Consider the following 144,179-nt stretch of genomic DNA (forward strand, 5'->3'; position numbering starts at 1 on the left):
GTCTCGCGTCTCTGATTCAAATCGTGTTGATCTGTTTAGCTTACGCGTTGTTCATCATTTCTTTTACTGTCTTGTTTTGAGTTCTATATTCTGATTCGGTGCATCTGTGCATTTTCTAGGGTTTCCTTCCATTTTGTCTTGTTCTTCTTCGAGTTTAACCATAATAATACATGTTTGCTAATCACCACACTCCAGATAATCATTTTCATGATATCTGGGTTTTTGTGAAAATGGACCTACATGTATGTCAAATCTCTAATCCCTGTCATTTACAGTACTAATTAATTTTCTTAAACTTTGATTAATATTACATTTCTCATTCTGTACTTTTGTCTATTTTTTATGCACTTACACATGTGGCAAGATTACATTGAATCTTAAAATTTATTTGGATTGGTACACCTAATGTGCAAACAAATAACATATAGAGATTTCATTTTCTAGAGATAGTATTCAGGCGCTCAAACCATATTCAGTTCTACCCAATTACTGCAATTGAATATCTCTCCGTTTATCTGTTTGCAGGAATTTTTTTTATTAAGAAAAAAATATATAAAACAATATGATGATATCAGTTTTTTATAAGTTAATTAACTTAAAAATGGGTTAAACCTTGAAGAACTTAAGATGAAAAGGCTTCTATTACTATGTAGAAGTACATAAATGCATATAAAAAGGTTTGTATTCAATCACGGTAAATTTATTTGACATCATCCTAGAATTATGGATGGGATCACCATAAGGACCGTAGCGTAGGCTAAGAGATTATATAGATTTTTTGTGTATTGGATCTTTATTAGGCATTGTAATTTTTTTTCTATTTGTTTTTTAATCTTATATGTGTTTATCTCAACTTTAGTTTTTAAGAGGTTTTTTGGATGAACTTTATAGTGTTTGAGTTCATGAATACTATATAAGTCAATTTGTATATTGTTGTACTCATAATTTGTTCGCTGAGAATTTGAATTATTTTTTTTAATTGAAAATTCTCTCTATTTTCTTTATTAGAAACTTTTAGTCTTTATCCAATTTAGAGTAATGGATTTTCTTTTACTCATTAATTTGCGTTTCTTTATCTTTAATCCCATTTGCGTTTTTTAGTTTTTCAATTTTTTTGTTTGAAATTTGTTAAAAGAATAGTTTTCCATCAATCGTTAAATTTATTCAAAGTACTGTTTATTTTGGAGTTCGGACTTAGTTGTATTAAAGTTTTGTTCTAAAATATTCAACTAAATAGATGATGATATAACTACTCTTGTTAAGATCCATTTTTAAATAATATGTTTTGGTAGGGAATTGTAGGATCGAGAAACGTACATTACATTTTATGGAGTACCCTTCCTGCTTTTCAATGTTTGAGTCATGTTCTTCGCTCGTTTGGATAGTCTGAACCGGTCGCTTTCTTTTAGTCTGGATTGCTCAGTTTCAATTTGGACCGCTCGGTTGTACTATAGATCAGGGGGAGGTACCTGCAAAAGACACTTCGACGCTCAAGTTATGAGCGGTTTTGGGAATTGTTTATTACAATTGAATATTTGAGTCTCGTAGAATGTGAGTCAAATGTAAGTAGAACGTACCTGGCTTTCACCCTTGACCTTATATTTATAAGTGTCTCATAGATCCTAAACCAACACAGATCCAATAAAATAAAAGCAAACTTACCTTTAGATTCGGTTGGTTATTGATAAACAGCTTATCAATATCTTTAATCAGTTATCAATATCTTTAATCAGATATATTTAATTATTTTATCATATGCTAGACTATTGGCCCAATAATAACTTAAACGTTAGCCCAATTATGGGCCAATATTTGTTGTAGCGGTTGGATCGAACTACTTTGAGTGGACGGACCGAACGACCCATATTGCATACCATACATATGCCCCCCAAGTCCAAGTTAATCGTTCGGCTTTAGCCAAGGTTAACTATAGGACTTATATGAGCCTGAGAGAGATCTTTCCCGTTGTATTGGGAGGTTGTTCTGATCCGAAAAACATACATTAGGCCTAGTGGTGACTAGCGGGAGTTCTTTTTAGAGCTTTTTCCCATGTTGAACAGGGGTAATGTAAAAACGGACAGTCGATCAAGCGAAGCAGCTTGCTATTTGATTAATGAGCATCGGAGTGCGTTCCTCACCGCTTAGTGTGTGGACGAGAGTAAGAGTTTTAAGGAAAACGTTCCTCATCGCTTAGTTTAGGACCAGGGGTTCTCGAGGAGCATTCTGTGGGTTTTGTTTATGAGACTTTACTGCTCGGTTTGGACCAGGATTTTTTCGGATAACATCCCTAGGTTTTGTTTATGAGAGTGACAGTACGTTGAGAACTTTTATGATCGCTCGGTTTGGACTAGGAGTTTTTCGGATAACGTCCCTGGGTTTTGTTTACAAGACTTTACTACTCGGTTTGGACTAGGAGTTTTTCGGATAAAGTCTCTGAGTTTTGTTTACGAGACTTTACTTCTCAGTTTGGACCAAGAGTTTTTCGGATAACGTCCCTAGGTTTTGTTTGTGAGACTTTACTGTTGGGTTTGGACCAAGAGTTTTTCGAATAACGTCCCTGGATTTTGTTTACGAGACTTTACTGCTCGGTTTGGACCAGGAGTTTTTCAGATAACGTCCCTGAATTTGTTTGTGAGAGTGACAGTTCGTTGAGAACATTTATCACCGCTCGGTTTGGACTAGGAGTTTTTTGGATAACGTCCTTGGGTTTTGTTTACGAGACTTTACTGCTCGGTTTGGACCAGGAGTTTTCGAATAACGTCCTTGGGTTTTGTTTACGAGACTTTACTGTTCGATTTGGACCAGGAGTTTTTCAGATAACGTCCCTAGGTTTTGTAATATCGTCATGCGACCGTTCGATTTCAATTCTTTGATAGTTTGTGCTTGTTGGCATCGCCGCGGAGACAAAAGAAGTGCTTGAGAATGAACTCCTTCTGGATGTTGTATTTGGTGAGGGTGTAACCGTCTTCGAGCTGCTTTTGGCGAATATAGACAATGCTGATCCTGGGGGATGTCCCCTTTGTCTTGGATCACGGCCTTTGACCTTATCGCTGGTGTTAGATGACGTCACCTCAAAAGTGATGATCTTTTCCCTTAAGGGTTTTCACGAGTACCTGCATTGCAGCTGCTAGGGTTTCCAATGCATGAAATTATAATTGTCAGATTCCAAATGAATTCACATCGAAATCGAAAAAGAAATTAAGTTATAATTGCCTAAATGTCAAATAGGCTAAACATGAATAAGAGAAGAAAAAGTGAAAGTCCTGTGTATTAATTAATATTTTCATGCTTGTTGTCTAGTGAGGAAAGAAACCTAAAAGCCTTTGGAAGCTTGCTTGGAACTAGAGGTAAGGGGTTTAACTTGGGATATAATATGGTGTATGATGGGTAGAAGGTTATGTTAAAATGATGTTGTATATGCATTCTCCTTTTTGTGCTAAGTTCACGTGTGGTTGGTATGGAGAATGGTTATCCATGTTCATGGTTGGAATATGTTAGTGTTGCATGGGTATATTTTGGGGTATACATGTGTGTTACGAAATGATGTTGTAAAAGAGTATACCATGGGTTATGCATGTTTGCTTCATGAAAAGTTGGGCTGTGAAAGGATATACATGCTTTGGGGTATATTGGATTAATGTGTATGTTTATGAATATCTATTATGGATACACTTAAACCACGTTGTATTGTATGGTGTATTATATTCCTTTTTACCTTGCATGATTGGAAAATATTGGGGAACACTTATCTACACTCTTTGACCAAGAGTGTGGGTAGGAGGGAAGTGAGAGTTCTCTTTCATAATGGAAGAGAAAGGCTTGACCTATAGAAAACGTAAGTGAGTGTTGGTGAGTGGTGTATGGGTGATTGGGCCTCATTTAAGGAGTCCACGACTTTGATAAAATTTAGAGAAGGAAGAAAAAGTTTGGTGCCATGGATGGAAGAAGAAAAAGAAGGAAGAAGAATAGAAGTGGAAGATGGAGATGGACTCAATGAAGATCATGTAACCGAGACAAGGGAGGTGCAGGCAAGAGTGAGTGCATTGGAGAAAAATGAAAGAAAGGGTGGGGAGGAGTTGGCGTAGAAATGAGGTTGTGTGTGTTGTGCCTAAGTTAAATGAAGAAAGTAGAGGAAGGATGCATGATGAGCAAGTCACGTTCCGGGGGTTTCTTCGAAGGTAGAAAAATAAAAGAAAGCATGAAGGGGAAGGACTGTTGGGATGTTGCAGCGTGAAAGAAACACATTGAGAGTGAGAAAAGAGAAGGGAAAAAGGTTGTCTTGGGTTTTTATTTAAGAAGAAAATATGAAAGCTTGAGAGTAGGTGTGAAACATCCTTTTCTTTTTAACCCCAGGCCCAACTTTTTTTATAATAAACACATTTTGTTTTTAATCCACGTCTGAGGGCCCCAAAACCCTATTTTATGGGTTGAGATTGAATTGGGCCGGGTTAGCCCCTAGCCCCATTTTTTTGTGCGACGACAAAGTATTTTCATTGTTTTCGAAACAAACACTTTGTCGAGCTCAGAGTCGACGGCAGCATTCGGCCCTTCTCTCAATCACCGTAGTCGACGGCAGCATTCGGCCCTTCTCTCAAACACGATTTTTAGTCCCTAAAATGCTAAAATGTGCATCTCTCTCAAAATGATTCCCCCTTTCTTTCTCGACAAAACCTAAAATGCGCTCCCTCATGCTCGTCCTTCGATTCTCTCAATCTCGAGATTGCTTTTCTCCATTTTCCTCTCACAACTGAGTTCGAGTGTGGCAGCTGCATTTTGATCGTTTCACCATCACTGATCTTTCGTTTGGCATCGCGAATTCGAAGCTTCGAGCTTGTTTTCTTCTTTGCTTTCTCTGTCGAAGCCTGGAGCTGTGGTTGTCCCTGTCTCGAGCCCTCTTCCGTCTAGTTGTCCTTGTCTCGAGCCCTTTCCACTTTCGGTGAGCAGCTCGCTTTGGTTCTTCGTCCTCTCTCTCTCGAACTGTCTCCTTCATCAAACACTGTTGTTGGGCGTCATTGTTCGATTGGGTTCGGTGTTGAAAGAGTACCATCATCTGGTAAGTAAATCCTAATGGTGAGCAATCGATGAAATCCTTAAATAGTGAAAATGGCGAACCTTAATCTCCTTTTTTTTATTTGACACATTTGTAGTTCGGGTCGCAAGCCGTTATTGGAGTGTTAGGAAGCATCGATTAAGGCTACTGTGTGGCGGTTTAAGAAGATTCTTACTGGTATTAAGGACGGAGACATATACCATTTGGAGTTGCAAAGGCCCTTAGTGAAGGAAGCAAAGGTGAGTGAGTTCCTTTGCCTTTAAAGTTTGTTAGATGCTGAAAAATTTGTTTGTATTGTGTTCTTTGATTCAGTGTTGTGTTGATCTGTATGGCTGTTTTGGGTTTTCTTCAATTCACGTGTTGTTCATCGTTATCCTTTACTGTCTTGTGTTCTGAGTTTTTAATCATTGTTTCTTTGAGTTTGTTTGATTAATTAGGTTTCCAATTCATGTTCAATCTGTGTTGGTGTTTGTATGTTAGTCATGCAGAGAATCATAGGCGTAATCTAATCAATCTAATGTTAGTGTTTGTATGCAAAAACTACAAATAAACTGTAGGCTTAACAGTGTTTTGGGAGAAGAGAGGACACAAACTTGCTTTTTGGAAATTGGCTGGTATACGGATCAACCTTGCCTTGAACCAAACTTGCTTCTTTTGTCTTCCACCTTTTCATCCATTAGTTGGTTTAGTTGAGTTAAAGGTTGTCCTTGGTCTATACTATAACAGAATCTCAAAGACCCAAAGAAAACACTACCTCTCTTCACTCTTTCCTGATCAACCCTCATCTACTTCTACTCTCAACTCATTTCTAGTCTCAACTCCCTTCTACTTTAAACCCACATCCTCTTAACACACTCCAAGGAATCCTACTAACCTTCTCTACTGTTTCAACAAATCCTCAACTCCCCCACTCATTTTCTTTACTTGATCTTCTTTTAACCAACACTACAAGAAAAATGCCAATTATATACAGATTATTATATACGGATTTTTTTCCGTATATAATAGGGATGTTATATACGGATCCGTCGAATAGTCTTACATACGGAAAAATTCGTATATAATGAGAAATTGGCGCGTGTTGGCAGGAGCTTTGCCAAGGATAGGTCCGTATGTAAGACCGTATGTAAGTTGAAAAAATATTTACCCGCTGATTTTTCATACAGATATGGAGATAATTGGTAATTAAAAAATAAAACTAAATAATATAGAACACCTGATTAAGACTCTTGTATCACTGTTCTCCCTCCATCCCTCGAGCCAAAGTTTCTCCCCTTTCTGGAGCCAAAGTTTCTCCCCTTTCTGGAGCCCTAGCTATTCGTCCTTCTCCACTCCTACCTATGCCTCCTTCTCGTCCTTAATCGTCCTTACTCACTGCAACCTTCTCCCTCGTCGAGCCTTGTTCTCCCTCATGAAGCCTTCTTCTCTATGCTACTGCTCCTACTTGAACCCCTCTCCAACCCTAACTTGAAGTCTCCTCTGTTGAATGCAGTGAAAGGCTCTTCCATCAAACGCACTGAAGGGCTTGGAAGTGTTTTCCCTAAATGTGGTTGTGCGTCGTTGCCGAAACAATGTCGTTCAGCAAACATTGTAGGACGGCCTCCGTGGTTAGTTGAAACCTTCATCTGGTAAGTAATCCAAATTTCCTTCATTTTCGTAGTATATATAATGTTACATTGACCGATTATTGTTCTTGTTTCTTTGGAGGTTGGAAATCCCGATTTGTGAAACCCTTGGTTGGTTTGTTGGCGTTGGAAGAGATAAGGTGGAGCTCCAATTGCCTTCTGCACCTGGTAGGTATTAATTCGTTAGACTTGGGTTTGTGTTTATTGGATATGATTGAAAATGGGTATTGTCTTCTCATGATGACCTTCTATTTTAGTACAATTGTTTGTTTTATGTCTCGGTTGTTAGTGGAAATGATGTGGTTTAGTACATGTTTTATAATATGTTATATTGTGTTAGTACCACGTCTTGACCCAAGATCTTCTATAGAGTTATATTGTGTGCGCTCTGATGAACCAGTCTGACCATTAAGACCTGTTGGCATATATGAGGGTCTTTAGGCATAGGAAGCAGATCATATATTGGCATATTGGAAATTGTGGTTGATCCTGGCATAAACATTCCCTTAGCAAGACCACCTTAAAGTACCAAGGTTATACAATCATCTCCTAAAGATGTTTGAGGCAAAAAGAAACAAACATTCATGAATTTGATGTAGTAGCAAAAAGAAACATCACATAACCTCCTTTTTTAAATCCAACACCCATATAGGAAATATTAGAAGACCGCTCCAACTGCTCCTCTGATATTGTTTAGGAGTCATTTCATTTAAGTATTAAAAGTTCAATTCTCCAATGTGGACCCATAGTGAAGAAATAATTGAGTGTAGAGGTTCAATCCATAAGTGTTGACTGTATTGTCAGAATATTAGGAAAAGATTTTAACATCTTTCACCAATTGACCATATCATACCACACTATCCTTCTATGGTAAAGCCTCCTGTCCCATTAAACTTTAGTCAATCTATTTCCCCTAAAATGTAGCATAAGAAGAATGTAAGTGTCAACTATAAGAAACTAAAATTTTAGTCGCTTTGTTGTTTTGTTAACAATGAAAACTTATAAAAAAATATGACCGAAATAAGTACTTTTAATATGCAATGTACTTCCAAAAGGTATTCTCAGAGTAGTGTTAAGAAACCAGAATGCATGAATAATAAACACTACTAAAATATATAAACTGACTGGTAAAGAAATGCACAACTAGCTAAAACTTGGAGCACTCAACTTTCATACTGAAGAACCACTTTTCACAAGGTAACAACTCTCTAACTTATGGCTTATGACAGTAAAAATCATAACTTTGTATAGAGATTTCACCCAGTTTACTATTTCAACTTCCCTCCTTTCCCATAGTCACATTGAAACCTATTTCTACCAAGACAAAACCGAGAGAGCACCTCTGTATAAAAAGTCATCCGTCTGCATTTTCCCTTTTTCCTTCCTAAAGAAAGTAAAAAAATTAAATAAACATATCAATGTAGGTGGCTTTGTATCTTTGTGGCTGGTTAAGTGTATGTGGCTGGTTAAATTCAACTACTTCCCTCATTATCTGTTCTTGGATTCTCGCTTGTATTGATCCTAAAAGGGTTAATAATCTGCATTCTCTTTGTACCTCCTAAGAAAACCTGGGATCACTTAAAAGGACAATAGTTTTTTAATTTTAGAGGATGAACATCATTATGTATAAGTTAACTGTAGTTAAAATTGATGTGTATATGATGGTAGCCAAGACTGACTTTGTTGTCTGTAAATGTTTCTTCTGTTTTAGTGCAGATTTTTTGATGATGAAATGTAGACAATTTAGTCTTATTTTAGCATATTTTAGCAAAATAAGAAAATCCAATGTGATATTTTTTGATGAAATGTTATCTGTTTTGCAGTTGCACTTTTGAGGTTGGTACTTCCAATCCAGTATACAACAAGCTTCTTTTGACAATCAGCCAAAGCTCCTAGTAAGTTGTCAAGAGAAAAGGTGAAATATTGAATTGACATTTTAACTTATACAAAATGCATACCTATATATGTGATTCATAGAGTTTATTTACATTCAAGCATATAACATGAATATACTTTAAGATTCTGTAAATTTAGGAATTTAAGGTGCTTAAATAAATTATATTTATGACAATGCATATTTGGTTTTGTATAATTGATATACTTTTGAGATGGTTGAACCTTGTCTCAGCACAAGTTCCCATACTGTAACCCATTTCTTGTAGTTTTAAGGTTTCACCAAGTTTTGTATAAAATAATGGCCTTTCATTAACAGATTTTTACTTTAGCTTTTTGGAATTTATCACTTATACGGATCAGCCTTGCCTTGAACCAAACGTCCTTCTTTTGTCTTCCACCTTGTCATCCATTAGTTGGTTTAGTTGAGTTAAAGGTTGTCCTCGGTCAATACTATAACAGAATCTCAAAGACCCAAAGAAAACAGTAGCTCTCTTCACTATTTCCAGATCAACCCTCATCTACTTCTACTCTCAACTCATTTGTAGTGTGAACTCCCTTGTACTTTAAACCCACATCCTCTTAACACAGTCCAAGGAATCCTACTAACCTTGTGTACTATTTGAACAAATCCTCAACTTGATAAATGTTTGATCTGCTTAGTTATTTATTTGCATCTGTTAGTTAGTGGAGGAAATGTTGTTAATATGTTTCCTATTGATATAAAAGGATTTGAAATTGACTGCCCCTCTATTACTTTATTATAAATTGATATGTGATGTTGTTTCTTTTGTAGTTGCACTCGGTACCTGCAATCCAGTATACAACAAGCTTATTTTGACAATCAACCAAAGCTCCTAGTAAGACCTTAACCAATAAATAATTGTACTTTTGGAAATGTATGGCTATGCAACTGTATGTAACATATTATGAGGGTTATTTAGTTCTTTAAATGTGGATTTTTTGAATTAAAATTATTTAGCTAAACAATTAAACACATCAACCTCTATCTACCCTAATTTGTTTTTTCTTTAACTATGTTTGGTTGTAGTGAAAGGTTTAAATCAACGTTGTAGGTTGGCCAATATCCTTCTATATTCAAAGCTTAAAACAATGTTGTACATAGTGATTAATATAAAACAATAATATTGTACATAGTGATTTACATGTACAAAACAAGTAGTAAGATAGAGACATGTTGAAAAACATTGAAAGATAGAGAGAAGAGGACCTAAATTAATTTAGGTTATTCTTTAGGAAGCCATTTGATAGGTCACATGTCATAATATAGAGACGTGTATTAATAATAGCTACGATAGAATTATATACGGATTTTTGCCCGTATATAATCCGTATATAATTAAGTTTTATATATGGATTTTTGGCTTTATATACTGATGGAATCCTGCCTGATGTGTTTTCTCAGTGTTCTCTTTTTGTAGTTTTCACATTTTATTGTGCACGTATTTTAGCTTGTAAGGAGCATGAGTTACTATAAATACCCAACTCCTCTCTTGTATTGGCACTTTTGAGATTAATGAGAATTAGGCTTTCTGAAATAGAAACTATTCTCTCTTGAAAGTCAGACTAGAGAGTCCAAAAGACTCCCTCTAGCCACCTTCCAAGCACCTCTCTCACTTCCATTTTCCAAATTTCACGGTGCTTCTCATTCCTCCACACTACCTCTCCTCCACTGCCACATCTCGTGCACGCGTCAGCTCCTCCTTACATCACCGCTCCAACGCATCAGCCACGTCTTCAGATCGTGTCTCATTCATTCTTTCTCTCGCGCATTCATCCACATCTCAGAGCGTCTCATTCTCGCTCTCGAGAGCTCCATTGTCTCCAACAACAGATCCGCACTCCATACGCGTCTTCGAAGGTATCTTCTCTCCGTTCACCACACTTCCTCATCTTCTTCTAGGGTTTCCACTCACTTCCACCATTTTCCACCGATTGAAACTTTATCCTTCACCATTTGAACTTTTTCCACCGTTCAATCTCCATTTATCACCGTTTAATCGGTCCAAATCGAGTCTATCCCCACTCCTAGGGTTTCATTCGTGCCTCTCGGGTTTCCACAGATTAAATCCTAGATCCTAGGGTTCCATGTGTTCGACCTCAGTTTTCCCTTCGATCTCTAACTTCTATTCCATTCCGCTGCGTCTTTACTCGTCGGAGAAGCTTCGAGGATCCAGATCGCACTCCTGCTGCCTCAGTCGGTCCGAACTCCTCAGGCTCTTCCATCATATACGAATTTTGGCTATATGTAATTCAACTTTTTCTTCTAGTGCAACCCTACTCAAAAGCCCCTCCTACTCTCGAGTATCCTCTACTTCCCATGCAAAGATCTTCATATGTTATTTATAAACCCACTCTAAGTCACTCCACACTTTCCTTTGGTTATATTCCAACCCATTCTTCCTTTCCCCAACAACCAGTGACCTTAGAACCTTCACCATTACCCTCTACACCATTTTCTTTCTTCTCCATCTCTCTCCCATATTTTCCTAAAACCAATAGACCTAACCTCTCTTTTCTTATACTCCAGCACCGCCTCCTGAACTTTTCCTCCCCATGCAATACTTCATCATAAAATTTACATACCCAAACTCCTCTTTCTTTATCTCTCACCCACACACTCTTATGCATCCACATCCACTCACGTCCTCACTCACACCATAACAGCCTATAGACATGGTAAACTAAAACCATTATTGCAACACTCCTCCTCCCAGTTCTGCCTTCTTTCTTTTTCATTCTATACTTTGTTTTTCATTTGTATAAAAAATGATAAGTATGTTGATATCCAAAATTATAAGTATGTTTTTCATTCTATACTTTGAATGTCAAAGTGCCTATCATTGGCTATTTTATCAAAACTCACTTTAATCCCAACCAAATCCATAAACATCAATGCAGCTTTTTCACCGCCAGTGCTGAGGAAGGCACCAATTAGTACCTCAACAACATCAGCAATGATCTTCCATTTTAATTTTCTTTTTCCATAAAAATAATTCCTTTTCCCCTAGGTAATCAATTGTGTGTATTTAAAAGTTGTAGAATTATCACCAGGAATAATCCAGACATTAGGATCAAAAGGCTCATTTCGTATGAAGCCCTGCCAATCAAATGAATGAGGAATTCAGAATTCTGAAGTTTCAGGATGATAGTGGAATCCTAACTTCATGTAATGACCCAGAAGTGTAAAACCACACAAATTCATCACAGAATGCATAAAGCAAACGTTCAACAATATAATAAATATTGTAAACTCATGCAAACAACACAAATTAGGGAGCACAAATTAGGGTGCACATTACTAGCAACAAATATTGTGAATTTTGGATTTGATCTTTGATAGGAACCCAAGAAACAATTATGAAAATGAAGTTCTATTCCACTATGAGAAGCTCATAGCTCTTAGGGGGAAACGATCCACACCAGTCCAAAACCTACCTCTCTGTACACACACACTCCACAATTTTCTGCTTACTCTCCATACTACTCCCTGCCAAAGAACCATATCATTTCATTGTACTCATGTGCATGCACCACTAGTGAGCAGCAGCTCACGACATATATTGTAATTTGTTCAATGGCCTTCCTAGGTATAAAAATTGGATTTTTCCAAAATAAATTTTAATCAGTTAAGTAGCTTTGTAAGCAACAGCTGCTCAAGGACAACCTATAACCCCTTCAAAAATTCGTGCACATCAGAATGAGTGCTGCAAGCAGCTCCCACTGCTTGTTTTGTTTTCCTTACTCATTAGTTTAAGGCAAGTTTTTACAGACACGATTTCTTCATGTTTATATACTACATGTTGGGTCTGTACAAGTACCAATAGATGTGTATTCTAAAAATGTAGATGACACTTCTAAAGACAGAGAAGGCCTTTTTCTTTTCTACTTTTGTCATCTTTTTATTTGTTATGTGTTTACTATAAGAGATGAAGTTAGCAAATCAACTTGCTTTTCAGAAAAATGTGTATAGACAACATGTAGAGATTCTTTAATGAGAACCCCAATGTTTCACCTTTTCTATTGAAAAAAATCCAAGTTACTAACCTTTTTATTTTGCCTAGTCATTTAAATAATCGTCGTTTTTATATTTAATCACTGTTATTTTTAATATCTTTAAATCAATTTAACTACATGAATCACATTGTTTCAAATTTTCAAAATCTAATTGATAAAAAAAAACTGATGAATCTATTTAAAACTTGAAAAAAAGACCTATGAATTACTAAAATCTAATTTATAAGTTATAACATGAAGGGTTAAATTGCTCTTCTCTAAAACACGAGTGGTCGCCTCCCGGCACAAAACTATAATTTGATGTTTAAATCATGGGAACTGAAAGATGCTTCCTTATTTTTAGTTTTCACTACCTACCCCTCTGTCGACCCCTGCTTTACATTACAACGAAAGGGTTTAGGGTTTTTGTGAAGCAATGGACGAAGAAAACCAACAAAGTGTGCCGGTTCTGCCATGGATGCGCCACCCCGTCGATGTCACTCACTGTGAACAACTCTCCCTTTGCAGAGTTCCTTTTCTGGACCGCAGGTACTTCCTCTTACATTCCATTGATTTTGATTTCACTTTGCATTACTCACGCTATCTATCAATCTTTCGAATTAATTCCACTCACAATTTTCAATTTCACTAGATTAAAGTCAGCGCTAGAAAACTTGGAAATCTCAAAGCTGTTCCCAGTTCAAGTTGCGCTATGGCAAGAAACTATTGGACCAGGTAACTTTGAGCGAGACCTTTGTATAAACTCGCCCACAGGAAGTGGCAAAACCTTGGCCTATGCTCTTCCCATCGTGCAAAAGTTGTTGCCTACTTCCACTGTCAAGTGCCTTCGTGCTTTGGTTGTGGTTCCCACCCGCGACCTTGCCTTGCAGGTTAAACAGGTTTTCGATCATATTGCATTGCCATTAGGCCTGCGTGTGGGGTTGGCTGTTGGTCAATCTTCGGTTGCTGATGAGATATCTAGTCTCGTTTACCTACCGGGGGACAAGGAGGGTGTAGATCCTGGGTTTTTGTCTCCGTTCTGGTTTCAAAGTAAGGTGGACATATTGGTGGCAACCCCCGGAAGGCTTGTGGACCATGTCAACTTTTCTAGGGGTTTCACATTGAAGCATCTTCATTATCTTGTGAGTAGTGAAATTAGTTACATGACACTCTTTAATGGAATGATTATTGTATAATATGTTTCGTATAAGAAAGAATGTGGTAACATTATTGACTTTCACGAGTATTGCTTGGCGTGATTTTTTATTTATAGGAAAAATGAATATCTTGTGTGGAAATTCAACTCAATGGAAACCAATTTCTACCCTTAACCTTTGTGCTTTTCTTCTTTTGTATGTATGTTGACAAGTTAAATGGTGTCAGGTGGTTGATGAAGCTGATCGGTTGCTCCGTGAGGACTACCAGTCCTGGTTGCCCACCGTACTTAAATTAACCCAATCTAGCAACAATGATTATGGTGGTGATGATGTTTTCCAATTGGGGTTCCCTTATTCTCCCTGGAGTAGAAGAACATGGTGGGTTAAAATTCATTTGAATCGTTACTGTTCTTTCATTGTCTATGTTCTGATAGTTCTAGTAACTATGTTAATTTGAATAAACTTAAAGAATATATTAAATAAGCATGGTTTTATTCTTCTACCAAATGTAGCTATACTTTTTTGGTTTCTTATCCATATACTTTTTTGGTTTCTTATCCATATTAATATAGTAGCATTGAAGTGTTTGTTGTTTTACTTAAATGATGGAATTAAAAATAACATTTAACTGTTGGCTAACTTTTTCAAATGATTAAATTTAAAATTTGACATATAAATAAGACAATGATGATAGTTACTCAGTCTACTATTGTTAATTCATAGATGTTTTGTGTATAAATGTGGTTGGATTTTCAATTCTAGATAGCTGAATGTAGACAGATGGAAATGATAGTCAACAATGCATAGAGTCTCTAACGTCTCTCTATCTCTCCTCTTCTTTCTATCCTTTAGATTCTGTTATTCCCTATTTCCCTTTCCTCACCCAGTCTTTCTATATCTTTCACCTTTCCCGCCTAAATTCCATCTCAAAATATTCAAAAAACAACTCAATAATAATATGTGTAGTTTTTTAGCTATAAAGTTTTATACTTTGTATTGTTGCATTAATAGTCTTAATAGTCACCAACACTTTCAATTTTCAAAACAAATATTGGGAAGACTAATAGTGTAATTTTCATATTTCATTTTTAAATTCAACACTTTTACTGTGTTAATAGTCAAACTATAGTATTAAAACTTAAATTGATCTTTAGTTGTTGTTTTTATAGTTCCTATTGTCTTTATCTTTTCATTTAATAGACAAATGAATGCTCATCGAACTTTTGCTTGACTAATTTTTTCTGGAGTAGTGGAGTTGAGAAGGGGTCTAACCCTCACTCTAGGCTGGCAAAGGTGGTTTTGTCTGCGACATTAACTCGAGATCCAGGAAGGCTTGTTAAGCTTAATTTGCATCACCCTTTGTTCCTCAGTGCTGGCAAAATGCGGTATAGGCTCCCAGAAAATTTGGAATCATTCAAACTGGTATGACATTTTATAGGAGTTTTTGTTTTTTTTTTTAAATTTCTAAAGGGTGTGATTGGGATCATTTTGAGCCTTTGTCACCATAAATTTGGCATGTATTACAGCTAGCTAGTTACTAGATTTAATTTTTCATGAATTTAAAATTTTGTTGGTTATAATGCCCCTTTGTACTTTTATATTTTGATGTATTGCAGATCTGTGAAAGAAAGGTCAAACCCCTGTACTTGGTTGCCCTTTTGAAATCCCTAGGAGAAGAAAAATGCATAGTTTTTACAAGATCTGTGGACTCAACACATCGTCTATGCAATTTGCTGAATTGTTTTGAAGATCTGCAAATTGACATCAAAGAGTATTCTGGTCGTCAACATCAACGTGTAAGAAGGTAAGTTTTGATTTACTCGCTCTAAACATTTAGTTGATGTTTTAAACTGAGCTAAATGCTCTCCTTGTAGACTGGATTTTATGCAAAACTTGTTCTGAAAGACCTTTTCATCTTTGGAGGAGTAGTGTGTTTATAGTTTTGACTTTAGATTAGCTCATTTTGTTTGAAACAACATATATTAAAAGGCTTACTAAACAGTACTTTTGAAATTGAAATAATAGTGATATATCCCAAATTTATTGAAAACTATACAGGCCAAGTGTTTTGACAATAAATGCTTCTTTTCTACAGCAAGACACTGAATGAATTTAGAAAAGGGCAGTTTCAAGTGCTTGTATCTTCTGATGCAATGACTCGTGGAATGGATGTAGAAGACGTAAGAAATGCTATTAATTATGACATGCCCAAATACATAAAGACTTATGTTCATCGAGCTGGCAGGACTGCAAGAGCTGGCCAGACTGGGCGTTGCTTTACATTGATGTCAAAAGATGAGGTATGAAGTTCTCTTGTCTCATTCATGGTCGTTTGTTGTGCTAGATCGAGTTTTATGACATTTGAGCTATGAAGAGGCTAAATTGCGACTCCATAATGACTACTAACAAGATTCAACAATTACTTTCTTTTCCCAGTAGTTTTTTTACCCACTAAGTAACTAAGTTGATCTCTAATATAGATTAGGCGATTAGTTCATTAGCTTATGCTCGGTACTATGTTCATAATATATACATATTTATTTTAATAGTTTTTCCTTTTACTAATAAATTCAACAATTTCTTTCTTTTTTTAGTAACATTTTGTACTCACTAATCAACTAAGCTGATCACTAATTTATATTAGATGGGTGACTTGTCCTTGGTGCTATGCACATGGATATATATATATATATATATATTAATGCTGTTTTTCTCAAAGAAGCAGAATTACATTTCTGAGAATTGAAATTTTAACCCAGTTCAATGGCATGGTGCGTTTCAAGTAGCCAAACTCACTTAGTGGATTACGACTGTTGTTATCATTGGGTGCTCTTCATTGATGTTTTCTTTCTGCTGTGTTGTTTGTTTCCTGTAAATGAATTAAGAAAGATCTCTTATCTGGTTGGCTCTTTGTATTCTTCTCTATCTTTTTGGATTTCTTTTAGCAAAAAGATTGAACTTAATTTGTTTTGGCTTGAATTGTGAAAAGGATACCAGCACTTGATGTTTTGGCTTGAATAAATACTTATCATTCTTTATTTAAGTTTATGTTGGCACTCTTTCACCCCTATGACGAACTAATATAATCTGTCACTACAGTGTCTGAATATTGTTTTCCTAAATCATTCTCGTCAACACTTGTCTCATTCCAGGTTGGACGGTTTAATAGGTTGATGAAAAAGGCTGAGGCTAGTGCTTGTCTTGAGCATACTGTTCCCTCCCATTTGATTAAAGAACTTCATAGTACCTACCAATCAGGTAAATGTTTGAAATTCGACTTTTAGTGTGTAATGCAACCATGAAGCCGCAGAAAGAAACTGTTTTATGCGTAGCAACATAGGCCTTGGGTGAACCCAAACATTTCTTAATAACCTTTTTCTTTATGCTTTTTTTTTACTTACAATACTTTTTTCACTTAAATGTGTTGGATGTAGATTACAAATTATGGTTTAACTTAATTCGGTGCCAAACCAGACATGTACTAAGTCTCTGACATGTTCCATTGTTGGCAGCACTATCAAAATTAAAGGAGATAATATTGGAGAGTCGCAGGAAGCCCAAGGATAAGTCCTGTCAATAGATCAGAAAGAGAGAAAAGAGAAAAAGTATTTCACGGGAATGGCTGCCAATGATTTATATAGGTAGTGAAGTTAATTTATTTTATTACTTTACTAGAGTTAACATATTTTAAGATTCTTGTAGAATGATATTTATTACTGTTTTATTTAATATATCATTGTTTGTTATAACCTTACTATTTTCATTTAAAATAATAATAATAATAATAATAATAATAATAATAATAATAATAATAATAATAATAATAATAATAATAATAATAATGTACTCTAATGACAATTCCAAATACTCTAGACATTAGAGTGACATGTGATTCTTAAGATAGTTTTTTCAGGACAGTAATGAATCCAGTGACGTGTGATTACTTGTTAAACAGCATCATCTTTCATATATTAAATAAATAAATTTTATGCAAAACATAATATATATTTAACCACTTATTAATTATTATTTTGGCACGTAGAAATAGTGCTGAATTCCAACCCTTTTAAAATGGTTTTCCTTCAAAATATGCAGGCAAGCCTTGTAGGACTAAGTAGCCTATAAAGCTTGAGCAGTGTTAATTACGAATTTTTAAATTGGATGAAAACAAAAATTAATAAACTTACAGAAAATAGTTAAAGGATCCATTTGAATAATGAAAAACGGGAATTAATCTTTATCACCTTTTTACGTTTTTAATTATATATTCCTTATAATACCATTTGAGGGAAGCATTAAATCAATTTTGAAAGAAATAAAAGATAATTGATTAAAGTGAGCATTTCAATTAAGATGACCAATAAATCTTTTTGTGGATATTATTTGAATTTTGATGAAATTTTTTTACATTGAGAAGGTAAAAGTTGGAAACATGGAATTCCGAAAAATCATATGGGTAACTTAGTGAATTATAAGTAAATGTGTTTGGATAGTTTAATTTAAAAGTTTTTATTCAATAAAAGGTTTTAAATCCTCATGGTTGAGAAGATATTCTTAATACTATTCTTGGATGATCGTAACACTCTAAATGTGTTTGTATAGTTGGATATGGTGTGATAATTTGAGGTTATTTTGGAGCCTCATCGTAATGCCAATCTCATTCATCCTTTAATGTTTCTATAGAGCAAGTCTTGAAAAAGATGAAAGTTGACTTGGTAAAGTAGTTACGACAAAAGATGAGAGAAGAACAAGAGTAGATTAGACATGAGTGACAAGTGATGATGAAAAATTTGACAAGCGTTTAAAGAGCTTAGTACTCTTGCAAAAGCTCCCTGGTATGGTACAACTCGATATTTTTCTCGGTCTCCGAGCCAATACTAAAGGGAGTTGTCAACTACAATTAAAATGAGGTTTGACATTGGCTTTGGTTGCTAGTGTGAGTTGTACACATTGGTTGATTATGTATCTCCCTCCTAATTGGTGATGGGAAGTGCTTTGAAGGTTTCACCATGTTGCATGGTGAATGTCTCCCGTCTCATTTGGTAAAGGTTATGGTAGAGATTGTATAGGCAATTGATGTTGTAGTTCTTATAACGACATTTGGGGTTGTTGGTATTGTATCACAAACATTAATTACAAACTTACTGAAACATCTCATGAGGATGACACCACATATTGAATTGGTTACACCACACATTAAATCGATTTGTATCTCCATTAATATTGTTACATATGTAATATATAATCCTAACTAATGTCATATATTTGTTTTGTGTGTAGCAACATGAAACAGAGTTGCATGTATCAAAAAATTTGGAGGATCCAATAGCCATGTTGACGAAGGTTACTGCAATCATGGTGATTCCTTGGGATGCCACTATTTTTGGCAAATATAGCGACGTTCCATGGTTTATATAGATATGATTTGATGGAGACTTTAACAGGAAATAGGGAGTTAAACATATCTATTCTACAGTTATGGATGATGTAAGTTAACTTTTAAAGTCATTTTTATTCCTTCATTGGATATTTGATGTGTTTAATATCAAATTTAAGTACTTGTATGGTTTGTGTTTAGAAGAGGGAAATGATGACACAAATATGAGTTTATAAACCTTCAGTTCATGACCTTAATGAGTAACAAGAAAATAGAAACAAAAATGTACATCACTAATTCTATAATGCAAGGGTAGAAACAAGTTTACCTTGCTTTATATATAGATAAGTAAGTACATGCTTATTTAATAACTTATAGTTTTAGTATGATATATGTTTTAACTAATTTTTAATGTAAGACCCGTATAAATAAAATGATGTCTTACTTTAAGTATTTTATTTTGTGGTATTAAATAATAAATTGTGATGTGAATCAGTGTTGAGAAATATTTAAGAAAGGGAAGAAAAATTAAATTAATATTGGTTTTATATTAATTTTCGAAAAAGGTTGAAAGAGTATTTAAATATATTTGTTTGCGCTATTTTATAAACAGGCGGAGCTTGGTCTAGTGGTTGTTGTGTGTGTGCATGAGAGGGGTGTGTGTTTGGTCTTATATTCAAACCCTCCCAAGTTCAAAAAGGATCCTAACCCTTTTGATTTTCCACCTTGGTGGTGTAGGACCCACCATGAGGTGTTACAATGCATGGCCTGATGGAAGCTTATCCATGCTTGAATGACCGGACCTTACAGATAAAGCTTCAAAACCAGAGAACAGTATTGGTGCAGTGGATGGAAAACAGAAGTGTGGATGCAGCGGAAATTGAGTGACATTAATTGATGGTTGGTGTATTTGAATGGAATGAGTATGTGTGGGAACCTCACAGCTCAGAAGGCCTTCCTAAAATGGAAGGAAGCTAGAGGAAAGGGAAGAGAAAGTAGAGAGAATTAAATGACTCAAGAGCAATAGGGCTGACAGTGAATTTCAGCAGCAATTTACTAAGCTCAAAAGTGAATCAATACAAGGAAAAGGCCCTCTTATTTATAGGTGAAGAGGAGCCTAATTTCTAATTCTAATTCCCTCCTAAATTCAAATGATTCAGATTTATTTTGATCAAGCAAAGTCCATGCCTCTTTCCAGCTCATCCAGCAAGGTGTGTGCTTCCTTCCACATCAGCCAATTCACGTGGAAAATGCTGGTGCATGCCGTAAGCACCTCCTTTGCTTTTTGGCTCCTTTGCTTGGTTCTTCTTGGATGGCTCAATCATAGTCTCCAAGATTTATTAATTCCTACAAAACAAAATATAAGTGCTTTAGTTAAGAGAAGAAGGATTTTTATAAGTAACCTTCCATAGAAGTAAAATGTTAGATGATCCTTCTTCTTCTTGAATCTTCCTAGCCATTGCTCTAGTAAGAGGTCCAATGTGATTTCTTGATGATTTTCCATCAGACCCTCCCTCTTGAAAAAGATCTGTCCTCAGATCTGCTTCATCCTGTTGATCATCTCCTGTGAAAGGAATTAAATCGCAGATGTTAAAAGTAGGACTGACACCATAACTTTCAGGAAGGTCTAATATATATGCATTATCATTTATCTTTTTGACCACCTTGAATGGACCATCTCCTCTTGGACTAAGTTTGGATTTCCTTTGAGGGGGAAATCTTTCCTTTCTCAAATGAAGCCAAACTAGGTCTCCTTTTTCAAAAACTATTTTCTTTCTCCCTTTGTTGTTGTATTCTGCATATTTTTGAGTTTGTTTTTCAATTTAGATTTTAACTTTCTCATGTAACTTCTTGATAAACTCCGCTTTAGAAGCACCTTCTTTATGAAGAAAAGAAGATGATTCTGGAAGAGGTAGTAAATCAAGAGGTGTGATAGGGTTAAAACCATAAACAACCTCAAAAGGAGAAAGATTAGTAGTCTTGTGGACTACTCTATTATAAGCAAATTCAATATGAGGTAGATGTTCATCCCAAGATTTGTTATTTCCTCTTAATATTACCCTTAATAATGTAGATAAAGATCTATTTACTACTTCAGTTTGCCCATCAGTTTGTGGGTGACATGTAGTAGAAAATAGAAGTTTAGTTCCAAGCTTTTCCCATAAAGTTTTCCAAAAATGGCTTAGAAACTTCACATCTCTATCAGACACTATAGTTTTGGGTAAGCCATGCAATCTCACTATTTCTTTAAAGAAGAGTCTAGAGATATAGCTAGCATCATCTACTTTGTGGCAGGGTATAAAATGAGCCATTTTACTAAAACGATCTACTACCACAAATATAAAATCATACCCCCTTTGAGTTCTTGGCAATCCTAAGACAAAGTCCATGCTTATGTCCTCCCAAGGGGTATTAGCTATAGGAAGAGGTGTATAGAGTCCATGAGGCATAATTTTGGACTTAGCTTGTAAACAAGCTATACATTTAGAACAATGCCTTTGAACATCTATTCTCATGTGTGGCCAATAAAATTTACTTTTCAAAATGTTTAGAGTTTTATCAATTCCATGATGGCCCATGAGTCCTCCTCTATGACTCTCTTTGATAAGAAGTTTTCTAATGGATCCTTGGGGTATACAAAGTTTTCCTTTATTAAAAAGATACCCCTCAGAAAGATAGAATCCATCAAAAGGCTTCTTAAGACATGATGAATAAGTGGATGCAAATGTTTCATCATTTTCATATAACTCTTTTATGTCATCAAATCCTAATATTTGGGATCCTAGGGTTACTAATAATGCATGTCTTCTAGATAAAGCATCCGCAACAACATTAGTACTCCCCTTTTTTTGTTTGATGACATAGGGAAATTGCTCAAGATATTCCACCCACTTTGCATGTCTTTTGTTTAGCTTTGCTTGCCCTTTAATGTACTTGAGAGATTCATGGTCAGTGTGTATGATGAATTCTCTAGTTACCAAGTAATGCTCCCAAGTTTTTAAAGCTCTAATGAGGGCATACAACTCTTTGTCATAGGTAGGATAGTTTAAGGTAGGCCCCCTAAGTTTTTCACTAAAGTAAGCTACGGGATGTCCTCCTTGTATTAAAACAGCTCCTATTCCTACCCCAGATGCATCACATTCTAGTTCAAAGGCTTTGGAAAAATCAGGCAAAACTAGAATAGGTGCATGTGTTAACTTGTGTTTCAAAGTCTCAAAAGACAACTCTTGCTTATCACCCCAAATAAAAGGCATATCTTTCTTGACTAGCTCATTTAAAGGAGCAGCTATGGTGGAGAAATCTTTCACAAATCTCCTATAAAAACTTGCTAACCCATGAAAACTTCTCACCTCTCCTACATTTTTAGGGGTTGGCCATTCTTGTATAGCCTTGATCTTCTCTGGATCAACATGTACACCTTCTTTTCCCACTTTGAATCCAAGGAAAATCACACTTTCTTGACAAAAAGTACATTTGTCAAAGTTGGCAAAGAGATGATGTTCTCTAAGAAGAAGCAAGACTTTTCTGACATGGTTAAGATGTTCTTGAAGGCCTTGACTATAGATTAAGATATCATTAAAGTAGACCACTACAAATCTGCCTATGCATTCCCTAAGCACATGATTCATTAATCTCATGAATGTACTTGGAGCATTGGTCAAGCCAAAGGGCATGACTAACCATTCATACAAACCAAACTTGGTCTTGAAAGCAGTTTTCCATTCATCTCCTTCATGAATTCTTATTTGATGGTATCCACTTTTAAGATCAATTTTGGTGAAGAGATTTGCTCCATGTAATTCATCCAACATGTCATCTAGCCTAGGAATGGGATGCCTATACTTGATAGTTATGTTGTTGATGGCCCTACAATCTGTACACATTCTCCAAGACCCATCCTTTTTAGGGACCAACAACACAAGCACAGCACAGGGACTTAAACTCTTTTGGATCCACCCTTTGTTCAACAAGTCATTAACTTGTTTCTCTATTTCTTTTGTTTCCATAGGGTTGGTTCTATAGGCTGGCCTATTGGGTAGGCTTGCCCCAGGCACCAAATCTATTTGATGTTCTATTCCCCTCAAAGGTGGTAATCCACTTGGTACCTCTTTGGGAAATATATCATCAAATTCCTTTAAAAGTTTTTGCAACCCCTTTGGTAGAGAACCAAGTTCATGAGTGATTGAAACAAATGCCTCTTTGCAATAAAGAAGGAAATGAGGTTGTCCAAGAAAAAGATTTTTGGAAATATTCAAGGTTTGAGGTTGGACAACTTCATGGGCTGAGGCATGGGTTACCAAATTCTTGCTTTCTTTCTTATTTTCTTTTTTCTTTTCTCCATCCAACTTCTTCTTAAGAATTATTTGGTCCTCTCTTACTTGTGAAGGTGTAAGAGGACACAAAATAATTTTCTTTCCCTTGTGTTGAATGGTGATTTTGTTGGTGACTCCATCATGTAAAGCTTGTTTATCATATTGCCAAGGTCTTCCAAGTAATATGTGCCCAACTTCCATTGGTACTATATCACAAACAATTTGATCTTCATATTTGCCAATGGAAATAGGTACACTTACTTGTTCTTTAACTACTATTCCATCATCCTCTTTGATCCATTGGAGTTTGTAAGGTTTAGGATGAGGAGTAGTTGTTAAGCCAAGCTTCTCTACCATTCTAGAACTACAACAGTTGCAACAAGAGCCACTATCCACTATCATTGAACATGTCTTTTCTAAAACTTTGCATCTTGTGTGGAATAGGTTATCTCTTTGTGACTGTTCTAATTCTACATGTTTACTTTCCAGGAGTCTCCTTACCATAAGTAAGTCACCATCACAAGGTAAAGCTTCTTCTTCTTCAAAAGTGGATGTCTCAGACTCACTATATGAAGAACCCTCACTTTCACTCTCATGCTCAAGGATGTAAGTTGACTTTCTATTGCGGCACTCAGATGCATAGTGCCCTTTTTCCCCACATCTAAAGCACTTAGTCTCCTTACTCTTATGATCTCTTGAAGGTTCTTTGACTTTTTCTTTTCCTCTCTCTCTCTCTATGTCTTCATATCTTGGCTTGGTTTGACTACCCTCCCTCTTATACTCTTTCTTATGGTAAGAACTATGAGGGTAATCTTTCTTGGTGGAGCTTTTCCTCTTTAGTTGTTGCTCAACCCTCACACAAAGTTGGACTAACTCATTGAGATCATTGTAGGGTATAAGTTCAACCCTATCTCTTATGTCATAGTTAAGTCCACTTTGAAACCTAGCTATTGTTATCCTAGGTTCTTCTCTTATCCCAGCTCTCAACATGAGTAACTCCATTTTTTGTCTATATTCCTCAACACTCATGTTCCTTTGTTGGAGTTTATGGAGTTTATCCATTATCTCCCTATCATAGTAGGCTGGTACATGCCTCCTCCTCAAGGCAGCTTTCATTTCATTCCAATACCTAATGGGAGGTAAGTGTCTTAGCCTATGGTCCTTGACTAAGGCTGTCCACCAAATTAAGGCATAACCTTGAAAGCTTAGAGAAGCCATGGTGACTCTCCTTTCATCATCTATTTGGTGGCACTCAAACAATTGCTCAACTTTCATTTCCCACTCTAGGTATTCTTCTACATCATCTTTTCCATGGAAGGAAGGAAGATCAATCTTAGGCTCTCTTGGGTAATGCTCTCTAACTCTATGTTGTCTTCTAGGAGGCATTTGGTAGTGGTCATCATTGTGATGACTACTATTTCGCTCAATTTCACTTGGAGAAGATGATGATTCTTCTCTTCTCCTATGGGAAGACCTCTCTTTCTTTTTATCTTGATTAATCAAAAGTTGACTAATCATATCTTTGAGCTCACTAATCTCTTTATCCCTTTGTTCAAATCTTTGCTCAAATTCTTCCCTTAAAGACATTTCACTATTGGGTTTCAAACTTCCTTGCACACTTGATTGACTCATTCTTGTCAAAAGAAACAAAGGTTTTCACAAAGTTTTCAAAATATTTGACAAGTAATGAGTGAAAAGATTTTCACAAGCTTTCTTTGTTTTTGGTGAAAAATTTCTAAAGAGATTCTAGAGGCAAAAGATGTTTCTAAGTAGCTCCCAGGAAGAAGAGGTGAGTCACAAATGGACAAGCTTAGAAACCAAGTTCTTCCTTAGCCAGAGTTTCCTTAGAGTTATCCTTTACCTTAGTTTCTAAGTAGAAATTCTTCAAATTCTTTTCAAATGTTATGAAATGAACCTAAACCAAAGAAAGGTTGACTAAATGCTATGCAATCCTATATACCACGGAGACTTAAAAACAAACAAAAAGATTAAGCAAGAAATTAAAGAAAGCAATAAAGATGCAAGAATGTAAATGTTAGACGGCCCTAAGTGAAAGTGCAAGTGACACTTGGAGCCCCTTGACACACTTCCACACTAAGAAACGAAATTGGACTATTACAATGTTCAATTGTGAACTTGGAATTGCTTCAAGAGCATTTTTCCAATTCACTTGGCTCAAAAACAACAAAGAAAAAAAAATACAATTTCAAACAGCAAATTCCGTGATATTTGGTGTAAATAAACTTGAAATGAGGCCTAGAAATAATGTGAGCTTTGTCTTCTTGCTGCTGCAGAAAGCTACTCAAAATGAAGGTGTGAGTTGCTCTTTTTCCAGGTTTGAAATGCTGCTGTAACAGAATTTTTCAGCTACTGGACAGTGGTGTTTGGGCTGCTGTTGAGTCTTCCTTCTTGCTCCACTTTCAATGCTCAAACCACTTCCTAGGAGGCTACCAAAGTAGGAGAAGAATTCTGGTACTGGATGCCCCAAACAGCTTGCACATACACTCCAAAACTCAGCAAAAACACACCAAACAGATTAAAAATCTGCACCAAATTTCTGCACACTGCACCAGTATAGACTGCTGTATTGAACACTTTAGATGCCAAAAAATAGACACAAACAATTGGACAACACACAAATGAAAGTAGGTACACAAGATGAACTTATCAAAGGCACTAGAATGGATGAAGAAAGCAAGAAAAACACAAGCACATCTCAGAAATTATTCCAAATGCAAACTGTTTGATAATTTTTAGAAGTGTTTGATAAAATGCCCCAATGAATTTCAGATTTTGTTTTTGATTTTTCAGGGCCTGTAATCTGGATTGGTTGGTTCTAACAGCTTTTTAACACTCGATACTTCTTCTTTTGATCATGTATTTTCATTTTTTAAACATTGAACCAGCTTTTTCACAATCCAGCAATGAATTTTACACTAAAATTACCAAAACAGTGGCTGGAAAACAGAGACTGCACTAGAAAAATGAACTAAAATGGTGGTTTTGGAACCCAAAATGAGTAGCAGTGTTTCAGCAGCTTGGATGAATGTTCAAACAACTTTTATTCATGATATTAAACATGTTTAAACTCTTAAACAGCTGAATTAATGCTTACTACTCAAATTCACTGGTCCACTTCCAATTTTAACTCAAAATTGATGGTTTAAGTGTCCAATCTGCATATAACTTCAATTTTGACCAAATGAACAGTATTAGCAACTTTTAATCATCCATTTAGACTTGTTCAAACTGTCCAAACACACAGAAATAGCAGGATTCGAAAATCACCCTTGCTATGGCCAAATTATGCAGCAAAAACCATCAAGGAACCAACCAAATTTAGCTTTTCATGGAATCAAAAACTGGACAGCAAAGGCAATGACTCTAAGAAGCGTATAAACACAGATCTAAGCTAGATTTAATATGCTTAGCATGACCAAACTCAGATTAGACCAATTCAAGTATATTAGCACGGTGAAAAGCTAGAAGTTCAAGCTGAAATGGTGAATGGTTAAGGATTTTGAGCAACTACACTATGCATATTGCATTTTAGTGCTTGTTTTGGTTTGCTATACCTTAAGACACATTCAACAATATTACACAATATTGTACCAAGCTCCAGAATCAAAAGAAAACCACTGAAACAGTTTTAGAATTTTAGCACCAGATATAAATTTTGTATCAGAATTCACAATGGAAAACAAAACAGAATTGCATTTTGATGCTTCAGCTTGTATAACCCAGGCTAGATCAAGTCCTCATTGCCTTATTTGGTATATATACAGCTTGTTTAGCACTTGCAAATCAATTAAAACGAAATAATTCAGCAGAAAAGAAAACTGAACGGAGACAAAAAAAATACTACAACAGTAAATTGCACAAGACTTAAAACAATACAGAATTGAAATGTAAAGCTGGAAATGACCCAAACAAGAAGGTTTCACCGATTAAAATGAAAGGACAATATAAGCACACAAAGGAAAATAAAATTGAATGACTGGAAAAGCAATACAGAATTGAAAACAACAGCAAAACAGAAACAGAACTGAAAACAGAACCAGAAATAGCACAGATTGGACTGAAATTAAACAGCAGAATGGAAAGGCACTTAGCTATGGTTTGCGTGGACAACCAAGGCTCTGATACCACTTGATGGAAGCTTATCCATGCTTGAATGACCGGACCTTACAGATAAAGCTTCAAAACCAGAGAACAGTATTGGTGTTGTGGATGGAAAACAGCAGTGTGGATGCAGCGGAAATTGAGTGAGATTAATTGATGGTTGGTGTATTTGAATGGAATGAGTATGTGTGGGAACCTCACAGCTCAGAAGGCCTTCCTACAATTGAAGGAAGCTAGAGGAAAGGGAAGATAAAGTAGAGAGAATTAAATGACTCAAGAGCAATAGGGCTGGCAGTGAATTTCAGCAGCAATTTACTAAGCTCAAAAGTGAATCAATACAAGGAAAAGGCCCTCTTATTTATAGGTGAAGAGGAGCCTAATTTGTAATTCTAATTCCCTCATAAATTCAAATGATTCAGATTTATTTTGATCAAGCAAAGTCCATGCCTCTTTCCAGCTCATCCAGCAAGGTGTGTGCTTCCTTCCACATCAGCCAATTCACGTGGAAAATGCTGGTGCATGCCGTAAGCACCTCCTTTGCTTTTTGGCTCCTTTGCTTGGTTCTTCTTATGGCTCAATCATAGTCTCCAAGATTTATTAATTCCTACAAAACAAAATATAAGTGCTTTAGTTAAGAGAAGAAGGATTTTTATAAGTAACCTTCCATAGAAGTAAAATGTTAGATGATCCTTCTTCTTCTTGAATCTTCCTAGCCATTGCTCTAGTAAGAGGTCCAATGTGATTTCTTGATGATTTTCCATCATGGCCATTGGCTTTTATTTTTCTACTTTGCATGGGTGTTGGACACACTTTCTCATAGCTTTGGAAATATTATAAGTGACCTTTGAATTCCTTGGGAGGTTACTAGTTCCATTAGAGTTGTAGACTACATAAATGAGAATGATGGGGCACTTTAACACACTTTAAAACTATCATTTATTCACATTAAGTGAAAGTTTTATTGGGATAATGAGGAGTTAGGAGTGAGAATCTGAAGTTAGTGGTATAGGGTATCCTTGAGAGTAACCTTGAGTTGTTAGTGAAGAGTTAGTGAGGTTTAGAGTTAGTTTCTACTTAAGTGAGTAAGTTTAAGTTAGTAGGGTTGAAAAACAAACACTTGGAGAGTGGAAAAGAAAGAGAGAACCGTGAGTTGGAGAGACACTTTTGGAGAGCAACCAAATTGGTGAGAGAAAGGAAGAGTCACCCTAGCCTTGGAGTTTTTGGACGTCACTTGTAGGAGACCAAGAGGAGTGGAAGCTTGTTATCTAGTGAGGAAAGAAACCTAAGAGCCTTTGGAAGCTTGCTTGGAACTAGTCGACTTTGATAAAATTTAGAGAAGGAAGAAAAAGTTTGGTGCCATGGATGAAAGAAGAGAAAGAAGGAAGAAGAATAGAAGTGGAAGATGGAGATGGGCTCAATGAAGATTATGTAACCGAGGCAAGGGAGGTGCAGGCAAGAGTGAGTGCATTGGAGAAAAATGAAAGAAAGGGTGGGGAGGAGTTGGCATAGAAATGAGGTTGTGTGTGTTGTGCCTAAGTTAAATGAAGAAAGTAGAGGAAGGATGCATGATGAGCAAGTCACGTTCCAGGGGGTTTCTTCGAAGGTAGAAAAATAAAAGAAAGCATGAAGGGGAAGTGATGGAAGCATCCTTGCAATTCAATCACGAGTACTTCCAAAATCAGAGAAGGCAGCGGTTAGTTGGATGACGATGAGGCACGGTAAGTGTTTGATGAGTGTTTCAATGAAGGTGTATGAGTGGATCAAGGAATCTCAAGCTCCGAAAGCCTTCCAAGAGGGAAGGAAGCTAGAGGAGAATGTGCAGAATAGGCACAAAGTGTTTGAACTCTGAAAGAATGTCTAGAGAAATCTCAACAACATTTTATTATCAATTCAAAGTTGAATTTACAAAGGATGAAGCCCCCTATTTATAGATGAAGGAGAACTTCTAAGACGTGTGATGCAAGCTATTCTAAAGGCACGTGATACAATGAAAAGAAGCTTGGGAAGCAAGCTAAGTTTGCCAGCTAAGCAGAACTGCAGAGGAAGATGGAGTTGCTGTCTGCAGTGTTCATGTATCTGAGCGTAACAGCAACATCTTCAATTTTATCTCCTTTGCTTTTCCTTGCTTGGTTACTCCTCCAAGTGTTTTGCCAAGCTTTATTTAATGACCTACAAAACAATGTAAAGTTATTTAAAGAGGAGGAAGATTTTAGTAATTAATACTCCATAAGAGCAAAGTAGTTAGTGCTCCCTCTTCCTCTTGGATTCTCTTAGACATGGCTCTTGTTAAAGGTCCTATGTTGAGCTTGGATGGTCCTCCATCAGTCCCTCCCTCTTGAAAAAGATCTGTCCCCAGATCTTGGGAACCCTGTTGGGCATCTCCTATGAAAGGAATTAGATCACAAATGTTAAAAGTAGGACTGACACCATAACTTTCAAGAAGGTCTAACTTATATGCATTATCATTTATCTTCTGGATCACTTTGAAAGGACCATTACCTCTAGGGCTTAATTTGGATTTGCGTTGAGAAGGAAATCTATCCTTTCTCAAGTGAAGCCAAACTAAGTCTCCTTCTTTTAAGAGTACTTGTTTTCTCCCTTTGTTGTTGTATTCAGAATACTTTTGAGTTTGTTTTTCAATATGTGTTTTAACCTTTTCATGCAACTTTTTGATGAACTCCGCTTTAGAAAGACCTTCTTTATGAAGAAAAGAAGATGTTTCTGGAAGGGGAAGTAGATCAAGAGGTGTGAGAGGGTTAAAACCATAAACAACCTCAAAAGGAGAAAGTTTAGTAGTTTTGTGAACTACTCTATTATAAGCAAACTCTATATGAGGTAGATGATCATCCCAATTTTTAATATTGCCCTTCAACATTACCCGTAATAGAGTAGATAGAGACCTATTTACTACTTCTGTTTGCCCATCAGTTTGTGGGTGACATGTAGTAGAAAATAGTAGTTTAGTTCCTAGCTTAGCCCAAAGTGTTTTCCAAAAGTAGCTAAGAAACTTAACATCTCTATCAGAAACTATAGTTTTGGGTAAACCATGCAATTTAACAACTTCTTTAAAGAAGAGTTTTGCTATATAGCTAGCATCATCTACTTTGTGGCAAGGTATAAAATGAGCCATTTTACTAAATCGATCAACCACCACAAAGATAGAATCAAAGCCCTTTCGAGTTCTGGGTAGACCTAAGATAAAATCCATACTAATGTCTTCCCAAGGGGTACTAGCTATGGGAAGAGGAAGATAGAGTCCATGAGGCATTACTTTAGACTTAGCTTGTAAACAAACTATGCAACTAGAACAATGCTTTTGGACATCTATTCTCATGTGTGGCCAATAAAATTTGCTTTTCAAAGTATGAAGAGTTTTATCAACTCCATGATGGCCCATGAGTCCTCCACCATGACTTTCTTTGATAAGAAGCTTTCGAATAGATCCTTGGGGTATGCATAGTTTTCCTTTATTAAAAAGATACCCCTCAGAAATATAAAATCCATCTAATGGCTTCTTAAGACAAGATGCATAAGTAGATGCAAAGGTAGGATCAGATTCATAAAGTTGTTTAATGTCATCAAAACCTAGTATTTGGGATCCTAGAGTAACTAACAATGCATGTCGTCTAGATAAAGCATCCGCAACAACATTAGTACTCCCCTTTTTATGTTTGATGACGTATTGAAACTGCTCAAGGTACTCAATCCACTTTGCATGTCGCTTGTTCAACTTTCCTTGCCCTTTTAGATACTTGAGAGATTCATGGTCAGTGTTTATTATAAACTCTTGAGACACTAAGTAATGCTCCCAAGTTTTCAATGCTCGAATGAGGGCAAAAAGTTCTTTGTCATAGGTAGGATAGTTCAAAGTAGGTCCCCTAAGTTTTTCACTAAAATAAGCTATTGGATGACCTTCTTGTATAAGAACAGTGCCTATTCCTACCCCAGAAGCATCACATTCTACTTGAAAAGCTTTGGAAAAATTAGGTAAATGTAGAATGGGTGCATGTGTTAACTTATGCTTTAAGGTCTCAAAAGCTAGACTTTGTTTCTCATCCCATTTGAATGGCATATCCTTCTTCAAAAGTTCATTAAGGGGAGCAGCAATAGTAGAAAAATTTTCTACAAAGCGTCTATAGAAACCTGCTAGACCTAGAAAACTTCTTACTTCTCCCACTTTTTTGAGGATAGGCCATTCTTGGATAGCTTTGATTTTGCTAGGATCAACATGTACTCCTTCTTTCCCAACTTTGAAGCCTAGAAAAATAACACTCTCTTGACAAAAGGTACATTTGTCAAAGTTGGCAAATAAATGGTGTTGTCTAAGCAAAATCAATACTTTCCTCACATGATGAAGGTGTTCTTTAAGACCTTTGCTATAAATTAAAATATCATCAAAGTAGACTACAACAAAGCTGCCTATGTATTCCTGAAGGACATGATTCATTAATCGCATGAAGGTACTAGGAGCATTGGTTAAGCCAAAAGGCATGACTAACCATTCATAAAGGCCAAATTTGGTCTTAAAAGCGGTTTTCCATTCATCTCCTTCTTTAATTCTTATTTGATGATACCCACTTTTAAGATCAATCTTGGTGAACATGTTTGCTCCATGTAATTCATCTAGCATATCGTCCAATCTAGGAATAGGGTGCCTATACTTGACTGTAATGTTGTTAATAGCCCTGCAATCTGAACACATTCTCCAAGATCCATCTTTCTTAGGTACTAACAACACTGGCACCGCACAAGGGCTAAGGCTTTTCTGTATCCACCCTTTTCCCAATAAATCATTAACCTGCTTCTCTATCTCTTTGGTTTCTGTGGGGTTAGTCCTATAGGCTGGCCTATTAGGAAGACTGGCTCCTGGAATTAAATCAATTTGATGTTCAATTCCCCGAAGAGGTGGTAAACCACTTGGAACCTCTTTAGGAAATAAATCAGCAAACTCTTTCAAAAGCTTTTGTAACCCCTTTGGATGAGAATCAAGTGGATGATTTATGGAAAGAAGTGCCTCCTTACAATAGAGAAGAAAGTGAGGTTGTCCAAGGAAAAGATTTTTGGAAGTGTGTGGTGGAACAACTTCATTGGTTGAGGCACTTTCAACCAAACTCAACTTCTTCTCTTTGGAAACTTTATTAGAGTAAAGTTTCTTCTCACCATCCAACTTCTTCTTAAGTATTATTTGATCCTCTCGCACTTGTGATGGTGTAAGAGGACTCAAGATAATCTTTTTGCCTTTATGTTGAATGGTGATCTTGTTGGTGACTCCATCATGCAAAGCCTGTTTGTCAAATTGCCAAGGCCGTCCAAGTAAAATGTGACCCGCTTCCATTGGAACAATATCACAAATGATTTGGTCTTCATACTTGCCTATGGAAATGGGAACACTTACTTGTTCCTTAACAACTATTCCTTCATCCTCTTTTATCCATTGAAGTTTGTAAGGGTTAGGATGAGGAGTAGGAGTTAAGCCTAGCTTTTCAACCATTCTAGTGCTACAACAATTACAACAAGAACCACTATCCACAAGCATAGAACATGTTTTATCAAGAACTTTGCAGCGAGTGTGGAATAGGTTTTCTCGTTGAGTTTGTTCTAACTCAACATGCTTTGCCTCAAGAAGTCTCCTAACCATGAGAAGATCTCCATCGCAAGGTGGAGCTTCATGTTCCTCTTCAGATGAGGACAACTCAGACACACTAGAGGATGACTCCTCACTATTACTTTTATGTTCAAGGATATAGGTTGACTTTTTAAAGTGACACTCAGTTGAATAGTGTCCTCTGGCCCCACATTTGAAACATCTAGTCTCCCTACCTCTGGTATCTCTGGGTGGCTCTCTTGGAATTCTTTGATCTTTTCCTTTAGAGCTTTCTTTTTCCCTTTTTAGCTCTCTATCTTTACTTTTGAACTTATCTTGTGTCCTTTCTTGCTCTCTCTCCTTTGTTTCCTCATATCTTGGAAAGCTACCCTCCCTCATAAGATCTCTCCTATATGATGATGTGGTAGGGTAGGTTCTTTTTGTGGAAGCTTTTCTCCTGTTTTGTTCTTCCACTCTCACACATAGCTGGACAAAATCATTTAGATCTAAGTAAGGTAAGAGTTCTACCTTATCTCTAATCTCATAGTTTAAACCACTCTGGAATCTAGCTATGGTGAATCTCTCCTCCTCTTTGATTCCCGCTCTCAACATGAGTAACTCTAATTTTTGCCTATATTCTTCAACACTCATGTTTCTTTGTTGAAGTCTATGGAGCTTGTCCATGACTTCTCTAGCATAATAGGCTGGGACATGTCGCCTGTGTAAGGCTGCTTTCAACTCATTCCAATATTGGATTTTGTAGTCGCCATTCATCCTTTGGTCCCTTATGATGGATGTCCACCAATAAAGGGCTGCACCTTGAAAGGTTAAGGTGGCTAGGGTCACTCTCCTCCTATCATCTATGTTGTAGCATTCAAAAATTTGTTCAACCTTCATCTCCCACTCAAAGTATTCTTCAACATTATCTCTACCATAGAAAGGAGGAAGGTCAAGCTTAGGTTCTCCATGATGTTCTCTATGGTTGTGATGTCGCCTAGGAGGGTGTTGATAGTGATCATAAGGTTGGTAAGTATGGTGATCACTATGGTGGGAATGATCATCGTGATCATAATTTTGCCTATGAGAGTGAATTCCCTGTGTGTGCCTGCTTTGATTGATAGTAAGAGTGGCGACTATTTGCCTTAGCTCATTCAACTCAGTCTTGGTTCTATTGAGCTCTTCTCGCAACTCTATGTTCTCTTGATCTTGAGTGACATTACCTTGAACACTAGAGTGACTCATGCTTGTGAAGTAGAGAAATTGTTTTCACAATGATTTGAAAACCTTGCACAAGTATGAATCAAAACTTTTGAAAAGAGAATTTGAGGTGTTTTTGGTAAATGACTTCTATAGAGATTCTAAAGGTGATGAAACCGAATAGCTCCCAGGAAGGAGAGGTGAGTTACAATGGACAAGCTTAGAAACCTTGTCCTTCCTTAGCCAGAGTGTCTCCTGACGCTTCTCACCCAAGTTTCTAGATAGAAGTCATTCAAAACCTTTTTGGAATGCAAAGATGTTATGCTCCTAGAAACCAAACGAAGGTTTAACTATGTGAAACGCGCTCCTAAGTATCACAGAGACTTAAAACATAAAAGACAATCAAGCAAGAAAATAAATGAATGGAAATGGAAGACAATGATAACCGGCCCTATGTGAAAGTGCAAGTGACACTTGGAGCCCCTTGACACACTTTCACTCTAATAAGTGGAAACTAACTATTACAATGTTGCTTAGTAGACTTGGAATTGCTTGGATAGCATTTTTCCAAGTTACTTTAAGTTTGAGAAATGTAAAGCAATTAAACTCCAAAGGTTCCGTGATACAAAGCTGAAAATTGGAGAAAAATGAGCTATTCTATGTATACAAGGAAGGCTACCAAATCTGAATGTAGTGTAGCTCCAAAAGTATGTGAAATTTTTGGTGTGAAGGGTGGGGAAATGCTGCTGAAAACTGCACAAGAATGCAGCTTGGAGAACAACCTTTGTAGCCAATTCTACAAACTCTCCACTTCCTAGTATGCTACCCTCTTGGAGGAAGCTTGTTGGAACTTGGATCACCTCAAAATGAAGTCACAGTCCACTGTCAAACACTGAAACTGTGAGGTGATGGAAAATCTGCTGCACTAGAAATTAGTTAACCAAAAACCAGTTTTTAAACATAGTTTGGAAGCCAAAAATGATGAATGCAAGTGATATACGGCTAGAACAAAAGGTAGCACTCAAAAGGAACCTAGGATAGGGTCTAGAACAGATTATAAAAGCAAGAAAAGACTCAAAACAGTGAGGAAAATCTGTGCTGTAAAAGTGTTTGATGAAAATTCAAAACTGTTTGATAAAATGCCACAAAGAACAACAGATTTTGTGTTTTCTGGTTTTTGACCTTTCAAATCTGGATTGCAGGGTTTAAAGTGCTTTTTATGATTGCTATACACTTGGATAAGCATATAAATGTATTTGGATACTTAAACCCAGCTTTTGCCAATCCAAAGATGAAAAAAAAAACCAAAGAAAAACAATGGCAAACAACAATAAAAATGAACTCTGCACCTTACAAAGTGGCTAGAAAAAATTAACAGCAGTGGCTATAATGATCAACAGTGTATGTGAGGTTCAAATGATTTGTCAAACAAGTTTATATCATCAAATTGGATGTGTGAAAACACTGAAACAGCCCAGGAATACACTACAACAGAATTTCACTAGTGCACTTCCAAATGTAGGCAAAATGAATGGTCTAGAAGGTGATTTTGAATATGGACTGAAAAATGACCAAATGACCAGTGTAAACAAGTTTAAAATGACCAAATACACCTGTTCAAACAGTCACAATGCACAGAAACAGCGAGATGCTCCAAATCACAGGTTGAGTTGCTAATTATGCAGAAATTTGAAGCAAAACTGGACCAGAATTAATAGACAACAGAAGCAAAGCTGGCTGGTTCAATCCAAAGCATAAGAAAGTCCTAAATGACTAGATCTAACTGTAGATAATCAGCTAGCAGAATTTGAATGCCTATGAACAAGTAATGACAACAAGCACGGTGCAAAAGCTTGGATAAAAAAAATGACTGCATTGAAAACCAGATTGTGATCAACCTAAACACTCATTTTGCAATTTTGTGATTAACATTAGGTGCTATCATTTGAGACATGTTTAGAACCATTAAACAAACTTGTGCAAAGCTATAGTGACAACAATTCTGGACAGAAACAGCATTGACCTCATCAAACCAGAAATTAAGTTTTGATGCAGAATTGTGAAACAGTGACAGCACAAGCTACTGAAAGTAGGCAACTAAGGTATGCATTGTGCATTTTATTGATTAATAAGAGTTGCTACTACTAGAAACATGTTTAACAACAGTAAACACACTTGCACCAATGTTCAAAACCACAAAATCTGACCAGAAACAGTGATCACTAACTCAAACATTGAAGAATTTTGATGCAGATTTTTGAAACTGGAATCAAAGTTTGCACTGCTAGTAGCTCCAATGATCAAAGCTGGACATTAAGCCATTGCTTATATGATCAACATATAGCTAGCCAATGCATTGAACACACTTAAAACGAAAAAAAAAATTAAAGGCTGAACAGAATCAAACATTTGACAGAATGAAAACTGCAACACTTTTGAACATGGCAGTAGACAAACTGGAAAATTACAAGGCAGGCTGAATTGAACCAAACACAAATGATTTGCACCGATTAAAATGATTGAAAAACACTAACGAACAGTGAATAGAATCAAACGTTCACTCAAACACAGAATCAAACCAGAAAAACAAAATGGAACAGTGACATATATGAACAGTACAAGACGGAAAAAACAGAGGAATGGATACGAGACACTTAGCTCTTGAAGCGTGACTGAAACGACTGGCTCTTGATGCCAAATGATGGAAGCATCCTTGCAATTCAATCACGAGTACTTCCAAAACCAGAGAAGGCAGCGGTTAGTTGGATGACGATGAGGCACGGTAAGTGTTTGATGAGTGTTTCAATGAAGGTGTATGAGTGGATCAAGGAATCTCAAGCTCCGAAAGCCTTCCAAGAGGGAAGGAAGCTAGAGGAGAATGTGCAGAATAGGCACAAAGTGTTTGAACTCTGAAAGAATGTCTGGAGAAATCTCAACAGCATTTCATTATCAATTCAAAGTTGAATTTACAAAGGATGAAGCCCCCTATTTATAGATGAAGGAGAACTTCTAAGACGTGTGATGCAAGCTATTCTAAAGGCACGTGATACAATGAAAAGAAGCTTGGGAAGCAAGCTAAGTTTGCCAGCTAAGCAGAACTGCAGAGGAAGATGGAGTTGCTGTCTGCAGTGTTCATGTATCTGAGCGTAACAGCAACATCTTCAATTTTATCTCCTTTTCTTTTCCTTGCTTGGTTACTCCTCCAAGTGTTTTGCCAAGCTTTATTTAATGACCTACAAAACAATGTAAAGTTATTTAAAGAGGAGGAAGATTTTAGTAATTAATACTCCATAAGAGCAAAGTAGTTAGTGCTCCCTCTTCCTCTTGGATTCTCTTAGACATGGCTCTTGTTAAAGGTCCTATGTTGAGCTTGGATGGTCCTCCATCAGGAAGGACTGTTGGGATGTTGCAGCGTGAAAGAAACACATTGAGAGTGAGAAAAGAGAAGGGAAAAAGGTTGTCTTGGGTTTTTATTTAAGAAGAAAATATGAAAGCTTGAGAGAAGGTGTGTGGATGTGATTGACGTGAATGAATGGTAGAAATTTTAGTTAAAATAGGTGATGAAAATTCAAAGGGGAATGAAAAATGGAATTTAGAAAAGTGTGTTGGGTTTCGTAATGGTTAGAGAAAAAGTGAAGAGAAGAAAGAGAATGGAGTGTTGTTTTTGTGTTGAAAAAGAAGAAAAAAAAAGGAGGATGAGAATGCATGGGATGTGTGTTACGTAGAATGAAGAGAGAAAATCAAAATGAAATAGGGTTAAATATGTTTTTAGTCCCTTAACTTTCAGCGAAAATTGGAATTAGTCCCTCTTTAAAACTTTGGCCTAATTTAGTCCCTAAACTTTAGAAATGTGTGAATTTAGTCCTTTTAACTAAATTTTGTTAGGTTTATTTGATGTTTCAAGTGCGTTTCATGATAGCATTTGAGTTATTTACACCGTTTGACACATTTTTGCTTCAATGTTCACTAAGAAATGCGTTTGAAACATCAAATAAAGTTAATAAAATTTGGTTAAAAGGACTAAATTCACACATTTCTAAAGTTTGGGGACTAAATTAGTCTAAAGTTTTGAAGAGGGACTAATTCCAATTTTCGCTGAAAGTTAAGGGACCAAAAACATATTTAACCCAATGAAATAAGATGTGAGAGAAAATTCAAATATACATACATCAACCCTAGATCACGTGAAAACATATACATGCATTCATGCATCACATACAAATGGAAACATACTCAAACACATATAATACATCACTTCAATCATTCAGATCTAATCATTGACATGTTATACCCCCAATAATAGGATGAAAAAGAGTCTCCGATAAAAACACCAAATACGGTTTTCAATCAGCCAAACTAACTAAGCATAATGCTTACAAATGAGAACCAAGAAGATAAAAATTCTCCAAAATAGAGGTGTTGATGCGATGTTGTTTTCTCCCAAACTAGATCTTTGATTGATGATGCAAACGTTCAGAATGAATAATCATAAGTCTGGTACCCACTGCCCAAAAATCAGCCTGATCCAACGGTGAATGACTTCACAATGACGAAAACACCAATGCAACTTTTATGTTATGCGGGAATGACTTCTTCTCTTCCTTTAGCTATTTCCTCCCAAACTAGACCTCTGTTGGATGATCTGAATGTTCAGAATGAAGAACCATGCGTTTGGAACCCACTGTCCAAAAATCAGCCCGATCCAACGATGAACGACTTCACAACGACGAAAACACCAGTGCAAGTTTTATGTTATGCGGGAATGACTTCTTCTCTTCCTTTCTCTCTCACTTTGGTTTTTCCATCTCTTCAAATCACCCTAATATGCCCTAGTAATCTGACTCATCTCCACTAAACAAAGTAAGACATAATGGTTCACATTATTAGGCTTATTCTCTACATAGGAAGGGAGTCCAATAACCCAACACTTATAACATATATTTGCATGGAAACCCCCAAACATCATAACTTTGTTCTCTCTTAGCATTAAACCCTTTGTTGGGATAACCGAACAAAACATACATAATACATTCATAGGAAAAACTCATCATAAATATTACATAAATCATATGCTGAATCATACACAAATTCTTACCCAACAATAACCACAAATAATTATAAACATAAGCACATGTATCAAAACAAGAATTACCAATCAAGATAATCAAGAACACATATAGCATACAATCATAAAAAAATAAAGGTAAGTTTTTTCATACCTTGGCCAATCATAAAGTTTTATGTACAACCCTAAAACACCATCAATCTTCCTTAATACTAAGAGGTTCCTATCGCTCTCTCTCTTCTTCTCCCAAAACGCCAATGTCCTCTCTTCCTTCATTTTTTCTCTTTGATTTAGAGTTTCTAGGGTTTCTAAACACCAAATCACCCCTTAATTAATTTCTACACGAATTAAATAAAGGTAAAAGACCCTTTTGTCCCTAGGCAAAAATATAAAAATAAGGTAATAACATAACAATTATGTTCTAACAAAATATACACTTAAGAACACTAATTTCAAACAAAAATTCAAAGTCTCAAAACTACTTTAGTTTTAAAACCATTATTTTCCAGATCTTACATTCACCCCTTCTCAAAGAATTTTCGTCCCAGAAAATTGCAGTCACCTTTAAACATAGATAATGCTAAACTTCATAAACTCCTCCAAACTTACATAAACTTTTAAGCACATAAATTTCATAATACAATAACAACAATAATTCCCGAATAGATTGGGGGTTTAAGTGGTTTGAATTTGTAAATATGTGACTGGGTTTTTCTAAGACAACGCGAAGATGGTTGACGGAGGAAGATGGGGTTTTGCTAATTTAGGGTTGTAGGGTTTGCAATTGAGGTTTTCGCAATGGTGAAGATTGCAATTGGGTTTTCACGTTTCATGATTTGGATCTCTGATTCTGGTTGTTGCTTGCAGGTTATGTCCATGGCGGCGCGAAGGTCTCGTGGTGGAGGATGATGATTGAACAACAATTTCACCAATTTCTTCAACCAAAATTGAACAATCCATTCTAAACCAATGTTCATTTGGTTTTACAAAAACATCTTTAACTTACCATTTCCACTTAACTTGCCACGTATATCCAAAATTGACAGCTCATTTATTATTGGCTTAAGTTAACATTACATCATTAGTAATTTAGACACAATTAGTAAAAAAAAAAACTAAAATAAACAAAATTTAAAAAAAATGAGATTATTTTGAACGTCAGTAAAACTTGAAAACTATTTAAAGTGAAAAATATAGGAATCAAAATAAGCACCTTTTATTCAGAAATTAAATGAGCACCTGAAATCTCATTAATCTAATTTGGGATATTTTAGTCACATAATTTTGCTTTCACCTTTTATCGAATGAATAGTTTTGTAAAATACTTTTAATAATGAAAATATTCATTTCATATAATATTAAGCGGAGGTTCATTTTTTTTTATTGCCGCAACGGAACGAAAGTTTATTGCGAAAAATAATACTTAAATATTCTACAAATATTATTAATCACACAAAATATCTCCAAAGTTTAGATAAAATGTGGAATACTACTATGTCTGAAACCCAACTCATCATTCACAAATCCAGATTCGCGAAATATATGAGGAACTACATCTTTTAGTAACATTCACTAGTTAATTCTGCAAAGGTATGTCATGCATCTCAACCAAATACACCATTCATTCACAGAATATCATGTTAGATGAATACACCTCAAGACAAACATATCGCTTTCCAATTTTATTTATCCCTTCTAAAAGAGAAATGAAAAACAATCGTACCTTAGGTGATATCCCTATGCTTCTCTTTCTAGCTAAAGAAAAGTGTTCTCAGAACTTTCGACGGTGGTAGAGCCTTCGACAGTTCGATGACAACCAGGAGTGGAAAAACGAGTCTTCAATGGATCCTTCGACGTCGGCGAGCCTTCAACGGCGGCGACCATTCGACGACTACGAACCGGCGGCAAGCTTTCAACAACGGGGAGTTCTGAAAGGAATGTAATGGGAGGTAAGAGGCGGAGGGAAAATTGTGATAGAGAATGACCTAAACCACAGTTCACCTATAATAAGTTCAGTATTTTAAAACTAAATTATTAAACAAGTATAATTGATTTTTAGTAAAAATAATTTAAGTTTTTTAAGTACAGAAAAACTATAATTTAGAGTTTTTAAGTGCCGAGCCAAGCTAAAATAGGCAAGTGGGATGAAAATCTCAACCTGACCCACCCCATTTTGGCATACTAGTCTATAGACGACAATCCATTTTAACACCTCTAGATAAAAATGACTAAGGTATGATATAATAATAAAAAATAACAATGATGCAAGTCACGATGCACAAGTGGTTCTGGTTTTGTCTGGTGTAGGAAAAGGAGCCCAATTGCAATCTCTTCAGCAATTCAGAATCTCAGCGGCCATGAAAGAGCTCTTTTGTTGCCCCTCCGAAAGAGGCAATCTCTGCAGCAATTCGAAATCTTGCGTTTTCCATACCTCCTGCTGAAACTGTGTTTGTCCCTGAGCTGCATCAGGTTTCAATATCTTCACTGCAACTGGTGTGTGATCTAGTTCACATATGTAGATTGGCCCATAACCACCTTCACCAACCTTGAGAGAGTTTGAAAATAAATTTGTTGCTTCTTCTATTTCCTCTATAGTGTATTTATGTACCTGGTGGGACAGTGTGAAAACATATTTGTTGTCTTCTTATTATGCCCAGATTCTACAGTCATTATATTCGTGCTTCCAACTCTACAATTTTTCGAGATGTTTCTGCTTCTTCCACGGTAGCTACACATTTTGCTTTCTCTTTCTCATCCATTGACAATGTTGTTTCTTTAGTTAATTGTGCCTCTTCCATTTTCCTTTGTTCTTCCACTTTCCAACGATGAAGTTCTAGTGCCTTATTGCAAGTCGATGTTCTTCATCCAAGAACCCTGCCGCTTCTAATCGAACAAAAACATCTTTTTTTCCTCCCACGAACCCTAATACGAAGCCTCAATCTTCTTTCCCCAATCTGATTTCGATTTCTCGAGAAAGGGCTACACTTAATTTAATTTGTTTTGCCCACTTTTCCCTTAATTAAATTTGATTTCCCCATTTCGCACTCGAATTTTTAATACAAAATACATTTCAAACACGTTTTTAATGACACGTCAGATTAAATAATACCCTCAACATGCCACGTAACTACGTCTTAAACGCCATTTGCCCAATTTGACGAAAGGCCTCTATTTATTTCAATTTTACAAAAATAAGGACCCAATTGAGACATCAAACAAGTAGAAGACCTATTTGAGATTCTGGACGAAAATAGGGACTTACCGAAACGTTAAACCTAAAATATTCTTTCTAAACAGTTATAAGACAAATCATGATGTGTTAAGTATAAAACTAGTGCACATTAAAATATTCCGTTTTTTTCTCTTTATATGTGCAGATATTGATAACACCAAGGTATGCTCAAAAGCACTACACAAGGATCAAAAAGATGTTGTCAGATAGAAAGACATTCCTGGAGTGTTTCATGATGTTTTATGTCCTACCATAGTCGTATAAGTTATAACTATAAAATTAATATTTCTCTTCCGACGGCATAGAAAAGTACATATCTTCAAAGTCCATTATCTCTAGGTAACGATCATCTCTCGAAATATATATATATATATATATATATATATATATATATATATATATATATATATATATATATATATATATATATATATATATATATATATATATATATATATATATAAAAGACTAATAATTTAATAAATTTAAAATTTCTCCAATTGATTGGAGGTTATGGCTCTATGGAAGTTCGGAGTGTGGACATCTAAAAGAGCGTGAAAGCTTAACTTTTGAGCCAGAGCTTGTAAATTGTAACAGGTGAGGTAGAAAGACGGAAAGTACTTTTAATAATAAAAGGTTTGAAAAATTAAGAAAAGAAGAAGAAAATATTTTGTGAATGCACGCGATGGATCTAATCCTTCTACGAAAAAGAATATCAAAGATAAAAAAAATTGACAACATCAGCGAATACTTCACCCAAAAGTCTACACAATAATAAAGGCTAAATCACAAATAATTTGTGATGCATAACGCATTACGCTATTGTAATCCTTTACAACAAGCAAGAACGTCATCCTAGAATCTCAACTCAAATGATAACCGCTGATCCATAAATAAAAAATGTTCTTACGTTCTTTTGCAGATACAACCTTTGCCAAATTCAAATAACAAATTCTAGGTATTTGTCAAATTAACTTACCAAATTTTCATTATATAATTTTAGATTTATAATCATCTCTATAAATTATTTCTATACACTCTCTCTCAAATTTGACCTTTACATTCTGTGATTTATTTGAACAGGATAAACCAATGTAAAACTAAACAACTCTTTAAAAAAAGTAAATTAAGAAAATTCGAAAGCAATAAATTATAAATCAATCCGTAGAAAAGTGCAAGATAATATTCTTACCAAAATCATTTAAAATAAATTTGTAAGATTTTTCTTTATACCAATTTTCTGAATTTTACTCAACATGAGACCGAGAGACATACTTAAATTCATAACAACGGTTTTAAGTATCAGAGTATAACATCTTTGTATAAATGGATTTTGAACGTTCAATAACTGACACGTCAGTTTTTGTTTCTACGTTTTACATTTAATAACAACAAATGCGTGAGTTAGATTACTAATCAGAAGTTAGAAGTGTACAAGACTAGCTTTATACAGAAATATATTGTTTCAGACTGCACTTTATGGTGCGTAGCACCTCAAAACTCTTACCTTTCGGATATATTTTCACACTTTCAAAAAGTCACTTCCGTTATATTATATCATAAAATCAGTTATCACAGTGTTTTAGAGTTTTCAGAATAATGCTTCACCCAACTTGCAACTCATGGTGCCTCAAAACAGGACGTAACCATGTTACTCTCTCTCCTGCCCAACCCCTTGTTAAACTGATAGCGTGATCAGCATGCAAGAGAAAGATGATTCTTGAAGCATACGATAACAGATTGAATGACCAAAACTGTGTCTCAGCTTCAGGGTCGGCACCTAACACACAATATTCTTAAAAATAACACAAAAGGAAAATTTGTCAGGTTTCCTTCCTTAGTTTCATTCACTATATTGAATCCTTTGGCTTCCATTCTTGAGCAACACAAACACTTCTTACATCTGTTCTACACAATTCTCTGAGTGCATGCCACAGTTTGGTATCTTCATGATTGCTCATTGTTGATGCCCATAAGGAACACGTAACTTCCTCGTTTATTTATTATTGCTTTTGTTTTCTTCTCACTAGTTAACTTTCGTTTCCCTATATAAACCCTCCTTTGCTCCCTTCCCTTCCCATCTTCCATTCGGTTTATTGATTCCAAACACAAACATGGCAATGAAGAAGCTCTTGTGGGTTGTTCTGTCCCTTTCTTTGGTTCTCGGAGTGGCCAATAGCTTTGATTTTCATGAGAAGGATTTGGCGTCCGAGGAAAGCTTGTGGGACTTGTACGAGAGATGGAGGAGTCACCACACGGTTTCGCGAAGCCTCAGTGAGAAGCACAAACGGTTTAACGTGTTCAAAGCAAATGTTATGCATGTGCATAACACTAACAAGATGGATAAGCCTTATAAGCTGAAACTGAACAAGTTCGCTGACATGACCAACCATGAATTCAGGAGTACCTATGCAGGCTCAAAAGTTAATCACCACAAAATGTTCCGAGGCACGCAACATGGGAGCGGGACCTTCATGTATGAGAAGGTTGGGAGTGTTCCTGCTTCAGTGGATTGGAGGAAGAAAGGTGCTGTCACTAATGTGAAAGATCAGGGCCAATGTGGTAAGCTTAATGATCCCCACTCATTAATCATAGAGCTCAAACTAGTTGAATAATGTCTGATAATTAGCTTTTAATCGAGTTTAATGGCACTGTATGATCTATATAGTTGAATTCAACTAATGGGATAAAACTGTTGTTATTGAGTGAAAGCTTCATAAGGTGGATTTTGTGTGATCATATTGTTTGGTACTCTCAAGGATATCTTTCAGTCCAACTACGGCGTGCTATAAATTGAGTTTATGTCCTCACATAGGCTATAGCTTCTAATAACATTGTTTTCTTTGTCTTGTGTAGGTAGCTGCTGGGCGTTTTCAACTGTTGTAGCTGTTGAAGGCATTAACCAAATCAAGACAAATAAGTTGGTGTCATTGTCTGAACAAGAGTTGGTCGATTGTGACAAAGAAGAAAACCAAGGATGTAATGGTGGGTTGATGGAATCTGCTTTTGAGTTCATCAAACAGAAGGGAGGCATAACAACAGAAAGCAATTATCCATACACAGCACAAGAAGGAACGTGTGATGCAGCAAAGGTGCATGTTAGGCCAAACATATTTTCCAATGAAACCACTATAATTATTAGATAACTTTAGAAACTAAAGTGCCAAAAATCTTTCATGTGGTAGGTGAATGACCTAGCTGTGTCAATTGATGGTCATGAAAATGTCCCTGTGAACGATGAAAATGCACTGCTCAAAGCTGTCGCCAACCAACCTGTTTCTGTAGCCATTGATGCTGGGGGATCTGATTTCCAGTTCTACTCTGAGGTAAATATCTAGTATGCTTACCACTTAACATGTTACTATAAGTATGTTGCTATAATTTAACTATTAGGTGTCAATACTGAAACTATCCTAATTTTATATAAAAAAATTTGCAGGGAGTGTTTACGGGTGACTGTAACACGGATCTAAATCATGGTGTGGCGATTGTGGGATATGGAACAACGGTTGATGGGACTAATTATTGGATAGTGAGAAACTCTTGGGGACCAGAATGGGGAGAACATGGTTACATCAGAATGCAAAGGAACATATCTAAAAAGGAGGGACTTTGTGGCATAGCCATGATGGCTTCCTATCCAATCAAAAATTCCTCTGACAATCCAACAGGATCTTTCTCATCTCCGAAAGATGAACTTTGAAAGCATTCTACAAAATCAAACTCTCATAAGTCTTAGTTGTTGTTTTTTAATTTTTATCTAAGATTGAATGCGAATGTATCCATCAATATATTACATCACATAGAAATAAATGTTTTAATTTGATTGGAGTGCTAGCAGTTTCACATGTACCCTTCCTTATAGCAAAGAGTTGAATGCAAATATATAGATTTAAAACATTTATAAAAAAAGTATATGATATGATCACTTTGAAGATACAAAATGACATTTTATTTTTGGATAGACTGTTATATTGGAACACGCATTAGATGACTGATAGAAGCTAGACATGATGAAATGTGTAGCAAGAAAATTATCAGAATTGATCCATGATCAGCCATAGCACCTGATGGGATCAGAGCAACCTTTTTCTGCTGACTGTTTGTTGCATTCACCTTTTCCTCCACCCTTCTCCAGATATTGCTGATGGTAGTCCTCTGCTTTGTAAAACCTCTTAGCTGGAATAATTTCTGTCACAATCTTCTCCTTCAACTCCAACTGTTTTGCTTCTTTCGATTCCTGGGCTAAATGAGCCTGTTGTTCGTCGTAGTAGTATATTCCTGATCTATACTGTGCACCCACATCGTTGCCCTGAGATTTATTCATACAGAATAAACAACCAAAAATATAACATAATATTATCATAAATAATATAATTAAAAAGAAAAACTTAAAATTTATTAGCTGCATGTTCATATTCGCGTAATTTACTTACCTGGCGGTTGATGGAAGTTGGGTTATGTCGAGACCAAAACAGAGCAAGCAGATCCGTGTAGGGGGAAACCTTCGGGTCGAACTGAACCCGAACCACTTCAACGTGGTTAGTGGTTCCTGTGCAAACCAGTTTGTAATCTGGGTCAGGTGTGTGGCCCTGAGTATATCCGACCTCGGTCTTTACCACTCCCACAATTCGCTGAAAGGCCAACTCCGCTCCCCAGAAACAACCCGATCCGAACTCAGCGAACTGGAGATCCGGAGTATCCGGAATATCCAAATCCGGGTCAAGAGCAGGGTTGTTGTGACCCTCATCACCTCCAGTGGCAGCCATCGTAGTTCACTTCGCTTCACCAGTGGTGGCACAGATTAAGGCCTTAAGATAAGAAGATGGAGCAAAAACGAATCTTACTTCATTGGTTTTAATAACGACAGAAAGTCAGCGATGAAACGAAACGGGATAGGATTGAAAATGAAACTAGGCTATCAATTTGGGTGGGTGCATCATGACATCGATTGAGGGTATCAAAAATTTATTACACATTCACTTGTATTATTCTCTGTCTCACATTTTCCTTAATCTGTTTCTTGCTGACTTTCAAATGCTAAATTTCCTTATTGTGTGGGCTATTTGCATGCCGCACATGTAAGCTTTCGTGACGGCTTTCTTTTTCATTATTGTTATATATATATATATATATATATATATATATATACATATATACATATATATATATATATATATATATAAAATAATTCTTTTTATTAATTTTTAAACTTAATTAACTTTTAAATACTTATTACAATTAAATGTTTTAATAACTTTTTATTGAAAATTCTTGTTTCATTAACTTTTAAATACTTATTACAATTAAATATTTATTTTTATTTAAATGGCTTCTCATTTGTTGTTTTGTTAGGAAATGAGTGATTCTCCCTACACCTTACTGCCTTCGTCCTGCACCTCCAAAATATATTTTAATTCCAAAGTATACCCCTCAACACAGTCAACAAGAATATTTTAAATTTTTAAAAGGCTAACAAATTTTGAAACTTGAACTCTACCGCATCTCACCCTCAAACCCTACACCCCCTTCTAAATCACTCCTCCCTCCTCCGCCCTCCCTCCTCTTCCATTGTTCTCTCCGGTCTCCTCTGCCCCTCTTTTCTCCTCCCTCTTGTGTCAAGCTATTTGCGTTTCTCCTTCGTGCTTGATTTCTCACAAATCTCAGGTGCTTTCTGGCGTCCAGATTAGTATCTTGATAAAATGTAGGTATTTGCTATCATACAAATATATGCATGTGTTTTTTGAGTTCGCTGGGTGTTGGTGTTGGTCGCTGGAGAGCAGCTGCTTAAACGCCAGTGGTCGCAGACTTCCGCAGTTGGAAGTGCGGAAAGTAGGGAAACCGCATATCGATATGCGGAGGGTTTCCCAGGCGGCTCACACTAACCGCACATCCATGTGCGGTAGTTGTCGCCGCATTTCGAATAGCGTTTAGGTTTGATTTCTAGGTTTTTTAATTTTTTTTATTAGGTTAGTATATATTTATTTTATTAGGTTAATTTTTTATTAGGTTAGTATATATTTATTTTATTAGGTTTATTTTTTATTAGGTTAGTATAATAAATTTAATTTTTTTTGTTAGTTGATAAATAAAATGTTTTCTTAATATATTTTTATTTATTTTATTTGTTTGTTAAATTTTGTTGAATTTGTTATTTTTTAACATATTATTATTTTCGTAATATATTATTTATTATGTATTTAATTTTATTTAATTTTTTATGAAATTGAAATAATTATTAAATTTTTTATTGAATTAAATAATAATTATCATCTGTAAATTTTGTTAAATATTATTTTGGATTTATTTGTAATTATTTAATTATTATATATGTATTTTTTTAAAATTCATAGCATAAAAACGTGCACATATAAGAAACGCACTTCAAAGTGCGACAGAAACATATAAAACCTACTTCGAAATACGATCACTAACGCACTTCGAAGTGCGATTAAGAAACATTAATTGATTAATTAAGTTTTGACTTTTTGTTAAATGAAGGATAAAGAAGTAAAATTGGGAGTACAGGAAGAATCACTCTTTACTTTTTAGGAGTGATTCTCCTTACACCTCAGTCATCCTACACTTTCTTATTTTTTTTCATATTTCCAACTGTGCTCCTTTAATCTTTTGATTGTTTTCTTTATTTGACCCATTCAACAATTAGAAAAAAACACCAAACCCTCCATTCTCTGCCTCTCTTCCCCAAACCCTACACCCCCTTTTCTCCTTCTTTCTCTGTCAATCTTTCTGTTAATCTTTGCCTCATTTCATGTTCTCAAATCCTACACCCCTTTCTTTTTTTCTCTCTTCTCGCGGAGTACTTCCTCTCCCTTCCTCCCCTCCTCCCCAGTTTTACTTGTCGCACTTCATTCTCACATACTATTTTTGTTGGTGGCGAAGACCTTGGAAGTGCGGTTGAGAGGCGGCCGGAGTTGGAGATGTGGTTCATGGTAGCCGCACTTGGAAGTGCAGTTGACGCTCGCCGCACATGGAACTGCGGTTGATGCTCGCCGTATATGGAACTCCGTTGACGTTCATCGCAGTTGGAATTGCGGTTTAGGGTTTTTTTTCTTTCTTTGGGCATGGCCGTCGTGGCCTACTCCGCTTACATCCACATTCGCGGTGGCTCCAACTGCCAGAAGGTCTTGCAGGTGTCGCTTCTAGTTGACGGCATCTTCGTGGCGCTGGTCTCCGCCTTGGGGTCGTTGTACCGCGTCAACAGGTGCTCTACGCTTACCTCTTCGTCACGCGTTCATCGTGGGCCTCACCGGTGGCCGCAAGAATGATTTCATCATTTTGTTTGTTCAGTTTAGTTGTTGTGAGCCACCAGCGTATTGTGGGTATGGTTCTGAAAAGCGCCAAGAAAGGTCCAGTAGTAAATAACAGAGAAGATAGGTTGAATCATCATTAAACTTTTTCAGAATTTAAAAATTAAAGGATAAAAACATCTTTTGGGAGGTGCAGGCTGAGATGGGTGAGATGCAGGGAGGAACTCTCACTTTCTAGTCGGTAACTTATCTATTAATTCATTCTTGCTCACCAACTTTTTTAACTTTTTAATTAACTTGTTTTTTTTCTTTCTAAAAATAAATTGAATATTGAGTTAAACAAATTTATAAAAGAAGAAATAAAAGATGAAACTAATAATAACGTCAATCTATTAACAATAAAATTAAATACTAAGTTAGTTAAAAAATTAAAAAATATATTTTAAATAATGATCGTAGCCAAAATATAAGCCTAATTTTTATATGATATTATAATTACATATAATATGAACACATAATTTTCCTTAAAAATAACTGGTACTTATTGTAGACCGTGTTTTAACTATAGTAGAAATAAAATTTAATATTTATTTTGGTTTATATATTCCTCATTTGTGTTCAAAGTGACATTAACACCTTTATTAGCTACTCTTCCAAGACTACCAAAGAAAAATTTCTAATGTGAAAAGGATAAGTCCATCAGAAATGTAATTTAATTGAGAAGAGAGAAAGACCTTTGTTAGTTTTTCTTCAATCATAAATCATAAGTGCCCTAAAAGACAATGGTATGTATTACAACTTGGAGATTAGGATTCTTTCCAAACTAAATGCAATGCATCAGGAAAAAGAAATAAAATTACAAAATATTGATGATCATCATTTGAGAGTGAGTACTATTAAATTTATGGCTCATGTAGGAACTTTGCCTTTAAAAGTGTTGTTGATTAACGGTGGTAGCTTAGATAACTTCTTACAACCTAGAGTTGCTAATTTTTTGAAACTTCCAATTGAAAAAGCTTCAATATTCAAAGTGAATGTGGGAAATGGTAACTATATGGAATCTGAAGAGTTGATTCAATAGTTAATACTACATGCACAAGGAATAATTTACACTGCTAGTGTTTTTACTTCCCAATTTAGGTGCAGATCTGATTTTAGGGGCAAGTTGGATGAAGACAATTGGGTTTCATTTGGCTGATTATGAGTCGTTACAAATCAAATTTTTACATGAAGGAAGATTCACTACATTGTAAGGAGAAAGTGACAACTTAACTACCGCAACTCAACTACATCATATCATGAGAATGGTTCATACAAATGTTATTACTAAAGTGTATAACATGTAAGTTATTCAGGAAGAGACTCATGCTCTTCCTTTGTTAGAATTGTTGGATGACTTATAATCAGAATTAGCCATCTTATTACATACACTCTCAATGGTTTACCACTATCCATAACTCGTATCCACTCAATTCCTTTGTTAGAGGGGTTAAAGACAATGAAAGTGAAGCCATATAGATATCCACACAACCAGAAAAAGGAAATTGAGAAACTGGTAGAAAGCATGTCAAAAGAGATAATCATCCAAACTAGCAGCAACCTATTATCGTCCCCAATTATTTTGGTCAAGAAGAAATATGAAACTTGGAGAGTATCCACTAACTATAGAGCACTAAATGTCATCACTATTAAGGATAGCTTCCCTATTCCTACAGTTGAAAAACTAATTGACAAGTTGTATGAAGCATGTTACTTCTCAAAATTGGATTTAACATATTAAGATATCACTAAATTCTATTCAATTAGGAGGATAGACATAAAGTCTCTTTTAAAATGCATCAGGGCTTGTATGAATGGTTAGTAATTCCATTTGGGTTATCCAATGCACCGACAACCTTTTAATTCTTAATAAATCAAATTTTTTTAGGGATTTCTTGAAGAAGTTTGTGTTAGGTTTTTTCGATGACAATATTATAGTCTATAGCACTAATTGGAAGGATGACATATAACATCTGGAGATAGTATTCGTATTCTCAAACAACATCATTTCTTTCCTAAATTCTCCAAGTGTACTTTTGGAGTACAACAGATTGGTTATTTAGGCCATACATTGTCAAGAGATGGAGTAGCAATAGACATTGAGAAGCTTCAAGTAGTGAACAAATGGCATAAATCCAAAAGCTCAAAACAATTAAGAGGATTCTTAAGGTTAACATGGTATTATAGCCGCTTTGTTAAAGGTTGTGTTCATATTGTTGCCCTTCACAGATTTACTCAAGAAAGATTCGTTTAAAAGGTCAACTTCCGTAGAAAAAGATTTTGAAGAATTAAAGTCAACCCTTACAACTGCTCCTATGCTAGCTATATCTAATTTTGTTGAACCTTTTACGTTAGAAATAGACATAGGAGCTATCTTAAGCCAAAATAGACATCTTATTGCTTACTTTTCAAAGATGTTGTCCATGAGAATGCGGAAGCAATTTGCTTTGCTAGAGAGTTCTATGTTATAATTGAAGCTTTATCTAAGTTCAAACATTACTTGTTGGGTCACAAGTTCATTATTAAGACTGGCCAAAAAAGTCTGAAAGAGCTTTTCTATCAAACTCTTCAAACACTTGAGCAACAACAATGGTTATCCAAATTCATTGGGTATGACTTCACAATCCAATACTCCCTAAGAAAGCAAAATAAACATGTTGATGCCCTATCTAGGAGCCTTTCTATGGCTTGGTCAGAACCTTCAAGCACATGGCTTAAAACAATAGTTGTTGCAACAAAAAATGATCAATCATTGATGAAAATTTATGAAAATTGTCTTAACAATGTTGGCAGGAAGGGAGATTATTCAGTTCAGCAAGATGTCCTCACATGGAAAGGGAGAATTATGCTACCAAGAGATGACACCTTAATAAAGACGGTCACGAATGAATTTCATTCACCTAAAGTAGGAAGGCATACTGAAACAACGCAAGCAATTGCTAGAATTAGTTCTCAATTTACTGGGACAAAATTAGGGAAGATATCAAAAAGTTTATTCAAGAATGTGTTATTTGTCAACAAGTTATGATTACTCAATTCTTAGTAGTTAGATTACTTCAACCACAGGTACTTTAATATCATGGTAGTAAGTGATATATTATCAAAGTTTGCTCATTTTATTCCATTGAAACATAGTTTTAATAACAAAATAGTAGTGGATGCATTCATTCAAAAGATTCTTAAGTTATATAGGTTTCCAAAGTTCATTGTATCAGATCGGGATAGGTATTTATATCAACAATTTTTGGAAACAATTATTTAAATCTCAAGGCACCACACTAGCCATGACCTCCACTTACCATCCACAATCAGATGGTCAAACTGAGAACTTAAGCAAAACCTTAGAAATGTACTTAAGGTGCTTTGTCTTTGATCATACTAAGGGTTGGAGGAATATGCTACCATGGGCTCAGTATTGGTATAACTCTTCGTTCCATCACAATATTGGCATCTCTTCTTACCAGGCTATGTATGGAAAATTATCACCTTCCATGATCAGATATGAACATAGTGAGCATGATCCAATAGATCTCCAAGATTGCCTAAAACCTCATAATGATGTGTTAACAAAACTTAAAGGAAAACTACATCATTCGTAGAACTATATGAAGCAGTAGGCAGATAAATAAAGGAGGGATGTACAATCGGAGGTATGTGATCACATTGGTGAAATTATAGCCATATAGACAACATTCTATTGTGTTAAGAAAGAACCAAAATTGATTCTTCGGTATTTTGGTCCATTCGAGATAATTAAGAAGGTTAGGAATGTTGCTTATAAATTGTTGCGTTCTGTCGCAACCGGAATCGCGACGGGACAACGATCCAAAAAAGCAACGCGGGTTTGAAAAAGAGATTGGAGTCGCCACCATAGTTTATTCTGGAAAACTATGAAAAAACCATAAAATGATAAGGTATGGTCTACGAAAATGAGATTCTAAGTTCGAGAGTCGGTTACATGTAGGGAAGGTATTAGCATCCTACAACGCATGCCTTAAGGCAGTACCTTTAACTAAATACGCGAATATGATGTGATTTTCAAATTGTTTAACTATCCCCTAAAATAAAACTCTAACGAGACAAAATATATTTTTTAATTTTTTGGGCCTGACAAGGATTGACCTTGCTCCTACGTATTCTCATTCAGAATGAGAAATCAGGGTTACGTAGTTCTTTTAGAAACTGCTTGAAAATTTTGTTTGAGGAATTGTTTGAGAAATTTGTTTGAGAAATTGATTATGGATAAATTTGGATTTTTGGGGAAGTGAACCTGACAAGGACTAGCCTTGCTCCTACGTATCTCCACTCTTGATGGAGAATCAAGGATCACGTAGTTCTGACACAGGTTGATTGAATGAGAAAGTTATATTTTTAGTTTTTTTTTTTAATATTTTATATTTTTTGGTATTTTGATGTAATATTTAGATTTTTGCGTAATGAGCACTAGGTTGATGCGTACGATCGCACGAGTACTCACACGGCTTTTTTACTTATTTTTTATTTTTTTGCGTAATGAGCACTAGGCTGATGCGTACGATCACACGAGTACTCATACGACTTTTTTTGTTTATTTTATATTTTGGGTAATGAGTACTTGGCTGATGCGTACGATCGCACGAGTATTCATACCGATATTTATATCATTACATGTTTTTTAAAGTTTTATATTTTTTTTATATTTTCTTTATATTTTCTTTTCATTAAGAAAAAGAGGTGAGTTGAAATATCTGACATAAAAATGTGAAAAAGCATAGGATAAAATTGTGGTAGAAAACAGGATAAATTTATAAACTAAAAAAAATGATCAAAATGCATATAAATAGAATGAAAAGAAAATGTGTACCTTGTTGAAGATTTGAATGATGAAGCAAGACTTTGCTTGTAATAAGTTGTGAGAAGAGATAGATTGATGGTGAAGAAGATGAATGTATAGTAGAAATGTGGTATGAGATTTACTATGTATAGAGGGATTAGGAAATAATAAAATGTGTGAGAAAAATGAAGTAGAGTTTTGGGATGGAATGAAGAGATTTTGAGAGAGAAGAGATGGATATTATGTAATTGTGTGTGTGTGAAGTGAAGAGAATGTAGGTATTTATAGAGTTAAGGATGAAGAAAGTTGATGAATAAAAATAATATAATAAGTTGGTGGAAAATTTAGATGAAATAAAATATAATAGAAAAAAGTAAATAGTAAAAGTTAATGTGAAAAATAAGTGAAAGAAATAATATAAAAAAGTTGATGGAGAAAGTAGGTGAAATAAAATATAGTAAATAGTAAAAGTTAATGTGGAAAATAAGTGAAAGAAATAATATAAAAAGTTGGTGGAAAATTTAGATGAAATAATATATAATAAAAAAGATGAATAGAAAAAGTTAATGTGGAAAATAAGTGAAAGAAATAATATAAAAAGTTGATGAAAAATTTAGATGAAATAATATATAATAAAAAAGATGAATAGAAAAAGTTAATGTGGAAAATAAGTGAAAGAAATAATATAAAAAGTTGGTGGAAAAAGTAGGTGAACTAAAATATTGTAAATAGTAAAAGTTAATGTGGAAAATAAGTGAAAGAAATAATATAAAAAGTTGGTGGAGAAGGTAGGTGAAATAAAATATAGTAAATAGTAAAAGTTAATATGGAAAATAAGTGAAAGAAATAATATAAAAAGTTGGTGGAGAAGTAGGTGAAATAAGATATAGTAAATAATAAAAGTTAATGTGAAAAATAAGTGAAAGAAATAATATAAAAAGTTGGTGGAGAAGTAGGTGAAATAAAATATAGTAAATAATAAAAGTTAATGTGAAAAATAAGTGAAAGAAATAATATAAAAAATTAGTGGAGAAGATATGATTAAAAAATGTAAGTGGAATAATTAGAAAAGTTGGTATATAAAAATTAATATGGAAATGAGGTGGAAAAAGTGAATGAAAAAGGTAGATTATGTGGAATGTGATATGGAGGGTGATGTGGATGGTGATGTGGAGAGTGGGGTGTGGTAAGAGAAGATGGGTGGTGAGGAAGTAAAAAAGTAAGAGATTATTTTGGGTCATTGGATTAAGTGTTTAAAAGAAAATTTGGGGGTGCAAAAAGTAAAACAAATAGTATTTTTCATTTTGGTTTTTTATTTTTTTTTTATTCATTTTTGTGATGAATTTAATTTACTCGGACAAAATTGGGTGTTGACAGCTGTCCCTCTTTACTTAGATTTTACTAGATGATATGGAAATTTACCATTTACATATTATCGTAGCAAAATATAAGTAAAGATAGAAACACTAATTTTGTTTGGGTTTCAAAGAGAAAGAGGGAGAATAACAACCAATTCAGGCATACAATGACAGAATTCAGGAAGGAGATTACAACGCAGCAAAAAGCTTGGCCAATGCCCCAAAGAGAGGCGATTCACCAAACAAAAACTTGGATTCGACCATTGCCAAGCAGAGGGCCGTTAGAAAAACTAAAACCTGGATTTGACCATTGTCTTGCAGAGGGCCAATATCGCAGAAGAAAACTTAAATTCGACCATTGCCAAGCAGAGGGCCGTTAGAAAAACTAAAATCTGGACTTGACCATTGCCTTGCAGAGGGACAATATCGCAGAACAACAACCTGGATTTGACCATTGCCTTGCAGAGGGCCAATATCGCAGAAGAAAACTTAAATTCAACCATTGCCAAGTAGAGGGCCGTTAGAAAAACTAAAATCTGGACTTGACCATTGCTTTGTAGAGGGCCAATATTGCAGAAGAAAACTTAAAGTCGACCATTGCCAAGCAGAGGGCCGTTAGAAAAACTAAAATCTGGACTTGACCATTGCCTTGCAGAGGGCCAATATCGCAGAAGAAAACTTAAATTCGACCATTGCCAAGCAGAGGGCCGTTAGAAAAACTAAAACCTGGATTTGACCATTGCCTTGCAGAGTGCCAATATCGCAAAAGAAAACTTCAATTCGACCATTGCCAAGCAGAGGGCCGTTAGACAAACTAAAACCTGGACTTGACCAATGCCTTGTAGAGGGCCAATATCGCAGAAGAAAACTTAAATTCGACCATTGCCAAGCAGAGGGCCGTTAGAAAAACTAAAATCTGGACTTGACCATTGCCTTGCAGAGGGCCAATATCGCAAAAGAAAACTTAAATTCGACCATTGCCAAGCAGAGGGCCATTAGAAAAACTAAAATCTGGACTTGACCATTGCCTTGTAGAGGGCCAAGATAATAATAGCAGAAAGTAAAATTGGGTTCGACTATTGTCTTACAGAGGGCCGAGATACCAATGGAAGAAAATGATTTGTTTGATTGTTTTGAATTGGAAACTTTTGAATTTGTTTAATTTTTTTAATGAGCCTTTATTTTTAAGTTTTGAAATTTTGACATGTTGAATTTGTTTGATTTTTTTCTTGAGATAGAAATGAGTGTCCATTTTTTATGAAATGAGAAACAAGGTTTTAAAAATTTTGCATAAGGTTGAAACTATGACTTAAAATCAATAAACAAGGTGTTGCATTTTGTACAAGGATTAGGATTTTGAAGCCTCGATATGCAAGAGAAACATGGTTGATGTAAATTTTGAAATTGGAGGAGAAAACTTTGATACATGTTGATTTTTTTTGTCATTTTGAAGGAAGAAGATCTGATAAACATTCATGAAAACAAATTCAAAGTTTATGAAAATATGTACATGATGTTGACTTGTGATTTTTTGTCCATAATGGAAGATGATGAAACTATGACACTTATTTTTTTACTAAGTCAATTTGTTTTCTTTGAAATCATCAAATTTATGAAGATTTAGACCTTCATTTTCTTTTTTTTTACAATGGATGTCAAATTCTAAAGTCAAATGTCCAAAATAAAGCTTGTGTGCTAGACATTTTATGATGAAATACTAGTGTATACATGCTTGATATCAAAGGTTGGTTAAAATGGTAAGAAAGATTTTTCGAAGGGTTTAGAGGAGACTGAGATGGCTTTTTGGGCACATCATTCCTCATACAATCATCAATGAAGATGTAATATGTGAATGTCAATGTGAAATATGATATACCCAAAGGTTACCCAGTTTAGTGTTTGGGAAAAGGAATGTGAGGGAATAAGTTATGAATAAGTTGAGAATATCAAAAATTGTCCCAATAGATTTATGAAATTCAGGGCGAACCAAGATCATGCGAGGCCCAACAAGGGATGCCCCAGTCTTGGTATGAGCTTTGAATATACAGATGAAAAAATTGTGAGATTAACAAAGTTGCCCAATATTTTGAATGGGTCAAAACATATGAAACTCACAAAGTTGCCCTAGTTTTGGAGAACGGGCGAAAATGTTATGTAAAACCTACAAAGTTGCCCTAGTTTGGGAATCGGGGGAAGAGTTTGAATGGGATATGAATTTGTTCAAAAATTTGTGATGGATATGGAAATGATTGGCTTAAAAGGATTGCCCCAATTGTCTTGATTTTCCTTTATATAATCTTAATCAATAGGGAGTTCCCTTCTTCCGAGGACATTTATTTTTTTATCATTTTTTACAACTGCATTGTTAGTCATTTTGTCTTATCTCAAAATTAAGCTTTATGAAAATTTAAGCAACCATTATTCAATCTGTGTGGACTTTTATTGAGCTTGTAATGTGGCTTGGGCTGAAGGGTATTAAAAGAAAAGATATAAAGGCTCAAATAAATGTTTGTGGATTATTTGAAACAAGAGTTACCATCTACACCTTGTATCAGCTATTCGTCAAATCTGTTTTGACTATTTTTCTATTTCGCAGATTTCATTCTTTGTTTGTCATCACTTTATGATTCTTTCTATTTTTGCTTTACTTTTGATGAATTCTCTTCATTTGATCACTAAGTGTGTTTTTTATTGTTTGCAATTTGAGTTGAATTTTATTGTGATGGTAACCCTTGTTTAGGTAAATTTTTGAAAAGAAATTTCTTATTGGCTCAAATTTGGTATCAATGGATATATCTTTTACTTTTTTTGTTTTTGGATGAAGAAAGATGGCCACCCATCATTTCATGTTTTGATTGTTTTATTTTCACAAGATTAATTAGGAGACAAAACTAAATGATCTCAACAAGAGTAATTTTTCTTTTTCTTTTGTTTTATTTTTTATTATTTTTTTTGTCCCAACGGATTCAAGGATCTTCCAAATGAAGGCCAATGGAGGTAGTCTTAACATGGAAAATCTGTCCTAGTGTAAAACTTTGCGTTTATTATTTGGACTCAAGGACATGATTGGGGTCAATCTTTGGTTTAATGAAGGTTGAAGGATGATGTTTTCAAGCAATGCACACACAAATATTTCTTAAGAATACGTTATTTAATCATTTGACTATAGGAGATTATGACATCCATTACATTTTTTATGAAATGTCATAAAGTGGATGATTTGCATCGAAAATAATTGACTCAACATTTGATACGATATGCATATTTTTCTTTTTTTTTATTTTATGAATGAAGAAATGTAATATGAAGTGAAAATGATGTACGTTACTAAGGGAAATATATGTTTTTTTTTTTGTATTTTTATGATTGAAGACATGTACATTAAGCAAAGACATTGAAACTAACTGGAAGAGATTTTTTTGTATTTTTCACATTTATATCTTTATGAAGAAATGTAATGTGAAGTAAAATTATGATACTAGCTGAAAGAAAGATTTTTTTTTACTAGAGAAAATTGGGTTTAAGGGCTAGACAAAAACTAGGCTTAGGGGCCAGTCGAGCTTGGCTTTGTGGGCCGATGTGGAATCTGGGCTTTGGGGGACCAATGTAGAAACTGGGCTTTGTGAGCTAGTGGGAAACACTAGGCTTTGTGAGCTAGTGGGAAACATTGGACTTTGAAAACAATGCAAAAACTGATATGAGAAAGCTTGACTTAGAAAAATGTTTGAAAAACAAAAATGTTTTTTTCTCATTTTTTTTAATTAATTTATTTACAATAAAATGTGAAAAATATTAAACATATTAGAAGAAAAAGTTTTTGTGTTTTCATTTTTTAGAAATAGGATTTAATGAAAATCATGTATGTAACTGGGCCAAAATGAGCTCGAAAATTGTTCGAACATTTTTTCATTTTTTTTATTTTGAAGTTTTGATTTTATTTTTTGACATTTTTATTCCTTCCAAGACTGCAAAAACTAGATTGAATCAAATTTGAAGGGAATTAGGTTGGAATAAATTTGGGCTTGAATGTTAGATGAATTGGATTAATCACCACTTACATAATGGATTCCTCAATAATGCCTTAAAATCTGAGTGCTTATTCCACTATCAATATTTTAAAAAATTTTAATTTTTTTTAAATATAACAAATATCTAGCCCTTTCACAAATCAAAATACCATACACAAGAAATTTATCCAATAATTTCCCATACTCCTCACGTATACCAATATTATTATTATTATTTTTATTTTTATTTTTTTTAAAATAACCGACACTGTGACACAACCGGTAGCAACAACCGAAATTGTTGCTACAGTGAAAATGTTTGGCTATAAATAGAGTATTCCTCCGCGTTGAGCGACACTTGAGTCTCATAGTGGAGCGTGAGTTTACTCTCCTTGAGTGTCCTTCGAGAGCGTCCTAATTCTGTGAGGAGCCTCTCTCTCTGTGTGCCTTTTGTTTTTCGCATCCGTGTAAGTGTTTCATCCTCTCAATCATTCGTTTTATTCCTTCTTTCCTTTAAGCTTTCTTTTAATCCATGTTTTTTTTTTTACATTTACGTTTGTTCCTTGTTCTTGTTATACTTGTTTATTATTTTTGTTATTTCACCACTCTTCACCTTTTTTTTTATTTTTTATTTTTTATTTTTTATTTTTTTTTGAATTTACGTTCGTTCCTTGTTCTTGTTATACTTGTTTATTTGTTTTGTTATTTCACCACTCTTCACCTTTTTTTCTATACTAACAAACTAATAATGAGGTATATAAGCTGGAAAACCGTTGTTAACCTCCCTTCGTATGATAGGTAGAACAATGCTACGTAACCTAAAAATTATTTTAACTTGAACAAATCATGGGTATAAACTTGTTGGACTTAGATCTAGTAAGATCCTTTGCGAGGACCGGATGATACATCTAAACTAGACTTCAAACTAGACTATGGACAAATTTGAGTTAAAAGAAAACTAATTATATCAGCCCTTTTTGACACTAACATAATATTCCTTCACTTTTGCCTCTTAGAAAAATGAACAAAAATTTAAGAAATTTGGAAGTTCAAGACAAGCTGGGATATAAACGATGGAGTCCTACTAAAGAACAAGTTGTTCTATTAGAGGCCCTTTTTGCATTTGGGATACGAAATCCAAATAGAGAGCAAGTGCACGAGATTGCAACGAGACTTCAAGTTTATGGGGAAATTGGAGAGCATAGCGTTTATTGTTAGTTTCAAAATTATGGGTATCGTGAAAAGCAACGATGCTTGAAGCAAAGCACCACCACCACATCTTACTCTCCACTACTCCTCTTGCCGCCTTTTATGAATGGTAAGATATGTTGTATTTTTTTTATTATTATTTTAACCTTTCTAATTTTATTTATTTGGAGATCTTTCATGGATAGTGTCGTCGGTTTCATTAATTTGTTTATTTATTTTGTTTAAGTAGTGTAAGATAGATTTTATTTATCACAAGGGTAAGACCATCTTTGGTGTAATGGTTAAGACATTTGGTTTTTCAATAACTCTACTCAATTTGGTGTTTCTTCCTCAATAATTCTATAGATGTTCAATCTTCCTTCCTCGGTCTATACTAAGGTAAAATTGGACACTTGAAGAGTTGTATTGATTTTTGGGTATTTACAAGACTCAAGCCAAAAGTGAAATTCTCGGAGGCTTAGGAAGGAAAATCTATTATTGTAAATTTTTACTCTCATGATGAAATTAATTAAATCTTATGCCTTTCCTTGATTCATTCAGTCTAAACATGATAAACAAAATTTCCAATCAATTATTTGTATGAAACAATGAAAAAATGGACTCAAGAAAAAAAATTTATATTCATTTACAATGAAGGAAAATAAGGAAAATTGACTTCAAATAATTAAAAAAAATGAGATCTGAAGTGAAAATCATGAACATGATAAACAAAATTTTCAATCAATTATTTGTATGAAACAATGAAGAAATGGGCTCAAGGTAAGCCTTTGATGGAAATGAGGACCAATGAACTCATGAACTACGAAAAACAATTTTGAACAATATGAATTCGAATTTTCAATGACCTTTTTTTTTAAATCTTCCTTTTATTTATTATGATTTTCATTTGGTTCTATTTTTTTTAGTGACATCGGACACAAGCAAAAGCATGCACGTCAATTGGATCTAACAAACCCAAGAACTATTCTCAAAGCTTGAAAAAAATATGATTTCAGTTTTTTTTAATGAATTAATTTTTTTTTAATTTTTAAATTTAAGAAAAATAAATATATATACATGTGAGAACAATTAATTAATTTTTATTTGAAAGCAAAATATTGCACGTTCAAAACAAAAATATTTTATCAAATTTTTTTGAAAGATAACAATAATTCACATTTAAAAATGACGTCATAGACATTCGAAACAATGATTTATATTGCCCCAAAATATGTACAATTTCATTTATTCATTTTTTTTATTTTCTTTCTAAGATTTTTCATGCCCCAAAAATTATTTTTAAGAAATTTTTTTTTTTGTTTTTTAGAATGATTCCAGAATTTAACAAAATTAACTATGAATTTATTTATTTATTTCCCTTTTTTCTTTTTTTTTCTTTTTTTATCAAAAGAAACATGACACATTTATTGTAAAATAGAAAGAAAAAGAATGAAAGATAAACTTAAACAAATAATCTCCCTTTTGTGCCTTATCAAAGGTTGATTGACTAAAGTTCTAAGGCCAAATATATGCACTCACAAGGATAACTCCATAATGCTTAAATCAAGGCCACCAGAGCTATGGCTCTTTTCACTGCATCTCCACAACAGTCAGAGTAATCAACTAGATGTGGAGACACAAGTGAAGAGAACAAACTCCAGTTGGGGTTCTCACGATAGCTAAACAGGAAGTATGTCCCAAATGGCACCGCTACACAACCCCTCTATTTCTAAGTTACATTCAGACCCAGGTATAGGGCCCCACTCATGATATGCATAAAGTGTGTGTGAAGGGAGAATACAATGCATAGCCAAACCCTCACCTGCAAAACAACCAGAAAATTCTCCCAAGCAGATATAACCATGTCATCTATTCTAGAATTCAATATCCAACAATTATTTCAAACATAAAGAACAAGTAAAAGAACTCACATGCAATTATTCCAAATATCAAACATAGATAAAGAAAAATGGAACAAAAACATAAAGCAAAACCACATCGAATTCGCGCATCTAATTAAATGGCCTGATTCTCTAGAATCCCCAGTGGAGTCGCCATCTGTCGCAACCAGAATCGCGACGGGACGACGATCCAGAAAAAGAACGCGGGTTTGAAAAAGAGATTGGAGTCGCCACCATAGTTTATTCTGGAAAACTACGGAAAAACCATAAAATGATAAGGCATGGTCTACGAAATTGAGATTCTAAGTTCGGGAGTCGGTTACGTGTAGGGAAGGTATTAGCACCCTACAACGCATGCCTTAAGGCAATACCTTTAACTAAATACGTGAATATGATGTGGTTTTCAAAATGTTTAACTATCCCCTAAAATAAAACTCTAAAGAGACAAAATATATTTTTTAATTTTTTGGGCCCGACAAGGATTGACCTTGCTCCTACGTATTCTCATTCAGAATGAGAAATCAGGGTTACGTAGTTCTTTTAGAAACTGCTTGAAAATTTTGTTTGAGGAATTGTTTGAGAAATTGATTATGGATAAATTTGGATTTTTGAGGAAGTGAACCTGACAAGGACTAGCTTTGCTCCTACGTATCTCCACTCTTAATGGACAATCAAGGATCACGTAGTTCTGGCACAAGTTGATTGAATGAGAAATTTATATTTTTAGTTTTTTTTTTAATATTTTATAGTTTTTGGTATTTTTATGTAATATTTAGATTTTTGCGTAATGAGCACTAGGCTGATGCGTACGATCGCACGAGCACTCACACGACTTTTTTTACTTATTTTTTATTTTTTTGCGTAATGAGCAATAGGCTGATGCGTACGATCGCACGAGTACTCATATGACTTTTTTTGTTTATTTTATATTTTGGATAATGAGTACTAGGCTAATGCGTACGGTCGCACGAGTATTCATACCGATATTTATATCATTACATGTTTTTTAAAGTTTTATATTTTTTTTTATTTTCTTTTCATTAAGAAAAAGAGGTGAGTTGAAATATCTATGACATAAAAATGTGAAAAAGCATAGGATAAAATTGTGGTAGAAAACAGGATAAATTTATAAACTAAAAAAAATTATCAAATAAGTGAAAGAAATAATATAAAAAAGTTGATGGAGAAAGTAGGTGAAATAAAATATAGTAAATAGTAAAAGTTAATGTGGAAAATAAGTGAAAGAAATAATATAAAAAGTTGGTGGAAAATTTAGATGAAATAAAATATAATAAAAAAGATGAATAGAAAAAGTTAATGTGGAAAATAAGTGAAAGAAATAATATAAAAAATTGGTGGAGAAAGTAAGTGAAATAAAATATAGTAAATAGTAAAAGTTAATGTGAAAAATAAGTGAAAGAAATAATATAAAAAGTTGGTGGAGAAGGTAAGTGAAATAAAATATAGTAAATAGTACAAGTTAATATGGAAAATAAGTTAAATAAATAATATAAAAAGTTGGTGGAGAAGTAGGTGAAATAAAATATAGTAAATAATAAAAGTTAATGTGAAAAATAAGTGAAATAAATAATATAAAAAATTAGTGGAGAAGATATGATTAAAAATATAAGTGGAATAATTAGAAAAGTTGGTATATAAAAATTAATATGGAAATGAGGTGGAGAAAGTGAATGAAAAAGGTAGATTATGTGGAATGTGATATGGAGGGTGATGTAGATGGTGATGTGGAGAGTGGGGTGTGGTAAGAGAAAATGGGTAGTGAGGAAGTAAAAAAGTAAGAGATTATTTTGGGCCAATCAATTAAGTGTTTAAAAGAAAATTTTGGGGTGTAAAAAGTAAAACAAATAGTATTTTTCATTTTGGTTTTTTATGTTTGGTTTTTTATTCATTTTTGTGATGAATTTAATTTACTCGGACAAAATTGGGTGTTGACACGTTCAAATTATGTAAAGATACATCGAGTATTTCACATTTCCTTCATTAAAAGTTTTAGGGTGATCTTAAACAGTAATACTTCCATCTACCACTAACAACAAATGAATTTGATCCGATAATGTTAGTATACAATATTCTAGATGTTTGTGTGATTAATAGAAATGGGAAAGATATTTATAAGGTTTTAGTGCAGTAAGATTCATTGTTGGATGCTGACAACTCGTGGGAAGATCTAGATGAGATGAAGAGAGCTTACCCACATATCCACGTTGAGAACAAGGTTGTTATAAAAGGGGGATTAATGTAAAGAAGGTTTTATACGAGAAAAATTGATAGAGCAAAATGATCACGTTTCGAGTATTGAAAAGAGCAAAGGAGTGCATAAGAGCTCACGTGTAAGAAGGGAGAACGTTAAATGGCCTAATGGGATACATGAAAAAAGGTCTCATGGTACGAATTTTCTCTCCCTAATTTCCTTTCTCAATATCTGTTTTATAACTGTCTCCTCTCTAAACCCTTTTTCTGAAATTCCTTTTACAATATTATGTCAGGAATGAGACTTGTCGAGCTCAATAATGTCTTGCAATCTTAACAACGTTTGCCGAACTCAATAAAATCTAGTTGAGCTCAATAAAATAGCCTAGCAAAATTAAATTCACCTAGAATCGTGGTAGCTGACTTTTTACTGTTTCAGTTTTTATTCATTTCGCTTGTATTGTATTGACACATGAACTTTGAATATAGTACTGTTACATAATGTTTTTTCTCGTATACTTGCTTAATAAAAATTCATCATATTGGTTGTGTTTGTTATCTTATAAATGCAAATGGATTATTGAAAAGTTTGATCTGTCGTGAATTCAAATGGGATATGTACACGGGAAGGTGTAAATCGGATAAGCGAAGATGTAAATTGTGGGTGTGGAAGCAAAAGGGAAAACTGAGCGAGCCAATAGATGATGAGGGTTCTTGGTCCTCTTTGTCTTCTTCTCTCAAGGCTTTGTTCATGGTTTGTGCTGCCGATGAGGGTTCAAAAGACTGGGATTAAGCATCCGCGCGAGAAGAAGAATACAAAGGACGAGAAGAAAACTTCTTTTTAAATAATTAGAGGTGTTCAATTGTAATTAAATTTCTCTTTAAATAATTAGAGGTGTTCAATTGTAATTAAATAAAGGACATGAATGCAAAAAACGGGCTTTTTATAGCTACTATTTATTCCTGTTCAAATTTTATCATGTATAAAAATGATATAATGACAATATCATAAATAAATAAGATAAATTCTTTTACACCGATTAGAATGAAAATCGCCATAATCATTATAAAATTTCATTTTTTATACCCTACAATTTTAAACCGGTATGGAATATTTAATATTGTGCCGCTCTTCACTTCCTCTCCCGCGTCTTCACTTTCACACTTCACTTTCACACTGCACTTCTCCTTTATTCTAAATTGCCAAATCAATCGTGAAAATGCTCGTGACATTGGACCGCGACTTCTCTCTTTTGCTATATTTGGGATATTAGGGTTCCGTGACTCATCTAGAAGCGATTGATGCTGAAATTGCGGCCATTCTCAATGAGGCTCGAACATCATACGCCACGCACAACCGAAAGCTCAAGGAACTGTCACTCCTCCGAGCCAAATCCTCTTCTTCGGTCTTCTTTTCCGCCTTCTCCAGAACCCTAACTCCTCTCTTTGATTTCCAGAGGCGCCTTGCCTCTGTTGAACGCGTCGTCTCCTTCGTCTCTGCCCTTGCTGCCTCTGCCTCCGATGAGTTCATCGACTGCTTCCTCAAGTTCCTCCTAGCTGCCGCTACGACATCCAGCAAAACAACCAGATTCCGAGCGTGCCAGATCGTCTCCGAGGTAACTGATTCTCACAGTTTCTAAGCACTATTTAATTGAGTTTTCTGCACATTACTGAATTTTATTTATATCAGTCACTGAAGGGATAGTTTTATGAAGTCTGATACTGAGGTGAAAAATGCTTACAATTTCAAGATTTATGATTGCACGGAAGATCGTTAAAATTAGAGCTAATATCTCGGATTTGTTGAATTTTAGATAATGATGGTGAGGGTACGAGACAAGATGCCTATGGTACTTTTGCAGTTAGAGCACTTTCACGTTTTGTGAACGACTCTGTGAACAGTGACATCCTTGATTTGTACCTCGAGGTGCTTCCCTTTGGAACATAATGCAGTGAGTGTTACAATCAGATAACGTCCATTTCTTTTTGTTTCATACTTCGGTCTGGATCAATTGTGTGGTTTCGTGTTCAGGATTTTAGTAGTTTATAGTATATTAGGTGCAATTTCTATTGAAGGTTTTAGACAAAATCATCATATTCTCTGTTGTCATTAACTAGCATGGCTTTGCATTATACTATAACTGCTCTACGGCCATACCATTATCTCATAGCCTGCACCTTACGGTTATTTGGGTACACTAAATTTTTTATTTTTCTATTACTTCATTGATTTGACTAGAGAGATATATATCTTATGATTTTGGTGTTTGTGAAACATATCCACCAGCTTAGTAGATGAAGATGAAAATAAAAGTTAAATTGAGTTCTTTGAACAAGTGGCCATCTGCCTTCCGTGGGGATGTCCATGGGATTCTGTAGTGGAATGGGGGAAGAGAGAATACATGAATGAGGGAAGGTATCTGGGAGTGATGTTTGGGTAGGAGAGTAATGGTTCTGAGTGTTTGAGTGTGAGGGTGGTGTGAGAAAGGAGAAAGGGAGGGTTAGGATAGAGTAACGGGTATTGGAAGTTTAAGAAGAAAGGAATAGGGGAAGATATGTGGTGGCTTGGTGAACTCTGGGGTACAAGAGTGGGGTTTTCGGAACGGTGAAAGGTAGAGGTGAGAGTAGAGGTATCTTCAATTTTATTGGGGAGAGTAGTTAGTGGTGAGTTTTAGCTTCTAGTAGTTAAATGAAGAGTGATTAGAACATGGGAAAAGGTGTATGGGTTGGTAGTTAAAGAAAAAGAGGCTGGTTGGGATTGAGATGAAAGAACCTTGTGTGTTAGAATCTCAGCAAGGGTGGTTCTGTGTGAGTAAGGGAGAGCTTTGATATTTTGTTTTGTTAAAGGGAAGGAGAAAGTAATTGGGTAGAGGAAGAAAGTGGATAGAATAGACTCGAGTTTCGTGGAATAATAAAATTCATGTTTTGCATGGAGGAGAGAAGACACGTCCAAGAGCTTTTGAAGTAAAGAAGATTGGAAGCTTTATTCTTTTATTAAAAAAGGGTCAAAAGTATATTTGTGGTGTCTCTAATTGTGAAGAAAAGCAGAGATCTTAATTGAATTAGGTGCAGAGGTTAATGTACTTAAGTATTATATTATATTAATATATATATATATATATATATATATATATATATATATATATATATATAAAAGAAGGTGACGTAAGTTTATATATATATTTTTAATATAGTTATATATATGTATATTAACTTGGGGTTACGTTTCAGGGAGGGGTTTTCTTATTTTGAAAAAGTTACGGGTTTGTTTTCTTTCAAAGTAAAAGTTTGTTTTAGAAATTCTTGTGAGCGCAATCAATTATCAAGTGATAGTCATTCCACATGTATGAACCTCTATCCATTAACCTTATTTCTTTTTTCTTGCAGCCAATGAAATCACGTAGTGCATCACCTTTAATTTCATTTTTAGTTAGTGAATGATTTCCATATTGGCCGTAGTAAGTTCATAGTTCAAATTATAATATGTTTCCTATTAATGAGAATTAATTTACTACAACCAGCTCCCAGATTATGAATGATGTATGGGATAATCTGCAATTTTTGAAGTGAGTTACTGTATTGGTATAAAGACATGACCTTGGTGACTGAATGTTCTGCATAGCAGTATTTTTGCACTTGCGATCTTTGCAAGAGTAACACATGTTGACTGAACTTAATTTATGTCTTAGCCCTAAATACTTGTTTTTTGGTTTTTGGTTTTGGTAAGCTTCTTCTAAAATTGTTATCTATTCAACTAGATCTGCATATTATATATTTTGTCCTTTTTTTCTCTCTCTCAACTCATAAATTACCATCTGTGATTGAATGTAGGACATCATTTGTTTATTACATAAATCAAACGTTAGTTGTCTGTTATGTTTTTTTTGGTTATGTACATTGAGCTTGATTGTGCCGTTTTTTCTTTTTGACAGTTGCATTTAGATTGATTGACCTTAGACAGTGTGGATACATTGAGCATTACGAGCTGAGTTACTACTCTAGCATTATGTAGTACATTTATTTGTTGTGTACATTTTATAACTACGATATTAAGGAATTAATATTATAAATTGACTCTTCATTGTGTAGATATTTGATGATAGATTTCCAATGAAGCAACATGTCATAAAGGATGTTTGGAAGCATTGGGTTGCATTTTTTTTAATCATTTGTAAATGATTAAATGTTTCAATATTACATTTTGAGTTTAGGAATTATTTTATGTGTAACTATGTTAAGTAACTTTGTTAGGTAAATATATTTAGGACTTTGTTAGGTAAATAATACATTTTGATGCGTTAATAGAAACAGCATTGATTATTTTACTTGTTATTGATTATTTAAATCTATATCAGGTATAAAAAGTTTTGTTCTTTCACACTGGTTATAGTATTAGCAAGTATAGAAATGAGATTCTTTTATACCTATTCTAACACTAGAAGGTATAAAAAAAAGTTCCTCTACCAGAGTATCAGGTGTAAATATTAGATTTTTATACCTATTATAAATAAAGCAGGTATAAAAGTAAACCTTTTTACACCGATTCAAGAGTAGGTATAAAGAATTGAAAACTTTCTATACCCCCTACTTATATACCTGCTTGAAAATAGGTATAAAAAGCATTTTTTAGGAGGTATAAAAAACCTTTTTTGCACTAGTGCTGACGTGATTCATCGTTTCTTGTGATAAAAAAGAGAGTTGACAACAATAAGTAAAGAAGACTGAATCTATATAGTTCTCAAGTATGGAAATTAACTCAATCAAACCTTAAAATAAAGTCAAAAACCAACATGATTCATAAACCAAAAGCATAATATAATTAATGCTTTTTTTTATCAAAGATAAAGTTTATGTATATCAAAGGGTCATAAAATAAAGCAAGAGACAATAACTGGGAGTTGGACCGATCGGCAAGGACGGAGGAGTCAGGTATGAGCCAGTTGAACATGATGCAGTTGGTTGATTGCCGATATGCATTAAAGGCCAATTAATGCTATCAGGAACATAACGTATGGCTTTAATGACCAATTAACAAGCAATAGGAAATAAAATATACGACATTGATATGATATTGATTAGCAGTTAATGGTTATTATTAAAAATCAGGTCTATAAATATGAGATTAAAGTCCAGGTAATGACACTTTTAAATAATAATCACCCTGATCTCCTTGAAACTAATCTGACTTGAGTGTCGGAGTTTTTCTTGCAGGTCACAACCGATCGGTATCGTGAAGAGGAACTTTTACGTCGTAGAAAGTCGCATCGGCAGAGTCAGAAAGAAGGAGGAATGACAGTCTCGGACCCAGTAACCGAAACAGTCCCTTTGGAGAAATATATTTTTCTCCTTTTTTGTACATTCGATATTACATATACCTTTCTAAATTGGTTGCACTTCATTAATGGTGTAGAAATGTCCTCTCTAGATTTCTACCATTTTCCTATATTTTTAATTGATGTAGAAAGTCTTTCATTTTCTACAATGATTATATCTATATTCGATTTAGAATGTTTTTTTATGTGAAAAACGTTCTTTTAGTAGTGAGTTTATAACTTCTGCAAAGTGTTATAATTAACTACAATTATCTCGTTGTAACACCAATTAGTTTTCTTGATAAGATAATTGAGTTTACTTATCTTGTACTTTCAAGCTTTCTCTACATACATAGCAAATTGTGTTAAGATATGCCAAATATTCTATTAAAGGATATTAGGCAATCAAATATTGTGTTAGTTATAATTTAGATATTATTATAATTTGTGCAGACTTATGCACCTGTCATTCCTTTAATAGATGAAGGATTATAGGATCCTTAAATGTATATATATGGTATTCTACTCTTTGAAATAATACATCAGAATTATTCTTTAAATCTTTTATTATGGTATCAAGAGCCAACACTGATATCCTCTAAGATATAGGAATCAGTGTCTTTTTTCATTAAATATTTCTGATGGCTTCTTCCGATGACAATCAATCGGAGAAACATGATTCTGGAACTTCCGCTGCTTCCAAGAGTTATATTTCTACGGCTGCCGGATTTGTGACCAAGTCAGGTATATCTAACTCTGCCCTTAATCTTTCTGTTGTTACTAAGGATAGTGATTGGATAATTGATTCGGGTGCTACTGATCATATGACTTGTGATCCTCATATATTTACTAATTTTTCCTCTAATTGTTCTAAAACTGTTATTATTAATGCCAATGGGGTCTCATCTCCTATTGAAGGTATAGGTACTATATCCCTCTCACCCTCCTTATCGATTCCTGATGTTTTATTTGTTCCTACATTAAACTGTAATCTTATCTCCGTCAGCAAGTTAACCAAATCACATTCTTGTGTTGCCTTATTTTACCCAACCCATTGTCTTTTTCAGAACATCCATTCCAAGGAGAAGATTGCTAGTGGTAGAGAGAGTGAAGGACTGTATTATCTTGAAAATGTCTCACAATCAAACCATAAAAAAGGATTGACTTGTCTTGCGAACGATCACATACAAGATAAAAACAAAAAAGAAATTTGGTTGTGGCATAGACGGTTGGGACATCCCTCTTTTGGTTATTTAAAAAAATTATTTCCATCACTATTTCATAAATGCAATATTTCTGATTTTTTTTGTGAAACTTGTGTTTTGGCAAAAAATCATCGTGTTGTGTTTCCTTTAAGCAATAACAAAATTAATTTTCCTTTTTCATTAATTCACACAGATGTTTGGGGCCTTGCCCCACAATCTACACATAATGGAAAAAAATGGTTTATCAGTTTTGTTGATGATTGTACTCGGGTAACCTGGGTATATTTGCTTAAATATAAAAGTGATGTGTGTGATGTGGTTCGTTCCTTCTATCATTTTATTGTTACACAATTTAACACATCTATTAAGGTCATTCGATCAGACAATGGAGGAGAATATTTTAAGACTGAATTAATAGAGTTCGTGAACTCTAAAGGCATCTTGCATCAAACTACATGTCCTTATTCACCACAACAAAATGGAGTGGCTGAGAGGAAAAATAGACATATATTAGGGGTGACAAGATCACTTTTGATAGATGGTAATGTCCCATCTCATTTATGGGGTGAGGCTGTGAGCTCTGCCGTTTATTTAATTAATCGAACTCCTTCTAGTGTGCTTAACTTTCGAAGGCCTTTTGATGTGTTGTCTGATCATTGTATCCTTCCTCCCATAGTTTATTTACCACCTCATATTTTTGGATGTGTTATATATGTTCACTTACACCCACATCAACGTACAAAGCTTGAAGAACGAGCGATCAAATGTGTTTTTGTTGGGTATGGATCAACTCAAAAAGGTTATCGTGCTTACCATCCACCATCAAGGAAATTTTATATTTCTATGGATGTGACATTTAATGAGCATGAATTTTTTTATGTTGATTCTCCACTTCAGGGAGACAATGAAAGTGAAGTGCATAATCATGATGTTGGTATGTTTGATTGTGAAGATAAATTATTGTGTGAGGATCATTCTGCAGGAAGTGAGCCAATCCTAAATATGGACCCTTCTTTTCTGGATAATATAGTGTCTTCTGATCATAACCAATTGGCTCAATCTTCTCCACATGTTCAACTTGACTCTTCAGAGGTACCTTCTGATCCTATCTCTGATAATACTAATTTAGATGGAATTGATTCTTGTCTGCGTGAGGCCACCAGCACACCAAACACTGAGTCTACTACTATTCAATATATTCTTCCACCTCGTTCTAACCGTGGTCAACCTCCAGTTAAATATGAACCAGACCTCCAAGCCAAAGTTAAATATCCCATTAGTAAATATGTGTCATCTCATAGGTTATCTCAGTCATATGCATCATTTGTATCTCAATTATCTTCAATTTCTATTCCTAGTAATGTACAGGAAGCTTTGGCAGATCCTAGATGGGCCGAAGCAATGGTTGAGGAGATGGCAGCTTTAGAAAAAAACAACACTTAGGATCTTGTGTCCTTACCAAAAGGGAAGAAAACTGTGGGCTATAAATAGGTCTTTACAATTAAGCATAAAGCTGATGGAACTATTGAGAGGTATAAAGCACGACTTGTGGCTAAAGGTTACACTCAATCTTATGGTGTAGATTACCAAGAGACGTTCGCACCCGTAGCCAAACTCAATACTGTGAGAATACTTTTGTCGCTAGCTGCAAACCAAGATTGGCCTCTTCTACAATTTGATGTGAAAAATGCTTTCCTACACGGAGAAATTTCAGAAGAAATTTATATGGATTCTCCACCAGGCATGACTGATTCAATCGGAATGAAGGTTTGCAAATTAAATAAGGCTCTATATGGATTAAAACAATCCCCAAGAGCATGGTTTGGAAGGTTTACCAAGTCTATGAAGGCTTTTGGCTATAGAGCAAGTAACTCTGATCACACCTTATTTTTTAAGAGAGGAAAAGGAAAAATTACAGCTTTGATTATATATGTAGATGACATGATTGTTACAGGAAATGACCAAGATGAGATTTCTAGTTTACAACAATACCTTGCATCTGAATTTGAGATAAAACAGCTTGGAAACCTCAAATATTTTTTGGGTATTGAAGTAGCTAGATCAAAACATGGTATTTTTCTATGCCAAAGAAAATATACTATTGATTTACTATCGGAAACTGGGCTGCTTGGGAGTAAACCAACTGATACACCAATTGAACAAAATCATAAACTCTTTCAATGCTCAGATTCAGCAAGCATAGACAGAGGAAGATACCAAAGGCTGGTAGGAAAATTAATTTATTTGTGCCATACACGTTCAGATATCACCTATGCAGTGAATGTTGTTAGTCAATTTATGCATGACCCACGGAAGCTTCATATGGATGCTGTTGAAAGGATTTTGAGATATTTGAAGTCCGCTCCTGGAAAAGGAATTTTGTTCTCAAATCATGAAAACTTAAAGGTAGAAGGGTACACTGATGCAGATTGGGCAGGTTCAAAAGATGATAGAAGATCTACCTCTGGATACTTTACCTTTGTAGGAGGGAATCTTGTAACTTGGAGGAGTAAAAAACAACCTGTAGTAGCAAGATCTAGTGCTGAAGCAGAATTCAGAGGCATGGCACTAGGTGTATGTGAACTTTTGTGAATTAAAAATGTGCTATCAGATTTGGGCTTTACACAAAATGAAGCTATGAGTTTGTACTGTGACAATACTTCGACTATAGCAATTGCTCACAATCTTGTGTGCAACATGATAGAACAAAGCATGTGGAGATTGATAGACATTTCATCAAAGAGAAGCTTGAAGCTGGAATAATTTCATTTCCTTTTGTAAGATCAGAATTGCAGTTGGCTGATGTTCTCACCAAAGGAGTATCAAGAAGATTGTTTAATGAGTCTCTATTCAAGTTGGGAATGTGTGATATCCATGCACCAACTTGAGTGGAGTGTTAAGATATGCCAAATATTCTATTAAAGAATATTAGGCAATCAAATATTGTGTTAGTTATAATTTAGATATTATTATAATTTGTGCAGATTTGTGCACCTGTCATTCCTTTAATAGATGAAGGATTATAGGATCCTTAAATGTATATATATGGTACTCTACTCTTTGAAATAATACATCAGAATTATTCTTTAAATCTTTTATTAAATTGACGTGTAAGAAAATTTTTTGCACTTTATATACATCATACTTTAAGAGTCTTTCTTAAATATTAGAAGACACCAAGACAGTTCGAAGATAATATTAAACGATATTAAAAACAAATAATTTGAAAAAAAAAATGTACTTCCTGCTATATAAATGATGTTTTTTAATTCTTATATTTTACATTTGCTTCTTTTCTAAAGGGACTTAATGATATATAGACATATATATAAGAAAATGATGTTTTAACTAGAATGTCATTGTAAAATTCAGATCTCTAGTACATGTTTTATTATTCCTTGCCGATAAATATTATTTGAGTTTAAGTAATATTTTGTCTAATTTTAAGATTTAAGCCTATTGAAATTACATATCTATAATTTGTATTTCTTTTTGGTCTTTCCAATAATTATAACACGTGAACATTAAATAATACAAACAAATTAGTGAAGAAATAGGAAAAGAATACAAAAATAAAAACGGGTAATTTAATTATTTTTTTATATGTTATAACTTAAAATAAGTGTCTTAACCGTTTTTTTCACAGTATATGGAAATAAATAATTTTTCACACAAAATAAAAAAGGAGAAAAAGGTTAAGTCTCTTAAATTTTTCTTCCTAAGCAGATAATGTTAGGAGTTTATAATTTTTCAAAGTTCACTTTGCTTACATTTCGGTAGTCGTTTAAGTTAGTTTATGGGTCTTTTTTACTGGTGAAAATTTTATATGACTGTATTACTGGTAGATCTTAAACAAAATTCTTTTATTAGCATTTTCTTAAACTCTATAAGTAAAATTTTTAAATATTACGATCTTTTAAATGTTAAAATCTAACTCTTTTTTATACCATTTTATAGTACACGGGACTACAGAAGCAGGGCAGTATTCGCAGGTATTTTTATGGTACCTCTCGTCTACTTTCCTCAACCATCTTCCTTTTTGGCAGTGCCAAGGAAGCCATGGCTTTGGCCGAGGCCACCTTCCTCACTAGTAGTTCCCACCTTGCGTCACCTTTCCTCTTCCCTTGCTCCATTTTTAATCTGATTTGACTGCCACATTATTAAGTCAAAACAACAATGTTAACCCAGACCTATCAATAAAATAATACTATACAAGACTTAAACCAAGATAAACAAAGATTAAAACAAACAAGACCGTGAGAACACGAGATCACTATGGTAAACTATTTGGTGATCGATTGCTACAACTTACGAAACATGATGTGTAAGATCAGTGCGAGCTTATTAATTCGCTTAGTAAATTGTCTGGCCGGTTTAATCCACTAGTCCAGTTGATAGATAAAGACTAATTTGTTGTTCCATTATTGCTTTTTTTTTTAATTGATAATTAATGAAATATGTTGTATATCATCCACTAGGGTCATAATTATAATCCTTGAGGAGGGAACCTCTCACTGTCACCGAAGCACGCATGTTTGGCTTGTTCCCGAACCATGCTCCGAACTTATAAGTTAGGTCTAATATGTAATAATAACTGTATAGGAGTTGGCACTGTACATCCTATGAGTTGCGTCAGGGTTTTGGTTGTCTGTGAAAAGAGGACAACAGCCATGCCTACCTCATTAACTTTTTATTGATGTAAAGATAAGGTACAAAAATAGAATAGTGCTAAAGTAAAGTAGATATCTATTTATATATTTAAATCAATCTTATTATTAATTAATATAATTTGTATATATTTTTCTCACGGTATATATATATATATATATATATATATATATATATATATATATATATATTATTGATAGAACTAGATATTAACGAAGATAATAATATAATAACAAGTGAATCAATATATTTAATAAAATAATAAATTTTATAAAATAGATTCTAATTCATTTATATAATACTATATTAAAAATTAAACTTTAAACATAATTCAATTTTACAAAATAATTTGTAAATTAAAATTTACATTTCTAAAGTCTCATTATCACTAATAAATATTTAATACAAAAAATAACCATTTAACAATTCAATATATTTAACACAAAAAATAACCATTTAACAATTCAATATAGAAATAAAATAATAAAAAAAGTAAAAACCTTGTGAATTGTCCTAATAAATTATCCACTAGACGTACAAACTATTTACGTTTATCCATGAATATGTCAGGAACGAACTTAGGAGTAAGGTACGTAATAAAGAAGCAAACTGTAACATGTTGCCCTTTGTTTCATTTATATATATATATATATATATATATATATATATATATATATATATATATATATATTCTCCTTTGTAAGAAGAAAGTTTAAATTTCCTTATAACCTAAAAGACCTGTAAGTAAAGTTTTAGATGTATACATTCCCTCTTCCAACATCTTTCTAATACTTAATAAAAAAGAAATATTTGTGATTTCTTTTAGTTGATTCATTTTTAAATTTTAAAAAGAAAAAGTGTTATTTTATTGATGTTGGAAGTGAGAAAAAAAATGGAATGTTTGTGTACGATGAAACAGCAAAGTAAAGCAGCTACCACCTAATATAGCTATAATATGACTCGGGCACAACTAAGAATTTTACTTAGTTACCAAAAGGACAATGATTTACAATAAGGATTTTGCGTAGTTACCAAAAAAGACAATGATTTACAAAACATCCATACGTCAACACTTATTTGGCACCTAATTTTTACTTTTATTTTTATCAACTTTGTATCACCAATCTTATTTGCATATCTCTCGGTCACCAGGCTTCAAATAGCATTTAGAATCCATTAACCTTATCCTAACCAAAAGTACATAGAAATCTAGACACTCATGTATCACAAACACCTACCTATTCAACCTTCATTGTTACATCTCTTTTTTTCTCTTATAAGACAATACCACATATCATCGTGACACTTCCTTCTTTCTCTTCCAACGTGTCCAACAGTAGAGAATATCCATTCATCTTTGATCTTTACTAAAATATATAGATACTCATTTATCACAAACAGTTATTTCACATTTATTTTTTCGCTTTTGTATCTTTCTTCCTATTGTCATATCATCTATCGTACATAAACTTTTTCAATTTACGAAATGTATATTTATTCTGACAAAGAATATAATGACAAAAAAACTAACGCCAGAAAACCTATTTGGCGCTCGTAGTGACGGAGAAAGAATATTCACGGTGAAATTATCATTGTCGCCGTTGTTAATATTATTTGATTAAATAATAAATTAATGGTTTATATGTAGAATACAGATTATGAAAAACATAAAAGAGGTAAAAGAGGGAGGATGTTGACCTGCACAGAGGAACCTTGCAGGTATCTTGTCGCAGGCAAATAGAGGAATGAAGTCTGAAGATTTGCCACATGCGCTTACACCGTAAACACCGTCGCTTAACGCTCTCGCAGGTGGCGAAGTGTCGAATCAAATTTTGCATACCCTGACACGTGCCGAACATTGAACACGGTTCTCTCTCTCGCCTGACCTCCACATCAAACGGCCACACCTCCGTGCACCCCTCCGTGCATATGTGCTCCAGACATACCATCGCTTCGCTCAATTCCGTGTATAACCTACCATCCTCCCTTCTCTTCCTCGCCTTCCTCTTCCTCTGTTCACAAAAACACAACCAATTAACCACTACACTGATTCTTCTTCCAGATCTCACATCACATCGATAATTGATCTTTATACCATTACCTTTTCATGTTCTTCCATGAAACGGAGAATCTCAAGCTCTAGGCAGGGGTCGTGGTTCTGCAAGAATCTCCATCCCTCGGTTTCCTTCACCGCTTTGAAACGGTTCGTGAGGTGCCTGGCACACTTGAGGTAGAGATCCGGCGCGTCGCAGAGCCGCGCCAGTTGCAACACGTCCACTACGTTCTCCGTACTGACGCGGTCGCTCAGTCCCTTGATGCACCGCTGTTTCAGATGCTTCACCATGTACACGTGCGACAGTACAAGAAGGTGCATTCCGTACTTATGCATATCCTCCTCCGTGCACCTGCACGCATCCTATCATTCCTCGTCAGCAATTAGCTATAACTAACTCACCACCTCTACTTTCGTATTACTATAATAACTAACTAGGAACCTGGCATAGTAGAGGAACGCTACGAAAGCCGTGACGGCAGCGTCTGGAACGCCGTGAATTTTGACGATTCGGTTGGAGGACTTTATCACGTTTTGTAGAACCGGGGATACGGAAGCCTGGGGGATTAATTAAATTAAATTAAATTAAATTTTAAGAGAGTGAGAAGCGGAATTACGAATTGAAGAAAGAAGAAAGAAATATGTACCAGAATGGTAGCGTGCGCTGGAATGCGGTTGCCAGCGCGAGTCTGTAAATAGAGATCGGGTTGGGGGAAGAGAAGAGTTGGGGAATCCATATGTTGAATATGAAGTATTAGGTTTTGTTGAATTCAGACTCTCGCTACTGATTGAAGGAGGTTTTGGTTTTGGGGCTGTTGGTATATTAAAATTTTGTATTTGCAAGGAAGAAGAAGACGATGGTTATATATATAAGCAAACCCGTGAAGATGGACGAATAGACATTCACGATACAATAATAGCCTTTTTTTTAATTTAGAAGAAACAATAATTTTTTTAGAACACACTTATGTGTATAATACAAAAATAATATAAGAGGTGCTATATTATGCATAAAACTAAATTTTCAATTCTAAGTTTTTAATTGAAATATTCATTATCATATATTTTCAATATTTAAAGATTATTTGACTCTGGTTATTAAATTATGTTGAATTGTTAAGAAATATTTTTTTAAAATAAGTATATTTTTTTTATCATACACATCAATTTCATACATCTAATTTATGCTGATATTTAAAACTACGTTCGTTATAATTATAATTTTTAATTCAAAAAATTTTTGTGGTATTTCTCGTAATTTATTATCATGTCTTTTTAATCTTAAAAAATTATTTCTTAACGATGTTCGATTATTAAGCCTAAGAAAGCAATGTTAAGAGTCACGGAACATAATACATTTTTTGGTATTTAAATTATTAATTATTTAATTTAAGAGATTTTATTTCATTTTAAAGATTTTTTTTAAGAGGTAGAGAGGTTAAACACTTGTTTTATGAAAATTATCTTTGAAGTACTTGTCCATATTTTATCTCCAAAATTTTCGTAAGAGCATCTATAAGCAAGTGATTATAAATAAATAAAGTGAGAGGAAATTAGGAAAAGAGTTGCAAAATAAAGAGATAACTTGTTAAGATAATATTGCGGTATAGAGGAACAAAGTGATAACTCATTAAAATCAAGTAAGAGAAGTTACCTAGATCAAATGTTTATGTGTTAAATTATGTGGTCATGTGATAAAATGTGTGATATCATTTAGGTTTTATCGCTATTATGTGTTAAATTGTGTTTGCATTGCGATCATTTATTAAAGATACTAGTTTTTTTTTGTGTGTGAAAATAAACTGAAGTTTGGATTTTACTTGATGAATGCATTAGGAGGGTTAATTGTATAGAAAATGAAGAGTATTTGTGAATGATAAATGTGCTTAATTCGTTGAGCATTGGGAGGAGATTAAAATTTGTTTGGCAGACTAACACCTTTGGTTAGGTTAGCAAAATGGTGGTTGCATTAATTATAATGTGCTTAATTAGTTGAGCAAGTCAAGTGTTGATTGAGAAAGAGAGTATTTTCTAAACATTGAAAAACATGTTTTCAAATGTTTATAAATGCTAAAATTTGTTTGTCTTTCCTCATATTATTATGTTATTGATTATACATTGGATTGGATGTTATTAAATGTGTTAAAAGAAGAATGAATAATATTAATAATTAAATTAATATGAAATATACATGAATGAAAGTGTATGATGTTAATTATGGTTGTCATACAACATAGAGGGAGAGAAATTGTGTTGAGAAGTAGACAATGTATTAAGGATCATGAAGGAGATATCATGATTCTATTGATATTGGAATCATAGAGGAAAATAAGGTTGTAAGAGTCCAAATGAGGTTCTTATTATCTAGTTTGGAAAGTGAAAAAAAAACTATGTATAGTAATTCATAAGGAATTATCTTGTCACATGAATGAATGGAAAGATGTTCCTAGCTTTGTTGTGATGAAAATTTAGTGGGGTGATATGACAAATGAAGATCTTTAAGTGTAATTCATTACCTTTGTCTTTCGAAAGTAAAATCAAACATATATGATGATTGATGTCAATAGTATTTTCAAAATACTAGTAATTAAACATTTGTTTTGATGTTGATTAAATTAATAATTGAAATTGTATTCATGAATAATATGTGTAATATTTGTGTATGATTTAATATATACATATATGATAAAAAAAACTTAAATCTATTTTTATGTGATTATATTATTTATCAATTGTGATTATTAATTGTTACACAAAAACAAATGGACACTCCCAATCTATATGTATATGTGATTTTAATAAAATGACTAAAATTCTTTAATCTATATTCACTTTAAATTATCACAATTTTAATATGATATTCAGTTTCTTGAAATTCATATTATAAATAATCTTTGCATGAAAAGTATGCAATAATTCAAAATATACAACTTTCTTAAAAATTATAAATAAAAAATTATAAGACCATATAAAATCCTATTAAATAAAAACACCAAAGTTAGGTGCATTAAAAGATAAATTTCTAAATAAATCATATAACCGGATGTCATGAATTTTCTAAAAATAATAATATCAAGTATATATAGATGCAAATGTTATTTATTTATTTTAAAACCAAAATTATTAATGAAACTAGTGATATCATATTTTCCAGAATGAAAATTAGAAGAGAAATTAAAAGTGGCAGAAGTCAAATCACTTATTTTAGGTGAAGAAATGGAATTATAAAGGATGAGAAACATAAAAGATATCAAGAAAATAAAAGTAATAAACAGTTAAACTCACTCATTTCACTAAATAAAAAAAATATCCAAATCATTATCTATTAATTAAAGTAAAGATGCCAATTGCAAAGATCTATTATTTAATATTTAGAATTTGAAATTAGCATTACCATTTTTTTTTTCATATGATAGTTACATCAGGCAAATATTGACCAATTTTTTTTTTCACTACCTTGAATTGGATCAGCCCATGAGATTGTTGGGTGGGAAACTTAATATTTAGTTCCACCTTCTCCATTGCTTATGCTTGGGTGTTTGACCTGCGTCTCTCCGATACTTCATCTTGCACATTAGAAAATTCATGTACCCCTCTAACAAATTTTTTAAACTTTGATTTTTATTTATAATTTAATAATTATTTAATTTAATTTAAAAATTTAATATCATTTAATATTTTTTCATATTTTAATAATTATTAAAATATAATTTGTATTATTATAATAATTATATTAAAAAAATCATAATTAAAATAATTAAAATAAAAGTAATAATATAAAATCTAATTTAATATATATAAATATATTAAATTATATTAAATTATTCAATTATTAAATTATTTTTAAATTTTAAATAGAAAAAAAAAATTTTAAAATCAATCATCGAATGTTTGTATCGGATTTCCAATTCCGAAACAAAAAGTTTTTAAAAATTTGCTTTTATTTATATTTTATTAACTATTAATTTAATTTAAAAATTTAATGTTATTTAATATATTTTGTATTTAAATAAATATTAAAATATAATTTATAGTATTATAATAGTAATATTAAAAAGATTAAAATAAAAATAATAGCAATTAAGAAATCTAAAACTTTTGAAATTCTATTTTATTAATTTAATATTTTAATATATTTATATACATTAAATCAAATTTTATATTATTATTTTATTATTTTTGTTTTTTTATTTTTATTATTATTACTTTTATTTTTATTTTAATTTTTTTAATATAACAATTGTAATAATACAAATTATATTTTAATAATTATTAAAATATAAAAATATATTAAATAATATTATATTTTTAAATTAAATTAAATAATTATTAAATTATAAATAAGAAACAAATTTTTAAAAATTTTTATTAAAAGAGTGCAGACTTAAAGAGATGTGGGTTATTTTCGTAAAAACGTATTTAATAAAGTAAACAATAAATGTGAAAAGTTGGAGGTGCAATAAAAAGTATTGGAGGTGCAAAATGAAACACTCCTTAAGCTTCATCACTAATTCATTTTTTTTCTTTTTAATCTTCACCAATATAGATCTTAAGTTTATAAAAAGAGTCAAAACTCGAAAAGCAGAAAAAGCTAAGAAATTATTGCAAAATATCTTATTGCCCCTCCATAATTTCTTTTTACAACATGACATAGTTGAATGTTGAAAATAAATTTTTAAATTCTTATATTTTTCGAAAAATAAAAGTTTTGAATATGTAATCTAGATAAAATTTATTATTACGGGAATAATATTTTAAAATAATTTTGAATATTCTAAATATTCATTGAACATATAAAATATAAAATTTCTCTAAATACTTTATTAGAAAACCTTTTAATAATATTTCTGGATTGATTTATTGAATTTATTAGGAAAAAACTATATAAATTTAAAACTTTATATACAACTGAAAACTAATCAACACTATATACAAGCTCTACTGAACTAAAGTAACTACTCAGCAGCATCACCTTCATCCAATGCTTGCTCCAAGGAGACCTCTTCTTTCGCTGCTCACATCCAAAGGATAGTCATTGCAGAAGAAGAGATAGCAGAACATACAAAACACAAGCATACAACAGGGTAAGCTAGTTTAAACAAAGATTAATCATACGTCAATTCATTTAACTTCGTACAAACATATTATTCATTCACATCACTTAAACCCTTTACACATATAACACCATACTGACTTTGACTGTCCGGACTTAGAATAATTGCCGAGCTATGGCAGGTCGTGCACTCGTGGTGACTTCTACTGCTTTGCAAAGTCGTTGCCAATGGGTTTCACCCTACCACACTCACGAGGTTAGTCCGTTATCACTCACCTTGGGCCATACTGGAAGCACTCAAGACTAGGACCTCCTGCTACTCCTCACGACATGGATCAATCCTCTCTACTTGAGAATGAAAGACCATTGGAGTTTTAGGATAACCCCCAAGACTAAGCTCCTGCATCCATTCTAAACTTACTTGAATCTCAACTAGAGATTCCACTTTGAATCACAACATAGGGCACCACCATGTCTCCTCTCCTTAAGGATCATGGAATTATGTCCATTAACCACACTTGAACTTTACACTTTTAATTACAACATACATCAATCACCACGGATATTACATGATACAACTTCAACTTAATTCACACAACACTCATTGTTTCATATCAAACAACATAAGAGCACACAAAAACTTGAACTAGAAATGCACCTCTCGCACAGCGCACACCTTCGCATAGCGAGGCTATAAGCTTCTCGCACAGCGACCTAACTCGCCTTGCGAAAACCTTAGACAAAGACCAACTACTCTTGATCTCTCGCATAACGACTAAACTTGCTATGCGAATAAACTGTGAAATGCATCAGACCCCAACCCCTCGCATAGTGTCCCAACTCGCTATGCGGGAACCTCAGACAAAGACTTGACTCCCCAAACACTCGTAGAGCGAGACCCACTCGTTATTCGAATAAAAAGAACAATGGTTCCATACCCCAGCCAGTCGCATAGCGATTAGATTCGCTATGCGAATTTACAAACAGAGAGCAACCCTCTCACTTCACTCGCACAGCGCACCCATTCGCTATGTGAGTGCCTTGGCAGAGAGCACCTAGCTAAGGTGACTCGCTATGCGAATCCATTCGCACAGCGAGTCTGCATAATCTGCAAAACGAAATTCTGTCGAATTATGCAACTCGACCACTCTTTACCAATTCTACTCAACTTTCCCAACTTCTAACACTTCTAATTCGATGTATATACTTAATTGGACTAGACCAAATGATTCTACACATTCCTAACCCCAATCTAAAGTGTTTATGCACCAAACTCTACTATAAAACCTCCAATTCATCAACTTAGAGACTCAAAACCAATTCTACCACTTTGAACCTGTTCTTGACCATTTTGATAACTCAAACCAGTCACATATGACCTATCTACACTACCTCAACAGTCCCTAATAGCCCTTAACCATTACTACTCAAATTCACTACCTCACTTCCTCTGACTTACACTAAACAAGCTCAAACCACTTCACATATTACTTGATCACCACTATAACAGATTTCAACATGAAACTACCTCTAACATAAACAATCACATAGTTCAATTCATCCAAACAGATAATCATTATCATCATACTAACTTTCACGTATTACACCCTTCAATACATAACATTTCCTTTTCTCTACAAACTCAGAATTTTACCTCAAACAACAAACTCAACCCATATTAAGCATATATATATATATATATATATATTGAAGCATATATATATATATATATATATATATATATATATATATATATATATATATATATATATATATATATATATATATATATATATATATACCATTCATACAATTAAATTAAAGCAGTAGTTAGCTCCCCTTACCTTAGAGACAAATAAATCATCTCACAGATACCCCAACCGTACCTTGCATTGCAAGGGAACTCAACAGAAACCTACAACTCACCAATTGGTGATAGAGAACAACACTTAGAACCTAAATTGAGCTAGAAATTGGAAAGGAACAACTGTTAACCACATGCAAAGCTGAAACAGGGCATGTTCACAGTCCACAGAAAATCGACAGAAATGAAAACCACTTACTAGCTAAAGAACACGAAATTGATCGGTCCAAAATGAAGCCCTCAATGCTAGGATCGCCTAAGCACCTCCTGATCGTTGAACAGATAACTCAGCAGAGAGAATTTGTAGGGAGAAGTCAGAGAACTCTAAGGAATTGAGTTCTAGAGAGATGAAGTGTTCTTAGAATAATGAGAAGTGTTTATAAAAATTATATTTATTTTATAAGATTATTTTAAATTAAAATAATCTCTCTCATTATTTTAACACACCTATCTGCTCTATAACATTCTATTTTTCACGTCTTTACATATTTCGATTGACATGGGACTTAATTCATTCAAATATTAAAATTCACATTCCAAAATAAAGCTTTCGGGTAAATTTCTTTTGAGAAATCCAAAAATTCAATGAAATATATATTTTCCAGATAAAGCATTATGAGTGAAAATGCTTTAAATTTTTAATATTTTGAAATATATTTTAAATGGCTGTTGAAACATTATTTAGTAATAATAATTTTTCCAAATGAGCAATCCTAAATAATTAAAAATTTATTGTGTATTACTTATTTTACAATGCATTGTGAAATTATCCTTTCAAATTATTATTTTTTATAGTTTTCTAAACATATAATCTGAAAGTTTTTTAATGCGTTATAGATTGTGTTTTATGGAAAAAAAATTATTGGGCTGTTTCTTTCTACACTACCATAATTATTAAATACACCTCATACAAACAAAAAGTCCAAAATATCTTTCATCGTGTATCACACTATCGCTCACCGTCGTTTCTGCTTCTATCTTCGCTACCGCTGCAAAGGAAGAAGGCAGAAAACACGAAAAAGACTCAAAGACCTTCTCAAAACATATTTTATATAATTTCGAAAAAAATTTCCAAAATGGATTTTATATGGGAGTGTACTAGAAAAGTCCTTCCAAAAGATATTATATTTGTTTTAAGTATTGACTCTGTTAAACAATTATTTTTTACTAGTGACATTTTGATAAAGTATAATTAATATTAATAAAAACATGAAAAAAAAACTTAAATAAACAATATCGTCAAAATTATATAAAATAAGATTAACCTAAACAACTGGAATAAACATGTGCTAAAAATAAAGTTTAATTAGTAATTTATTCTTAATGTATTTTGTTCTTTTTTGATTTATATATTTATTTTTTATTCAATTAAATCTTAATATTTATTAAATGGAGTTGATGCGATGTTTATATTAATCTGATATTAACCTTGTTTAGAATCTGATGAATTATTAGTTTAATAAAAAAGTTTTCTTAATAATTTGATTTTTATATTTAAATTTATGATTATTTTTTTATACTCAATTGAATTAATATGTTGTTTAAATAGAAAAAAATGACAATTTTATTATTATTAGGAAATAATCACATGTTAATACAAATTACATTTTTCTTTCACTCTTTTCTTTTTTAGACATACAATCTCATTACGATTGTCTTCTTGAAATCCAAGATCATATCAAGATTTTCGTTTTTGTTTATCACATTATTAGAAACGATATATGAATCCGCTTTTGGATTTGTTTCCAGATCCATGAAAAACGAAATTGACACAAAAGAATAACATTGTCTTTATGTAAAAAATATAAGAACTCAATTGAATTAAAGAAAAATATAAAAACCAAATTACTGATTAAATTTTGTATTGAAATAACACGTAGTCATTTCTTAAACAACTTTAACATTAATTTGAAAAAAAAAAATCACCTTGACTTTATTTAATAAATGTTAAAATTCAAGTAAATAAAAAATAAATATAAAAAATCGAAAACCTAAATATAAAGAACCTATATATAATTTTGATCAATGTTCATTAAAAAAAATTTTATATTAGCTAAAAAATCTTGGTAAATTTTAACTAAAATATATTATCATTCAAGATCGATTAAAGAAATTTATTATTATTAATATTTTTATATTAATAATGATTTTTTAATATTTAAATAACTTTATTTAATATTAATTAAAATATTTAATTCAAACAAATAAATTAAAATTAATAAATTTAAGTTATATTAGCAGACAAAATATGAAAAAAAAATTCAAAACAAAAGTAATTTGAATATATTTAAGTATGTAATAAATTATAAAATTGAAAATCCATATGAAAAAAATTTGCTTGTATCAAATTCTCTTATGTAAGATTGTGAATATCTACCGTTATGTTTTACCCTTAGCATAATAATTTGCAACTAACATCATAATGGAGAAAAGAGGCCATAGGCATCCACAAATTATGTGCTTAAAATTAATAAGGTTGTTCACAAGTATCAGGGAACCAGTTCCAACCATAGAGTCAATAAATGTTGAATACTCAATTTTGATCATATAATATCTTTTGTTTAATTTTTTTATTTAAAATTATTTTCTACATAAATATATTTAATTATTATATCAAATTATTCTTTCTGTCATTTTTTATGAAATAAAAAATAATTATAAATAAAATATGAATACATTTAATTTTCTAAAGTGGAAAATTTTAAACTCTAAAATTATTGATATATTGAAACCAAATTTTAAATTTTATATATTACAACAACAAAATTTATTAGAAATGAACCAGTGATAATTTTTCAATCCGGAAATATATTGAATATATATCATTTTGCACTTAATATGCTTTATTATTTATTTAATGAATATTTTAAATATTAATTTAAAAATCATATTATTAAATAACATCATTGCTTGATTTAGGGTACTTCCTTGTTTTCACTTGTTTTCAAATCTTTTATAAAACTGAGTTTTCAGACAAAATTTAATGTCCAAATGTAATTTTGAAAGGAACCAAACATAATACTGAGTTTACTCTTCATATTGAGATTAGAACAGTACAAACTGAAAATCAAACCTAACGTATGTAGTGAAAGTGTTTTAGAATTCACGTTTACTTTACTTTTCAAGTAATTCGGCACACGAGGTCCTTGTGCATTTCACTTTCTTGGTATTTCTTGTGAAATTAAAAGTGTCATTACAAATTTTGTTGGCATATCATCTTTGCTTGGCGTCTTGTCATTTTCTTGAACAACCTTGGATATCATTCTGAGGCTTGGCATTGCTACAACACTTGTTTAATGTGTAATTGGTCTTCTAACGAGCTTTTTCTATCATGATTATGATTAGTTATGGGACAACATTTGTTAGGATGGAGGGAAAATTACCTACTACTAGATCACGTAAAAACCAACTTTATTTTTTATGGATATTGTCTATATATTCTACAACTTCCAATCTTGTACTAATATTCATCTTTAATATTACATAAATTTGATATATAATGATAAATTTTATAATTATATTATACTATTTATTTATTAGTTTCAAAATTAGTGTTAAAATTTACACATCAATTACAAAAAGTTAACTAAATTATAATATATAAGATTGAGAAATTCACTTTACAAACTAATTTTGTAAGATCAAGTTAAATTTAATTTTATTAATGTATCAAAGTTTTTCTTAGTGCAAAGTTTTGATTAAGATGACAAAAATACTTTTGTTTGTTGGTATCAGTGTAAAATCCACCGATAGCAGATATTTTGATATTCATTTATAAATAGGTCAGGTGCAGGTATTATACTACTTGTACCTGTAATTATCTTGCAAAAAATTAAAAGGAAAATTAATTAAGTTCAAATTAGTTTATATTTTATTAGGTTAAATTTAATTAAAATTAAACTTTAATTTATATTTAATTTATATTATATTATATTATTTTTGTAATTTTATTTTGATTTCATTTTAAAAATTTATAACATTTATTTCAAATATCCACATGTATTCAAAGGTACCCACTTGTTTTAAAATAGCTGTGATTATTTTTTAAACAGATATTCGACAGGTAATAAGACGAGTAATGAGTAAATTTTTTTGTTGTAACAGATAGTCATAATCCGTATTCGATCTCACCCATTATTAATGCCCACCTCTTTAGTTTATTTCTTAGTCAATAGTGTCGTGGTTTTAGTGTAACGAGGAGATATAGATAAAAGTTTTGGTGTGAAATTTGTTGCTCTTTTTATTAACAAATTTATTGACAAATAAATTCGTTAATAATAAATATTTTAAATTATCGATAAATTTTATGAACACAAATTCGTCCATTAATAAGATATATATTATTAACAAATTTATCAATAAAATAAATTCTTCAAAAAAAATTAAATTTACCAATAAATTTATTTGTCACTAAATTTTTTTCAATAATTTTAAAATTTTTGTAATAAACCATACCACTGAAAAAAAAATATATTAAGTGCAATTTAGTACATCTTTTCTCAACCAATATAATTAAGATATGATCCATTAATCCTAAAATTGAGGTTATTATTTAAAATACATAAATTAAAGTTATTCCATCCAAGAACTAAATAACCATGGTGTAATTGAAGTTTTAAACTACACTCATTTACCTAGAGTTTTGTTTATTTTTTTTACCTAATTTCTTCTTATAACCTAAAGTTTGACCTTTCATATTAGTTTATGAATATAACTGATAAGTATGAAAAATAAATGTTTTTAGACTTATTAATTAACTTAAAATTTGTATTTATTCATGAAATAATGTGTTTTCCTCGTTGAAAAGTTGTAATTAGAAATAGGAAAGTGTGTAGTAAATTATCAAAGTGGAGTGTTATCAGATGTTTCTCGCTAAGCCAACATTAAATCGCTCAACTAAATAGAGTTTTATTCGTTCAGCGCACCAGCACAACTCGCTGAGCGAATAAAGGACAATTAAAGATATGCCGCAGATGAATATTCGCTTAGCGCATAAAGAGTTGTGCGCTTAGCGAATTAGTTATTTTTTCAATTGGCATTTAAAGTGGGAAATAGACAGAAAGAACTCCAGACAGAAGTTTCAGACAAAGGAAAGAAACGAAAACATCTCAAGAACTTCCAGAGACTACTTCAAGGCATCAAGACACCATTGTTGCAAGGGATTGCTTCAAATGTGCACGTTATAGATGTCTAGGAGTAGTTAAATTTTTCTTTCATTGGAATTGGATGTAATGAACTCACTCTAATATAATTTTCCTGTTCAATATATCGTTGTTCGTCCATATGCTCTTTCTTGAATTTACTATCATTGTATGGAAATATAATGTTATTTGAATGTTTCTGATTACTGGAAAGTAACTTGGAACATGGACATAGATAGAGCACCTATGTGATTTGGGATCTAGGGATAGACTCAATAACTTGGTCATTCTTAGCATCGGACTTAATGCAAATTGTATGTTAAATTGACTAAGGGATTAGCATTTTGATATATTAATTTAGAACTAGTTGCTAAGAGATTGAGACTAGTATGCCTTGATATGAATGTTTGAATGAAATAATGATATATTGTACAGAGTTTTACCTTCATATGATTCATGAACCCAAATCCAACAAAGTTTCTTTTAAATATAATTCCTTGCACACCAACTGTTTAATAAAATATCAAAAAGTGTTTCTTGTGTTTTGTGCATTTTGATGTCTAATTGAGTTATAAAAGCAAGAATTGTCATGTGTTGCACAAATCCTTTGGGAGAACGATACCTTTACTTATTCACTATATTACTTGGAACGATTTGGTATACTTGCCAAAAAGTTATCAATAACAACTTGGTGAATATTTATGTCATAAATAAAAAACGAAGTCCCTCTAACTGCGGCATGAACGATTCTTCTTAGGCCGACCACCAGGCCTACAACCCTGGCCGACCACATGGTTGGGTTATAAACAGTAATCGCTCATTAAAGCCCCTAATGAAGATTAAGGTATGATTGGGCCATCATCAGGCCCACAAGAGGTAAAAGCCCATTACAACTGCTATAAATAAAGGTCTCAGGTATGATTTCAAGGGGAGGTTGCATAATACATGCTCTACTTGCTATAATGACCGCTGAGTCACTTTATTGACTTGAGCATTGGAGTGCCTTTGATAGGTGCCTGCCCGCTTGGCTTGGAGAACAAGGAGGGAGAACAAATACTACAACTGGGATACGAAGAAGAGGAGAGAGCTCGTTCGGTCTTCGCCAGCACGTCCATTCCTCAACAAACAAGTAACCGTCCGGTCTTCCACAGCTAGGAGCGCTTGAAGTATTTACGTGGCCCGTCCAGTCTTCAACGTCCGTCCAGTCGTCAATGCCCACCCAGTCTTCAATACAATTAGGAGTGTTTTAGTAGGGTCACACCAGATCCGACCGAAACACTATACTTAATAGCTTTTGAAAGATTTTAAGCTGCTCTTCCTTTTATTAAAATATGGCCCAATATGTTTCTGAGCATTGTGCGGCCCAATTGTGACAAAGGCCCGCGAGAAGACATAATATCTCTCTTGGACAAGCGCACTGACGAAGAAACATCCTTCGTCCAGACAGCGGAGAGAGAGATAGAGCCTAGGGCTCTTCCAGGCGCTAGAGAGAGAAGTAGAATGGCGCCCTCCAGTACAGAGCGGTCATGGACGTCCGGGAAAGGAAGATCCAATCGGTACAAAGGCTTCGTCGGAGGTAAGAAAACACTCTTGCTTTATTTACAGTAATGATATCTGATTATGAGTTATTTGTTACAACTGAAATGAAAGGTGGAGAACTCTATTTATAGAGTTCTTTGGGAAAAAGGGGAACAACGGGAATAGTCAACTAAAAGAGCCGATTACTGTCTTTAGACAGTAATCTCAATAGCCTCCCCTCAAGCTGGATGGTGTATACTCACCAATCCAAGCTTGGGAACAATGGATCTGAACCGCACGCGATGGAGAAATTTTTTGAAGACATCAGCCAGCTGTTCATCTGACCGAACGGGGAGAAGACGTAAGAGATTGACCTGTAGTTTTTCACGAACAACGTGACAGTCAAGCTCTATGTGCTTGGTCCTTTCGTGAAAGCTCTGGTTATGAGCTATGTGTCGAGCTGATTTGTTGTCACAGTATAGGGCAGGAGTTCCAGCTTCCCGTACTTGAAGGTCTTGTAGGAGATAGTGAAGCCACTGTATCTCACATACAGTGGCTGCTAGGGCACGATATTCCGCCTCGGTGGAAGATCTGGAAACAGTGCTTTGCTTTTTGGACTTCCACGAAATGAGGGATGATCCAAGGAAAACACAAAACCCTGTAGTGGACCTTCGAGTATTTGGACACGTTGCCCAATCTGAGTCACTAAAAGCTTTTATATGAGCTTGAGAATCAGCTCCAAAGAACAATCCCTCTGAGGGCTTAGACTTGATGTACCTAAGAACATGTTGTACAACCCGATAATGATGGTTAGTGGGAGATTTCATAAACTGACTCAATAGATTAATGGAAAAACACAAATCAGGTCTGGTATTGGTGAGATATAGTAACTTCCCTATCAATCGTCGATAGGAGCCAGGATCATCTAAGTAGTTGTCTGCTCTATACAGTGTGTTTGTATCACTTAAAAAGGGAGTAGAAGATGGTTTGCATCCCAGCATTCCTGTCTCCTTAAGGATGTCCAACGCATACTTTCTTTGAAATAGGTGTATACCTTTCTTAGATCTGGCCACCTCCAAGCCTAGGAAGTATTTGAGTTCTCCTAGGTTCTTTATTTGAAATTTGTTGTGCAACAAAGTCTTTATGTTGTTGATTTCAATCATGGAGTTTCCAGCCAATATGATGTCATCTACATAGACAAGTAAGATAGTAAAATTTGTAGAAGTGCCTTTGATAAAGAGAGAGTGATCAGATTTTGACTGAGTATAGTTGACAGAAATGAGAAAGGAGGACAGTTTGTCAAACCATTGCCGACTAGCTTGTTTCAGTCCATATAGAGACTTAGTAAGCCTACAAACCTGACCCTCTTTATGGGTATTAAGACCAAGTGGTGGTTCCATATAAACTTCTTCATTTAAGTCTCCATGAAGGAAAGCATTGCCCACGTCAAGTTGATGGAGAAACCAATTATTGGAGGCTGCAAGGGCAATAAGGAGTCTAACAGTGGTGAGTTTGGCAACAGGGGAGAAAGTGTCTAGATAGTCTATCCCTTCTTGTTGTGTGTATCCTTTTGCCACCAGACGTGCCTTATATCTTTCTATAGTACCATCAACATTGTATTTGGTTTTGTATACCCATCGACATCCAATGGGTTTCTTGCCTGGAGGCAGCTGTGTTAAGTACCAGGTGTTATTGTCTTGCAAGGCCTTGATTTCCCTCTGCATAGCTTCTTCCCACTCGCACATGCCTTTGGCTTCACTATATGACTGAGGCTCATCATTGGCAGTAATGGCCATAGTATACTTTAAGTGTTTTGCTGTCAAAGATTCACAGGACAATAGATCAGACATGGGATAAGGGGTTTTAAAATTATTTTTCATAGACAAGGATTGATTAACCTGATGCACATAGTTATTGGGATATTCAGGGGTTTTTCTAACCCTGTTAGATCTCCTGCAACTATGATTCTCTTCACCATGAGCAACATTGTCACTGTTATTGTTGTCGGTGACATTCTGCTGCGTCTCTATTTGCTCAGTGGCATCCATCTCCGGATGTCTTGCATCATCAATAAGGTCACGAGTGCCCAGGAGGTCATTAAGAGAGGGGGCTCCACCTTCTCCTCTGTTAGTAACATCTCTGTTGTTACACTGGTCTTTGTAGGGAAAAATGTCTTCATAGAAGACAACATTTCTGCTTATAAAAAGTTCTTTAGTGTTCATATCAAGAACAACATAACCTTTGACACCACTTTTGTAACCAAGGAAAACTCCTTTTCTAGCTCTTGGGTCAAGCTTATTTCTGCTGTTTTCAAGGGTAGAAGCAAAGCATAGGCACCCAAAAACTTTGAGATTCAAATAGGTAGGGGGGGCATCATAAACAAGATCATTAGGAGTTTTGTTATTAAGAATGGGAGAAGACAACCTATTTATCAGGTAAACAGCGTGACTAACTGCATAAGACCAATAGGCATTAGGCATATTAGACTGAAAAAGAAGACTACGGGTCACATTAAGAATATGCTGGTGTTTTCTCTCCACAACAGAGTTCTGTTCAGGGGTCTCAACACAACTCTTTTGGTGATCAATGCCATATAAATCATACAAATTAACACAGTTAAATTCTGGACCATTGTCTGATCTAACAGTTTTAATCACTTTATCAAATTGATTTTTAATCTTGACAATAAAAATTTGTAATAAACCCCTTGTCTGTCCTTTATTATTCATTAAGAAGACCCAAGTATGCCTACTGTAGTCATCAACTATAGTAAGAAAATACTTATGGCCATGGACAGAAGAAGTGGAAAGAGGGCCCCATATGTCACAGTGAATAATTTGGAAACAATCAGTAGTCAAAGAATTACTTCTAGGAAAAGGTAGTTTATGTTGTTTAGCATAGTGGCAAGCATCACAAACAATATCAGGACCCATTTGTACATAAGGGAACTTTGCACATATCTGTTTCATAGTATTATGTCCAGGGTGGCCTAACCTATAGTGCCACAAATTTACATCAACATGTTCATAAGAGAAAACAGATTTTGAAATGTAATTTGTATCCGGGTTAGGAAAGGCTTGTAGATAATAGAGTCCTTTGGACGGTTTAGCATACCCAATCATCTTCAATGTAGAATTCTCCCTTATCTGACAAACCTCAAAGGAAAAGGTTAGATTGCAGTTTGAGTCTCTGATGAGACTTTGGACAGCAATCAGATTGAAACAAAAATCTAGGATATACAAAACATTAAAAATAACCAAAGCTTTAGAAAATTGGACAGTCCCTGCATGTTCAGCAGTGATAATAGTGTTGTTTGGCAATCTGATAGAAATAGGTTTAATTTTGTAAAAAGTAACAAAGTTTTTCTTATCATGGGTCACATGGTCTGTGGCCCTTGTGTCAAGAATCCAAGAAGAAATACCTTGTTTAACCTCTGTGTTGTCTCTCTGCACCTGGTTAATCTTGTGAGTGGGTTCATCAACCTTCTCTATCATTTTGAGGAGCTTCTGCATCTATTCAGGGGTAAAGGAATTGAGGGCAGCATTGGTGCTGACCTGGTGAGCAGATTGAACACCCTCTAGACCAGATCTGTTTTGGCAAACATTAGCAGAGCTCCAGTCTCCTTTCCTGTCTGGATTGTTGTCAGGTTTCTTGTACCAAGGGAGGTAACCGTGTTTGGAATAGCACTCATCAACGGTATGATTCATTTTATTGCAATAGGAGCACTGTTTTCCATAGTTAGGGTTCCTTCCTCTCCCCCTTCCTTGACCACGTGGTCCATTACCACGTCCTTGGCTTTTCCAGTTGTTGTTTCTTTCAGCAGTGCTGGCCAGAACTTTGGTTTCAGTAGTTTGGCTCTGACTGACAGTGCCCAAATCTTGTCTTTCTTGTCTTTCTTGTTGCATGATGAGGGAGAAAACTCTATTGATGTTAGGGAGAGGATCCATCAAAAGGATTTGGGTTCTTACAGTATTGTATGTGTCATTCAGTCCTTTCAAGAAGCATATTACATGTTCTATTTCTCTGTACTTCAGAGAAATCTTTGAAAGCTCACAGCTGCAGGGAATATCACAGGTACAAGTGGGTATAGGTCTAAGGGATTCTAATTCTTCCCAAAGAATTTTTAAATCTGTGAAGAATTGGCTAATACCTCTCTCTCCCTGTTTAATTGAGTGGATATCTTGGAGTAGACCAGAAATTTTGAAATAGTCACCTTTAGAGAATCTTTCTTTCAACTCTTCCCATAGCTCCTTGGCTTCTTCTACGTATATTACGCTTTCTGCAATCTCTGGAGAGAGAGTCTTTATCATCCAAGAAAGAACCATCATATTACATCTCTCCCAAGCATCGAACAAAACCTCACTTCTTTGAGGTTTCTTGATTGACCCATCATAAACTTGATTTTATTTTTGGAAAGGAGAGCCCTCCTCATGCTTCTGCTCCAAGAAGAGTAATTGTTGTCATTTAGAACTTGAGAGATGAGAGTGAGTCCTGGATTATCCCCAAGATGCAAGTAGAAAGGGCTGGTAGGATTAGCAGATTGATCCATGTGCTCCATATCAGTAGAAATCAATCAAAAGAAAAACAAGAAACAGTCCAAGAATTGATGCTAGACTTGAAAACAAGGGCAGCGGAAGCAGAGCATATTTAAAACCTGCTCTGATACCATATTAAAATATGGCCCAATATGTTTCTGAGCATTGTGCGGCCCAATTGTGACAAAGGCCCGCGAGAAGACATAATGTCTCTCTTGGACAGGCGCACTGACGAAGAAACATCCTTCGTCCAGACAGCGGAGAGAGAGATAGAGCCTAGGGCTCTTCCAGGCGCTAGAGAGAGAAGTAGAATGGCGTCCTCCAGTACAGAGCGGTCATGGACGTCCGAAAAAGGAAGATCCAATCGGTACAAAGGCTTCGTTGGAGGTAAGAAAACACTCTTGCTTTATTTACAGTAATGATATTATGAGTTATTTGTTACAACTGAAATGAAAGGTGGAGAACTCTATTTATAGAGTTCTTTGGGAAAAAGGGAAACAACAAGAATAACTAAAAGAGTCGATTACCTTTTAAAATAGTTTTTAGAGCAATTGGCTCCATTAATGATCATCAGTTTTTTTAACATTATATTAAGTACCCATTTGGTTGCTAACATAACATATATATATATATATATATATATATATATATATATATATATATATATATATATATATATAATACATATATAATATGTATTATATATATATATATATATATATAAAAGATACTAGTGTTTAGTCTTTCTAGAATATACATCATAAAAAATCAATCCATAGTAATGAAAACCATTCATAAATAAAAAACTACAAATACCCCTTTCTACATAAAATTATGTTGCTCAACTTATCATATCAATAGAAGATTTAAATTCAATATTACCACCAATACATAATTTAGTATATACTAACTACTAGATATTTTCTTTATTATTATTATTTATGTTCAGACGAAACTTCTATGTGAGGCGGAGCTTCTATGTGAGTTAGGAGATATGAAACCTCCAAATTTTTGTTATGCAAACTAAAATTAATATATAAATAAAATATCTTTTGAAACTTTTCTTAAATTTAATGTATTAGGCACATTTAAATTTGTATATATCTATAAAATAAAATTTTGACAACCCAAAATATTTGTTGAAGATTCTTTATTGTTGCTACGGTTACAATACAACAATTTATTAATATCTTTTTTTATTATAATAAAAAATGTAAATAAAATTAATTTTTATCTTATTTTTATTCTTTGACATTTTTTCTATAGTTCAGATTTATCTTAAATATTAAGTGAGAATAGTTGTTAGAAGTTGAGAATTGTGATTTTTATATCATTAAGGAAGATTCATTTGTGTTTACTTAATATAAAAATGAAATGAAAAATGTTGTAGTTTTCTATTATTAATCGATCACACTATTTTATATACAATATATTTTCTTATAATTATCTTCAAATCCCTTTCAATTAAATTTTAATTAGTTAATGATATAAAAATCTATAAAACCATTATACATAAATAAAACTTAAAAGGCTATTTTTCATATAAAAAAAGGAAGAAAATAACACAATCATTGCTTCCTCAATTTCAGTTTTTTTTTCGTCAATCTTCCTACAGTAATACTCCTCGTGTTACAACAGTTAAGAGCATCTTTTATTGATTTTATTGTCTGGTTTGAATTTTTTATATAAAATAAGAAAAAAAATGACAAATTATAACACTAACCTCAATGAAGATAGATAGTAAAGAAATTAAGGATTATTTGGTGTGAAAAGATACGACAACAACAGAGGAAATAATCACTATCCTATTATATTGTAATATGTTTTTGTTATAGTTAATAAAATATATAATAATGTTATGTCGACATTTACTTTCTTCTCAATTTTTTGTTATATATATTATTTACACATAACATTAAACTATAATACTAATTAAAACAAAACTAACCTTTTGTTATTTAAATATTTTCTAAAGAAAAATATTTAAAGCATTATATTAATTTTACAAAACTTAATTATTTTTTTTATAATTTTAAGAAAAATAAACTATATAAATAAAATGAGTTTTTGTATAACTTTTTTAATAATAATCTGTATGAATAAACATAATATTTTTTTATTAACATATTTAAATGTATAATTAATTACCTTGACACATAAAATCTGTAACATCTCAAAAATATAGCATAAAATTATATACAGATGTCATCATTTAATAATATAATAGAACAGTTATAAGCCATAAAGTTAATCTTACAGTTATTACAAAATAACCATAAAATTTAAACCTTTACAAAACACTACCTGTGCTATTACAAAACTAAGAACATAACCGATCGGTCAATACAGGATTATAGCGGTGACCGAACGGTTCACCCAAAACTATACATAATACTATGACCGAACGGTCATAGGCTACACCGCAGGATCCTCGCCGCCCAATTCCTGCTCCAATGTACACTCTTCCCCTTCTACTCACACCCAAAAGGTGATCATTGCAAGAGAAAAATCGAACGAAAACATGGACAAACAGAAAATAAGGGTAAACTAATGTAATTTAAGTTACTATTCATACATACAGTTTCTACAAGTTCAAAAATGTAAAACCGATCGCTACATCAGATTAAAACCAAGCACCGACAAACATATATAAATTAAACATTTATATAGTTAAGACTGATCGTGATACTCATGTATAGACCTGACATCTGACTCGACCATCCGGATCGTATGAATATGTAGCTTGAGGTTGTTCATGCACTCGGGTGGTGTAGTAACTGGAAAACCATCAGCTGCCACCCGAGGTTGTCCGTTATAACTCACCCAAGAACCTATGGGTTAGGACCTCCTGCCATTCTTACACAATGCATTACCCATCTCTACTTGAGAATTGCTAATCATCAGAATATCAGGATGAACTCCGTGAATTTCACTTTTCATATTCATACTTTACCACATCAATACACATTTCATTGAGACATTCCTCCTTGGAATTCTCTTTCACAATACCCGAAACATATACCTTATTTGAATAACAATATAATTTCTCATACCCAATAGATCAATACAACTATCTCGAGCAATCAGAGTCAAATAGTGAAATTAGCATTTAAAGACTAAACAATCTTTCATAGAAGAAGACCGAATGGTAACAACACAACCCCTGAATATGACCGAATGGAAACTTACTAACTGGGACAAAACCGAACACTTAGAGCTTAGACCGAATAGTAAGAACTTAGATCGAATACTTATAAATTAAATTGAACACTTAGTGTAAGACCGAACGATATTTCACTATCCACAGAATAGGACCGAACGATCCATACTAGGTAATGATGAGGAAATGGCCGAATACTAAAACTAAATAAAATACTAACACGAAACCGAGCGCTATAACCTAAGACGATCACTAACAGTTTAATTCGAACACTTAAGGTTGTTCTAAATACTATTTATAAGATCTAACACTTTGAAGAAACCGATCGTTACAACAATATGGCCAAACTATGTATAGGAACAACTATCCCATTATAACCAATGTATTTAAGCCTAGTACAAGTACGGGATCTAACACTAGTATAAGAATTATCGCTAACAGGGCTACCCAACCCGATAAGACTGATCATTATTACAGAATCATAAACCACTAGGATGTCAATCACTCACCTAAGATCGAACGGTCATGCACGGTAAGACTAAAAATCTAACTCTATTGATTAATTATTGGCTGACCATGACCGAGCGGTCAAGACCGAACACTCAACTTTTCTGCATAATTCTGCAGAACTTCTGCAGAATTATACAAGATCACCAAACTCATAAAAACAACATTTCATACAACATAACCAAATCATCAAATCATTAAATTTCACTCAAACATAGAATCATCACTCAAACAATTAAATTAAATAGCTTCCCTTACCTCGTAACAGAACGAAACTCTCACAGTGAAGAACTCGCTCACCACCAAAAATCTCATAAACCTAAGATTCACTGATTTAGGAAAAATAGACCAACCACAAGACCGAAAATGTGATCAGAATTTAAAAAGAAGAAGAATATAAATGCATGCAAACAGAAACTTGGCTTGCATGTGTCAGGAATTAGATTTTCTCAGAATAAGAAAGACATACCAGCTCAAACAACCACTTGATCGGTGAAAAGAGAACTCTTGCCACCCAAAAAGCTTCAGACACAATCTAATTGATGATCAGATGGAGAAAAACATGAGAATTTGTAGAGAAAAGGAGGATAATTTAGAGAGAAGTTAGAGAGAAGTAGGAGAAAAGAAGGTTTTAGAATTTTAGAAAGATCAGTTGCATGCAGAGAGTGGCACCGGATTTTAAAATTTTCCTTTATATACCACCGTCAAAAACGGATCGGTCCACTCTGTTGCTCACACCTGTCTTCCACTTTTTGAATTTCTAAATTATCACCCTTCCACCTGCCTTCCACTTTCTCTACAGAAATTAAGGGTCTTGACAAAATCAACTTAAATTATTTATCAGGATATTAAACTAAAGAATAATAATTTAATATTTTTAACATATTAATTATATTTTTAAAACTTTAGATAAGTTTTTATAATACAAAAAGTAATTATATAAATAAACCATAGTTTCGAACAATTTAGTTAAAATTTCATTGTTTTATAATTGTCATAATTTGTTAAAAGAATAAATTAAAGGTTAACGTTTAAAAAATAATATATGATTAATATGAAAAATAGTATATCGTAATATGGTATTTACTAAAGATATAATTATAACTTAACCTTCTTATCGTATCATATCATATATTCTTATTTTACTAAATGAATTCTAAATACTACGTTTTTTTTTCTTCCAAGGCTCTTCTTCTACTCTTAATTTTTGGAACATTGTAAAAAACTATAAAACATATTCACTAATAAATTAACTATAAAATATATTGATTTAGGGGAGGGGGAAGAGAGGAGGAATGGTAAGTTGGTAACATCGTATGATGAATGGGGTCAAATGTTGAGTTCTCGTTATTCAAGAAATGGAAATGGTGGAAGAAAGGAATTGAATGAAAACTTTGTCAAAATGTGGTTGTAACCCAATTTAAATCTTTACCAAATTGCTACAATCACATCAAATGCCACCGTCAAAAGAAGATCCACTTAGGAGCCACACCCATGTGCTTTTTCTCATCTTTTCAACCCTTTCGCCTAATTTTGTCCTAGCTAATCCTCACCTATATACTTTGCCTCCACATCCAATTTAACTCGTGCAATGGAAAGGGCATGTCTTGTTGCAATCAACCATTCTCCCACTCCTTGTATATTTTTTTTCTTTCTTTTTGCCCCAATATATTCCCTTTAATCTCTCCTAAATTAGCTTTACTTAGTGCAAAGATCAATGCCATCAAAAAATATGTTCATAAAATATACAATGTTACATTTTGGTTAATTATCTTAATTTGGTTTGTGATGGGAAATACAATCGCTGAAAACAGTATTGCGTAATCAATTCCACTTGGTGAAGTACAAGTTAACAACACAAACATCATAATAAATATATTAGCATGCTGATGAGATTGTACCACTACCTTCTTTTGTCCTACATATTGTTAACAGTTATTAGGGTAGTTGAGCATTTTCGAATGCTCGATGCATTTAAATTTGGACAAAAATGATTGATGGGATTCGACGATTTGTTTTCCTTTTGGATCGAATTACGTTTTGAAATAATAAGCTTTGGTTTTATTCGTGGTCTTAGTCAGCACACTATTCATTTCTGTCTGCGCATGTGTCGGTCACAAGGAACAAGAAGAGAGACAGAAGAAAGCTAAGAGATAGTTTAACATATATGATATAGTATATAAGAGCCTATGAAAGCTAGGCAAAACTTTGTATTATAACAGAATAATGATAATATATCAACTCTTCTTCACTTGTTTTCCTCTCAGAATACGTCCAGATTCTTCAACTGACCTGGTTCTCTCCAAGAGTAAACAGGTGGAGGTTGTAATCATGAGTTACTCATCAAAACTAGAAAAAAAAACAACAAAACAATCTAAGAAGCCACCCAAAAGGGCGAAAATAGTGGAGATGTATGGAAATCCAAGGAAAAGTGAATAAAAGCTAGAGATCCACCACCATATAATAGCCCTTTTTCTCTTTTTTTCTTTTGGGACATATACGTGTATATATCTTGTTTAATTTTCCTTTTTGGAATGAATGGATGAGGCAGAAATTGGTGGATGAGTCATTATCAGCAAGGAGAACCTTTCTTGCAGGTGAGTGCACCAGCACCTGTTGTAATGGAACCAACAAGTGAAGATGGTCTTGCACTAAGGCTTGAAGCCCTTGCATAACTTGAGGAGGCTCCAGCACCAGAAGCAGTGAAAAAGGCACCATTTACTAACATGTCCCCTTCTGATCTCCAATTCCAACTCTGCCATTCACTCTCTGCCGCATCTTCACGTTTTGTCACCTAAACAAGTACCAAGTTTAGCATATGATAAAAATGGACACACAGTACAACTACATTTAATCATTGCATAGGACTTTATGAATAATCAATCACCTCTTTGCTGAATCTGTCATCTGGTGCAACAAATCTGTTGCCTTGGCTGTTGATAGTTGGATTAGCACTCCCCCCAATGGCATACATTTCCCAGTGAGTATAATCATTGTTCACAACATGGAAATACCCAAGCCTACACCTGCAAGTTGCACAAAGGTTTTTTTTTTGGTCCTACAACATAACATGGTCTCCAAAGTAACGTGTAATGAATAAGGGTAAAAAGAAAAATTGAATAAAGTGTGAAGTACCTTGGCATCCTTTGAACAAGGCCTTCACCGAAGTGGTTGAAAGCAATGGTGACTTGCATGTCCTTGTCCTGAGTGTAAGCGTCACTGTGACCTAAGAGCATGACCTTGTCATGATGCGTCATGTAATTGTTGGAGATGGTGATGGCGGTGGACCCATGGATGGCGTCGATCAACCCATCGTTGCAGTTCGACAAGGAGCAATGGTCGACCCACACGTGACTTCCTCCGAAGATCGACACGCCGTCGCCGTCCGACACGGTTCTCCACCCGTAGTGCCGTGGGGAGGCGCGCACCATGGCGTTCCCTCCCTGCTTGCAGTCGTGCACGTGGATGCCGTGGATGATGATGTTCGTCACGTACTGCACGGTGATGCAGGGACCGCCGGCGATGTGGACGCTGGCGCCGCGGCCGTCGATTGTCTTGAAAGAGTTCATCAGAAGCTCCTCCTTCAGCTGGATCACCATGTCGCGCGCGAAGATGATCCAGAGGGGCTCATCTTGGATCACCGCGTGGCGGAGCGTCCCTGGCTTCGGGTTCACCGGGTCGTCGTCGCCGGCGTCGTCCACCACGTAGATCTTCCCATCCCTTCCACCGATGGCGTTCTTTCCGAACCCGATTGCGCAGTCCGCTAGCTTTTGCCGGTTCTTCTCCCAATTCGGGTCGCACCGCCAACAGTCATCAATGGGGTTGCCGCTGCCGCATGAAAGATAGCCCAAGCTCCTCCTAGGCCTAGCTATGGAGGCGTTGATTTTCCTGCACCCAAAAAATTCAATTATTATAATTTATTATTATTTATTACTCTCTTTTATTCAATTAATTTTAATAAAATAATTGATGATGCAGTTAGTGGCAATCGATAGGAAAATACAACCACCAAGACATGTTGGTTAGTATATAGTAACTGATATTATTGTGAAGGGTCCTATTAACCTTTGTCATCATTATACACTATTATGTAATTGAAGGGATCTTTTCATTAAAAGTTAAAAACATTTAAGGAAACCAACGTAACCAAAACAATTTTTCATTAATTCCTCAACTAGATAAAAGTTAATAAATTTATCAAAAAATGATTTGCAAGTGAATGTGACTGAAAATTTGATATCTCCCTTTCATATTATAACCGAAAGGTAGATGAAAAGTCTTTTATATGAACTGATGTAGTATATGATGTTAAAATCTATAAGATACATGAGGTTTATATGACTAATGACGTAAAGTTTTAAACTGAGAATGTATCCCTGTGAAAAAAAATGTTGTTCCTGGTTTTAAGGAACAGATTGTCTGTTTAAAGAAGCACTAGCCAATAATGTAGAACAACATTTAGGAACATGTTTGAAATGAAGTTGATGAAAGTGAAAAAAAGTGATCCCATTTTGGTTTTGGTCTGAGGAAAATTAGCATGTAATGCAGAATAGAAGATGTAAATGTAAGTAACATGGATCTAAAGGTGGAAGGTGTACCTGTTGACCTCTTGAACAACCTCTTCAGGGTTTTGAACTGGTGAAGAGAAAAGGGTAAGAGGGAGGAGAAAGAAGAAGAAGAAGAAAAGCAAAGAGAGTGTGGTTGTCATGTTGGCTAACTCTTCTTTGCAAAGTGAGTGAGAGAGAGAGAGAGACAAGGGAAGTGAGGGGTGATGTAGGTTGTAAGGAAGTATATAAAGAGAGAAACCCCAAAGCAATTGGTGTGATCAAACTAAACATATTGTAAAAAAAATAATAAAAAATAAATAAATAAACATATGGGACCCAATTGCATCCTGATTATTGGGTAGTTTTAGCCGTTAAGCAAGGCCTAAATGATGGTGCATGGAAGATCAAAACAGTCAAAAGAAAAGGCTTAGAAGAGAAAAGGATGATGAAGTAAGAAAAAGGGCACACATGACGATGTGTGTGAAATAATGTTTGGTCTCGTAAGCACGTACACTCTGAGAGTAGAAATTATATTAAACTAATTATATAATTAAGTTACCCACTTAATTCTACAACTGCTTTCAGAGGGTAGTTAATTAGGTTTTACCAAACTTATTAATTAAGATGAAGATAGAATTGATTGTGCAACAGCACCCTTTCTTTCTTTGTCTTGTTAATGTATATTCTGGCGTGATCGTTGAGAATGATGAAATAATCGCTTAATGATCAGCAGTGGACACACTTTGATTAAGTGAATTAATGTGAATTAATTAGCGCGAGTGAATTAATTAAAATTAACTAAAATTGGTCCTTCCAAAATGTAAATTCTTCCTCCACTAGTCCTTGTGTATATTCTTTTGGCAGCAATTACTTCGCATTTTTGACTTGGATTTTGGGATGAATGGTTCCTAGAAATAAAGGTTTACCCCAGTGGAAAATATTGACTAATTTGCTCTAATGGGTCCATCATGCTTTTTTTTTAGTTCACGAGATATCTTACAAGATCGATGTATTTTTCGGCTTCTTTTGTCATTGATTTGGATCATGAAGAATAGTAAGAACATAAGTAATTTTCCAAATTTAACTTTGATACATATTTAACTTCGATATATAAACTTGCTATATTTCAATTAATGAGTTCATCCTGATACCATATATTACCAAAAATTAAACATTATATATTATTACATATAAAAGATAATGGGTAGTATAAGTAAGAAATATATGTGTTTCGGGTACATATCAACTATCTTTTATAACCTTCATAATTTCTTCTTCAAAGTCGACACTACGTTCACGTGTAGAAAAGACTTTTAACGTCACCCTTTAAACGTTCGACCCTCGAATATCCAATATAAAAAATGATCGGTGACATTTTCCGTAAATAAAACAACTATTTAGATGTCAGCTATGGGGGCTCCGACTTCTAAAGCCATTTAGATGTCTGTTATGAAGGGAAACCGACTTCTAAATATTCAGCCCAAAAATTTACAAAGTCACTTTTTAACTCCATTTAGACGTCTGATACCGCCACTCCGACTTCTAAAGCCATTTAGACGTCTGTTATGAGGAGAACCGACTTCTAAATACTCAGCTCAGAAATTTAAAACGTCACTTTTTGACTCCATTTAGACGTTTGATCTCGCCACTCCGACTTCTAAAGCCATTTAGACTTCTATTATGGGGGGAATCGACTTCTAAATACTCAGCCCATAAATTTAAAAAGTCACTTTTTGACTCAATTTAGACGTCTGATCCCGCCACTCCGACTTCTAAAACCATTTAGACGTCTGTTATGGGGGGAACCGACTTCTAAATACTCAGCCCAAAAATTTAAAAAGTCAGTTTTTGACTCCATTTAGAGTCTGATCTCGTCACTCCGACTTCTAAAGCCATTTAGACGTCTGTTATGGGGGAACCGACTTCTAAATGTCTGCATTAAAACACCACGAACGCGAAGCAGCCATTACACGCACTCGCTTTTCATTATCTTCCTCGCGTTTTCTCTCTACGGGCTACGTTTTTCAGGTTCATTTTCTCACTTTTGCACCGTTTTAAATTAATTTTACTTCGATTACATTACTCTTTGATGAATTATCTTTCATTTGAACCGATTAAAATGCGTTTTCGTTGGGTTTTGATGTAGCTTTGCTCGTGTCCTTGGGCGATTTCTTACGTTTTGCATTCCTCCAATTCCCTCCACTATGTTTTTAAAACCATCCAATACAAAAAAAAAAACGTACAATCCATTCTCTTCAACTAAAATATAAAGTTGTAAACTCGAATCACCATGAGCTAAGAGAACCCGAGAGGCCTCAAGCGGAGAAAGATCTAATCAAATACGGCGATGTTTTAGATGTCTGATCTGTTTAGGTCAAACGTTTATATAGACGTCCGATCTGTGCAGGTCAGACGTCTATATAGACGTCTAACTAGGGTCCGAGGTCCCATCAACATCACCCGAATAGACGTCAAGTCGAGATCAGATGTAAAAAGCCCAAAATAACAGACATCTAAAGCCTTTTTTGAACTAGTGATTCTTATCTTCATCTTCACTTCAACCGTCCAAAGGGTACCTGCCAAAGGTTCTTCGATGCTTAGTTAGTAAACAGTCTGTACGGTGTTCAGAACAATGGTATTAAATGCACATATATTTTGACATATATTTATAGTTTTTTATATGGGCTTGAGATCAGTGAAACATTAATCTCGGCCCAATCTCAGTCTATTACCCCTACCATTTACCTTAATCCTTACAGAGAAAACTTATCTATCGAATCAGGTCGTCCGACCTTGATAGGGCCATTCGGTCTTATCCAACAATATCTATCTATTGTTTAGTTGTTCCCGATTCTTTAGTGTTGTTTAGTCTTCTTAATATGCATTATCTCACCAACCATCTGACTCCTGTACAATATGGTTATGATTTTAATAAATAAAATCACACGTTGTTTTTCTTCTCCCAATCTCGTAGAGAGATGAAACTCTAATCGAAGAATAAGAAGATTTTATTGAATATATATATATATATATATATTTTATTATGTAATATCTTAAAGTATATCAAATTTTAGTTGATAAAAATATTCCTATTCATAAAAAAAGAAATACTTTAAACACATGAGTATTTTAATAATTTTTATTTTGAATTTAAAATAAAAAATAAAATAAAATAAAAATTTATTAAAATATCCTTAACATTAAAACTTAGAATTTATAATATTTGGAGATATTTTTATCAATTAAAATTTAATACACTTTAAGAGGTTATATAAGTTAAGAAATTCATATATATAATTCGTTTTAATTAAAATAATATATCGTTTTACATTAATTATATTATCTTTTATATTAATTATAAAATGTTTACCTTTTAACAGAACAAGTAAATAACTTGATTAACTAAAATAGCAATAAGAGAAGATTAAAAAAAACTCAATTGTAAAATATTAAACTTTGTATATATACTTAATAAACTAAGAAAGTTGAAGAAGAACTTAACTAAAAATACCTAAATTTATATGAGATTTCAAATTTAGTTAAATCTAACCTAATTTTTTTTAAGAAAAAGAAACCTCCAAACATAAGTAAATATAATTTTATTTTATCTAACGAACGTTGATTCATTAGTATCTCTTAAAGAGAGAAAGTGAGAAAAATATAATATTAAACCGAAGCGAGGTTTAATGAAGTCGTGGAGAACACCCATGCACGCCTGCTGTTAAGCATATTTGAGGTGGAAGAGTGGTTCTGCGAAAAAGAAAAGACCATTACTATGAAAATGCTTCCACTTTAGTCATTGTATAGGAATCTATAATGATAATTAGATAGGGACACTAAAAGGGACACTTAGATGGGGAAAAACCTCTCACGCTATTGCATGGTGGATCAATGATAATAATGAGGATTTCATGGGGTCCCCAAACACTTCCTTTGCTTCTATGTCAAGGAAAACAATATGTTTTACTTGTTATGCATGTTCCTACCTTCAAATACAAAAACAAATTCTAACACTTTAGTATCATCCTACTAATTAAAGCATTACATAAAAATATAAACAAAAATAAATATATAAAATATATTTATAATCCTATTTGAGAAAATCCAAATTAATCTTTTAGAAATTATAATTATTTATACACTACAAAATAAGAGTATATACTTAAACAACAACTATTCTTTATAAGAAAATCATCATTAGCTTTGTTGTTTCACAGTTCTCTTGTATACTATCATTTGCTTACGTATTAATTATAATAGATACACAAACCACAACATATAGACAATAGAATAAGCTAATACAATTATTATAATATATATATATATATATATAACCTTTTCTCAATAAAAGTTTTTTCTTTTGACTAAAACATTTATCATAGTTCATTTATCATATCACTAAAACATGACCCAACAATACATAACTCAAATAATTAATAACCCAATGACTAGTGTAGAAAAGACATTAGACGTATGTTATTTTAGACTTTTAACGTCTGATCTTTGTCCGACGTCTATACGGGTACGTTAATGAGACGTTGGATAATTTAGGTCAGACGTCTCTATAGACGTCCGACCTATATAGGTCCGACGTCTATATAGACGTCCGATCCATACAAGTCAGACGTCTCTAAGGCTGCTCTTGACTCATGGTGATTCGAGTTTACAACTTTATATTTTAGTTGAAGAGAATGTGATGGAATCCTCCTTGACGTAGTCCTCTTTTTGTATTTTTACTTTTCCTAGCTTAGCTCTTAAGGAGCATGGGTTACTATAAATACCCAACTCCTCTCTTGTATTAGCACTTTTGAGAATAATGAGAATTGAGTTTTCTGAATCAGAAACTATTCTCTCTTGAAAGTCAGGCTAGAGAGTCCAAAGACTCCCTCTAGCCACCTTCTAAGCACACTCTCATTCTTCCATTTCTCCAAAAATTCCACGGTGCTTTCTCTCTCATCCTCCACACTGATTTCTCACCGCCACATCTCGTGCACGCGTCAGCTCCTCGTTACATCAGCTTCTCGCGCCAGCCACGTCTCCATAGCGCATTCTTCATTCCATCACGCCTCCACACAGCGTCATTTGCATTTCACTCTCTCAATAGCTCCTCGGCCATCAACCACATCCCTTTTCACCGTTTTGCTTTGGTTTCATCCCAGATTCCACGTTCAACCTCTGTTATACCTTTCTTCCATCATTGCAACCCTAGATTCAGGTTTTTCCACCGAATCTCATCTTCTCCGCTAGGTTTTCGTCTCACTTTCTCCTTCATTTTCATTATTCCTTCATTTTTCACCGAACAAACCTTATTTCCTCCGTTCATCCTTCTTTTCCACCGTTCACTCAGTCATTTGAACCGATTAATCGGTTCATTTGATGTTCTGCGCCTCTCTAGGGTTCCTTAGTTCCAGCTTAGGGTTCTTCGTGTTCATTCTCAGATTTGCTCCGTTCCAATCAATTCCGCGGCATCATATCTCTGGAGGAAGCTTCGAGGAGTCCGCGTCGCGTCTTCGGTCTCTCCTCGGGCGTTCGTCCATCAAGTGGTATTCAGAGCTCAGGTTCGAGCACGCTTCAGAGGTAAGTTGTCTCGCGTTCTCTGTTTTTCCGTTGTTTTCGCTTGAGTTCGAGTTGAGTTGTTTCGATTCGGTCTTGGCCGATTCATATTTTGTTCATTTGATTCGCGTTCTGTTTCATGTCATCGTCTGATAGTTTCATCTCTTTTTGATTTTTTGAGTTTTGTTTCATTTGATTCAGTGTTGCTTTTTGTTTTGTCTCGCGTCTTTGATTCAAATCGTGTTGATCTGTTTAGCTTATGCATTGTTCATCATTTCTTTTACTGTCTTGTTTTGAGTTCTATATTCTGATTAGGTGCATCTGTGCATTTTTCTGTGTTTGAGTCAGTGTTTCATCATTTTAAATCAGTGCATTCTATTTTGAGTCAATTTTCTTTTGAAATCCAAGTTCAGTTTGTCTAAAAGTCATGTGCATTGGTTGAAACTGATGTAGTTTTTTGAATGTCCTAAAACTGATTTCAGTTGTGCATTTGATCGTCAAATTGTGTTTGAGCCTTGGTATAAACTCTATCACACCGCAAAAGCAATGAAACATTTAAATGAATGAGCTGGTTGATAGATATCCATTGGCCAGTCCAATTGATTCTTTAAAGTTGAAAAATGTTTTAGTCCAGATTCTTTTGCTAAATTCATTTCTGGATTTTGAGCTGCTGTTAAAAAGCAAGTGCATACTGCAAAGATCAATGAAAGGCATAGCCTAGATTAGTAGCACTTGTGAACACAGTTAAACCTTGTTGCAGCAGTTGGCCGATCTGCATTACTTTGCTTGAGTCTATTTTTCTTTGTGTTTTGAATCTGGTTTAGCATATAGATCCTTGCTAGACATCTTACATCAATTTCATAGTGTGTTTTTCAAACTTTAAATTTTGTTTTTGAGTTTAGTTAGCTGATCAAAAGCTATTTGATTTCATTGAGTCAAAATTTGAGTGGTTAAGTTGCTTACATTGAGTAATTTGGGGGCTGACTAAGTCAAATTTTGAGATAGTGTGTTTCTGCACCTATTTGCTTTACAAACAAGTTTGTTTTAGTTGTTTGAAACTGATGATGCAAAGAAACCACGAGTTATAGCTGCCCTAAGCATTTTCACTCTTTAAACCACCAAATTTTTGGCATTTTTTCATTGACAAGTTGCTAGTTGGTTGCCTTTTCTGAAATCTGTGATTGGTGCATGTGAAATTGAGTTGTCATTGCAGCAAAAGCTTGGTCGTTCTGTTTTCATATAAAAAAAATTGACAAAAGAAACATTTACATAGTTATAAAAAGCTGAAAGACCAGTGCAATTAACTTTTCTGAAATCTGATGCACCAGAAAACTGTTGTTCTCTATTAGCATTTTATCAAACAGTTTCACTCAATTGCTTTGAGCTTAAAATCTTGATGATATTGCAACTTGTTTCTGTTTTTCGTTTTATGAATCTGTTCTAGTGCCAATCATAGGTTCAGTTTGAGTGTTCACTTTGATCAAAAGCTTTGTTTCTTGTTTGTCAATTGTTGGCTGTCTTGGTTTTGTCTTGCACGTGTAAACTCTGATCTGCTGTTCTAATTTGAGTTTTTGTTTGTTTTTGTAATCTGGTCTAGAGTTTATCTTGAGTCAGTTTCTCTGTTGAGCTGTCAATTCCTTTGCTTTAGTGGTTGTCCTGTATTGTCCATTACTCTGTTTAGCCTAGCCTTTTCTGAAATGAGAAGCTTTTACACTCTGGTTTCTGGAATTTGAAAGAGGGTTTGTGTGCTTGGTAGCATCTTAGGTGGTGGTGGTCTGAAAGACTTTCCAGCTTTGTACTGCCAAGGGAGAATCTCCCTTCCAAACCTTTTCATTTATGTGCTTTAAATTTCAAAAGAGAAGCCTGAGTGTAGTGAGTTTAGTGAGGCTGACTTGGCCTAATTCCTTGGCACTTTGAAATAGAGAATTCATTGTTAATCTAATTGTTTTGTGATTGTTCATTGTGCAGGAAAAGAAATTGGATCAATTAGATTGGAGCAGTTGTGATTTGCTTAAACTGACATTGCATTCATTTAGGCTTATAAACTGTTTGCTGAAATCATTGAGATATTATATGTCTGAATGTGATTACTGATTTCATGGTTTGCTTACAATTGTTGAAATCTGTTGAGTCCTTATTAGCACCATCATTCTTTCTTTGTTGAGATCATTTTTCCAAATGCATATAGAAAATATTTTTCTGGTATTATTCACATGCAGATTTCAGTTTTGTTCAGATTGATTGAATTACATCCATTGCATCTGGTTAATGTCCATTCTTATTTGTATTTGCTGGATTTGGGTTTGATTTTGTATGCAGAAATGAACCAGTGCAGGGTGTCCAATAGAAGTTGATATTAGTTTAGAATGAGCAACCAGAAGCAGAAGCAATTCACGTGGGAGTGTTAAACTGAAGGGAGTTTCTTTCACCTTAAATTGCTTTTGTTTTGGTTGAATCTGGTATGACAGTTTTTGTACACTAGGATTAGCCAATCTGAATCTGAATCTGAATCTGAATCTGAATTGGAATTGTTCTGCATTGCATTGGATTAATCTGATTTTGATTAGACTAGGGTGGTTGTTAATCAGTTTGGTTTCAGCGTAGACTTATATCCTTTTAATTCTGGTATAATGACCATTTGCATGTGTATAATGAAATCTGGTTTGATTTTGGTGTGTGCAGAGCTGATACTTGAGAGTTTAGCTTGAGCAGAAATTTACTGAGAAGACAAAAACCTAAGCACTTCATGTGGAAGCTTTGAATTGAAGGGAGTCATTTACTTTAATTGCTTCTGATTGTTTACATTGCTTTGGTTTAAAATTGTTCATTGTGGACTGCATGAACTGCTGATTTAGTGTGAATTTTCTGTGTAGTTTGGGAAAAGCAATATTGATGGTACTGTAGCATATTATAAATTGTGTGCTGAATCCGTGAGACAAGTAGCATTTACATCTTGCTATGCAGTTTTGAACTAAAGGACCATTCTTCTACCTTAAACTGTTTCTGTTTTGATTGAACTGCTCTTGATATAATTTGTAATTGCTTGCAATAAGTGAATTGTTGATTTAGTTGGAATTGTTTGTGCAGTATAAGTTGACACCATTATTTGAGCAGCAGCAAAATCTCAGTGGAAAGTTTGTGCAGCCAAGAGAAAGGGAAGTTCTTACTGCCCTATATTTTTGTGCAAACTAGTTTTACTAAGGGTGTAAGTGACAGCAGCCTTGAATTCATTTGTGTTGCAGGAATTGGACAAGTTAAATTCTGGATTTAGGCTGAGAGTTGAAAAGAATATTTAGACTCTTGAAGATTTCGTGCAAAATGGAGAAGTGGACCAGGATAGTAGCATAGTTTGTTTTTGTAATTGTTTTTTTCTTCAATTTGTTTGTAATAGGCTTGTGTTAGCCTACTGTTAGCTTTAGCTTTGTTTTGTAAAAGGGCCTTTTATAAAGTCCAAGTTCTTTGGAAGAGTCCTTGGTGCTCTTTCAAACTCTTGGCAACTTTACTTGCTTTAAATTTAGCATAGGTAGATAGATGAATGTGCGATTTGATTTGTGTTTCTCGTAGGGGTCATTAGAGTCCGCTGGTTTCTTAAGTGTTTTTGCTTGTTTGATTTTGTGTTTCACGTTTAGGGGTGATTTAGGCTAAAAGGGATTAAACTCTAAGCCTTATCACATTAGAGTCCGAGAGTCTAGTCTTTTAATTGTTTGTGATTGTTTGAGTTGTGTACTTTGTTTCTAAAGGTGATTTTAGTTTAAGGGGTAATTAGTTAGTAGCCTAAGACATTTCTGGCAAGGCAAGACTTGGTACTTAAGCAGCTCTTTAGCTCACCTCTCTTACCTGGGACTTGTCTAAGTGAAAGTTTTGAACCCTTTAGATTAAGAAAACTTTTAAAAACAAAGATGTCTTATGGTTCATATAGGTCTTCTAGGTTAGATAAAGTTGATGAAATGTTTAAACAAGCTAGGAATCTTCCATCCTTTGGTAAAGACATAGGTGCATTAACATACCTAGCTTGGGAAAAAGAAATTGATAAAATAAATCCTTGGTTTTGTGAAGAGAGTGAATATTATGTTCTTAGTATATATCTCTCTAAGTTAGAAGTGCATGCAAGAGAGTGGTGGAATGAAAGACAATATCATGTTAGGAAAGGTAGAAAGTCCTCCATACGTGATTGGCATGATTTAAAAGCTTGCATGAGAAGAAAGTTTGTGCCTTCAAGCATTAAAAGAAACCTAGAACTAATTAGGGATTGCATTGATGATGGAAAATTATTTCTTGAGAGTTTAAATGATCATGGGTTTCTTCGTAGAGAATTAGAATTTGGGGCAAGACTTAAGGAGATCAAGGATAAGAAAAGAGAAAGAGAGATTGAGAGAAAAGAAAAGGAAGAAAGGAAAGAAGAAGAGAAGAGAGAGAGAGAGAACAAATAGAGAAAAGAGAAGAGAGAAGAAGAGAGGAATTAAGAAGAGAAGAAGAGAGAAAAGAAGAAAAGAGAGAAAGGCAAGAAAGAGAGAAGAAAGAAAAGGAGAAATTGTTACTGATGACAAATCCTATTCTTTCAAAGACTGTGGAACCTAAAAGGGAAGGTTTCCAAATCTTAACTTCTTGTGAACACAGTTAAACCTTGTTGCAGCAGTTGGCCGATCTGCATTACTTTGCTTGAGTCTATTTTTCTTTGTGTTTTGAATCTGGTTTAGCATATAGATCCTTGCTAGACATCTTACATCAATTTCATAGTGTGTTTTTCAAACTTTAAATTTTGTTTTTGAGTTTAGTTAGCTGATCAAAAGCTATTTGATTTCATTGAGTCAAAATTTGAGTGGTTAAGTTGCTTACATTGAGTAATTTGGGGGCTGACTAAGTCAAATTTTGAGATAGTGTGTTTCTGCACCTATTTGCTTTACAAACAAGTTTGTTTTAGTTGTTTGAAACTGATGATGCAAAGAAACCACGAGTTATAGCTGCCCTAAGCATTTTCACTCTTTAAACCACCAAATTTTTGGCATTTTTTCATTGACAAGTTGCTAGTTGGTTGCCTTTTCTGAAATCTGTGATTGGTGCATGTGAAATTGAGTTGTCATTGCAGCAAAAGCTTGGTCGTTCTGTTTTCATATAAAAAAAATTGACAAAAGAAACATTTACATAGTTATAAAAAGCTGAAAGACCAGTGCAATTAACTTTTCTGAAATCTGATGCACCAGAAAACTGTTGTTCTCTATTAGCATTTTATCAAACAGTTTCACTCAATTGCTTTGAGCTTAAAATCTTGATGATATTGCAACTTGTTTCTGTTTTTCGTTTTATGAATCTGTTCTAGTGCCAATCATAGGTTCAGTTTGAGTGTTCACTTTGATCAAAAGCTTTGTTTCTTGTTTGTCAATTGTTGGCTGTCTTGGTTTTGTCTTGCACGTGTAAACTCTGATCTGCTGTTCTAATTTGAGTTTTTGTTTGTTTTTGTAATCTGGTCTAGAGTTTATCTTGAGTCAGTTTCTCTGTTGAGCTGTCAATTCCTTTGCTTTAGTGGTTGTCCTGTATTGTCCATTACTCTGTTTAGCCTAGCCTTTTCTGAAATGAGAAGCTTTTACACTCTGGTTTCTGGAATTTGAAAGAGGGTTTGTGTGCTTGGTAGCATCTTAGGTGGTGGTGGTCTGAAAGACTTTCCAGCTTTGTACTGCCAAGGGAGAATCTCCCTTCCAAACCTTTTCATTTATGTGCTTTAAATTTCAAAAGAGAAGCCTGAGTGTAGTGAGTTTAGTGAGGCTGACTTGGCCTAATTCCTTGGCACTTTGAAATAGAGAATTCATTGTTAATCTAATTGTTTTGTGATTGTTCATTGTGCAGGAAAAGAAATTGGATCAATTAGATTGGAGCAGTTGTGATTTGCTTAAACTGACATTGCATTCATTTAGGCTTATAAACTGTTTGCTGAAATCATTGAGATATTATATGTCTGAATGTGATTACTGATTTCATGGTTTGCTTACAATTGTTGAAATCTGTTGAGTCCTTATTAGCACCATCATTCTTTCTTTGTTGAGATCATTTTTCCAAATGCATATAGAAAATATTTTTCTGGTATTATTCACATGCAGATTTCAGTTTTGTTCAGATTGATTGAATTACATCCATTGCATCTGGTTAATGTCCATTCTTATTTGTATTTGCTGGATTTGGGTTTGATTTTGTATGCAGAAATGAACCAGTGCAGGGTGTCCAATAGAAGTTGATATTAGTTTAGAATGAGCAACCAGAAGCAGAAGCAATTCACGTGGGAGTGTTAAACTGAAGGGAGTTTCTTTCACCTTAAATTGCTTTTGTTTTGGTTGAATCTGGTATGACAGTTTTTGTACACTAGGATTAGCCAATCTGAATCTGAATCTGAATCTGAATCTGAATTGGAATTGTTCTGCATTGCATTGGATTAATCTGATTTTGATTAGACTAGGGTGGTTGTTAATCAGTTTGGTTTCAGCGTAGACTTATATCCTTTTAATTCTGGTATAATGACCATTTGCATGTGTATAATGAAATCTGGTTTGATTTTGGTGTGTGCAGAGCTGATACTTGAGAGTTTAGCTTGAGCAGAAATTTACTGAGAAGACAAAAACCTAAGCACTTCATGTGGAAGCTTTGAATTGAAGGGAGTCATTTACTTTAATTGCTTCTGATTGTTTACATTGCTTTGGTTTAAAATTGTTCATTGTGGACTGCATGAACTGCTGATTTAGTGTGAATTTTCTGTGTAGTTTGGGAAAAGCAATATTGATGGTACTGTAGCATATTATAAATTGTGTGCTGAATCCGTGAGACAAGTAGCATTTACATCTTGCTATGCAGTTTTGAACTAAAGGACCATTCTTCTACCTTAAACTGTTTCTGTTTTGATTGAACTGCTCTTGATATAATTTGTAATTGCTTGCAATAAGTGAATTGTTGATTTAGTTGGAATTGTTTGTGCAGTATAAGTTGACACCATTATTTGAGCAGCAGCAAAATCTCAGTGGAAAGTTTGTGCAGCCAAGAGAAAGGGAAGTTCTTACTGCCCTATATTTTTGTGCAAACTAGTTTTACTAAGGGTGTAAGTGACAGCAGCCTTGAATTCATTTGTGTTGCAGGAATTGGACAAGTTAAATTCTGGATTTAGGCTGAGAGTTGAAAAGAATATTTAGACTCTTGAAGATTTCGTGCAAAATGGAGAAGTGGACCAGGATAGTAGCATAGTTTGTTTTTGTAATTGTTTTTTTCTTCAATTTGTTTGTAATAGGCTTGTGTTAGCCTACTGTTAGCTTTAGCTTTGTTTTGTAAAAGGGCCTTTTATAAAGTCCAAGTTCTTTGGAAGAGTCCTTGGTGCTCTTTCAAACTCTTGGCAACTTTACTTGCTTTAAATTTAGCATAGGTAGATAGATGAATGTGCGATTTGATTTGTGTTTCTCGTAGGGGTCATTAGAGTCCGCTGGTTTCTTAAGTGTTTTTGCTTGTTTGATTTTGTGTTTCACGTTTAGGGGTGATTTAGGCTAAAAGGGATTAAACTCTAAGCCTTATCACATTAGAGTCCGAGAGTCTAGTCTTTTAATTGTTTGTGATTGTTTGAGTTGTGTACTTTGTTTCTAAAGGTGATTTTAGTTTAAGGGGTAATTAGTTAGTAGCCTAAGACATTTCTGGCAAGGCAAGACTTGGTACTTAAGCAGCTCTTTAGCTCACCTCTCTTACCTGGGACTTGTCTAAGTGAAAGTTTTGAACCCTTTAGATTAAGAAAACTTTTAAAAACAAAGATGTCTTATGGTTCATATAGGTCTTCTAGGTTAGATAAAGTTGATGAAATGTTTAAACAAGCTAGGAATCTTCCATCCTTTGGTAAAGACATAGGTGCATTAACATACCTAGCTTGGGAAAAAGAAATTGATAAAATAAATCCTTGGTTTTGTGAAGAGAGTGAATATTATGTTCTTAGTATATATCTCTCTAAGTTAGAAGTGCATGCAAGAGAGTGGTGGAATGAAAGACAATATCATGTTAGGAAAGGTAGAAAGTCCTCCATACGTGATTGGCATGATTTAAAAGCTTGCATGAGAAGAAAGTTTGTGCCTTCAAGCATTAAAAGAAACCTAGAACTAATTAGGGATTGCATTGATGATGGAAAATTATTTCTTGAGAGTTTAAATGATCATGGGTTTCTTCGTAGAGAATTAGAATTTGGGGCAAGACTTAAGGAGATCAAGGATAAGAAAAGAGAAAGAGAGATTGAGAGAAAAGAAAAGGAAGAAAGGAAAGAAGAAGAGAAGAGAGAGAGAGAGAACAAATAGAGAAAAGAGAAGAGAGAAGAAGAGAGGAATTAAGAAGAGAAGAAGAGAGAAAAGAAGAAAAGAGAGAAAGGCAAGAAAGAGAGAAGAAAGAAAAGGAGAAATTGTTACTGATGACAAATCCTATTCTTTCAAAGACTGTGGAACCTAAAAGGGAAGGTTTCCAAATCTTAACTTCTTTTCCAATAATTGATTACTTTTCAATTTTTGACTTCTCTTTCAAACCAATTGTCATGAAAACATTTTCAAAATATGACAATTCAAATCTTGAGTTAGTGTTATCTTTAAGAAAACAATTAACTCAAGATAAAATTGAATTTGGACTTCTAAAATTTTTAAAGATTACTAATCAAAGTATTAGAAGTTCTTATTCTCTTGTTTTTAAAGAAAAATTCTTTCTTGGATTGATATTAACCGAAAATATATTTGATGTGTATTGCAGATTCGTGTTTGATCCAGGAGGAAGAAAACTAGATCTAAAAGAATAAGGCCACCCCAAGATGGCCATGCTCCCAAAGATTGTGTGGAGCTTCTTCATAAGGCAATTGTCAGATTTGAGGACAAATCTTTTCTTAAGAGGGAGGGCATGATGGAATCCTCCTTGACGTAGTCCTTTTTTTGTATTTTTACTTTTCCTAGCTTAGCTCTTAAGGAGCATGGGTTACTATAAATACCCAACTCCTCTCTTGTATTAGCACTTTTGAGAATAATGAGAATTGAGTTTTCTGAATCAGAAACTATTCTCTCTTGAAAGTCAGGCTAGAGAGTCCAAAGACTCCCTCTAGCCACCTTCTAAGCACACTCTCATTCTTCCATTTCTCCAAAAATTCCACGGTGCTTTCTCTCTCATCCTCCACACTGATTTCTCACCGCCACATCTCGTGCACGCGTCAGCTCCTCGTTACATCAGCTTCTCGCGCCAGCCACGTCTCCATAGCGCATTCTTCATTCCATCACGCCTCCACACAGCGTCATTTGCATTTCACTCTCTCAATAGCTCCTCGGCCATCAACCACATCCCTTTTCACCGTTTTGCTTTGGTTTCATCCCAGATTCCACGTTCAACCTCTGTTATACCTTTCTTCCATCATTGCAACCCTAGATTCAGGTTTTCCACCGAATCTCATCTTCTCCGCTAGGTTTTCGTCTCACTTTCTCCTTCATTTTCATTATTCCTTCATTTTTCACCGAACAAACCTTATTTCCTCCGTTCATCCTTCTTTTCCACCGTTCACTCAGTCATTTGAACCGATTAATCGGTTCATTTGATGTTCTGCGCCTCTCTAGGGTTCCTTAGTTCCAGCTTAGGGTTCTTCGTGTTCATTCTCAGATTTGCTCCGTTCCAATCAATTCCGCTGCATCATATCTCTGGAGGAAGCTTCGAGGAGTCCGCGTCGCGTCTTCGGTCTCTCCTCGGGCGTTCGTCCATCAGAATGTATTGTACATTTTTTTTATTGGATGATTTTAAAAACGTAGTGGAGGGAATTAGAGGAGTGCAAAATGCAAGAAATCTCCGCCGAAGAACGCCACCCAAGGACACGAGAATAACTGCACCAAAACCCAACTAAAACGCATTTTAATCGGTTCAAATTAAAGATAATGCATCAAAGAGTGATGTAATCGGAGTAAAATTAATTTAAAGCGGTGCAAAAGTGAGAAAATGAACCTGAAAAGCGTAACCCATAGAGAGAAAACGCGCAAAGATGATGAACAATGAGTGCGCATAATGGCTGTCTCGCGTTCATGGTGTTTTAATGCCGACATTTAGACGTGAGTTCCCCAATAAAAGACGTCTAAAGTGCTTTAGAAGTCGGAGTGGCAGGATCAGACGTCTAAATAGAGTCAAAAAGTGACTTTTTAAATTCTTAGGCTACGCATTTAGACGTTGGTTTCCCTAATAACAGACGTCTAAAGTGCTCTAGAAGTTGGAGTGGCGGGATCATATGTCTAAATGGGGTCAAAAAGTGACTTTTTAAATTCTTGGGTTGCGCATTTAAACGTCGGTTCCCCCAATAACAGACATCTAAAGTGCTTTAGAAGTCGGAGTGACGGAATCAAACGTCTAAATAGACTCAAAAAGTGACTTTTTAAATTCTTAGGCTGTGCATTTAGACGTCGGTTTCCCCAATAACAGACGTCTAAAGTGCTTTAGAAGTCGAAGTGGCGGGATCAGACGTCTAAATGGAGTCAAAAAGTGACTTTTTAAATTATTGGGTAGCGCATTTAGACATCGGTTCCCCCGATAGCAGACGTCTAAAGTGCCTTAGAAGTCGGAGTGGCGGGATCCGACGTCTAAATGGAGTCAAAAAAGTGAATTTTGAAATTTATGGGTTGTGTATTTAGACGTCGGTTCCCCCAATAACAGACGTATAAAAGGGTTTAGAAGTCGGTTCCCCCCATAACAGACGTCTAAATAGAATAATTTTTTTTTTAACTTTTTCGTTTAGTTTTGGCGTCTATTCGGGGGAGCCGACGTATATGAGTATTTAGACGTCGGGCTCCTCCATAGCCGACGTCTAAATAGTTGTTTTATTTACGAAAAATGCCACCGATCATTTTTTACGTTGGATATTCGAGGGTCAGACGTCTAAAGGGTGATGTTAAATGTATTTTTTGCAATAGTGGCTCAACATATCTAGCTCAAATAAATCATGATTATATTAAAAAAGAATCAAATGTCTACACAAAACCTACTCTCACCAATACATATGATATCACATCTCATTAACTTCTAAGACTTAGACATTTAACTATATTTTCGAGAGACGTGTGTATTGAGTAGACTCAGAGATTATGTACTTGTCACAAAAATACTTAGTAGATCTTGGTGACTAATACTTGGGCTACTTTACCCTCAATATATTAGGACATATTTTCTCATCACCTTAGACAGGATTAATTCACTGCTCACTCATCAAATCAACATTCAATACATCATATTTCTCATCACAAATTATCTTCATTATTACACACGCACACACCCACACACATATACACCCACAACAACACAAACACACACCCACCCACACCCCACCACACCCACCCGCCCACCTACACACCGACTCACACCCCCACATATATATCCCAAGCATTATAATATCACCCATTCAAACAATCCATACATCACATTTCTTGCACTCATTATAATATCACTCATTCATAAGCATTATAATATCACCTATTCATACAATCCATACATCACTTTTCTCTTTTCAATATTTATTCATCATATATATATATACACATATAATCTAAATCTTTTCACAATTCAATCTTTACAAAAACTAAAAAACATTCTATTTTAAATAACCTTTTTTTCTTAGCGGCATCATGTCTCTCCCAATAAGCGAGTAGTGGGAGTAAATTCTTAAAAATTTGCCCATTGAATCTCAAGCTAGCCTAGTAACCATGATTACCCTAAGCTCATTGGATTTTTATGAAAATCATTCACCCAATGAGTGTCACACTCGCTTAGCGAATAGAACTACTAGGAGCATTTTTCACAAGCTCATCCAACGAGCCTCATTTCGCACAACGTGTGAGGCCACCCTTTCTTCTCTCTGACTTACACAAATTTATTTTTTACCCAGTGTCCAGATTACTTACATAGGGAATCTGCATAATTCATAGACGTGAAATTTGATTTATCAAGTCACCTAGGTACTATCTAGGTTAATTTATTTATTTCTCATGTTAAAACTTCTACTTTTTAAATAAAAAATACCTGAGATAGTAGCCCTTGGTTTCCACGACAGATCAAACACCACAACTACTAGATTTTAAACCACAACCATCAACATAGAAACAATATCTAAAACAATTAATTTCCATCAACAATTCCAACATCTCAATATACCTATTATACTACTAATTCAATGATATTTCATCACAGCCAGTCATATTCAAATGACTTAATTATAATTACACAGCCTCCCTTATTTTAATTATGAGTTTTTATCACAATTTTTTTTTATTACTTCTAAAGATCCCTACTTGCGCATAATGCAATATTTATGACTAGATTATCACAACTAGAGATGACAACGGGTCGAGTAGGGTACAAATAGTGTTTACCCACAACCGATCCGCAAAACAAAAATTCAACTCGCAACCCACTTGCTACTCGCACATGTATCGCTTAAAAAATACCCACAGATATTTTTAAACGTGCAAATACTCACAAAAATTTTTAAAATTATATTTTATATATTTTTAAAATAAAATTACAATATATATATATATATATATATATTATAAATTAAATTAAATATAAATTAAAATTTAATTTTTTAATTAAATTTAACTTAACACCAATTTGCAAGAACAAAATTCCAAGCATAGAAACCCTAAAACATTGCAAGACCAAGAATCCCAAAAATTCTCAAACCAGAAAATATCATAAACTCCAAACTCGCTACAAGATCAGAAAAACCTCAATCGTAGGAACCCTAACCCTAAGTCGCTTAGAAAAACAATGCTAAATTTCAAATTTCAAAACTCTCAATCCCGACTAAGAATCTCCAATATTTCGCCACTACCTGCAGAGGAAAAACAAAGAAAACTCAATCCCAAAATCGTGAGTCAAACGCGAGAATCAGACCCCTATGCTACGAAATCGCCGCAAAACATAGAAGCCCCCTCCCTCTACAAGATGAACTAGAAAAAGTGAAGGGAGAGGAAACCTCTCTCGTTGCACAGCGAACCAGCATGAAGGGAAGGAGAGTAATAAGGGTCATGCGCCTTCGCGAGGCACTAGGAAAGACGATAACGTCGCCGAAGTCGCGCCATCACTACACCGCCGTCTTCACTACCACGAGACCACATCTTTTGCGCGAGCCATAAATGTTTTTCCCAAATTGAGTTGTTTGTGCGAGAACAGGGATAAAGAAGAAGCTTGAAGCTTCTGGGTTTGCTCGCGAGAAATATAAAAGAGAAGAGATTAGGAAAAAAAACTCCGAATAAAGTTTTTTAGAGAAACCAACAATTGGGAAATTGAGATTTTTAATTAGGATTACGTAATTTTTTTTATTGAAAAGCTTTCCCTTCTTTCTAAGAGTAATAAAAAGAAAATTTAATTTAAAAGAAAATAAATTAAATTATTATTATTATTTTTTGCGAATAATGGATATCCGCGAGTCGGATAGTATAATACTAACACCCAATCCATTTAGAAACGGGTATTAAAATATCCGCTATCCGTTACCTGCATATAATAAATATCCGCATATAGTAACTATCCGTCATGGATTTTATCTGCAGATAGTAACTATCCATCATAGATTTTATTCATGGATAGTCGGACGAGAATTGTTTTTTCTTTCCCTAATCACAACCAGTAATATTCATTCTTTTATATGCTTTCAAGATTTTAGAAAATAAAAATAAAAATAAAAATAAATATTAAGATGATGGATAATCTTTTTAATTAAATCTTCATTTAAAATGCTTCAATTTTAATAAAAATATACAATTTACTTAATTACATCTAATAGTAATTATCAAGATGAATTATTCATTTTAATTATTTTATAAGGGTACTAATAATAATCACATTATCATCAGAATTACTCTTAAAAGTCTATGTAATAAACAGGTAAATAAATAGAAAAAAGTAATTAAGGGTTAAAGAAGAACATGCTAAATAGGCTTTAAACACTGTGCCCAACATGTTTCTCCTTTCTATTTTCACTATTATTCTTGGATTTGTTTCAGAGTAGAACCGCAAACTTCGGCGGAATTTCATAGTCAAAATAAAAAATGCCATATATTTCATTCCATCACAATGGTAACATATGATATGACACTCTAGTAAAAAGATTTGCAGCCATTACAACTCATCACTTTTTATTCTCTTTTTCTCTTTTTTTCTTTTAAGACTTAATATCTCCTAATTCTTATTAACTTTATTCGAAATGATCTAATTCTTTTAAAATGTTCAACGTAGTCCTAAATATCATAATTTATGTCATTAACAATTTAAACATAATTAGTTAAAATGACTAAATTAAACATAAATTACGATGATTAGGACTATATTGAACATTTTAAAAATTAAAACCATTTCAAACAAAACTAATAAAAATTGGAACTAACAATGATATTAAGTCTTCTTAACTAGGAATATCTTAGAAATTAGTTTAAAGTTCCATTGATTTTTTTAGAAGTTTAAGACACTAATTTCCCTAATTTTTTTCATCTTTTTATGTATTAAAATTTTTAATTATTACTGTAATATTTCAACTAAACTGACATTCTAAAGTACACCAATTATTTATCTTATGAAAAATATTATTAAAAAATAATAAGAAAAAAGTATGAAAAATCAAATCAAACTCATAAAAAGATAGAAAAAAAAACCATTACAAAACACAACAACCATTTATTTGGAAATTGAAAATTTTATAAAAAAGGAACAAAATAAAATAAAAATTAGCAAGTCTGAATCTATTTCTGTTGAACCTAACTATCCGCCTTAGTTTCATTCTTCTCCAATTTCCATCTTATCAATGAAGAAATAGGGAGGGAAATCCTAGTTCAACTAAAAGTTATATATTTTGTGGGACCATTTTGATGAATAATATAAAGCAGTAAATGTAAGGTTCGATATAAAACCAAAGCCATTTTTGGTTAGTATTGATTAAACACACTAAAAAAAACCTAGAAGGCTTTAGTCTCGCCTAGAAAATATCAAGTGCACTTCTAAATTTCATCTCTGCACCCACTAACACGTCAACATAAATATATTTATAAAATAACATGTCTTCTGCCAAATCTTTAAACTCTTAACGCCGTTTGTTTCTATTTAACGGAAGAGACTAATTTGACTCAAAATTTTAAAAGTGAGAATCCATTTCAAACACTTTTAAAACGAGGGACTAAATTGAGATTTTTGTCAATAAAATTGGGACAAAATGGGCTATTATAAAATTACAAAATTATAAAATTAAAATATTCAAGTTTTCAATACAAGAGTTTTAAAGTAATAAATAGAAAAAAAAAACTTAGTCTAACAAATATATCAGCCAATAAACACCTTAATATTTGTAATACTTATAAGATTTAATACCTATTTTGGTTCTTTGTTAGTTTTTTTTAAAGGTTTAAACTTCCCTTGGTCCTCATTTTTTTATGAAAATTTTAGTTCGGTCCTCATTTTTTCATCTGTCTCAATTGGGTTATATTTTTTATAAAATTGAACACATTTTACCCTAACTGTTAATTGGTCTCAAACGGCGTTAAATTAAGGCCACGTGGTGCAGAGAGAATGTGTTGATGTGTGTTCTTCATTTATGTGCATAAAGAATGTGTTGAAATCCCTAAAGTGAATATCCCTAAAGTCACATCACCATATTTTTTCTTCAATTTTGTATATTAAGATAATATATTAATTTAATTAATAATATATTAATAATCCAATTTAATTAATAATATATTAAAAAATATATTAATTTAATTAATAATCCAATTTAATCATATTCACTAGTCATTATTTTGAATTAAATTATTATAAATTTAGTTTTTTAATTTTAATTTTTTTATAAAATTCTGTGTATTTTTAATTGAATATTAATATAAAAAATTGTTTATATTATATCAAATTATTATATAATAGTAATAACTTATTTAAAAATTTTTAGATGACTATTTGAGAGAAAACATTTCTTTTTAAACTAAAATATGTTTATTATATTTTTTTAAAATTAATTTATTTTTAAATTTAAATAAATTCAACATATATATTATATTTTTAACTTTTTAAAGTAATAAAATTATATATCTAATGATTACAATAAAAAATATTTTAAATAGTTTTTTATAAAAATTAATATTTATGTATTTATATTTAAAGAAAAAAGATAATATTAAAATATTATGTAAAACTTGAAAGTTAAAACATTAAATAAATATTATCAAATAAATAAAATAAACTAATTTAATTTTGAAGAATAATTGTGTTCTAACCCTAGGTGATGAAACTTACAAAAAAAATATTCTATAAAGTAAATAAAAAATAAATAAAACTTGGTTTTAAAAATATTAAATAAAGAGAAGTAAATAATGTCACATCACCACTATTTATTTAATCAAAACACTCCAGTAAATAATGTCACATCACACATTAGCACATTCTCTGTACACCACGTGACCTTAATTTAACGCCGTTTGAGACCAGTTAACGGTTAGGGTAAAATGTGTTCATTTTTACAAAAAATATGACCCAATTGAGAAAGATGAAAAATGAGGACCGAACTGAGATTTCCATACAAAAATGAGGACCAAGGGAGGGTTTAAACCTTGTTCAAAATAACTTTTTTATTTTTGAGTTGTCTAAAGTGGTCCTATCTTTTGTAAAAATAGGTTTAATTTGGTCCTTTTTGTTGACGGAGTTTAAAACACTAACGGTGTAATGTCCACCTTAGCCAATATTGAATGATCTGTCCAGCTTTGCAATATGTGGTAACATCAGCGCAATTGACGTGACAAGGTTAAAAGTTTAAGTTATTCTCTAAAAGGAAATTACAATTAGATTGGAAAGGATTCACGATTAGGATTAAAGTGGGGTTGAAGAATCTCGTGAAATTCGACTTCAATTTGGTTTTGTGGGTCATTCAACTAGCAATTGGTAGGTTAGGTAAGTGTTCTTAACTTGATGTTGTTGTTGTTGTATTGGGGTGTCACAGTTTAATTTCACGTTGAATATGTTAATTTCATTAAATGTAATATTTTGTTTGATTGGGCATGGGTTTCGTGGTATAAATTTTGTAATTATCTATAATTGTGTTGTTAAAGCTTGTCGGTTTGGGTGTAATTATGTTGAATGTAATTCATTGACGGTTTGGGTTTAATTATGGTTAAAATTGTTGTATTTTTGGGGTTTATATTGGTCCCATAGGTGTTACTTTACGATAATTTAGTGGTTCTGGTTTCAATTTGTAGGGTAGGATTTGAGATGTCTGACCAAAGGTTTGAAGTAGTGGTCCACCACAGTGGGACCTTTATTAAAGAGATGCCCTTTAAGTATATAAATGAGGAGATAACTTATTGGGACATTGATTGGGATACGTTGAAGTAAAAGAGTTATTTTATAGTATACAAACTATGTTATATAAGTTATATGATGATAGAGGTGCAATGAATATGATGAACGTGTCAAAATATTTTAGGCAAGTTAACTTGTTTGCTATACATGGCGTGGACGAGCCAAAGGTTGTAGAAAATTATGTGAATGAAGTTCTTTATCTTTGTGAAGGACCTTTAGAGAGTGGTGATAGTAGTGGTGTTGGAGATTTGACAAATGTTGAGGGTGGTGATGAAGGAAATGTGCAGGGTGAAGTTGAAGTGCAAAAAGTGGTTAAGGAAGCACTAATTCAGTGTGTTCAAGTGGGGTACACACAAAAGGCTGAGGTGGAGGTGCAAAAAGAGGTTGAGTTGCTAACTGAGACTAATATGCAGCTGCACATAAAGGGTGGAGTAGAGGTGGACAATGAGGAAGAAGTGCAGGTGCACACAAAGACTGGACTGGAGGTGGAAAATAAGGATGAAGTGTAAGTGCTTGGACAGGCTGAAGTGGAGGTCTATAGTAAGGATGAAGTGGAAGTGGACAATGAGGATGAAATGCATGTGTAGGGAGTGGCTGAAATGCTAGTGCACATTGAGGATGAAGTATATATGAAACATCTTAGTGTTGATGAGGACGTGGAGGAGGCAAAAGATTTTGGTATTGGTTTGGAGGTACAAGGTGATGGAAATGCAGAAGATAGTGATGAAGAATATAGAACTGAAAAGAGTGATATTGAACCAAAAGGACATGTTAGGGAGTTGTCGAATGATGAATGGGATTCTGAATTCTTGTTAACTCCAAAAAATAGTGGAAGTGAGAATGATGGTGAGGAAAGATCAAGTCATGGTCCTTTTCCTACATATGGAAAACAAAAGTTAATGATAGATTACAAATGACAAGTTAGGACTACATTTACAGATAAGAATGAGTTCAAAGAGGTCATTCGAAGATATGTAGTTCATGTTGAGAGGACTCTCAAGTTTGTGAAAACTGATAAATGTAGGGAAAAGGGGAAATGCATGGGTGGCTAACGTAGGTGTCCATAAATAACTTACTGTGGATTTTTACCTTCATGCAAAATTTGGCAGTTAAGGAAAATAGTTAATACCTACACTTGCAGCAGACAATTCAACATTAAAATGATGAATACTAAGTGGTTGAGTGAGAAATTGGATATGTCTTTACAAGAAAATCCTAATTTAAGGATGAATGAAATACGCTCAAAAGCATTGAGAAAATGGAATACCAATGTTTCAATTTCTAAAGCCCGTAGGGCAAAGTTAATGGCATCAAGTCAACTTGAAGGTGACTTTAAAGAAAAATTTATAAGGATTTATGACTATGCAAATGGGTTGTTGAGGTCTAACCCATGGTCAACAATTAATGTTAAAGTGGACAGTGATAATGGTGACCCAATGTTTCAGAAATTTTATGATTATCTAAAAGCTTGTAAGGATAGTTCTGTGTGTTGTAGGCCTATTATCATTTTAGATGAGTGTTTTTTAAAAGGTCAATTTAAGGGAGAGTTGCTGACAAAAGTCAATGGCAGATTACAAATGACAAGTTAGGACTACATTTACAGATAAGAATGAGTTCAAAGAGGTCATTCGGAGTTATGTAGTTCATGTTGAGAGGTTGTGAAAAATGATAAATGTAGGGAAAAGGTGAAATGCATGGGTGGCTATCGTAGGTGTCCATAGATAACTTACTGTGGATTTTTGCCTTCACGCAAAATTTGGCAATTAAGGAAAATAGTTAATACCCACACTTGCAGCTGACAATTCAACATTAAAATGATGAATACTAAGTGGTTGAGTGAGAAATTTTCGTTATGTCTTTACAAGAAAATCCTAATTTAAGGGTGAATGAAATACGTTCAAAAGCATTGAGAAAATGGAATACCAATGTTTCAATTTCTAAAGCACGTAGGACAAAGTTAATGGCATCAAGTCAACTTGAAGGTGAATTTAAAGAACAATTTATAAGGATTTATGACTATGCAAATGAGTTGTTGAGGTCTAACCCATGGTCAACAATTAAGGTTAAAGTGGACAGTGATAATGGTGACCTAATGTTTCGGAAATTTTATGTTTATCTAAGAGCTTGTAAGGATAGTTTTGTGTGTTGTAGGCCTATTATAATTTTAGATGAGTGTTTTTTAGAAAGGGAGAGTTGCTTACTACTATTGCTAGGGATCCAATTGACCAGATGTTACAACTAACGTATGCAATAGTTAAAGTGGAAAACAAAGACACATGGATATGATTTTTACAATTATTGGTTAAAGACCTTAGGGGTAATGAAGTGTGTGGGTCATGCACATAGATGTCTAACTAGCAAAAAGTACATGTATTACTTAGATTGCTTTTACTTTATTTTTTGTAATTGATGTAGGATTGAAATTGATGTGGACAAGGGTTGGTGCCAACTTTTCAGGAACTTTTGCTTGGGGTAGAACAAAGATACTGCATGACACACTTGTATGCAAACTTCAAGAAAAGATATTCTGGACAAATATTGAAGAATTTAATGTGGAGGGCTGCCAGAAGTACGTATCCCCAAGCTTGAGAGAGAGAAAGGTTGAATATTAAACAAGTGAATGTAGAAGCATATAAATACCTTATAACTATTCCCTCGAGATACATTGTTTTCCTTACTTTGATGGTGTATATGTACTTTAATTAAGTACTTTGATTATGTAATTTGCAACATTTGTTATAATGTTATTGTGCTATAATGTTATTGTGTTATAATGTTATTACGTTATAATGTTATTAAGTGAAATATATTACCACTTCTATTGCTATATTCTGCCAAATATCCTTGGTATGTATCATGTTCATAGACATTAGGGATTACATTGCATATTTTTTAAATAAAAGGGGAACTAAATTGAATAATCCATAATCAAATCAGATTTCATTGTTTCTTCATTTCTACTTATTATAAGAGACACTGATACATTATGCATTACATCAACCAACAAACATCACCCTAAACACATGAATCTAACATTAACCTTACCATTACATCAATAAAAAATACAACCACATTGTTCACCTAACAACATCAACCTAAACACAACCACAATATCAAAATGTTCAGCGCACTACCAAAACAAACAACTCCAATTAAGAATTTTATCCTTTTATTCAAATCTTTCACTAAATTTTCTAGATCATATATCCTCCTCCTTTTGCTGACAATTGTGGCATCTCTTTCATCAATGTTTTCTTCAGAACACCACTTGAAAAAGTTACGGGACATCCCATCTGAAGATCCACCTTGTTACGCACCAAAATAACTTCAAAGTCAATATTAACTAGGAACACATAAATCCAATAAATTTAACATGAAAATGGGTATTCATAAAACCTTGTAATGACGACATCCCCAAAATTGTCTGCCAACATTCTTTGCAGTTCTGGCCATTTTAGTTACAACAATATCACCACAGTTGCAAATAAGGATTAGCCCACCTCCCCTCCAACCACCACCGTGTAACAAATGAGAAATTTTTTTTCCCATGTATTTGAACAAGAAGAACAACATTGGGAAGAACTCCCACAAATCGGGACCCTTTTAATATACTAACCCTAATACTCATTTCCTTTTACAAAATAAAATAAACTTTTAACCTTTTGTCACGGCAATTGGGCTGATTTTGTCTTGTATTACAAAATTGGACATGTCATTCAATATTGGCTGAGGTGGACATTATGTCGTTAGCGTTTCAAACGTCCTCAACAAAAATAAATAAATTGAACAATTTTTATAAAAGATTGAACCACTTTGAACTACTCAAAAATAGGAAGACGATTTTAAATAAAACTAACAAATAAAAGCACCAAAATAAATTTTAAACCTACTAATATAGCTTATCAACTATAAGGCCATATACTAACATAGTTGTAGACAGGTAGCAAGTTGCAAGTTATATAATGCAAATAAATTCTCTAAATGTTTTTTTATATATATTTTATTATGAAATTACAAATAATAAAATTATAAATATTAGTAAAATGTTTATAACGCAATTGAATCTGTGCATGAATTTTTGATTTGTTCATAGTTACATTTATTATTTTCTAATATTGTATAAAGTTTTTTTATAACTTTAAAAATTTAAAAATTTAAAAATATTTACTACAAGTTATTTTTAAGTTAACAAATAAAGATAGAAACACAACTAAAAAAACATACCTTAAATATTAATCTTATAAAATAACTAAAAGTGTAGTGAATATAGTGTGAGGACCTGAAATTATGTCTAACAGTGGAGGAAATGTAAAATATGAACTAAACATGATAAACTACAATGTTTTAATGCCAAAATCAACACGAATCAAATGCAAAAGCTGTGAAACATAACTATTGTATACCTGACAGCTATGGTGCAGGTACGGTTCCAATCAGTGAGTGAATAGTGTAGAAATGAAATTAAGCTTTCGAATGAATATTATATGGATTGAATTGAAGTTAGGAACTGAAAATTTTAACAAACAAACATCAGAAAATAAAAATCTTAAACTAAGATATCCTAAGTTAACTTAATTAACGAAGTTAACATAAACAATTACCGAAAGTTCTATTTTGTTTGATTCCCAATTTGTAATGAGAAGAGAGATGGATTATGGATTAGAAACACAAAACACACAGAAACCACTTATCAAAACGAATAGACAGTGATTGGAACAGTGAATCACAAATATACGGATGAACACATCACACAAATTAACTCAAGATCTGAAATTCAAAGTGGAGAGCTTAATTCTTTTTCTTTTGAACCGAGGTTGACATTGTAGTCACTTGAGTTTTGGTTGATGACATTGCATTCTCTAATTTCTAGAGTGAATCCACTAAAGAAATCAGTGTTAATGCAAGAACAAGAATTAATTTCTTCAATTTGAGTTTGAGCTTAATTTGAAGAAACATGTGAGAAGAAGAGGAGATAAATTTGAACTATGAAAACAACATCAAAGGTAAAATAAGAACAGAAATTAAAAAAATCAAACCAAATGTAGATGTTGTAAACCAAAATAGGTTCAACTCCAAAGCTTCTCCATCACCATGCTCACTTTGTCTAGGCAAAGGAATAATTCTAGAGAGAATCCTCTGTCTAAGAAAGTTTTAAAGTTTGCAGAAAATGTAAAAATGAAATTTCTGTGGAATAACGTGTAGTGGTGTCTTTTTTTTTTCAGCTTCTATATACAACCTAGTCAACTAAACTCATTCCTAAGACTGCAAAATGATAGGTCAACTAGTACTAAGAAAAAGTCAACTCTGGTGTTTTCATCCCTTCGTTCCAACTTTTTCATGCAGCTTATGCCAGTTGTCTTCATAGCCATGTCAGCTTGTCTATTGGAGTTTCCAGCTTTGACAGCTTGCATTTATCTAAGTCAGCATCCAGCATGGCGGCACCTTCTTCACAGCAGCTCTTTAATCCAAAGTGGCAGTCACTTCAAACATGACAACAATAAGTCTCTCTTGACAGCAGCTGCATTTATTTAAATCTTCACTTGAACTTTACAGATCAAACAAAGCACCCAATCAACACTATAACTTCCAACATCAGATTTTATTTGCTCAAGTATATCTACATGTAATATAGGATTAATGCTGCTAAGAACAAAACTGAATTAAATGCAACTGTAAGCTACATTAATACGTAAACTATACTATAAAGCCTATCTAACTAAAGAACTAAACTAAAATGTCCTAACTAAGACTAATCTAATGAAATTTAATAGAAAGTAGCATTTTTTCTACTTAAACTAAATCTGAATTAAAAACTAAGAAATAATAGTCTAGAAACACCTAAGGACATGCAAATGGCTTAGTAAAATTGTAATATTTTGAGTGTTATCATGAACAATCCACCAATATGTTCACACCAAGTGTTATCAAGAACATCCATGGTGTTATAGACATGACGACTATGAGATGATAACATTTGTACATTTTTTATTAGATGAATATCTAATAAAGACACGTTTATTAAGAGCTTTGGGATCAAATTTACTACGGTTAAGATGATGACAGTGAACAAAAACAATACATCCAAAGACTCGAGTAGGTAGACTTATTATTAGGGGAAAGAAGGAACAAAAGACAATAGAAACTCTATAGGACTAATGTCATTTAAAATACAGGTGGGTAACCTGTTGATGATGTTAAAACTGAAGGTATTTTATTCACCTTAATCTTTTATTGAGTCATTTAAAGAGTATTAAAGTGTAATACAAATTCTAAAAGAATGTAGAAGCTCCTTAGATAGAAGAATTGAAATGTAATACAAGTTCTAGAATATTGTAGAAAAGCCTAAGATAGGAAGAAAAATCAAGAATATTCTACATAGGTAAAAATCTAGAACATTCCACATAAGTTGTGGCTAGTATGTTCTAGAATAATCTATGGGTCTATAAATACCCATGAACTCTATCATTTGATGAAGATGTAGCCAACATCTACCATTTGTAACAAGCTAACATATACTACAACTAAAGACAACTACAATGCTTCTTTCAACTACTACTTCCACATTCCACTATCTCCACATTTTCTCTACATTCAACTATCTCTACATTTTCTCTATCATCAACTATTCCTTTCACAACCTAAAATACTAACAATGGTACCAGAGCTACGTTCGGTGATCTACTGGGCGTAGATAAAATTTTCAACTACCTCAAACAAAACTATAACTCTTTCTACTACTTCCAAATATATTCTCAACACATGACTACTACTAATCAAACAACATCAATTCTAGTACCTATTTTCAAAGGAGAAAATTATGATTTTTGGAATGTCAAAATGAAGACATTCTTCCGCTCTCAACATTTATGGGATATCATAGAAGAGAGATTCACTATTCTAGAAGACACCTCTACTCTTACTACAACTCAAAAGAAGGAGTTGAAAAAAAACAAGCAGAAAGATTCAAGGCCTTTATTTGTTTTTCAACAAGCAGTTGATGACACAATTTTTCCAAGGATAATTGGTGCCACAAGTGCAAAACAAGCTTGGAACACAATTCAAGAGGAATTTCAAGAAAGTAACGAGGTACGCAATGTTAAACTTCATTCTCTAAGACAAGAGTTTTAATTATTAAGAATGAAAGAATATGAGACCATTAAAGACTACTATTCTAGAATAAAAGAAATAATTAGTCAGATGAGAGCCTATGGAGAGAATATTCTTGACAAAAAGATCGTTGAGAAAATTTTAATTTCTATTCCCCAAAAATATGATGCAATCGCAACTGCGATTGAACAAACAAAAGATTTGACTATATTGTTAGTAACACAACTAATGGGCTCTCTTGAAGCTTATGAACAAAGATTGAAAAGGCATGAAGAAGACTCGGTTGAAAATGCCTTTCAATCAAAACTAAAATTACGGTCTCAAAATAAAGAATATGAAGGAAATAAAAGTAAAGAAGAAATTTCTAGAAATAAAGAAAATTCTAGAAGCTTCTCTATAACTCGTCAAGGAAATTATCCTCCATGTGGCATCTGTAAAAAGACAAGTCACCTTGAAAAAGATTGTTGACATCATGGAAAACCTCAATGCAAGTATTGCAAGAAGTTTGGTCACATAGAGAAGTATTGTCGTAATAAAAATAGACATCAAGCAAACTTTGTGGAAGAAGATAATCAGGAGAAACTCTTATTCTATGCCAATCAAGAATCTCCTGGTAGAGAAGGAAGTTGGTACTTGGATAGTGGATGCAGCAATCACATGGTGAAAGATCAAAGCATCTTCAAAGACATTGATAAATCTGTCAATTTCAAAGTTCGACTAGGAAATGACACCACAATGGAGTCTCGAGGCATAGGAACTGTCATGGTGGAGACAAAGAAAGGTAAGAAATTCATCAAGGATGTTTTACTAGTTCCAAATCTTAAAGAGAATCTTTTAAGTAATAGCCAAATGATGGAGAATGGATATTCTCTTCATTTTAAGAAAGATACATGCAAAATTTATGATGGTAAAATGATAGAAATTGGCCAAATAAAAATGGAGAAGAGAAATAGAAGCTTTCCTATAAGCTTCAAACTTGGAACTAATATTGCCATGAAGGTAGAAGTTGATGACTCATGGCTTTGGCATAGGAGATTTGACCACTTCAACACACATGCCTTAAAGCTTTTATATCAGAAAAACATGATGAGAGATCTTCCATGCTTGAAAGAGAATAATGAATCATGCAAGGATGTCTCCTCGAAAAACAACACCGAATACCATTCTCGACAGAAAAAGGATGGAGAGCAAAAGACTTATTGGAGTTGATTCATACCGATGTTTGCGGATCGATGAGAACACCTTCACATCATAACAACAAGTATTTCATCCTCTTCATTGATGACTTCTCTAGAATGACATGAGTCTATTTCTTAAAGGCAAAGTCATAAGTTTTTGGAGTATTCAAGAAATGCAAGGCCCTTGTCGAGAAGCAAAGTGGAAAATAGATAAAAGTACTTAGAAGTGATCGTGGAAAGGAGTACACATCTCGCGAGTTTGAAAATTCTGTGAAGATGAAGGCATAGAGCGACAACTTACAGTCGCATATACTCCATAACAAAATGGCGTATCAGAGAGAAAGAATCGCACAGTTATGGAGATGGTAAGATCAATGCTGAAAGAGAAAAGTATGCCTAACACTTTTTGGGCTGAAGCAGTCTACACTACAGTTTACATTCTAAGCAGATGTCCAACTAAGACAGTCCAAGATAAGACTCCTATTAAAGCTTGGAGTTGAAGAAAGCCATCAGCTAAACACCTACAAGTATTTGGATCTATCTGTTACATACATGTTCCTGATCAAAAGAGGCACAAGCTTGAAGACAAGACTATACGAGGAATATTTTGGGGATATAGCACAAAATCAAAAGGCTATCGAGTTTACAATCTATAAACAAAAAAGCTCATCATCAATCAAGATGTTGAAGTTGATGAAAATGCTTCTTGGAATTGGGAAGAAGAAAAAGTTGTTAAAAGCAACATTCTACTTCCAGTGCAACAATCTCAAGAAGAGGCAGAAAATTCAGGTACACTTTCTCCACCTCCACAACAAGATTCTTCACCTGAATCTAGTCCAAGAAGAGTAAGATCTTTGGTAGACATATATGAAACTAGCAATATGGTCATGATTGAGCCTAACTGTTATGAAAAAGCCTTAAAGCAAAAACTATGGTCAAGGCAATGGAGGAAGAAGATCAAATTGAAGATATGTTACCAAAGCCAAGATTTGAACTACTGCGCATAATGCTTGGAGTTATCGAATTTGCATTAAGGAGGAGTATTAAAGTGTAATGCAAATTTTAGAAGAATGTAGAAGCTCCTTAGATAGAAGAATTGAAATGTAATACAAGTTCTAGAATATTGTAGAAAAGCCTAAGATAGGAAGAAAAATCAAGAATATTCTACATAGGTAAAATCTAGAACATTCCACATAAGTTGTGGCTAGTATGTTCTAGAATAATCTATGGGTCTATAAATACCCATGAACTCTACCATTTGATGAAGATGTAGCCAACATCTACCATTTGTAAGAAGCTAACATCTACTACAACTAAAGACAACTACAACACTTCTTCAAACTACTACTTCCACATTCCACTATCTCCACATTTTCTCTACATTCAACTATCTCTACATTTTCTCTACATTTTCTCTATCATCAACTATTCCTTTCAAAACCTCAAAATACTAACACAGAGTATAAATAGATATAAGGAAGAGGAATTTTAGGAGCTTTTCTAGGCTATTCACGATGCTCCTGGCTAAACATAAGTTTATCCCTTGATATACGGGATTTGACAACAATTACAATAAATGTTCCTAATTTTATGAGATTCTAATGACTCATGCCAACACTCCCCCTCAAGTTGGTGCATAGATGTCTTTCATGCTCAACTTGTTAAGGAAGTCATGGAAGTTTTTACTAGACACTGCCTTTGTAAGAATATATGACAATTGGTCTTTCGACTGGATAAAAAGAAATCAAATAATCATCTCTTCAAGATTCTGCTTGATAAAGTGTCTATTTACCTCCACGTGTTTTGTTCGGTCATGTTGGACAGGATTTTGTGAGATATCAATTGCAGCCTTATTATCACAAAACATGTTCATCTCCATGCTACGTCCAAAGCCAATCTCTATTAGTAACCTTCTAAGCCATAAAAGTTCACAAAGCCCTTTTGCCATGCCCCTAGACTCAGCTTCAACACTAGATAAGGCCACTACCTTTTGCTTTTTACTTCTCCATGTAACTAAATTCCCTCCCACAAATGTGAAGTATCCTGATGTTGATTTTCTATCTAAAACATTTCCTGCCCAATATGCATCAGTGTATCCTTCAATACTCAAGTGATTATTCTTTGAGAACATCAACCCTTTTCCTGGTGAGGATTTTAAATAGCGGAGTATTCTGTTTACTACATCCATATGTTCTTCATTTGGATTATGCATAAATTGCCTCACCACACTTAGAGCATAGGCAATATCAGGGATAGTATGTGACAAATAGATAAGTTTCCCCACCAATTTTTGGTATGTTCCTTTATCCGCAAGCACTTGGTTTGTGTATTGTGAAAGTTTGTGATTTTGAACTATTGGAGTAGCTGATGGTTTGCAATCCAATAGCCCCACCTCAGCCAATAGATCCAACACATACTTTCTTTGAGACAAGAAAATGCCCTTTTTCGACCTTGCCACCTCTATTCCCAAAAAAAATACTTGAGTCCCCCCAAATTCTTCATCTTAAACTCAGTTGGCAATTGCTCTTGTAGTCTTGTAATTTCTTCTATATCATCTCCAGTAATGATCATATCATCTACATAAACAATTAGAAATGTCACCTTTCCTTGTCGATGATTAAAGAATAGAGTGTGATCTATGTTACTATGGTTAAAGCCATAACTCCTCACAGTTGAGCTAAACCTTCCAAACCATGCTCGAGGTGATTGTTTTAATCCATATAATGCCCGCTCTAACTTGCATACCACCTTGGTTCTAGAAGAGGGCATATAGCCTGGTGGGATATACATATAAACATCTTCTTCAAGATCTCCATGGAGAAAAACATTCTTTACGTCGAGTTGGAGCAGTGGTCAGTCTAAATTTGCTGCAAGTGATAACAAGACTCTAATAGTATTTAGTTTGGCCACTGGTGAAAAAGTCTCTGTATAATCTATCCCATAAGTCTGTGTGAACCCTTTTGCCACTAGTCTTGCCTCGTGTCGATCAATGGATCCGTCAACTTTGTATTTGATTGAAAACACCCATTTGCACCCCATTGTCTTCTTTCCCTTGGGAAGTGGTATCAACCTCCATGTATTATTCTTTTGTAAGGCCTCCATTTCCTCTTGTATGGCTTGTGCCCACTTAGGACTAGCTAATGCTTCTTCCACATTCTTTGGAATATGACAAGAGAATAACGTCTCTGTGAAGACTTCAATAGGCTTTGATAATTGTTGAGTAGACACATAATTTGCAATGGGGTACTTGGATCGCCCTTCTTCTATATCAGGAGGGTATCTATTTGGTGGCTCTCCTCGGTTGTTCCTGATAGGTAATACATATCTTACAGGAGTATTAGTAGATGAAGAGATAATACGAGAACTTACCTCCAGATTGTTCGCAATGAAAGGGTCGGGTGCTTCAGAGCGAGGGGGCTCTTCACTTCCTTGATTGATATACGCTTCATTGACAGGAACTTCTTCACTAGTAATTTCTTCACTAATTTCTTCACTAGTAATTCCTTCGTTAGTAGAAGGATCCTCTTCACTCTGTTGCATTTTTGTAGGTTCATCATGGATTACTCCTTCAATTTCTGATTCATGCTCTCCAATTTGTTTTTTTTCAACAATTGATGATGGAGCTTCCAAGTACCAATTTGGCTTTTTATTCATGGACTTCCCCTAGAGAGCTAAATTGGGTACTATAGGAGAAAAGAAAGGTTCAGATTCTAGGAAAGTCACATCCATAGTGATATAGGTTCTATTGGTGGTAGGATCAAAGCATTTGTCGTTTTTTTTATGCAGTCCATAGCCCAAGAACAAGCACCTAACAGCACACGGATCAAGTTTGGTTCGTTGGTTTTTGTGAATATGAACAAAAACCACATACCCAAAAATCCTAGATTGAAACATCAAAATGGTAGGTAATTGTACATGAGAGGAGAGTACATGAAGAGGTGTTTTAAACTGCAAGACCTTGGAAGGCATGCGGTTAAGGAGGTATACCGTTGCAGTTACCGCATCATCCCAATGGCGAGTGGGAACATGGGTGTTAAGAAGGAGAACACATGTTGTCTCCAAGATATGACGATTTTTCCGTTCGGCAACACTATTTTGTTGTGGAGTTTGTGAGCATGAGGTCTCGTGAAAAATACCATGTTGTTGGAAGTATGCTTTAAATTGATGGTTAACAAACTCCCCTCCATTGTCCGACCGAAGAATTTGAATCTTGGCTGAAAACTGATTCTGAATCATGACATGAAAATTCCGAAATATTTGAAACACTTCATCTTTAGTCTTCATCAAATAAAGCCATGTCATTCGTGTGCAATCATCGACAAATATTACAAACCAACAGTGAACATATACAGTAGTCTTAGGGGAAGGTCCCCACACATCAGAGTGTATTAGAGAAAAAGGAACATTGCTTTTATTCAAACTCATATGATAGGAGGTTCTATGGCTTTCAGCCAGAATTGAAGTATTACAGGTAAACTCAGCATTTTTTAAATTTAAAAATAAATCTGGAAATAAGTGTCTCAAATAACCGAATGATGGATGTCCCAATCGACGATGCCACAACCATATTTCACGTTGTTTGTCACTAACCTGGTGGTGCACATGATATGTAGTATATCCCCCCCCCCCCCCCCCCCCCCCTCCCCCCACACACACACACACACCCTCCCACGTCCCCCTCTTACACCCAATAATCTTCTTGCTGAGAACATCCTGAAGAAGGAAAAAAGTAGAGTACATCAATACCACACAATTGAGTAAACACATTTCCCGAGAGAAGAATGACAGTAAAAAACTGAATGGTCTACTTCACTGCGTTTTAGCCCAAATTTTTGAACAATGGAGCTAAACTTTCCAAACCAAGAAAGTGGAGATTGCTTGAGGCCATATAGAGATCGATCCAATTTGCATACCAGACTCCCCCTGAGCAACAAACCCAGGAGGTTGCTCCATATAAACTTCTTCCTCAAGATCACCATGTAAGAAGGCATTCTTGATATCCAATTAATGAAGTGGCCAATGAGAAATGACTGCCATGACAAAGAAGAGGCGAATAATAGTCATCTTGGCTACATGAGAGAAAGTGTCACAATGATCAAGACCATAAACCTGAGTGTAACCTTTTGTAACAAGCCGAGCTTTGAGCCGATCAATTTCACCATCAAGGCCAACTTTAACTGCATACACTCATCAACCGCCAACTACCTTTTTCCCTAGGGGAAGGGGCACCAACTCCCAAGTATTACTATGGTCAAGAGCCTACATTTTTGCAATTATAGCTTGTCACCATCCAGAATGATCAAGTGCTTCTTTCACATTCTTGGGTACAACAACAAAGGACACTAAGGATAAAAGAGAAAAATAGGACGGCGACAATCGATGATAGCTTAGAAAATTATAAATGGGATGAGGGTTTCGAGTGGAACGAGTACCTTTTCTGAGGGAAATAGGCCCTGCTGAATCATTTTCACTAGGAGGCGTAGGAGGAGGTGACGAGGGAGAAGAATATGAAGTAGGAGATTCACCATTGTCTTGGGGAGGTGGACTATCCATTGGGGCCCTATGTGGGATGATCTTAGTATGTGGAGAAACGAGTGTAGGAGGATTGTGATCAAGACTTGGATTGATAGAGATAGTGGAGCTATTTGACTCAGCCATTGGAATAGGAAGGACTTGCTGAAGGATAGAAACATCCTGAACAGATGGAGAGAAGTAAGGAGTCTATTCAAAGAATGTGACATTGACAGACATGTAATACTTCTTGGTTTGAAGAGAGTAACACCAATATCCTTTTTGAAGTCGAGAATAGCCTAAAAAGACACATTTGAGAGCGCGAGTGGAGAGTTGTTCTAGACCTGGAGACATGTCATGAACAAAACATACACAGCCAAACACTCGGGGAGATGTATGAAAGAGAGGATCATTTGGAAACAAAATGGAGAAAGGGACTTTATTATCAAGAGAGGAGGAGGGCATCCTATTAATAAGATAACATGCAGTTAAGATGACATCCCTCTAGTGATGGACAAGAATATGGGCACAAAGAAAAAGAGTACGAGCAATTTCAACCAAGTGTCTATTTTTTCGTTCTACTATACTATTTTGCTGTAGTGTATGAGGACAAGTAGACTGATGTAAGATACCATGGGAATTCAAGATGGTAGAAAAGGAGGATGAAAAATAATCTTTTACATTATCACTTCTTGATATTTTGATTACTTAACCAAATTGATTCTTGATTTCATTCAAAAAGGATGTAAAGATAGCTAACAATTCAGAACGATTTTTCATAAGATAAAACCAAGTACGTCTTGAATATTCATGAATAAAGCTAACAAAATATCTAAAACCAAAGGAGGAGATACGACTAGGTCCCCATATATCAGAATGAATGATGGAAAAACTAGAATTACATATTGATTGAGACCTTTTAGGAAAGGAAGATCTAACATGTTTTCCTAATTGACATGACTCACATTCTAAGGTTTGGAGACCACTAAGTTCAGGATACATCTTTTTTAATTTGGACATATGAGGATGGCCAAGTCGATCATGTAGCACTTTAGGATTAGGAGCAGTAACATAGGACATCCTTGGACGAGATCCAAAATGGTATAATCCGCCAGCTTCATATTCTCCATTCTGTCTCCCCGAACCACGCTCTTGTATAACAAAAGATTTATGATCAAAGGTTATTGAAAAATTTAACATTTTGGTCAATTGGCTTAGGGAAATTAAATTAAAAGGACAATTAGGGACAAAAAGGACAGAGTTGAGATTGAGGGAGGGAGACAAAGAAACATGACCGACTCCTTTGGAGGAAGTTTTAGATCCATTTGCAAGGTTTATGAAATGAGGTTTTTCTCGAAAGGAAATAAATGAAAACAAAGAGGTATTACCAGAAATGTGATCAGAAGCACCTGAGTCAATTATCCATGAATTTTGACCTTCCATAGATTGAGAAACGCAGGCGATTGATGTACTGGGAGATTGAGATGGTTATGCCAATATGTTAGACTTTAACCTTAAATACTCTAGTTATTCATCATCAGAAAACATAGAAGTAGAAGTTTCAGTCTTCGAAGTGGATGTTTCAGTCTTCGAAATATTGGCGGTTTTGGAAGGGAAACCATGTAAGGAGTAGCAATTCTCTTGAGTGTGACCCATCCTTTTACAGTATGTGCATTGAGGACGTCCTCGACCTCCTCGTTCTCCTCCTCTAGTGTCACGTCCTCCTCTTCCTCGTGTGACAACCATGACAGATGGTTCCATTAGTTCATGCGCTTCTTGAGTTTGAGGTACCGGGACACGCAGAAGGCAAGTGGTCAATGTTTCCATGAAGGGGACCTCATGACTAGTTAGAAGTTGATCTTTGAGGTGATCAAAATCGGGATGTTGGGCACGAAGGATCAACACCATGTAAAATTTGTCTAGTTTCTTTTTAATATCCTCTAATGGGTCCGCTTCCATAAACATCCCGAGTTCTTCGACAGAAGATTGGGCTTCAGCTATGAAGGACACCATATCATGGTCTGCCATTTTAAGATATGCAAGCTTGTTCGTAGTGTCATAGAGACACTGAATATCGTGGGCATAAATGCTTTGGGCTTTCTTCCAAAAGGAGTAACAATTTTTGAAAGCCCTCAAAGATACAAGAAGTTTGGGTTCCACCGATTGCCATAACAGGGCATACAAGTGGAAATCTTCTTGTTTCCACTAATCAGCTTTTTCAGTAGGCACATGGCTTCCATCTCACTCAAGGTGGTCATAATGTCCTTGGCCAAGGAACCACTTTTCAACGACAGCAGACCATGATAGATAATTTTTTCCATTCAGCTTCTCGGAGGTAATTGATGGGCTTCCGGAGAAGGAAAGAGTACTGCTAGACGCCATTTCTGAAGAAGACGAATAGTACCAGCGAGGAACAAGAAAAACCTAAGGGTTTAGACGAACGGAACTATGATACCGATGGATGATGGTGGCTGGCGACAGACGACGGTGGCCGGCGGGTAGTGGCA

General features: G+C 34.1%; 7 protein-coding genes, 1 long non-coding RNA gene and 1 other non-coding gene across 22 annotated transcripts; 3 read left to right on the top strand and 6 right to left on the bottom strand.

The window, feature by feature from the left end:
- Positions 1 to 4,499: 4,499 nt before the first annotated feature.
- Positions 4,500 to 19,191, top strand: LOC108331661 (DEAD-box ATP-dependent RNA helicase 1-like). Of its 13 annotated transcripts, XR_008248540.1 has the most exons (15): positions 4,500 to 5,053; positions 5,148 to 5,289; positions 6,543 to 6,678; positions 6,758 to 6,843; positions 8,499 to 8,590; positions 9,365 to 9,428; positions 12,950 to 13,134; positions 13,238 to 13,727; positions 13,969 to 14,120; positions 14,993 to 15,164; positions 15,359 to 15,546; positions 15,838 to 16,042; positions 16,895 to 17,000; positions 17,255 to 17,383; positions 19,023 to 19,191. XR_008248540.1 is itself a non-coding variant. In XM_052876899.1 (14 exons), exons 7-14 carry the CDS (start codon positions 13,022 to 13,024, stop codon positions 17,320 to 17,322), a joined length of 1,494 nt encoding a protein of 497 aa, XP_052732859.1. In that variant the 5' UTR covers positions 4,500 to 5,053; positions 5,148 to 5,289; positions 6,543 to 6,678; positions 6,758 to 6,847; positions 8,499 to 8,590; positions 9,365 to 9,428; positions 12,950 to 13,021; the 3' UTR covers positions 17,323 to 17,491. The 13 variants fall into 13 exon arrangements, 12 of the variants coding, with proteins under 12 accessions (XP_052732859.1, XP_052732860.1, XP_017422000.1 ...); XM_052876899.1 differs by lacking the exon at positions 19,023 to 19,191 and having other exon boundaries at positions 6,758 to 6,847; positions 17,255 to 17,491; XM_052876900.1 differs by lacking the exon at positions 19,023 to 19,191 and having other exon boundaries at positions 6,758 to 6,847; positions 8,499 to 8,570; positions 17,255 to 17,491.
- On the bottom strand, positions 12,201 to 12,351 carry LOC128196423 (U12 minor spliceosomal RNA). The gene has a single exon (XR_008248709.1). It is a non-coding gene; the product is annotated as a U12 minor spliceosomal RNA (small nuclear RNA).
- A 10,387-nt stretch (positions 19,192 to 29,578) lies between the features above and the next one.
- LOC128196202 (uncharacterized) lies at positions 29,579 to 34,380 on the bottom strand. Its single transcript, XM_052876436.1, has 3 exons — positions 31,212 to 34,380; positions 29,831 to 29,936; positions 29,579 to 29,723 (listed from the first exon to the last, which is right to left on the bottom strand). The coding sequence occupies exons 1-3, from the start codon at positions 34,378 to 34,380 to the stop codon at positions 29,579 to 29,581; spliced, it is 3,420 nt and encodes a 1,139-aa protein (XP_052732396.1).
- A 9,872-nt stretch (positions 34,381 to 44,252) lies between these two features.
- On the top strand, positions 44,253 to 46,469 carry LOC108331729 (vignain). Its single transcript, XM_017566629.2, has 4 exons — positions 44,253 to 45,194; positions 45,489 to 45,724; positions 45,818 to 45,958; positions 46,072 to 46,469. Exons 1-4 carry the CDS (start codon positions 44,747 to 44,749, stop codon positions 46,333 to 46,335), a joined length of 1,089 nt encoding a protein of 362 aa, XP_017422118.1. The 5' UTR covers positions 44,253 to 44,746; the 3' UTR covers positions 46,336 to 46,469.
- A 35-nt stretch (positions 46,470 to 46,504) lies between these two features.
- LOC108331731 (peptide methionine sulfoxide reductase-like) lies at positions 46,505 to 47,672 on the bottom strand. Its single transcript, XM_017566630.2, has 2 exons — positions 47,069 to 47,672; positions 46,505 to 46,944 (listed from the first exon to the last, which is right to left on the bottom strand). Exons 1-2 carry the CDS (start codon positions 47,399 to 47,401, stop codon positions 46,687 to 46,689), a joined length of 591 nt encoding a protein of 196 aa, XP_017422119.1. The 5' UTR covers positions 47,402 to 47,672; the 3' UTR covers positions 46,505 to 46,686.
- Positions 47,673 to 66,732: 19,060 nt separating this feature from the next.
- LOC128196340 (uncharacterized) lies at positions 66,733 to 68,842 on the top strand. The gene is made up of 3 exons (XR_008248541.1): positions 66,733 to 67,036; positions 67,235 to 67,372; positions 68,808 to 68,842. It is a non-coding gene; the product is annotated as an uncharacterized LOC128196340 (long non-coding RNA).
- Positions 68,843 to 75,836: 6,994 nt separating this feature from the next.
- Positions 75,837 to 79,535, bottom strand: LOC108330250 (BTB/POZ and TAZ domain-containing protein 1). 2 transcript variants are annotated; one of them, XM_052876908.1, is made up of 5 exons: positions 79,306 to 79,508; positions 79,101 to 79,216; positions 78,707 to 79,021; positions 78,304 to 78,617; positions 75,837 to 76,086 (listed from the first exon to the last, which is right to left on the bottom strand). In XM_052876908.1, the coding sequence occupies exons 3-5, from the start codon at positions 78,992 to 78,994 to the stop codon at positions 75,936 to 75,938; spliced, it is 753 nt and encodes a 250-aa protein (XP_052732868.1). In that variant the 5' UTR covers positions 78,995 to 79,021; positions 79,101 to 79,216; positions 79,306 to 79,508; the 3' UTR covers positions 75,837 to 75,935. The 2 variants fall into 2 exon arrangements, with proteins under 2 accessions (XP_052732868.1, XP_017420236.1); XM_017564747.2 differs by having other exon boundaries at positions 75,840 to 76,086; positions 78,707 to 79,010; positions 79,306 to 79,535.
- Positions 79,536 to 95,746: 16,211 nt separating this feature from the next.
- Positions 95,747 to 96,559, bottom strand: LOC108330251 (uncharacterized). Its single transcript, XM_017564749.1, has one exon. The coding sequence runs from the start codon at positions 96,557 to 96,559 to the stop codon at positions 95,747 to 95,749; it is 813 nt and encodes a 270-aa protein (XP_017420238.1).
- Positions 96,560 to 102,583: 6,024 nt separating this feature from the next.
- On the bottom strand, positions 102,584 to 105,213 carry LOC108330589 (probable pectate lyase 18). Its single transcript, XM_017565080.2, has 4 exons — positions 105,035 to 105,213; positions 103,572 to 104,324; positions 103,324 to 103,462; positions 102,584 to 103,230 (listed from the first exon to the last, which is right to left on the bottom strand). The coding sequence occupies exons 1-4, from the start codon at positions 105,142 to 105,144 to the stop codon at positions 103,009 to 103,011; spliced, it is 1,224 nt and encodes a 407-aa protein (XP_017420569.1). The 5' UTR covers positions 105,145 to 105,213; the 3' UTR covers positions 102,584 to 103,008.
- Between the last annotated feature and the right edge of the window lie 38,966 nt (positions 105,214 to 144,179).

The sequence above is a fragment of the Vigna angularis genome, chromosome 4 (genome assembly GCF_016808095.1).
Source record: "Vigna angularis cultivar LongXiaoDou No.4 chromosome 4, ASM1680809v1, whole genome shotgun sequence".
Lineage (NCBI taxonomy): Eukaryota > Viridiplantae > Streptophyta > Magnoliopsida > Fabales > Fabaceae > Vigna > Vigna angularis.

Coding starts and splice junctions, on each gene's coding strand:
- LOC108331661 (XM_052876897.1), top strand. CDS start 13,022: ATGGACGAAGAAAACCAACAAAGTGTGCCGGTTCTGCCATGGATGCGC. Junction 15,165..15,358: donor ATTTGGAATCATTCAAACTG/GTATGACATTTT, acceptor GATGTATTGCAG/ATCTGTGAAAGAAAGGTCAA. Junction 15,547..15,837: donor CAACATCAACGTGTAAGAAG/GTAAGTTTTGAT, acceptor TCTTTTCTACAG/CAAGACACTGAATGAATTTA.
- LOC128196202 (XM_052876436.1), bottom strand. CDS start 34,380: ATGAGTCACTCTAGTGTTCAAGGTAATGTCACTCAAGATCAAGAGAAC. Junction 29,937..31,211: donor CATCAAACATAAAAAGGGGA/GTACTAATGTTG, acceptor TTCCTTTCATAG/GAGATGCCCAACAGGGTTCC. Junction 29,724..29,830: donor GGACCTTTAACAAGAGCCAT/GTCTAAGAGAAT, acceptor ATTGTTTTGTAG/GTCATTAAATAAAGCTTGGC.
- LOC108331729 (XM_017566629.2), top strand. CDS start 44,747: ATGGCAATGAAGAAGCTCTTGTGGGTTGTTCTGTCCCTTTCTTTGGTT. Junction 45,195..45,488: donor GAAAGATCAGGGCCAATGTG/GTAAGCTTAATG, acceptor TGTCTTGTGTAG/GTAGCTGCTGGGCGTTTTCA. Junction 45,959..46,071: donor ATTTCCAGTTCTACTCTGAG/GTAAATATCTAG, acceptor AAAAATTTGCAG/GGAGTGTTTACGGGTGACTG.
- LOC108331731 (XM_017566630.2), bottom strand. CDS start 47,401: ATGGCTGCCACTGGAGGTGATGAGGGTCACAACAACCCTGCTCTTGAC. Junction 46,945..47,068: donor CAACTTCCATCAACCGCCAG/GTAAGTAAATTA, acceptor AATAAATCTCAG/GGCAACGATGTGGGTGCACA.
- LOC108330250 (XM_017564747.2), bottom strand. CDS start 79,395: ATGGATTCCCCAACTCTTCTCTTCCCCCAACCCGATCTCTATTTACAG. Junction 79,011..79,100: donor GCGTTCCTCTACTATGCCAG/GTTCCTAGTTAG, acceptor GGATGCGTGCAG/GTGCACGGAGGAGGATATGC. Junction 76,087..78,303: donor TGCAAGGTTCCTCTGTGCAG/GTCAACATCCTC, acceptor ATAATGTGGCAG/TCAAATCAGATTAAAAATGG.
- LOC108330251 (XM_017564749.1), bottom strand. CDS start 96,559: ATGGTTCTTTCTTGGATGATAAAGACTCTCTCTCCAGAGATTGCAGAA.
- LOC108330589 (XM_017565080.2), bottom strand. CDS start 105,144: ATGACAACCACACTCTCTTTGCTTTTCTTCTTCTTCTTCTTTCTCCTC. Junction 104,325..105,034: donor GTTGTTCAAGAGGTCAACAG/GTACACCTTCCA, acceptor TTTTGGGTGCAG/GAAAATCAACGCCTCCATAG. Junction 103,231..103,323: donor ATGACAGATTCAGCAAAGAG/GTGATTGATTAT, acceptor GTACTTGTTTAG/GTGACAAAACGTGAAGATGC.